At 42.9% G+C, this 124,654-nt stretch overlaps 10 protein-coding genes, 1 long non-coding RNA gene and 1 pseudogene across 15 annotated transcripts; 6 read left to right on the top strand and 6 right to left on the bottom strand.

Annotated features, from left to right (window-relative positions):
* Positions 1–6,880: 6,880 nt before the first annotated feature.
* LOC136357029 (uncharacterized) lies at positions 6,881–8,150 on the bottom strand. Its single transcript, XM_066311753.1, has 2 exons — positions 7,980–8,150; positions 6,881–7,552 (listed from the first exon to the last, which is right to left on the bottom strand). Exons 1-2 carry the CDS (start codon positions 8,148–8,150, stop codon positions 6,881–6,883), a joined length of 843 nt encoding a protein of 280 aa, XP_066167850.1.
* Positions 8,151–14,490: 6,340 nt separating this feature from the next.
* On the bottom strand, positions 14,491–18,819 carry LOC4341355 (protein CYTOKININ-RESPONSIVE GATA TRANSCRIPTION FACTOR 1-like). The gene is made up of 3 exons (XM_015785842.3): positions 16,047–18,819; positions 15,525–15,923; positions 14,491–15,420 (listed from the first exon to the last, which is right to left on the bottom strand). The coding sequence occupies exons 1-3, from the start codon at positions 16,311–16,313 to the stop codon at positions 14,914–14,916; spliced, it is 1,173 nt and encodes a 390-aa protein (XP_015641328.1). The 5' UTR covers positions 16,314–18,819; the 3' UTR covers positions 14,491–14,913.
* A 13,290-nt stretch (positions 18,820–32,109) lies between these two features.
* LOC4341354 (elongation factor 1-gamma 3-like) lies at positions 32,110–36,006 on the top strand. Its single transcript, NM_001402865.1, has 8 exons — positions 32,110–32,239; positions 32,382–32,434; positions 33,092–33,241; positions 33,318–33,378; positions 33,462–33,514; positions 33,598–33,699; positions 33,779–34,274; positions 35,221–36,006. Exons 2-8 carry the CDS (start codon positions 32,426–32,428, stop codon positions 35,598–35,600), a joined length of 1,251 nt encoding a protein of 416 aa, NP_001389794.1. The 5' UTR covers positions 32,110–32,239; positions 32,382–32,425; the 3' UTR covers positions 35,601–36,006.
* A 1,405-nt stretch (positions 36,007–37,411) lies between these two features.
* LOC4341353 (uncharacterized) lies at positions 37,412–41,558 on the bottom strand. The gene is made up of 8 exons (XM_015785761.3): positions 41,081–41,558; positions 40,788–40,967; positions 40,169–40,377; positions 39,500–39,637; positions 38,998–39,212; positions 38,661–38,919; positions 38,175–38,331; positions 37,412–37,900 (listed from the first exon to the last, which is right to left on the bottom strand). Exons 1-7 carry the CDS (start codon positions 41,163–41,165, stop codon positions 38,203–38,205), a joined length of 1,215 nt encoding a protein of 404 aa, XP_015641247.1. The 5' UTR covers positions 41,166–41,558; the 3' UTR covers positions 37,412–37,900; positions 38,175–38,202.
* A 2,647-nt stretch (positions 41,559–44,205) lies between these two features.
* Positions 44,206–48,285, top strand: LOC4341352 (histone deacetylase 2). The gene is made up of 13 exons (XM_015785449.3): positions 44,206–44,490; positions 44,578–44,633; positions 44,733–44,850; positions 44,975–45,037; positions 45,125–45,193; positions 45,265–45,431; positions 46,288–46,352; positions 46,426–46,472; positions 46,825–46,869; positions 46,968–47,018; positions 47,496–47,582; positions 47,805–47,892; positions 47,989–48,285. Exons 1-13 carry the CDS (start codon positions 44,383–44,385, stop codon positions 48,081–48,083), a joined length of 1,059 nt encoding a protein of 352 aa, XP_015640935.1. The 5' UTR covers positions 44,206–44,382; the 3' UTR covers positions 48,084–48,285.
* A 281-nt stretch (positions 48,286–48,566) lies between these two features.
* Positions 48,567–52,460, bottom strand: LOC9271074 (putative transcription factor bHLH041). The gene is made up of 6 exons (XM_066311933.1): positions 52,125–52,460; positions 51,922–52,047; positions 51,722–51,842; positions 50,881–51,609; positions 50,383–50,778; positions 48,567–48,991 (listed from the first exon to the last, which is right to left on the bottom strand). Exons 1-6 carry the CDS (start codon positions 52,256–52,258, stop codon positions 48,878–48,880), a joined length of 1,620 nt encoding a protein of 539 aa, XP_066168030.1. The 5' UTR covers positions 52,259–52,460; the 3' UTR covers positions 48,567–48,877.
* A 6,583-nt stretch (positions 52,461–59,043) lies between these two features.
* On the top strand, positions 59,044–60,465 carry LOC136356901 (uncharacterized; annotated as a pseudogene).
* A 12,464-nt stretch (positions 60,466–72,929) lies between these two features.
* Positions 72,930–74,778, bottom strand: LOC136357028 (putative CBL-interacting protein kinase 27). The gene is made up of 3 exons (XM_066311752.1): positions 74,729–74,778; positions 73,203–73,305; positions 72,930–73,082 (listed from the first exon to the last, which is right to left on the bottom strand). The coding sequence occupies exons 1-3, from the start codon at positions 74,776–74,778 to the stop codon at positions 72,930–72,932; spliced, it is 306 nt and encodes a 101-aa protein (XP_066167849.1).
* A 754-nt stretch (positions 74,779–75,532) lies between these two features.
* On the top strand, positions 75,533–81,530 carry LOC9269379 (ent-kaurene oxidase-like protein 1). Of its 2 annotated transcripts, XM_015787767.3 has the most exons (8): positions 75,533–75,813; positions 77,490–77,650; positions 77,762–77,923; positions 78,078–78,218; positions 78,302–78,556; positions 79,945–80,103; positions 80,192–80,386; positions 81,129–81,530. In XM_015787767.3, exons 1-8 carry the CDS (start codon positions 75,654–75,656, stop codon positions 81,444–81,446), a joined length of 1,551 nt encoding a protein of 516 aa, XP_015643253.1. In that variant the 5' UTR covers positions 75,533–75,653; the 3' UTR covers positions 81,447–81,530. The 2 variants fall into 2 exon arrangements, with proteins under 2 accessions (XP_015643253.1, XP_015643252.1); XM_015787766.3 differs by having other exon boundaries at positions 79,945–80,386.
* Positions 81,531–86,765: 5,235 nt separating this feature from the next.
* LOC107278738 (uncharacterized) lies at positions 86,766–89,687 on the bottom strand. Its single transcript, XR_001546809.3, has 2 exons — positions 89,387–89,687; positions 86,766–87,141 (listed from the first exon to the last, which is right to left on the bottom strand). It is a non-coding gene; the product is annotated as an uncharacterized lncRNA (long non-coding RNA).
* On the top strand, positions 89,064–97,667 carry LOC4341347 (ent-kaurene oxidase 2-like). 4 transcript variants are annotated; one of them, XM_015787764.3, is made up of 9 exons: positions 89,064–89,245; positions 92,091–92,136; positions 94,914–95,074; positions 95,169–95,330; positions 95,485–95,625; positions 95,709–95,963; positions 96,080–96,238; positions 96,338–96,532; positions 97,100–97,567. In XM_015787764.3, exons 1-9 carry the CDS (start codon positions 89,156–89,158, stop codon positions 97,415–97,417), a joined length of 1,527 nt encoding a protein of 508 aa, XP_015643250.1. In that variant the 5' UTR covers positions 89,064–89,155; the 3' UTR covers positions 97,418–97,567. The 4 variants fall into 4 exon arrangements, with proteins under 4 accessions (XP_015643250.1, NP_001408561.1, XP_015643246.1 ...); XM_015787760.3 differs by lacking the exons at positions 89,064–89,245; positions 92,091–92,136 and adding exons at positions 89,794–90,124; positions 90,186–90,308; NM_001421632.1 differs by lacking the exon at positions 92,091–92,136 and having other exon boundaries at positions 89,066–89,282; positions 97,100–97,667.
* Positions 97,668–113,796: 16,129 nt separating this feature from the next.
* LOC112936021 (ent-kaurene oxidase-like 3) lies at positions 113,797–122,906 on the top strand. Its single transcript, NM_001426612.1, has 8 exons — positions 113,797–113,995; positions 118,182–118,342; positions 118,455–118,616; positions 118,773–118,913; positions 118,997–119,251; positions 120,196–120,354; positions 120,463–120,657; positions 122,446–122,906. Exons 1-8 carry the CDS (start codon positions 113,872–113,874, stop codon positions 122,761–122,763), a joined length of 1,515 nt encoding a protein of 504 aa, NP_001413541.1. The 5' UTR covers positions 113,797–113,871; the 3' UTR covers positions 122,764–122,906.
* Positions 122,907–124,654: the final 1,748 nt, after the last annotated feature.

The following is a 124,654-nucleotide window of genomic DNA, read 5'->3' as shown; positions in this document are numbered from 1 at the left end:
GCATGCGGCGGTACTGATGGCAGCCCGCCTAGTCTGCGCCCGTGAACGTCGCACACCCTATGCCGAGTGTGCCGCTGACAGGCGCACTAAACGCGGGACGCGGATTTAGTGAGCGACGTGACGAGTGGTCGCGGGAAACGATGAGGCAACTGCAGGCGCAAGAATCATGGAGGCAACCGTGAGGGCGCGAAACGAGGAGGCGAACGCGGGCGAGGCAGGGATAAAAGGATACAGAGGCGGGGACTTCGCCTCCTTCCTTTCGCCGAATGCTCACCCGCACACTTGCTCCCTAAGCCCTTACACTCTCGCCACTCCACGCTAATCCGCACACCAAGCCCCTCGTCGTTTCACCGCCGGTCATCATGGCCCAAGATGCTGGCGACGCTGTGCTTCCGGCATCGTGCATCACGGCGGATCGGCACCTTAGTCTCCCCCGCAAGATCATGCCAGAGGGCGCCGCCGTGAGGGCGGGGGAGTCGCGGCCGTGACCGCAGTACCCGGAGCGATCCGTGCACCTCCTGTCCTTCGCCATGGCGGGGTTGGTCCCGCCATTCTCCAGGTTCTTCCACGAGGTTTTGGATTTCTACGAGATCCATGCTTTGCATCTCGCACCCAACGCCGTGATGACGCTGGCCATCTTCGCGCATCTGTGCGAGATGTTCGTCGGGGTGCGGCCGACGATGCGGTTGTTCCAGTTCTTCTTCGTCCCGCAGCTGCTGCAAGGCGCGGTGGTGGGGGGATGCTACTTCCAGTCCCGGCCTGGCACGGCGGGGCAATACATCGAGAGTCATCTCCGCAATAAGTGGGAGGATTGGTTCTACACCGCGCTGCCGGACCACCCGCGACTTCGACTCCCCGCCGGCCCTCCCGAACGATCCGCCGCATGGTTGGCGGTTTCGGAACTGGGCGAGGAGTACGACGTAGCGCGGGACCGCCTTAGGGGCCTGCGAAACCAGGGCCTCACGGGGGCGATGGTCTTTGGTGATTACTTCCGCCGCCGCATCGCACCTCTCCAAGAGCGGTCCCGCGAGGCGTGGGAGTACACTGGACCCAATGATCCCATGCGCACCCATGTGGGCGAGCGCTGGGACTAGGGCGAGGAGGACGCGAAGACGGTGATTCGACGGATGCTGGGTCTGGACACCACCGAGCAAACACTAATTCCAGACGGGATCCTTTCCCTCTGCAGCGACCGCCGCTAGATCCTTCTCCCGTGCCTCCAGCTCAGAAGCCCTTGCCGCCATCACTGCGCGCTCGGCACAAGCGCTCTCCAGATGGCGAGCCAGCTTACCGCGGCTCAGAGCGCTCTTGCCGACCTAGGGCGCCTGGTGCAAGATCAAGCTGGGGAGATTGCGGCCCTCCGCCTTACCAACGAGATCGGGCCCGGGCAACTCTCCGATGCCGTCGATCGGCTGGAACGCGCGGGACGCCGAGTGGGCATCTCCGTACGCCAGGACAGGAAGCTCCTGCCCACACAGCCGGCACTCGTGTTCCGGCTGGATGGGCTGGCGGCTGACCTGGAGAGGCTGGAGGAGGAGGTCGGCGAGACCGTCAAATCGTCGTCGGCTTCCTTGGCGCGGGCTGCGGTGGAATTGGTCCTCGCAAGCTACCAAGCTCGCGACCCCGACTTCGTCCCATGGCGCGCACTCGAGGAATTCCCCTCGGGAACCGAGGCAAGGGCTCGGGAGCAAGTCCGGGAGGCGGCCGACGTGATCGTCTCTAATTTCAAGGGGTCGGCCCCTCGGTTCACCTCCGGGCTTGCCTCGGACGAGGAGAGCGGGAGCGAAGATGAGGAGAGCGGGAGCGGAGACGGTGGTGACGACGTCGGCGGCGAGGATTGGGACGACGTGGTCAACGACACCGGCCTCGGGGGCTCGGGCACTCCGTGATTATCCCCGCTTTTAATTTCCTTTTGTTATGTGCCTGCATCGGACACCTCTTATCTTTAGGCCATCGTGCCATCTTGTCTGTAAATAAAGCTTCCCCTTCGAACTTTCTACCCTTTTGCTTTCTCCATTAAATGCCTGCGGCAAGGAAAGAAGAAAAACAAGAGCAAAAAATATTCAATTAACTTCCCTATGACCAAATTGTCGTTTTTACCCCACCCCCCCTCGGGCTCGTTCTTGTGAAAAGGTAAATCCGCGCTCGGCCTGTGGGACCTAAATGGTGAGGGGCAAGACCACCGCCCCGAGGGAGCCGCCTAGCGGGTCTGGCCAGACCGAGGCTACGACGACCGGGGGTTGGGGACGGCCGTGTGTAGGCCCTTCCGAGCCCCCGGGGTTTGCCGCAGCCCAGGGCGCTGCCCGCGTTCAGGCTCCCTTTCAGTAGTTTTTAGGTCGCCCAACGCCACTTAGGGTTCGGAGTAAGCGCGAATCATCCTTTGAACCAGGACGAGCCAGAGGAAAGAGCAGAAAAAGGTGCGTAACGGCGTCCACCAAATTTATTGCTTGGAAAGGGAAAAAGATACAAAGTAATGCACAGTGGTAGCCCCCGGCCAAGCCGGCACAAGCCGAAGGGCTGTGCGGGGGTTGGCCCGAGTTCCTGGAAAGTAAGAAAGAATTGCAACACTATGGATAGAAGCGGCGGAGGTGTTCGATATTCCAGAGATTAGGCAACTCCCTGCCGTCCTCCGAGGTTAACCGAACAGAGCTTGGCCGGGGAACCCCGATCACTTTGTATGGCCCTTCCCACATTGGTGAGAGCTTGCTCAGCCCCAAGCGCGACTGCACGCGGCGTAGGACGAGGTCGCCAACTTGTAGTGAACGGGCCCGGATGTGGCGCTGATGATAGCGCCGCAGGCTTTGTTGATAACACGCCGCCCGCAGGGCCGCGCGCCTCCTCCGCTCTTCCAAGTAGTCAAGATCGTCGCGGCGGAGAACATCCTGAGTGACCTCATTGTACAGCGTGACACGAGGGGAACCCAGGGAAAGCTCCGATTGTTGGACCGCCTCAGCGCCATACACCAGGAAAAAGGGGGTTTCTCCTGTGGCGCGACTTGGAGTGGTCCAGTTTGCCCAGAGCACGGCGGGCAACTCTTCAAGCCACGAATCCCCGTGGTTCTTCAGGACTTTGTACGTCTTAGTCTTCAGGCACTTGAGGATTTCTACGTTGGCTCGCTCGACTTGGCCGTTACTCTTGGGGTGGGCAGGCGAGGCGAAGCATAGCTTGATACCCATGTCGTCGCAATAGTCGCCGAACAGCTCACTGGTGAACTGGGTGCCATTATCCGTAATGATACGGTTGGGCACTCCGAACCGGGACATGATGCCCCTGATGAACTTGAGGGCGGAATGCATGTCGATTTTGACGACCGGGTAAGCCTCGGGCCACTTGGTGAACTTGTCGATGGCGATATACAGGTGCTGATACCCGCCTCGAGCCGCTTTGAACGGCCCAAGGATGTCTAGCCCCCAGACTGCGAAAGGCCAAAAGAGCGGGATGACGTGTAAGGCTTGGGCCGGCTGGTGGATTTGCTTGGCGTAGAACTGGCTCGCCTTGCATCGCCGGACCCATTCCTGTGCGTCTTGCAACGCGGTCGGCCAGTAAAAACCTTGTCGGAAGGTTTTACCGACCAAGGTGCGTGAGGCTGGATGTGCCCCACACTCACCCTCATGAGTGTCGGCAATGAGCTCGACGCCCTGTTCCCGAGAGATACACTTCAAGAGCATCCCGTTGGCGGCCCGTCGGTAGAGGGTCCCTTCTACGAGCACGTACCGCTTAGAGATACGCGCAAGCTTCTCAGCTTCTGCGCGATCCTTAGGAAGAGTATTATTATCGAGATACGCCCGGATGTCAGTCATCCAGGCGACGTGACGAGGGGGGTCGGGGTCAACCCCCTCGGGCCCCAAGGCCCGAGGGTTATCGGGGCTCGGGGCGGAGGTCGTGGCGCCGGGGTCCTTCAGGGGGCCCAATTGTGCCGACGGCTGCACGAGCCTTTCCTCGATGGTCCCCGGAGGGAGTGGGGCTTGCGCCGACGCGATACACGACAACTCATCAGCGATTGCGTTGTCGCGTCGGGGCACGTGCCGGAGCTCGAGTCCGTCGAAGTGGCGCTCCATACGCCGCACTTCACGTACGTATGCCTCCATTTGCGGGTCGGTGCACTGGTACTCCTTGGATACCTGATTCACGACCAACTGGGAATCGCCTAAGGCTAGGAGGCGGCAGATGCCCATTCCGGCCGCTGCCCTCAACCCTGCGAGGAGTCCTTCATATTCCGCCATATTGTTCGTGGCTCGGAAATCAAGCTGAACGACGTACTTGAGGGAATCCCCGGTTGGTGAAGTTAGCATGACTCCGGCCCCCGCACCATGAAGGTTGAGGGAGCCGTCGAAGTGCATAACCCAGTGCCCGGCGCGAATGTCGGCGCTCAGGTCTCCACCGTCTCCGGGGAGGGAGGGGAGATCGGATGGAAGAGGGTCATCCACCGGCATCCATTCTGCGATGAAGTCAGCCAGAACCTGGCTTTTGATCGCGTGCCGTGGTTCGAAGTGCAGGTCGAATTCAGCAAGCTCCATGGCCCACTTCACTAACCGACCGGTGCCTTCTCGGTTGTGCAAGATTTGGCCAAGAGGGTAAGACGTTACGACGGAAACCCGATGCGCTTGGAAGTAATGGCGCAATTTCCTTGAGGCCATTAAGACCGCGTAAAGCATCTTCTGTGCCTGTGGGTATCGGGTTTTCGCGTCTCGGAGTGCCTCACTGACAAAGTAGACGGGCCGCTACACCTTTCGGTGGGGCCGATCCTTGATGTCAGGGGCAACTGGCCCGGGGCACTCGAGCTCAGGGGCCCCAGGGGAATCCAGGACCATGTCGTGATTATAGGCCTCGGGGGCGCCTGCCAGAGCCTCTCCTATTTCCAAGGGGGCCTCGGGGCCCTCCGAGGGGTTGGGGGCTTTAGGCATCGGGCTTCGGGGGGACGAGGGGCCATCACCAGTTGAGGGGGCCCTTGGTTTACTCTCGTCGTGTTCGACTACTAGGGCGGCACTCACCGCGTGGGGGGTCGCAGCCAAGTAGAGCAGCAACGGCTCCTCTGGTCCTGGGGCCACTAGGATGGGGGGAGGTGAGGTAAGCTTTCAGCTGATTGAGAGCTTGCTCTGCTTCCTCCGTCCATACAAACGGCCCGGGGCGCTTGAGGAGTTTGAATAGGGGCAGCGCCCTCTCTCCCAGCCTCGATATGAATCGACTTAGGGCGGCCATGCATCCAGTGACGCACTGCACATCCCTGAGTTTGCTGGGAGGCGCATCCTCTCTATCGCGCGTATTTTCTCGAGATTAGCTTCTATGCCTCGGGAGGAGACTAGAAAACCAAGGAGTTTGCCCGCCAGCACACCGAACACACACTTGTCAGGGTTCAGTTTCATGCGCGTGGACCTAAGGCTATCAAAAGTCTCGGCCAAATCTTGCAACAACGTATCCTGGTGGCGCGTCTTTACCACCAGGTCATCAACATATGCCTCTATATTGCGCCCTATCTGATTACTCAAAGTAATACGAGTCATACGCTGAAAAGTAGGGCATGTATTCTTTAAACCAGAAGGCATAGTTGTATAACAAAAGGTGCCCACAAGAGTGATGAAAGCAGTTTTTTCCTCATCTTCCCTAGCCATGCGGATCTGGTGATACCAGAGTAGGCATGTAGAAAACACAAAAGGTCGCACCCCGCAGTGGAGTCGACTATCTGATCTATGCGTGGTAAAGGGAAAGGATCTTTAGGGCATGCCTTATTGAGGTCCGTGTAGTCGATGCACATCCGGAGTTTGCCGTTGGCCTTCGGGACGACCACCGGGTTTGCCAACCACTCCGGATGGATCACCTCGCGGATGAAGCCAGCCTCCAGGAGCCGCGTCACCTCCTCTCGAATGAAGGCTTGCCGCTCTGGGGCTTGACGCCGCACTTTCTGCCGAACGGGCCGCGCGTCCGGCCGCACGGCAAGGCGGTGCTCGATCACCTCCCTGGGGACCCCGGGCATGTCCGACGGCTTCCATGCGAAGACGTCGGAGTTTGCCCGCAGGAAGGAGACGAGCATGCTTTCCTATGCGGCGTCCAAGGTCCCGCCAATTTTGGCGGTCTTGGACAGATCACCGCCAAGGGGGATTTCCTTGACGGGCACCTCGTCAACCGAGGTGAGGCGCTTCTTGGAGGCACGGGACGCGGAGGCCTCCGGGGCCTGCGGCTCCGTGGCCACTGCCAGGTTGTTGGCGCGCTGCTCTGCGCAGGCGAGGGCGACCTTGACATCGCCAAAGACTGTGATGAGACCACTAGGGCCCGGCATCTTCATCTGGAGGTAGGCGTAGTGGATGGCGGCCATGAACTTCACCAACGCAGGCCTGCCCAGGACCACGTTGTAGGGCAGATTGAGGTCTGCCATGTCGAAGTCGATCCGCTCGGTGCGGAAGTTGGTGGAGTCGCCGAAGGTTACCGGGAGCTCAACGTGGCCGAGAAGCCACGTGTGTCCCGGGGTCACGCCGATGATTGGCAGAGACGGCTGGAGCTTCATCCCCGGGGCCTTGAGCGCGTCGAAGGCAGCCGGGGAGATGATGCTCAGGCTGCCCCCACCCCGGTCAACCAGGACTCGCTTTATCTTGACGTTGTGGATGGTCGAGGAGACCACAAGAGCCAACTTCCCACCCCGAGCGAGCACTGTCGGATGGTCGCTCTGATCAAAGGTGAGCTTCACCTCCGACCAACGCGCCTTCCGTGCCACCTCATGAGTCGGGACGGCGGCCAGAAGCTCACGCCTCATGGCCTTGAATCCACGACGGGATGTGTGAGCGCAAGCCCCCCCATCGAGAGTGGCGACAGTTCCCTGAGGTATCTGGAACTCCAGACCCTCGCTGTCATCGCCATCGTCGGCGGGGGCCTTCTTCTTAGACTCCTCTCACCGATCATTGGCGGGGGTCGCAGGGGCTTTGCCCTCTCGTCGACTCTGCCACTTCTCCTCATCGGCTTTCCGAAACCGCTCGGCCAAGTTCTTGACCGAGCGGCAGTCGGCAAGACTGTGCCGATAAGTATTGTGCACTGAGCACCACTTGTCCGCCGACCGACCCTCACCGGAAGGGGCGGTAGAGCTCGGCTTGCCGTCGGTGGCCCTTTCCTTGCGCGGGGCCCGCGAGAGCCCATCAGCCTCAAGGATGTGGCTCTCGTCATCAGAGCGGGCTGGCTTCCGTTTGCCCCTTCTGTCCCGCCGCTTGGAGCGGGGGGCAGTCTCGGGGGCGGCCGCTGCCACCGCACCGGTGCTGGGGGAGTTCCAAGCCCACGCCTCCTCCTTCCGAGCCACCTTGTCCGCTAGCTCGAAGAGCTCGGTGGTGGTCTTAGGCTCCTTGGAGGCGATCTTCTCCAGCATGCGGTTGTGCCGCACGCCGTTCAGAAATGCATAAACGACCGCGTGGGCCGGGATGCATGGAATAGTGTTGCGAACCTGGTAGAAGCGTTGTATGTATGAGCGGAGGGACTCGTCGTCCTTCCGCTGCACAGCATGTAGGTCCGCCTCCTCCCCCGGACGGGGGTATGCGCCCTGGAAGTTTGTGATAAACTGTTGGCACAGGTCCTCCTAGGAGTGGATGGAGTCGGGGGGCTGGGTCATAAGCCATCCGCGTGCTTGACCCTTAAGAGCCATGGGGAAATAATTCGCCATGACCCGGTCATCCCCTCCCGCCGCAACGATGATCGTGGTATAGATCTGGAGGAACTCGGAGGGATTGATGCTGCCATCATATTTCTCCGTGAGGTTGGGGCGAAATTTCGGGGGCCACCGGACGTTCCGGAGACTCGCCATGAAGGCCCTCCAACCAGTTCCCCCTGGGGTGGACGTGAAAGGCGGGCCGCCGCTCGAGGAGGAACGTGGCACTCCAGACGAGGAGGCGCCTTCTCCCATGCGGGCAGCACGGCGCTCGTCTTGGCGACGCTCAATGTTGACTCGAGCGTCCTGCTCCCCGTATAGGCCATCGTGACGCCTCCGACTTTCCGAGACCCCTGACGACGTTGGGGCCGTAGATCGCCTTGAGGCTATGGCTGTCCGACGGGCCCTCCTCCTTGCTGACGAGGAGAGGGCGGTGGAGGTACGTGACGTACTTGAGGCAGTGGAACAGCCACTCGCGGCCAACTGCCGCTGGGCAGTGGTGACCAAGTTGGCGACGTCGTCCAACCATCGTTGGACGGGGGCCTCCGGCTCCGTGTACACCGGAGGGTGCCGCGGGAGGGCTCCCACCGCCTGAAGCGCGCCCGGGGGCGAGCTGCCGTCGCGATAGGTCAGGCGGCGGCGCGCTCTGATGTGCCGTGGCCTCCTCCCGTCCAGAGGCGGGGAGAGGGCCGAGCCACCCGATCGGGCGGGATCCTCCCTCCGCGGGGGTTCGCGGAGGGGCGGAGTCCAAGAGTCCCGTCGGCGGTGACGCGGGTCGCGACTCCCGCTAGCACCCTCACTCCCGGAAGGAGTGGGGGTGTGCACCTCCACCTATTCCTCTAAAACCTCGACCATGATCGTCGGGGCTTAAGGAAGGCTTGGGGCGGAAGGAAACGACTTCCCTTCGAAGCGCGCGAAATCCCCCTACCTGGCGCGCCAGCTGTCGAGGAGTGATCCTCTCTAGCGGGAGATCATGGGATCCCCATTTCGTGAGTTCGGCCGGGGGAAAAGGCCCGCCTCTGGAAATCACGTATCCGCCTCCTAGGCTACCAGCTAGTGTGCACACAACAAGATTATACAGGTTCAGGCCGCTATGAAGCATAATACACTACTCCTGTGTATGGGATTTAGACTAAAGTTACAAAGGTCCTTAAGCCCCGGAGAATGCTCTTGCTTCCTTTCTCCTTGAGCTCAGGTTTTCCCAGAGTCGTCCCTTTTCTCAGTGGGCAAGGTCCTCCTTTTATACCTCAAGGGGATACCACATGCACCAACTCTATCTACTCTTCTCTCGGGTGGGGGCCCACCCTACCTTGACCGGATCTCGACCCGTGCCTTCGCCTGGAAACTAAGCCACGGTTTGTCCTTGAGTGGGGCCCAACGCTGTCCCTTGCCTGACACGGGGGACAACCCTGTCAATCCCCCATTACTGGATGAAGAATTGTGGTGGCCGCCCTCTCGTGGGGAGGACTTCGAATGACCCTTTCGATGGGACGGGTCATACCTACCTCCACTCCGCCGGAGGCAGATGCGACGTGGGGGCACATCTGTCTGTCCAATCGGATATGACCGGTGACAGGCCGGTCACAGACCGGTCATTCCTGACTGTCGCGCGCCAGTTGGGCATGCCGCACGTCTGCCCCTACTGCATTGAATACGGCAGGGGCAGTTGGGGCGCTGCGTGCATGTCACGTCCCAAAACGACCCTAAAATACATCCTCTAAATTATGCCTAAAATAATTAAAATCCGTGTGAAAGCCTCCAACAATTAAAATGTGCAAAGTTAAAAGTCAAATAAGGCTTGGAGGATTTTTGTATATTTCCTAAAAGTCTAAAATGCGTAAATAAATTTTAGTGGAATTTTCAGAGCACAAATAATAATTATTAAGAAATAAACAAAGTTAAAATGATTTTATAAAAAGAAAAACTCTAAAAAGTCCCCTTTCCCTCCCTCTCCCTCTTGGGCCGGCTCGGCCCATCTCCCTCCCCCTCTCTCCTCTCCCCCGCGGCCCATCCGGCCTCTCCCCGCGCGCGCGCCGCTGACGGGCGGGCCCGCCCGCCACCCTCGCTGACGGGTGGGGCCCACCCGTCATCCCCTTCCTCCCGCCGCTCCCGCCGCCTCGCCCGCGCCCTAGCGCCGCCGCCGCCGCGAATCCCGCTGCCTCCCGCCGTCCCCGCATGCAATCAATAGGGGGGAATTATTCCCCGGGATCCCCTCCCCTTTCCCCCCTTTTTTCCCTCCCTCTCTCCCTCGGATTCGTTTGGAAACCTCTCCCCTAACCTCGCCGACGCCATTAATGGCGGCCGGGTCTCCCGCGCCCATTTCCCCCTCCTCCGGCCGCCCTCTCTCACTCCCAACCCTATATAAACCCTCCCCGAGCTCCCCACCACCGTTTCCGCCACTCACCGCCCTCTCTCCCCGCCGGAATCGAGCTCGCGCCGTCGCTCTCTCTCTCCGCCGTCGCCGCCGAGCTCCGGTCCGCCGGCGTCGTCACCCCGGACCACCTCCCACCTCGGCGCCGCCTCCTTCGGCTTCGCCGCATCCTCGCCGACCTCGTCCACCTCTCCGTTTCGGTCGCCGACCGCCGGAGCACCGTCGACCCCGTCCACCCGAGCCACGCCGCCGCCCTCCTCCGCCCCGGTCGCCGTTTCCGTCGTCGCCGTCGACCCGGGGTGAGCCGTGGACCGCCGCTTCGTTTCCCCCTTTCCCTCCCCTCTCTCGGCCGCCGCTCCGCTGTGCCTATGGCCGCCGCCGGCGACCATAGGGGCGCGGGCGCGCCGCCTCCCGCCGGCCGCACCGACGTGGCCGCCTCCGGGCGCGCCTAGCGGCTGCCGCGTGGGGCCCGGCCGTCAGCCGCCCGCGCCCTCGGGTGCGGCTGACGCGTGGGGCCCACGGCGCCGGCCGGTGTGAGCCAGGTGCACCCGGTCCACCGTGGACCGTGGGGCTGCCGCGTGGGCCCCACTCCCGTGGACCCGGTCCGCATGCCCCTCCCCTCGGCTGACGCAATAAACCCTTTTTAAAATTAAAAATTTAAATGAAGAAATTCGCAAATATTCATTTAAAGAGCATATAAACTTCAAATGGCCATAACTTGGCCATTTGAACTCAGAATTGGACCGTTCAAGTCTCTAATTTTTCCTTAAGAAGTCAAGAACCTATTTTTGTGCTTTGTTTCAGCTTGTTATATGGAGTTTATTAGAGTAAAAGCCTTTTCTTTTCCATTGGTCGTGTAGACGCTGCAGCTTCGGACGATCCGCTCTTCGTGGAAGTTGAAGCCGACGTTTGGGAAAGCGAGCAAGGCAAGTCACATCATCCTTGAACATATTGAATCCCAGTTTATAAAATTATTTTGATTTAAATTATTGCATTATCGCTTTATTTAAATTCCCGCGTTATCACTGTTTTATCTAGCCATGCCTATTTACCTTTGTTATGACCTTATTATTGTTATTGTTATTATTTCCTTGTTCACCCTAGAATAAACAAAACCCCAACTAGTGGACACTCTACTCATGATACCACTAGTATGATTTTAGGTAGATGCTTCGCTGGTTAATTAGGCAACATTAGGTGGTTTTACAACTCTAGACTGTGGGATTTTCTCATCACCTGGACACTATGGAATGGTTGGATTATTGTGGAATTGGATTCACACCGCCCCCTCTATTCGAAATCCCCAAAATGGTTTTAGGCTGGACTCGGGGTGCATGGTTTTGATAGTAGCACCTCGGCCATATAAGGACCGGTCTTCGGGCCTCTGTTGCAAAGCACTACCGTACTTCCACATGTCTAGTGGGTAACGCTTAGTTTGTGGCTCAGTCTGGTTATAAACAAAAGTACACGGATGGAGATGGACGAAGTCGGGGGTCGATGGACATCTCTAGGACAAATGAAGGCTACACGAGCTGCGTCCCGGTAGTCGAGATGTCATGGCACAGGGCCGGTGTCCTGCAGCTAGGGGCTCAGTCCTGCCTACCTGTCCCGGGGGTTCCAGCCGTAGGTGGGGTTGGGTCGGTACTCTTGTCTATGGCTAGGATGGGTTGGAAACTATGTCACGTCTTCCGTCCGTATAACGTGGTGGTATGTGGCACGTGGTTACACGTGAGGAAGATGTGTCTTGTGGGTAAAGATGTACACCTCTGATCAGAGTATAATCTATTCGAATAGCCGCGCCCTTGGTTATGGGCAAGCCGAGCAATGTACCCAAGTTAGTGTTTTAATTCTTAAAACCTGCTTAACAACTAAAATGTGGAATGGTTGGCCTGGGTTGGCTTGGGACGAGCTGGGACCCAGGGTCGGGTTGCCAGTTCGGTCTGAATCATCAGAGGCCTTGGGTTAAGGCAAGCTCGTGTGGGTTCACGGCCTTGATTAATAATATTGTATAGCTCTGGAAACGTGTTTACAAAATAGCTTTGAGCAACTAAGTGTCTTTTAATGCTGTTTACTGCAAACCCTAACCCTTTATATCATAACCCCCTTCTACTCCTTTACATTTATCCTGCACTTGTGGGTATGTCTTGTTGAGTACGGTGGTTGTACTCAGTCTTGCTCAATTTTTCCAAACCCAGAAGAGGAGTCCCTGGAAGATGAAGGCTTTGGTGTCTAGCTCGTGCCTGCCGTCAAGCGCCTGTGGTCGTCGCCCTAGTCTTCCGCTGTTTCTCGTTTGTCTTTGTGTGTGCTGGGCCTTCGCTGCCCATGTAATAAATTAACTATTTACGCTTCCGCTTGATAAACTCTGAAATGTATCAACTTTTGGTGTACCTTGTCTCCTGGGACAAGGAATAATACACGCACGTAAGGAACGCCCGTTGGGTCAATCCCGGTCGTGACAGTGCATTAAAGGAGGTTCGGCTTGGGCCCCCTCCCCGCTTGCTCCCCCCGCCACCCGCTTGCTCCCCCCGCCAGATGGCGGATGGGTGAGGCCCTCGGGGCAAAACGGTGTGAGGGCCCGAGGGGCATGACGTGGCACCCCGAGGCCCCCTGGCCGCTCCTGCGATCCGCGGGGTACGGGGGTAGGGCCAAGCTGTAGGGTCACGCGGCAAGATGGGAAGGTAAATTCCCCTCATTCCGCATACCCCCGGGCCCACTTCACCGACAGTGGCTATATAGCTTGGATTTCCTATATATATATGTATATATAAATATATTTTGGATAATGATTTCCTATAATATATAATCCTCCCTCCGTCCCATAATATAAGGGATTTTAAGTTTTTGTTTGTACTGTTTGACTAATCGTCTTATTCAAAAAATTTTAGAATTATTATTTATTTTTCTTATGACTTAGTTTATTATCCAATGTGCTTTAAGCACAGCTTTTCGTTTTTTATATTTGTAAAAAAAAAAATTGAATAAGACGAGTAGTCAAACAGTGCAAGCAAAAACTCAAAATCCCTTATATTATGGGACGGAGGGAGTAGTAACTTTGTTACCTAATTCCTACTATATTCCTTTCTGAACTCGTGTGTTTCCGATAGGACCTGAAAACATATGCACCACAGAGAATTAAGTTTGCTCAGAACTCTTTTAAACTTGTACTACAAACTAAAAGAAATTCAAGTATTTCTGTATTTGTAGGCTTTCAAATCAGACCAATGAATGAACTATGTCGAACCATGCAAAAGGAAACAAACTAGTACTCCCTCCATCCCATTTTAAGTGTAGCCATGATTTTTGTGTCTAACTTTGACCATCCATCTTATTTAAAATTTTTTTGAAAACATTTAAAAACACAAGTAACGAGTAAAGTACTATTCGTATTTTATTTTTTCATAATAATAAAAATATTAATTATAAAAAAAAATTTAAATAAGACAGACGATCAAAGTTGGACGTGAAAACTTATGCTTGCACTTAAAATGGGACGGAGAGAGTAGTTTATATTTGTGTTGAGAACACATTTCTCTCCATATATTTTATATATGTGTTGAAGTTCTAAACCAGAAGGAATCGTTTTCCTGCCTCGGCCATGAGATGATGAAAAAGTTGCCTAATGGTTAACTGTTAGGAGTACTATTACCGATGGCATTTCTTGGTGGCCGTAAGCTAGTCATAGGGAATTCTAGCAAGCATATGTTAAATTGGTGGATATACAGATCTAAGCATATGTTAAGCATATGTTAAATTGTGAAATTCACAATCTCGGCCAAAAACTTATTAAAAGATTCAAGTTTGTATCGTACATGTTTTTAATGAATAATGACATGAACCTCGCAAAAAAAATGAATAATGACACGAAATTCCTCAAGTTTTTTATTCCCTATAAATGACTATTCCATGGTGCATCTACGAAGATAATAGAAACAATATATAGGATATGATATTTTTAGCACGAATAGGAAAAGCGAAAAAGAAAATCCTTGTAATTCGAATTTCTTGTTTAAATTTAAAATTTTGCTTGACAGTTCATTCAAAATTTCTTCTCTTCCGAGATTTCTTCAAAAGGAAATCCTATGTAATTCATCATGTCTACCTTTGGTGTGCCATTCAAATTATTTATTGCATTTTCGATATTTCCGTTATCGTGTTCTCTACTACATTTCCTTTGTTCCAACAAGTACAGGCGCCCCAACAGAAAAAAAATGTTTACAAACAAGATTATCCTGTGATTGACACTCGAGATCAAAGATGGCCCCTCCTCAGATGCCATCTGTTTAAGACAATGTTGGCCTCAAAATTAATCAGTGAAAACGACACACCCTTGAGACACAAATTAAAGCGCCCGCATCGTAACTGACATAATCATCAAAAGGCCGGAAAATTAATCGACAAGTACGTACCTGTGAACAGTAAAAAAATCATGTCTCGATCGATCGATCGACATGATCGAGCTCGACCTTCAAGTTTACAATAATAAAAAAATTAAGGCAAATTAAACGAAGAACAAACATACATATATAGCAGCCAGTGGCATAATTAGCCGTGAAGCAGCCCAAAAAAGCTTACTCCAAATTGAACTCACAGTACAGTAAATCTTACCTAGCTAGCTCACACTTTTCTCTTAATTATTCTTTCTCCTCTAATCTCCTCTTGATGTTTCTACCTCACTCTCTCTCTCACTCTCTAGTACAGTGCACAAAGTAACAGAGATCACAAGACTCGAACAGGAAACAAGACGCCAAGAGACATTCCAACTGGGGGGCAGTGTACGATCGATCGAGCGAGCAAGAACAGGCTAACGCACTAGCTGCAAAAAGCCTGCACCTCTCTCCATCTCCATCGATTGGTCTCTCTAGCTTGGTGCCAATCGATCGATCGATGGATGCATGCAGAGATGAAGTATAGCTTTTCTTTCTCAGCTCCGGACAAGCCCGCAGGACAGCGTCATGAGCAGCATGGCGGCGTCAGTGATCTCGTCCTGCACCGCCGCCGCGAAGCCGGGAGCCACCGGTGACGGCCGGAAGCTGCAGGAGGCGGTGGCGGCGGCATGGGTCTTGCTCCAGCTGAGCCCGATGCTGTCGACGAGAGTACCACCCCTCGTCGTCGGCGCCGGGGGCGGGGCGACGGTGGCGGACTCGGCCGTCTCCTCCATGGCAGCTGCGGCGGCTGCGTTTGTGGCGGCGGGCAGCGTTTGATGATCCTCGACCTGGACGACCTTGCACCGTTTCTTGAACGGCAGCGACGACCGGTCGACGTCGGCTCTCTTCTCCTTCTTCACCTTCGGCTGCGCAGCCGCCACCGCAGCGGCGCCGCTATGTGCGGCCGCCTTGGGGCCGGCGGCGTTGGGGGACGCTGGTAGTCCGGAGGCCATCATCGCCCGCCGCGCCTTCCTCTGCCTGATGCCGCACGCGTTGCAAAGCGACTGCACCATGGAACAGCCATGAAATGAGACACAGCTGCAGTATACGCAAGCAAAAGCATCCATGGCGCCATGGCCATGAGTGAGACGAAGAGGTATATAAGTACCTTGGGGCCGCACGGGCCACTCCTCCACAAGGGAGTCTTGGTGGTGTTGCAGTCGGAGCACACCCTAATCACGCCAAAAGCTTGGCCCATGGCGCCGCCATGGCCGTGATCCTCGTACGCCTGCGCCGGCCTCCTCCTCGGCTTCTTCGGCGCCACCGTCGTCGCAGCCCCGCCAGTGACACCGGACGACGGCTCACCCATCTTCCTCGTGATCTTCATCTTGGCCGCTGGCACCGCGCTCCACTTGCCGCCGGCGACGACCTTGGCTAACCCGCAGCTCGCCTGCAGCTTCTCGGTATCGTATGGATCGAACTGCGACCGCTCGATCATGTCGTCGCGGATGCTCTTGACGGTCGGGAACGGCGTCGCAAAGATGCCAGCGGATGATCCTCCAATCATCTGATGATTTAACAGCAGAAGAATTAACATGTCAAACAAACAATTTGACAAATCAACACATGATTAAGACTTGAACCCCTAGCTATAGCTACATATAGGTACAGATTAGACGGTAGAGCTTACATTTTGGGGCTCAAGCATGGCTTGATGCTGATGCTGCTGCTGCTGTGTCAAGTGATGGTCTGAACCATAGCTTAGAGTGGTGCTGTCGCTAGGGCTGCTGCTGCTGCTTCTTCTACTGATCACAAAGGGGAATAAGACTGGGGGATCCTTAGGCTGCAGGGAGAAGGCTTGGAAGTGGCCTTGGTGATGATCCTGGTGGTGATGGTGGTGCTCCCCCTCCATGAGAGGGAGAGCAGCTGAGAGCTGACTCATGTAGATGGTAGACATGAGAGGCAGCAACTGCCTAGCTACTAACTAGATCTCTCTAGCTAGTTTGCGAGTACAGATATTGGATAAACTCGCAGAGATCGATCAGGATGAGACCGCGAGGAAGATGAGAGAGACGATGGTACGCTTCGCGCGACGAGTGTTGATGCGGTTGGAGGGGCAATTTTGCGAGGTCCAGCACGATTAAGGATGCTAGAAGGAGGTATGTCCCTTTTATAAAGGAGCCAAGAGAGAGGACTCTAGGCCGCGTATAGATCATTCGTGTGTGATCCCTTTCAGAGATAGAGGGAAGGAGACTGCATTGTTGTTTCTTTAGAGAGAGAGAGGGGAGCACAGGAAAGGGATGAACTGTAGATCATATCCGAGGGGAACAGTAAAACACGTCGGCTGCTGTGCAAGCACACACGTTAATTAATTCAGGCAAGAGCAACAAGAAAAAAAATTAAAGGATATATGCGTGTGATGGTTACGTGCTGTATCCTACGTGGCAGACATGCTCGAGAGCACTGTGCCCTCAGATTAGGGGAAAGCTAATACTGTGGTTTTTCTCCCTTGGCACTGGCAGAGGCCTGATTGACCGATATTCATTGTGGTCGAGTTTTAGCTTAAAATTGGGAGTACTAATGACTAATTGGTCCATTTCTACATAAATGGAAGAACAAAGGTAAGAGCTTCAAACCAAAAATGTATTCTTTACATTATAAATATACAAGCTTATACATCCCTACCAATATGCACTTCTTATTAGAGCATCACCAACAACATCCTAAAATTTTATTCCTAATTTTTTTATTATGGGAATCCTAAACAGATGATAAAATTTTCCTCTCCAAGAGATTGGGTAAAATTGGTTTCCTAAAAACTAAAAAGGTGGGCCACAATAAAATTTCCACCAGAAAAATTTGTTTTGCAGCAGCTCCTCCAGCGAGATCGCGTGTGCCGCGAAAAAGAAAACGCCAATCCCGGAGTATAGAATAGAGAATTTTGAGTATGAGATTAGGGAATTGGAACAAAATCTTAACAAAAAACCTCATATTACTTGACAGGGAATTATATAAAGATTATGTTGGTGATGATCTTTAGATCATCATCAGTAGGATCTATAAATCGTTCCTAATCCTGGATTTTAGGGATTTTTTTTGGTCAAAAATCACAACAACAGGATCTGTAAATCGTTCCCAATCCTAGATGTTAGGATTTTTGTAAAAAAATCGGTTCCAACAGTTTCCCTGTCGGCTTTCCCGGTAAACGTTCCCAATCCTAGATTTTAGTGATTTTTGTCAAAAAAAAAAATTGGTTCCAACAGTTTCCCTATCGGTTCTCCTAGTAAATCGAGTTCCCAAATCTTGATTTTTTTTTCTGTTCTTCACTGCGGATAATGCCAGGGCTCGGGCGACCAGCGCGGGGGAGCGAAATTGGGCGCACAACCCCCCCCCCCCCCTCCCCCGGCGACGCGCGTTCCCCCTTGGGCCCCACCATTTGTCATGCCTCCATCTGCCACGTGTCCCTACCAAACACGCTTCACATATTGTACTCACAATGTTTCACTATGTATAGATTTAACGTTGCAGTGAATTAAAACATTTTTTTCAACGAATCACCCATATATTTTGGAAACCCTCTATTAAGGGGATTCGTTTCATTTTTTGTTCCACCAAAAATATTTCACATAGTGTACTCACAATGTTTCACTATGTATAGATAAAATATTGCAGTGAACGAGACATTCTTTTGCAATAAATTACCCACATATTTTGGAAACCCTCTATTAAGGGAATTCGTTTCATTTTTTGTTCCACAAAAAATGTTTCACCTAGTGTACTCACAATGTTTCACTATGTATAGATCTAATGTTGCAGTGAACTGAAATTTTCACTATTTGCTGAAACATTGCTTTTATATAAGGTGAAACAACACCCGATTTAAATGATTGAAACATTTTTTATATACTTAGTGAAACAATTCTGATATACTTTGTGGAACATCGTGCAACATTTAAAAATAATTCAATAATAAGCTAAAAAAATTTCGTCGGAATATATCCATGTGTGGTCTTGTTTTGAAGATTTAATTGCAACGAATTTAATGGTGCAATCGGATCATGATTTGGATAAGTAATTTAAAAGAAAAAATAGTTTAAAGTGGTTTGCACATATGCGTGACGCCCGACCGGGAGTCGCGTCCCACTTGTAGGGAATCGGTTTCCTTCCCAATCCACCGCGAGTCGCGCGACGAGTGTAATCACTAGCAGTGGGCGATCGTGATGTTGCGGGAGGACAAGATTTTCATGGGTAGTTTCTAATGGGACCTACTTTTTTCTTTTAGGAAATCAATTTTAACCAATTTCTTGGAAGAACTATTTTGACACATCAAATTCTCTTTAGGATTTTTCAAAACAAAATTTTGGGATGAAATTTAGTGGACCTCTTGGTGGTGCTCTTACAGAGTTACCTTCAAAAAGCAAAATTTGCTAAAGGATATTCAAAGGTTGTGGTCTTTGCTCCTAGATTGGATTCATGGCATCATAAAATGCCATAACTATTCATATATTTAGAATCATGTCATTGCAATTCTACATGAATTCGAGATATGCTACTACATACCCCTTTATCGTATTTTCTAATATTTTAGGACCAAATTACCCCTATCCTTCATCCTCTTCTTCGTTGTTCTTTCCTACTCTCTCCGGCTAAGCTTGGCATTCATCTCGCTGGCGGCGGAGCTCGGCGTCCCTCTCTTCAGTCTACTCGTCGCTCCACCCACGTTCGCCTCCCTCTCTCAGGCGTGAAGAGGGCGACGGAACCGACAGTAACGAGGAGGCATAGGGGCAGTGGGCTCAGTGGTGGGGAGACATAGGGGAGGCGGGCTCTGTGAAGGGGAGATGCAAGGCAGCGTGCGTCCCTCTCGCCGACAGAGGAGCTTGGCGTCTCTCTCCAGTGCTGCTCGTCGCTCCGTCCACGTCCACCTCCTTTCTGACGTGAAGAGGACGTCAAGGCACATGGGCGACGAGCTCAACAGTGGGGAGGCAGGGCTGCGGGCTCGAACCTCAAAGATGGGGAGATACGGGGGCGGCGAGCGTCCCTCCCTCCGACACTGCTCATCGCTCTGCCCACATCTGCCTCCCTTTCTCCGGCGCGAAGAGGACAACGAGGCCTATGGCGGTGTGGAGGCACAAGGGTGGCGGGGAGACGGTGAGAGGGGTGGGCGACGGGGACATGCTGGGGCCGTGTGCTCGGCGACAGGGAGATGCTGGGGTGGCATGCTCCTCCTCCTCCACTTGTCTATAGTGGCCACAATGATGAGGACTGATGTTCTCCTTGAACCAAATCTAGCAAGTTGGGAACGACAGTTGTGCGCTCAAGTTACTGCGCCGCTGATGTGATGGCTGGCAAGGGGAGGAAGAGACCGGCTTAGGACAGAGGTGGCTATGGTGGCTGGAGTTCACTGGAAATAGGAGGAGAGGAGGAAGAAGGGGAAGAAGGAAGAAAGGGTAATTCAGTCCAAAAAAATATGACAAATGCATCAAAAGGTAAGTAGTGGCATATCTAGAACATCAGTCAAATTGTAATGTTTTGTTTACAAATAACTAAATTGTAATGGTATTTTTCAAAACATATAAATTTATAATGGCATGAATCTAATTAACCCAAAAAAGATACCATGGCTCTAAGACACTTTGAAAAATGATAATTTAGTCGAGAACACTATAACTATTATTTTATCAGTTCAGAACCAAATGACAAGAGAAACAATTAGAACAAACTCCCGCATGCATTAATACGTAACTGCCACCGTGGACGCCATCACCTATTTCTAGGGTTTTGAGTAGGGGATAGGGAAAGAGAAGTGCTCAGGACTGGTTTGAACCAAATTCAACTGGATTACATGTTGCTTCGGTTTCTTGGGGCGAAAAAAATATACACCCTCTAAATTGGAACTTAGGGTGTAGTTCATTTCTCCAGAGAATCAAGAAAAATTCATGGACTTAAAAGGGAGACTTAAAATTCAGGAACAAGCAAATTAATAACGTCCCCACGTCCAACGTAATCACAAACTACACGGAAGGCTCGATCAATATAGTAACACACATGCAGTGCTAAATTAAGCTTCAAAAGAAAATTGATAGAGAAAAGCTTAATTTAGGGCATTGAATCGCGAGTACCTGGCTAGATGCATGTGGTAGTATATGTATTCTGCTGCACTTGGTACGTTGAGATCTGCCGAACTTGGCGGATAGTGGCCGGTATGCAGCAAAATGCCTCCTCATGCAAAGATTTAGACACGATGCACATCAATTGCAAAGATTTAGAAAAACCAAGATTCAACTAATCACTCTTAAGCAGTATTTTTAAAACATGAAAAGGACTTCAAAAAAATATAGTAGTACTTTTTTAAAAGAAGAAACTAAAATGACTTCAGAAAAGTATAGTAGTTATGCTAGTAATAAGCGCAATATCAATATTGCATACACTCTCACAGGATAAATATATATTGCTGTAATGTCAAGAAATGCAAATTGCAAAACCCCTCCATGTAGTACATGCATGTCGGCAAGCAAAGTGTAGGGGTCCGGCCAGCTAGTTGCCGATCTCTCTTGCCCATCAACAGTAACACGCTACGTTTGGATTTATCCGGGACAATTATATATGTGATACATTTTCCCTGGAAACAAATACCTAGTACTTCAACTAACTATTTTTCAACAGTACTATATATATATGCTAGCCCTCTAAATACCAATAAATTAAAGGTTTCGATACCACTAATAATACGTGCAATAATTAAAATCCTGACAACTACGTACGTACAATTACGGAACTGTTGGGAATTAATAACCACATGTGAATGATCCCTTCTCCTTGAACTAATAATGCGTGCATAAGACATATATATACATGTTCGGTACTATTGTAGCGCGTCTAGGTGATCCACTGGATATATGTAGATGCCCCAGTTCAAAGGTAGAGCGCGCGGCTGTGTGCATTTCATATAGATAGGTTGAAAGATGTACTAGATTCATTTGATTTTGCATGGATGCGGCGGATCTCTGCTGCCTGCCTCTATCTTCGCTCTCCTCCTTTTGGTGTAGACAAAAGAACATTATGGCTTGGGCAGGCAAAGAGACGCTTCCTGCCCCCCCCCCCCCTCCCCTTGGCCTACTATACTGTACATGTGAGCATGCATGCATGCATTGTTCATAGCTCATCATGTTTAACTAATTTCTCAGTGCCAGATCTATGTCCCTATAGGAACATTTCTTTTTCCATTTTGCACTGTTATAGATAAATCCAAGAATCATTGCCATGTCAACAAAATCGAAAGTAGATCATCAAGATCCCCGGTAAATCAGTTTAATTTTATATGTGTTGACCAGCAGTTATGTTTACAATTAAAAACAAATGCTTATATGTGTATGGGTCAAATTCATTCATGGTGCACTCTAGGATTTCCCACTTCCTTGTGATATTGACTTGTCAGGTAAATATCGAGTTCTTGACAGATAGGCGCCATTATTATTTGGGCAAATCCTATAGGCCTTACATGATTGTGCTATACTCAGACGCATTTGTTTATCTTATCTGTATATATGGACGCAATATATCTGTAACAAACGGATAAATTCTAGGCTCTATTTTTTTGCAGATTAGGAAGTTAATTTTTAGCACTTGAACTTTGCTCCCAGTGCATTTTTCACCCTAAACTATAAAACCGGTCATTTTTCACGTTCAACTTTTAAAACAGGATGCATCACTGGTGGAGAAACCATCTTTGGTCGGTCGACCCAATTACACAATAGTCCCGGTTGCGATAAAAATCGGGACTAAAGATCTATTTTTAGTCCCGGTTGTTTATACCAACCGGGACAAAAATGAGCTGCCGAGCGTCTGCCGCTACCCTCTCCTCGGTACCCCTCCCCTTTTTTCTCTCATTCATTAAGACTCCCTCTCCTCTTCCATTTTTTCCTCGGTATCCCAGCCTCCCTTCATCTCCCCTTCCTCCCCCTTCCCCTCTCCTCCGATTCCCCTCCCCACCTCCTCCGATTCTTCCCCTCTCTGCTGCGGGCCGAGCGGCGGCGACGGAGGTAGCCGGCCGCACAGCAGGCGGCCGTGCGGCGGACGGGTGGCAGCGGCCGTGTGGGAGCCGGTCCGGCGGCGGCGGCCATGCGGTGGTGGCGGAGTGAGGCGGCCATGCGGCGGTGGCGGAGCGAGGCGGCCGGTGGGGCCGCGCCAGTCGGCGGCGAGCAGGCGGCCGGTGGCGGCGGCGGACGGGTAGCGGCGGCCGTCCGGGAGCCGGTCGGGCGGCGGAGGCCGTGCGGTGGTGGCGGAGCGAGGCGGCCGTGCGGCGGTGGCGGAGCGAGGCGGCCGCACGGCAGGCGGCCATGCGGCGGCCGGTGGGGCCGCGCCCGTCGGCGGCGGGCAGGCGGCCGGCGGGGCCGCAGGTGGCGGCCGGTGGCGGCGGCGGCCGGTGGGGCCGCGCCCGGCGGCAGCGGCAGCCCGCATTGTTTTTTTTTTAATTATTTGTGATTTCACTGAGATGTACTTTTGGATGGATAATTTTGTGATTCATTGCACATTTGTGTGGATCTGTGATGTATTTGATTTGTTTGTAATTTTTATAGGATTTGTGATGTATTTGATTTGTGTGTATAAGTAACTTTGATTTGTGATGTAGATTTGGGATGTTACTTTGATTTGTGGATTGGGGGTTTGATTTGGGATATGTATCCCACTTGATTTAGGAGAAAATAAAAAAGAAAAAGGGGACCATCTCACTGCCGCAACCCTCTCTTTAGTCCCGGTTGGTACTAAAGATCCCCTTTCTTTAGTCCCGGTTGTTGTTATTAACCGGGACTAAAGATCGATTTTTAGTCCCGGGTATTTGAACCGGAACTAAAGATAGCGATCTTTAGTCCCGGATTGGTAGTCCCGGTTTGAAAACCGGGACTATAGAGGGTTGCGAACCGGGACTAAAAGGCACTTCTCCACCAGTGCATAACGCCCTCAAACCATATTTCATGGTGGTTTTGATTGATATGGCAATGGTTTTTCACTAATATAAACTTCAATCAGCCAAGTTGTTATGGTTGTGGACCTAACTAAGTGATGTTTGCATAAAAAAAATATAATAACAGTATAAAATATGAAAAACACATTCATTTCAAACATAACCACTAAGCATACCCATAAGATGTTTTTTTCTGGTTTAAAAAGTTGAAAGTGAAAAATAACCGGTTTTATAATATTGGGTGAAAAATAGACTTGAAGCTAAGTTGAAAGGCTAAAATTAAGCTTTAAGCTTTACCCTACAGATCATTGTAGAAATTTCTAGGTTATGGAGCTTAGGGTGCCTTGAATATCACCAGTTATTTTGTGTAAAAAAATACAGATAGAAAGATGACATGCAGACACATTTTTAGACTAAAAAAATATATAACAACTTTCACATGGGGGAGGTGAAAAAGGATGAAACAGTCGCCTGTCAATCACATATAAGACAAAGTTTCCACAGTACCCGTGACAAAAAGCCTTTTATGTGTAAACCCTTTGCACCTCGAATATAAAATTACGGTTTACTAAATTATTATCTTTCAGCAGTAAGTATGCTGCATAATTTTACTCCACAGTCACCTCTTCTATCCTGTCTGACATTACAACGTTAATAATATATAAAGTAATACCGCATCGCCCAATCAAGTGTACTCCCAAATGTTCATCATGGCTGTGCATGATCGCGTGTCCCCCACTTCACCATACGAGCAAGTTGATCAGGAAATAGTATTCTCCTCCATCCATGCCGGTTACCAAAAGAGGCAAGGTAGGGTATAGTAGGAACTAGGAAGGCAAGCAGCCCTGCTCACACTACCCTTATCTCTCAGCTCAGCTCGAGCTGAGCCTGATCGATCTATCCTCGGTTACGCACGAGCGAGCGAGAGAGAGGCAGACACGGTCGAAAACCGCGACAGCGACGGCGTATTCCCACATGAGCGAGCCCATACGCCCCCAGCTACGTGCGGCCAAAATCTGGGCAACTTGTTGCTAAACCCAACCTCCCTTCCCTCGTGATCTGGCCATCAATGGGCGACAGATGCAGTGAGGCCGCACGCACGCCCAAACAAGCAACCCATTGGCCCCAAATCCATGAAATGCAACAGGGGCGGCAGCGGCCACCATGGCCGTGCCCACTGCACAGCTCTGCAGCTAGCTCCCTTTTGTTTTTACAGCAGGATTCATGGCGATGTTTGCATGGTAAAAAAGGGAGATGGAAATTGACAAAGAAATGTGGATATCGAGATCATGGGTTGACCCACTTACTTGGACAGAGATCTTCAAGGATGGATGTTTCCTCGGCGCATCGAGATCGGAGCTGCATCTCTGAACCCCTTGCTGGCAAGTAGAAAGCAAGTACTGCCAGACCACGGACCTGGAAAAACTTCAGGTTATCAACAAACAGGGTAAGAATTTTTGGAATTGGTGCTTGGTGGTTTGGCAGTCAGCACCAATTGCAGATCAGTCTAATTGTTTATATACGAGTTGATAATGAAAGCATAATATGAAGAACAGCTACAGTTTACTAAGAAACAGATCCGGAAGAAAAAAAACACTATTCAAGGTTTTAGGTTAGCAAGAGAGGCCCTAAACCTTAATTCCTGAGAAACAATAATTAACTTACTGTGAAAGTACTGCAACAGTGAAACAACAGAGAATCCGAAGAAACCGTTTCAGATCAAAATATAACAAATCAGTCATACTTTTCAGCGCAGCATTCGAAGACAATGATTCCAGGGTATGCACAACTGTTGGAGAGAAAAACACTGCCTTCTGTATAGATCATCTTTAAGTTGTTCCATGGACAGGGGCCTGAGAACGGAAACAATGTAGCAAAACAGTGTTACTCAAAACCAGTTGAGGATCTATTAGCACAGCTGGACCACATATTTGTTCATGAATGAACTGCTACAAGAACATGACCCAACCACACAGTCAATTATGGATGCAAAATATCCATCACTTAACTAAACTAGCACTAGTGTAAATGCTCTAGCAGCTTTTGCTATACTACAGTTCAGACTTAAGTCCACAAAAGATTCAAACAGCACTGTCAAACTTCTTATCAATTATCATACAATTCCTACAGCTGGATAATGTTCTTAACAGAGAGGCAGCTACTGGATTGTATGATGGTTAGGACGCATACGTATACGGTCTTTGAATCACTCCTGGAGACCGGAGAGATAGTAATTCACTCGCTGTCACGACTTGTAAGGTGGTAAGGCCAGGCTCAATCATAGACTTACGCCCAACAAATATGTAGCTTTCAGAAGGCTCTGCAAATCCAAACGGGACGTGGCTTTGTGCAAAAGGACACTGTGCACCATGTCTACAGGGACCCCTCTGTGGGGGTAACAGCAAATGGATGGTTGGTGATTGAAAAAGAAAACAATTACAGTACATATACAGGTAGGTCAGTTAAGGATGACGGCTATATCTTGAAGCATAGGATTATGCATTTACGCTAAATGATTTACACAGAACATACAGAATTCTTAAATTGTTTAAGAGGTGGTGCACAATGAGTTGAGTCGGCTGTTAGTATTAAAGTGAGGTAAGTCAAATATTTGACACCTAGTGACCTATATCTGTATTTATACTACTAGTACATAACTGTCGTGTACATGCATGAAGCTTCGAAAAAAGGTTTTGTCCACATGTATTAACACTAGATTTGGCACATTTGATCTCAGTTGTCCATTGCTTCCGTGTTACAGATCTCCTTGATCTTCGTATGCCTTGATTTTATTTAATTAATGTTCTGTTTTGTTATCTACCCGTATGCACTATTTCTGTTGTACTATATGATTGTAGTGAACCAAAATTAGTTATGCAAATACAATGGATGAATGGTCGAATTTCATAGTGTGTATGGATCAGCAAAATAACAACCATCATATGTTTAATATATTGGTGGGTTCCAACATAAAAATCTATTTTCCCACATTCTAGCACCCTTTCACTTAACTAAGAAAAAGATGGGACAAGATATTTGAAAAGGAAGTACTGAACCCTTTTGACCAAGAGAATCTAACAGCAGTGACAGATTAGATCATACATCTGGTTTTATCATCAAGGTAGATTAACTGTACCCAAATTCTGGACAGGAACAATTTCATGCAATATTAGGCTAGTCAAAGAACTGCAAGTAGTGTTAGAAGTAAAAGGGCTGAAATACAAATTGCAAAATTCATCCAATAAGTATTGCAATGAAATTTTAAAAATATCCATTAGACTAGTATGATGATGGGGATGCATTCAGACTGCAAGCAAGTGGTTGTGGGAGGCACACGCCCGCAACAACCAGTTGTTATCAGATCAGAGAAACAACAAAAATGGAAGAAGCAAGAGAGCAATTAAGGATAAGGTAAACCTAGGGGTGGGATGAAGGGATGAACCACGGCCACATATTTTGGGACTAAACACTTCACTATTCTGGGATTATGTTTAGTGACAAAAATGGATCATGATATTTATGGTGCTAAATGCTACTAGTGGTAAAAGTTTCTTTTGCACCCCTATTTCAACTCAAGTATGAAGGCCAGTTAATTTTCTTACCAGCTATAGACACAAGGTAAATACTAAATAGTCAGTCCCTCTTTTTAGTTCTGTTTTGTAAGTGAAACCCCTCTATTATATAGGAGAGATCTCCACACCTTTTTTGTTTGCATCAGCAAGAAATTTTGTAGACCAAGAATGCACGTTCAGTTCAACATTTATAGTGCGAAAAAGTTAATTATGTAAGACAAACTTCTATAAGTTTTGTCGATCTAGATTTCTGATGCAGCAGCCTAGTTAATTGGTAAGTTCAATATTTCTATTTGAGAAAAGAACAACTTTCTCCAATTCAACGGTATCAAATTTGGTTTACATTAATATAATAAGAAGTATAACAACAAAAAGTAATGGCACAGTATAAAATAATTACAGACTTCTACTTCTGCTGCATCACCATTAATTTACTGAAAATAAATTAGCCGTTTTCAAACAAAGATAAAGAATAAAGAACCAAACTAACAGATTGGATAGCAAAATATCATTTTGAGATATGATTTCTAATCTAACGATTGGCTATGAGTAACTTTTTTTTTTTGGAGAAAGACCTATCATGCAATCTTCCGTCACCAAAAGAAGAAAAATATGTTTATCATTGCCTTTTGTTTTGTTGCTGACTTGCTTCCTTGTCTTTCTTATCGTCTTGCATATATTGTTGAAAGTAGAGGTGGGTTCTACACTGTATAAATAACAGGTCCTAAAGCGTGTACCTTTTCTACTGTATCATCTATGTCTCATGTCCCTTTGTTTCAACCAAGATGTGCAAGCATACACAAGATACTGCCATTCAAGTCAGAAAAAGTTCAACATTAGGTTTATTGATACTTGTTAGGTCACAAGGTGCTGACAATTAATCTACAAAGATGGCTAACAATGAAAAACCCTATCGAAAATAAATTTTACGGCGACTAAAAAGCTACACTCATCTTGATATTTGTTCTATGTTACTAAAAGAAATAAAGGTGATTTTTTTTTTTGCATTATCAAACTGAGAAGACAAGTACACTACAACTTATAAAGGTGCAATGAGAAGAATGCCAGAAGATTTATCATTAATGATCATACAATCTATGAATATTTCATACAAGTTATTAAAGGTGTACGACAATATAATACAAGGTTAACCATATTTGGTATCACTCAAACCAAAGCGGCAGATGTTCTTATAATTTGTGAAGCAGGCAAGCAGCACACCAGTTCTGATTCAAATAGCACAAAAACTCACTGCCAATTTGCGAACGTAACAGGGACTATCAATTGAGGTGATTTAAGGTGAGACATACCGTTCATCCAGGAACTCCTTTTTTTTTTTTTTGTCACATGACCTCGAATTGATGAATCTGGTAAAATGTTGCCAATTTTGGTAAAATCTCCTTTGTACTTCCAACCTCCAACTAGCATAGTAGAATGCCATCACTTTTCTCTTCATGTTTTTTAGAGTAATTAAAATATGAGCAGCAAGAAACTGAAGTTAATTGATCTTTGTCCCAGCAAGATTGATTCTGTTGGAAAACTACATAAGCAGACAACTATAATTCTGATATAGTCAGATAAGGCCCAATCGTAGTTCATCCAACACAATTATATAGAACAAATGATATAAAGGTTACTCAGGCAGGGATGGACCCACCATCAAGCCATGGCCAGCCCACACTCCATTGGTCCATACATAAAAATACTATGGTAAAATTAAGTAAAGCAATTTGGGCTTTAATATCCAGTTCCTGGGCCACGGCCCATTTGGCCTGAGGACCAAATCAGGTGGTTTGAAAAATATTAAACAGCTATCCTCTTGCTAATCACTGGATAGAAACTCCCCTTAAAATAAGGGTACACTCTACAAAAATTCCTCCAACAGATTGGCTGATATGAACAGTATATTGAGTTTAGTCAAAACCTTCGACTATTTGTTCTAGAGTAGTTTTCTGATTTAACAGAAGTACAGAACAAGTTTGACACCTCACAGATGGCCCCAACATAAAAGGGAAAAAACTGACATACTATATGGTCCATTTAATTAACTTTAACTCATTTTACTATGAAGAAAAATAAGTTGTTTTTCTTTTCCTGATGCATGTTGAAAGTTACGTTTGATTTCACCATCACAGCTCTGTGAATGAACAAAGAGTGAAACATTTTGTTTGCATCTTATACATGTAAGCACAGCACCTGCAGATATTTCTAAGAACTGATTCATTAGATCACAAAAGTGTCCACGGTATATTTTACTGAAGCCCCTAAACTACCAATTCCCCATCACAGATCTCAAGGCCGCACTAAGCGCAAGTGCGATCCTATAAGGTTCTTCATACCGCTACAGCATCTATAATACTATCCCTTGCAGCAGCGTCGCCGACATGCTCGCACCGGGACCGAAAACATGAGTCAGCCCCCTAACACACCCCGAGACCGAGATCCCCCTAAAGGAGGCGCGACGAGGACGCGAAGTTCCTACGGCGCATTTCGACGAACACCCCACGGACATCACAGACCCCCATACCGCAGCTGCTAGGCGTCACCCCCACGCGCTCGCCCGAGGCTAAGACATACAAGGGAGAGGATCGAGGCGGTGGCGAGTCACCTCCGGCTGCCGCGGGCGCTTGGCGAGGCCGCCCGCGATCGCCTCCAATCGTGCGCCTCCTCCTCCTCCTCGCCGTCCGCCATGGCTGCGGCGCCGGGGCTTGTGGGGGGTGAGCGCGAACGGCGTGGGCGCCGCGCCGCAATTAGCCGATTCGGCCCGCGAGAAATAGAGAGATTTGGACTGGGCCCGAACAGCAAATGAGCAAGAGGCCCATCAAGCCTTTTGTGTGGGGGCCCACACGGTCAGAGACAGCCGGCCTATGAGGCCCAAAAGGTTCTTTGCGACAAGAGGAATACGAAGCAGATTGCTACCAAACGAGATATACGGAAAGAATATTCGAATCACTGCGAAACAAGGAATATGATGTGTGCCATTTATGCATGTAACTCCCCTTTCTTTTAGCTAATCTTTCACCACATTTATCATGTAACTGGAATGGTGGCTTGTATATTTGATTTCGTGGAGGTACTGTTTTTGCATTTCATTTCCAATATGGAGGTTAATGTGATAGCAACAAGTGAACAATGTTAATCTCTCCATTCACAAATAAATGTTTGATTTTGACTTTGAGTTGTTCTACTTTGATTGACAATATTTTTTGAATAATTTAACTATTTACTATTAGCATTGAATATGTATCGTTAGATTTATAATAGAAAGTATTTTACAAATATCTTACATTAACATATATTTGCTTTGGCATTGCTATCGCTTGAAAAATTAATACAGATAAGAGTTTATCAACCAACGATAAATGTTCTAAAAACCGGCGCTGCCGTCTCAAAGGATGTTAGACGCTTACATGGGCCTTCACGTATAGGCTTCCAGGCCACGGTCTCGAGTGGTTCAAGGCCTAGGAAATCCGCCCTTGTCTGCATTTAACTCTAAGTTAGCACTGTTATATACTCTCTCCGTTTCGAAATGTTTGACGCCGTTGACTTTTTAGCACATGTTTGACCGTTCGTCTTATTCAAAAAATTTAAGTAATTATTAATTCTTTCCTATTATTTAATTCATTGTTAAATATATTTTTATGTAGGCATATAATTTTACATATTTCACAAAAGTTTTTGAATAAGACGAACGGTCAAACATATGCTAAAAAGTCAACGGTGTCAAACATTTCGAAACGGATGGAGTATCTTTCTACTGCCAAGTATATATGGTTTTTCTCCTAATGCCAAGAGTTACCTAGGCACCATCTCGATGAGTCTAGGGGCTTATTCACTTTGTAACCACTTTCAATCCTACCGAAATTTGCTAATGCCAAAATTTGGTATGTTTTGGCATTTTCGGAATCTAATAGTGTTGGATGTGTTTAGTTTAAAACCTTACTAAAATTTAGTGGAACTTTTGAGAGTAAAAACTTCTAGAATTGCTGAAATATGTAAGGTTTGAAAATGATAACAAAGTGAACAAAGCCCTTGGTGCTTGGTGTTAGGCAAGACATAGGCGGGCCTAGGGTAGCTAGAGCTTGAACCCTTGGCTTGCCTACAAAATCATGTTAAAATTCTTCAGAATCACCATGTAATTTTTATTGAAAATGAACAGCTTATTAGTTACAGTCTTTGATAATTTCTGACTCCGCCAATGGTGTTAGGTAGTTGGTGAATTTGCTTTTAGCGTCTTCTATAACCATACCTCGGATGAAAACTAACAAGAATTAGAGAATGAAGAGGGGTGAGAAGATATGCAGCTTTTTTTAATCTCATTTTTCAGTCCTGAATTATCTTTAAAATATTTGAACTTTGCTAAAGTTATGACATGAGGTATGTGATCTCCTATGAAAAATCACATAGAGTGTTGTTGATGAGGTGCAATAAATGAGGAGGAAAAAAACCATATCCTATAGATAGATTGAAATTGTAGGGAAAATTGTGATAATGTTGGATAATATGTTTGCAAAATTTATGCCATTACTAGATGATGCCCCGCGCTTTGCTGCGGGATATATATTAGATATTGGAGAAATAATGAAATAATTTGGATTGAAATATCATGGAAATGATTTAAGAATGATGATTTAGCATGTGTATGTTTAGTTTAAAATGAAATAAATTGTAGGCTTAATTACTATATACTTGCATGTTGAGTTTTGTGTGTTTAATGGGTTGATGTGGCATGCTTACATATAGGTTTTAGGAGTGCTAATAAATACTATACTTGCATGTTAAGCTTTAGGTATTTAGTGAATATATTAGATTTATAGAAAGAAGACAATTAGCTTCCACTCGTAGAACAATATGGTCAAGTTTAGTTCCGAACTAACACACAAACTTCCAACTTTTCCATCACATCAAAACTTTATTACACACATAAACTTTCAACTTTACCGTCACATTATTCCAATTTCAACTAAACTTCCAATTTTGGTGTGAACTAAACACACCCTATATACCAGAGACTGCAAAATTTAATTCTGAATTTACACATAGAGGCTGCAAAGGACTCATTCTGAATTCCGGGACAACCGCAGGATCCCAACGCCAAGAAAACCACCACCCCATCATCCGAGCAATCTCGGCCGTCCAATCTCCCCACCCCCACCATCCGGACGGCCGCCGCCACACCCGCAACCCTAGATAGCAGCGTGCGCCCTTCCTTCTCCTTCATCCTCCTCCTCCTCGCGCCGCCATAAATCCTCGTCTCCCGTACCAACTAAACCCCCTTCTCTCTCCGCTGGGGTTCTCGCCGCCGCCGCCGCCGCCGACGATCTCGTCTCGCACCGCCTCTCTCTCGGTGTAAGAGCTCGCCCCGACTCATCTCGTCGTGGGAAGTTCGCGTGGTTGCGGCTTCTCCGCCCGCGCTTGGTCTCGCTGTGTTTTTTTTTTTGTTCGGTGGATTTAATTTTGTTTTGCTTTTTTTTTTTCTCTGGTGTTGCAGATCTGAGATTTGGATCGGGCGCGAGGCCGGCGGCTCCAGTCGGCATGGCGCTTGTGAGTGTCCTCTATCCAATTTCGTTGTTTCCTTGTAGTTTCTGTATGTGCAGTGCGCGTGGCTCAGATTGCCTTTTAAGTAGATGATGTTTGATGCGATTGGGTGTTCATCTGCCTGGATTAGAGGGGATGAGTGCTGCGTTGGTAGATTGATATGATGCGCAATGCGGGTTGTAGGTTCGTGCCTGTGTAGCGTTCCTAGCGTGGATGCAGTTTGCAAGCCACGGGTGTATAGGATTTTCTTTTCGTGTGTGTGTGTGTGGAGGGTTTGGTTAAATGTTGATGTTGAAGTGATAGGGATCCGCTTAGGTTGGTTTGTTTCTTTGGATGATTAGGTCATGTCATTTTAGATTACCTTCTGGTATACTCGATAGGATTTGTTGACTTGTTCTGAGCTCGTTCGAACTCCATGGTATATTAGTTAGTATCTAGAAATAATATGCTTTTGCATTTCAAATGCTTGATTACGTCAGTATCTATCGACAAATAGTAGTTTTTTTTGCGCTTCAAATGCTTGGTCTTGAGAAATGCTGAATCTGGTTTGGTCATTTAGGTTGGTGGAGCTCTGTTTGTTGCATGTATACTAGTTACTCTACAGGTGGAAATAGATAAATTGCCATTTTCATCACTATATTTCCAATGTTTTTCTTTCTATAGGTGTTGCATTGCGGAAGTGGCAACAAAAATGCCTTTAAGGCACTTATTGCTGCAGAGTACACTGGAGTCAAGGTCGAGCTGACCAAGAATTTTGAGATGGGTGTCTCAAACAAGACCCCTGAGTTTCTCAAGATGAACCCCCTTGGGAAGGTATGCGAATGTAATTTATAATTAGATTTGTCCAATAAAGTGAATCAGGGAGACAGGGACTAATCATTCTTTGCAGATTCCTGTTCTGGAGACTCCTGAAGGTGCTGTTTTTGAGAGCAATGCTATCGCGCGCTATGGTATGCATGTAGACTTGTATTTTCTTATTCAAATCTACCTTTTCCAGTTCCATACTAACCAGGTTAATCATGTCCTACTTAAGTTGCTCGCTTGAAGGACAACAGCTCTCTTTGTGGTTCTTCTCTTATCGACTATGTGAGTGATGCATCAAGTATTTGTATTATCATGGCAGAGTGAATTGTAGCCTTGTAGGGCTGATCCGTTGATGATTCTTGCAGTCTCACATTGAACAATGGATGGACTTCTCAGCAACAGAGGTTGATGCCAATATTGGAAGGTGGTTGTACCCAAGGCTTGGTTTTGGCCCTTATGTTCCTGTGGTAAGTTGAATAATTGGTGTATTTCCTTCTCTCTATTGAGCGTTGGCAATCTACGATAATCTAAATATTACATATGCAGCTTGAGGAATTTGCTATTACTTCATTGAAGAGGTCATTGGGTGCTCTGAACACACACCTTGCTTCAAACACATACCTTGTTGGGCATTCAGTTACTCTAGCTGATATTGTGATGACATGCAACCTATATTATGGGTTTGTTCGGATCTTGATCAAGAGTTTCACCTCCGAGTTCCCTCATGTTGAGCGGTACTTCTGGACAATGGTTAACCAGCCCAACTTCAAGAAGGTCATTGGTGATTTCAAGCAAGCAGAGTCTGTGCCTCCCGTTCAGAAAAAGGCTGCTCCCCCTAAGGAATCAAAAGCAAAGGAGGCCAAGAAGGAGGCTCCGAAGGAGGCCCCTAAACCAAAGGTTGAGGCTTCAGAGGAAGAGGAGGCACCAAAGCCAAAGCCAAAGAATCCTCTTGATCTACTGCCACCAAGCAAGATGATTCTTGATGAGTGGAAGAGGCTATACTCAAACACAAAAACCAACTTCCGTGAAATTGCCATTAAAGGTATTATTTCTATTTTGTTTCAGAATTGCTCTATTTGATATATTAAGTATCTCCTAGCAAGTTGTGTGGGGGGCTTGTTATCATTGGCTGATTTTGTCTAGAAGTGTGAATATATTTTTCTGATCTGTCATTATCCATGGGCATATCAGACTATCAGAGGCTATTCAGTCCTGACTGATTGCTCTCCTTGGTAAATTAGACTTTGACCTAGACCATTCACGTTTAAAATTTAATGGTCTTCAATTACTTTTTTTTTTATATCAACCTCATTAAGTTTTGCCATTCTAGATTTGCCTAAGTCAAACATTTGTATCAAACTTTCATAATATATATATATATTCAAATGTTAAACTATGCGAGTTTCTAGAATTTGATGGTTAAAGATAAAAATGTTTGACTTAGGACAAAGCTAGATTGAGATATAATTTGAAATGGATGAAAGTGCAACTATTACTCAAATAGAAAAGAATAATACTGAGTCAACTACTGGTAGCTGCAAAATATTTTGCCCAACTCAGCTGATTTGCAAACATAGACAGAGATCTGCCACCTCTTGCACTAGCTGTTGTGCTTTTTGATGTACTTTCCAGACTCTAGCTCACTCGTGACAGCTTCTCATTGGCATGCAGTCATAGCCTTACTTTCCTGCGGGGCAAGCCACCTCCTATGTAATGACTTGCTTTTCTCGGGAAAATCCAAAATTGTTCTTTACCTTTTTTGAGGCATTTATTTAACCAATGTATAGTAAAAATGGCTTTGGATCTTAAACGTGGGTCGGACAATTATTTCTTATTGTGAAGCCAGCTTATATTAGTATACATGTGTATTACTATTTCATTACAGCAGCTTCTTGTTACAATTTTAGCAATATATTTAGGCATGAACTTAATTTATTCCATTTTCTTGTTTTTGAATTAACAGAGACATTATCACGTCTATTTTTCAGGTTTCTGGGACATGTATGACCCAGAGGGTTACTCTCTGTGGTTCTGTGACTACAAGTACAACGATGAGAACACCGTATCGTTTGTGACGATGAACAAGGTCGGTGGGTTCCTGCAGCGGATGGATCTGTGCCGCAAGTATGCTTTTGGCAAGATGCTGGTCATTGGCTCCACACCGCCCTTCAAGGTCAAGGGACTCTGGCTCTTCCGTGGTCAGGACATCCCCAAGTTCGTCATGGATGAGGTCTACGACATGGAGCTCTATGAGTGGACCAAGGTTGACCTCTCTGATGAGGCCCAGAAAGAGCGTGTCAATGCCATGATTGAGGACCAGGAGCCGTTCGAGGGCGAGGACTTGCTGGATGCAAAATGCTTCAAGTGAGCAGCACAATGTTTAGAAGCAAAATCATCAGTTGCAAAAGTACTATTTAGGACTTGAATTCGGAGTTAAAACAGTTGCCTTTTTGGTGGAGTTTTGTTACTTGCTGTTTATTTGACCTGGTATACCTTTTGAACTGGTTGATTTTTGTGCAATGTCTCAGATTTTGGATAGCTGCTCTTGTTTTGTTGTTTTGGCCCCTCTGGGCCCCGGTGCGTTACGGGCGATGGATGGTGCTATTATTGCACAGTTTAGAATTTTAGATAAGTCTTACCAGCCCTAAGTGTCATAAGTTTTGCCTGCAAGCATCGTTCTGTTGATTTGGTGTAGGATCCACAATCATTACTCCTAGTTTAGTGGATTGTGTAATGGTCATCGATGGGAATGAAAATGGTAAAAAAAATGAAAATGGAATTGAAATGATTTTACCGTATTCCTACGGTAACTACCTTCGATCAAATGCCCTTAACCAAATCCCTAAATTACTTAGGCCTTCAACAAAATCCATAACTTGAGTACAAGGTAATTTGAAGTTTACATAGTGAGTATAAAGTTAAAATCGAGATAATAATTTGTAGTTAACGAGTGTAATCTTATTTTTTTTCGTTATGCAAAGTTAAATGGGAGAATTTACATATCAACTTCTCGGTCAAATCCCTCAACCAAATTCAAATTACTAAAAAATGGTCAAATCTCTCAACCAAATTCAAATTACTAAAAAAAATCTCGGTCAAATCCCTCAACCAAATTCAAATTACTAAAAAATGGTCAAATCTCTCAACCAAATTTAAATTACTAAAAAAAATTGCCCATGCGTTGTGATGGGTGAGGCTATTTTAATTGTATCATTATCCTTTTTTTTTTGTCTAAAAAGTATGTGGGATTTTTTATTTTGATAGTATTGATATCTAATTCTATTTTAATCGTATCATTACCCCTTTTTTTTTTGTCTAAAAAGTATGTGGGATTTTTTTTATTTTGATAGTATTGATATCTAATTCGGAACTTTTATTGGGATGATGGCCATCTCTTTGTACGTTGCTTTCTAATGGCATGGCAAGAATTATGAAGCAATTAGGAGTCCGACTCTCGTCCAAGATAACATGCGAGTTTTTTTTTAAAAAAGAATTTCTTATAAGACTCGCTATGTATTTTTCAAAAATGAACGAATTTAAAAACCGACTCAAATACGAACAACGTACTAAAGTATCAGTGGGAACATTTTTAATTTTTACAATAGTAGAGATATAGTGTAACCTTGAATTTATTTCATCATTTTGTGAAGTTAAATGTGAGAATTTAAAGTCCAATGTTTCTGACATATTATCAGAAACAATTTATATAATGTACTACCTTCGATTCAGGTTATAAGACTTTCTAGCATTGCCCACATTCATATATGTTTAGATTCATTAACATATATATGAATATGGGCAATGCTAAAAAATCTTATAACAAGTAACCTTTAATTTATTTTGTCGTTATACAAAGTTAAGTGTGAGAATTTACAGTTCAATGTTTTAACATGTTATCAGTTTTCGATCGGTATTGTTTCCGTTAGTATAGTTCAATTTCTAGTTTTCCGATATTTTCACTACCGTTTTTATTTCCAGCTTTACTTGATTATTTTTCCGACAAAAATATAATTATTAAAATGATTGAGACGTTTTCCGACTATTTTGATCCCTATCCACACATGACAAACGAATCGATGGTTAAAATGCTGTTGCGTCAAAAATACCAGGGAAAATGCTAGCAAGTAAACGTATCACAAAAAGAAAAAGGTTTGAGTTAACAAATTCACTCGTATGATCTACGCATGGCAAAAGTCTCCAATTTTGTGTGTATTTTCTGAATATACGTCAGCACCGCCACGTACGGTCTACACAAGTACACATCAGCGCGCGCGAAGGTAAAATTTCTAGCCCCCCTCTCAATCATTTTAATCCTTTACCAAGACATTGGCACAAGGGGGTGACCAAACTAATCCTCTCAAAAGAAACACCAAAGCAATTGTTGGTGGATTTCCAACACAACCATGAATGCACAGTGTATGATGTTGTTGCTTGTAAGGGAGCTATCCAGACCAATTTCGATCACATCTACTGCTTTTTTGTTTTGCATCATACTCTATTTTGTACACCGCCTGAATTCTTGTACCGACTCAGAAATGCAGAGTTGAAGCCTCACATCAAATTGATTTGGCGTCATGCTCAGCACTAGAACCCCCTAGAGTTCTTGAAAAGAGTCCCCAGTCCTTTTGGCCAAACTCAACTGTTGCAATAACACAAACGTAAAATTCACTGCAAAAAAAAAAAAAAGCACAAGTTAAAGCAGTTGAGCAAAATGAACTTAGATACGTAAAACATTGCAAAGAAGTCAACCAAGTGTAACAGAACTTCAAAAGGGGCAGAAAAGAAAACCAAAATGCTGTGTCAATAGAAACAAAATAATTAATACCCATATGTCAGATCCTATATTATGCCACAAAATATCTGGGCATTATTCAGATGTGCGCATCTAGATGAGTAAAATCAATGAAGGTATCCACGTATGGGAACAAGAGTGAGGGAGTACCTAGTGTAGCTTCACTTGAACTCTAGGTTCAGAAGTCGTATTTTGTTCTACCACTTCTTAAAATTAGGCACAACATATCAGATAATTCAGAGGTTGAGTTGTAGAAATTCCATGCTTCAAGCATCAAACGCTTCCTTGAACCCTTGAAATGGACAACCTAACAACATATATCAGGATTATCCTGTGCATCAGTTGATGGGAAATAAATACAAGGAAGCTATACAATGAGCACATTTCTAATTAGATCAACATGCCCCTGGCAGTCTGGGAGCCAGAACAGCAAAAATCAGCACGTGCAACAACATCGAACAAGATATCAGAACCTCAAGCACATCGTGGCATCATCAGAATAAGATAAAATTGAAAATAATGTTCATTTCATTATATATTTTAATAGCTGTACAAAAGAATTTGCTAAGAAAACCATTTTCTTTTAGTGTTAATACATAAAAAAAATCTCCCTCATCTGTAGGAAAAATGGTGTACCTTTACATCCAATGGCATACCATGGAACTGTCCAGCACCTTCAGGTGGTGTCCAATTATAAACTGCACAAGGCAAAAAGAGAATAGATGTTCCATTCACTTCACCTGTAAATGCCTCATGCTTAGAAAATTTTGAAAAAGCAGATGGTAGATAGGACTTCACAACCCATGCCAGTGCTAATTGATCACCAAGCATGCGGGAAGCCTCCATATACTTCAAGTAGTATGCCTCAAGGACTTCTTTGAAGAATTCAATAGCCCTAAAAGCCAAAAAATAAATTTAGTTATATAAGCATTGTCATCTTTCTATATTAAGATGCTTCATAGACATAACTTACTTAAAAATGCCATCCCTGGTTCCTCTTACTGCTACAAATCCAGAATTCAAAGGCTGGCCTTTGTTATTTCGAAAAGTAAGAGCAAGGTGACAATGAGGATACATCTCGAATATATGTCCAAGATCAGTAACCACTGCTATATCAGAATCAGTGAAAATTAGATGATTTATATCTTCCACTGTCTCAAGCTCCTCAAGTCTTTGCTCCAGAAAGGCCTGAACATGGACAATACACAAAACTTAGAGCTCCAGAAAAAAGAAACTTAGAGCTCAAGAAAAAATAAATGCATAAAGATGGCCTGATAGAAGTAGAATGTAGACTGCATAAGCAGTAGTATGTAGGATAAAGATGGCCTAGAATGTAGACTGCATAAGCAGTAGTATGTAGGATAAAGATGGCCTGATAGGATTGTTTGATGTTGGTGTGTGCAAATTTGCACTAACCAACATCAAACATTGAGGGATGTAGGTAGTATGAAGAGAACGTTGAGACACAGACTTACTATGTAGGACCTGATCCTCTGAAACATCAAGTTTCCTCGAGAATAATTTCCTTCAATAGGCAATATCACAGCACTCCCATGAGTTAACTTTGAATTAGGATCGGTCAATATGATCACGTTGCTTCTTGGCATTGACACCTGCAAAGGTTCTATAAATAAGAACACATATTAAACAACCAGCATCATTATCGCTAGTGAAAGACATAGTGCATAGGTACAAACTGTAATCAAACTCATACTTAATTTCAACAAAAGTATATGATAATGATGTCAGCACTTACTTTCATATTGTGTAAAACAGATTCAATTGTTCTCTCTTCTCTAACACAAAAAAAAAGCACTTACCAAGAGAGAGGACATAGCTTAGCATTTGAACCAGATTATGAATTAAATATTTTGAGAAATAAACTTGACAAATAGTTTAGAACAAATGGTATAAGTAATGCAGTAGAAGAGATTTTTTTTTTTGGTTGAGAAATCATATTTTAAAATTGTGAAGCAGATAATCGGCAGTAATAATCTGGTGAATAAGCTGAAAAAAATTGTCTAAGCTGGGAGGGCTTGTCTATCAATCATTCATAACATATAAAGAGTATAACTAGTTGTAATTAAGCATATTAGCAGTCAACTACCAGCTGTCACACAAACAAGAGAAGGAAGGAGACATACCTGTATGAAACCAATGAAAGTGTTGAGGATAGCCATGGACCTTCCCACCTTGCTATAAGAATGCTTTCCAACTGTGACAACATTAGATGGGAGTTTGCTTGCTTCAGCTGGATCAGAGTTGTATGTCGTGAATACTGTAACAAAAGTAACATGCCCCCTGGAATAATTTCTTTCACTTGATAATCCAATCTTATTAACAGCTTTTAGTCCTGAGAAAAATAGATAATGCAGTCAGCCATAAGAAACTTGAAAGATGGTGTTAACATTAGCTTACTCACTTAACAGAAATAGATGCTTCAGTTTAACTAAATACTCCACCAGACAGTGTTCACAGAGTTAGAACAATAAGATGTGATACATTCCTATGCAATTTCCCTCAAACAAAATCGACAACAAACAATTGTAGATAGAAACGATACATCCAGCCAACAATGATCCCAGTGCTCATTCAATCATTCCTGATTCTTTGAACAAGAAACATCACTAGACTTGAAGCTACCATATGTTATTTCCCCAATTGCAAGCATGGTTCTGCCAAAAGCCACATCCAAACCGAGCAGCATTTGGGCCACAGAACAGCAAACGGATGGGGAGTACGGACGAGGAAGGAGAAGAAAACCTTGGCACTGGAGGCGGTCGGGGCGTCCCTGGCCGGCGGCGGGGCCAAGCACGAGGCGATCCGGCCGCGGCAGCCTCGGCGCGGTGGGCGGAGGCAGGCATTGGCGCCGCCCCTCCGGCGCGGCGGGCGGCGGAAGGCACAGGCCCTTCTCCGGCGACCAGCTCAGCTGCAGCCTGGAGACTGGCAAGAACCGGCCACGGATCGGATCCGGTGAGGCGTCAGCCGCTGCTAGCCGTGCTCGCAAGAATCGAGAGAGGACGAGAGGAGGATGCTTTTGGTTGGCGGGAGCGCACCTGTGAAGACGAGCGGCGCGAGGAGGAGCAGCGAGAGGAAGGGGACGGCTCGGCTTCGTGGTCGCCATATCCGCCACCTCGCCATGGAAGCGGGGGAGGAGAGAGAGAGAGAGAGAGGAGGAGAAGGAACAGGAGGTGCAGCTACAAGTGGAGCTCCGGGAGCCCGATCGTCCACACCCTCCACTCCAGGCGCTCGTCGCCGCCGCGGCCGCCCCGGAAGCGGCGGACTCAAGCAGCCGCTCACCGCGGCGGAGCTCTCCGAGAACCGCCCCCCGACCACGCCCGAATCCCTCACTTCCCCTGGCTGGACAGGGCGGCGGTTATGGCCGGGGACGATGAAAACGAGGTGGCCGGAACCGACGGGGCGGGCGGCGCTGGGGAACGCCGGCGAGGCGGCGGGGGAGGTGGCGGCGGCGGCGATGTTCGTCGGGGAGGCGGCGGCGTGATTTGTTCTGAAGGAGGCCTCTCGATCTGACGTGTGGGGCCAGGGGCAAAACCGTCCTAAGAGAAAAGAAAATGCGAAAGAAATTCAGAAAAAAATGAAAAAGTATGGTGAGAGGGGCTTGGACAGCAGGAATTGGTAGTTAACAAAATCTGAAAGCATTTGTGAAAGGAATGATAAATTTTGAAACTGTTGTGAAATGGATGACAGATAGTGAAATTTCTTGGTTGGTAGGGTACCTAGCAGCTAAACGCTTACTTGATCTGTATTTGTGCTTTTTTTTTCATTTCTATGTAAGTATTGACTCTGTAACGGGTTTGTATCCAACTATTCAAGCACAACAAATATAAGTTGGAAGACAAAGTTAGGTGGTACTCCCTCCGTAAAAAAAGAAACCTAGTTGGTAGCCAACAATAGAGTAAATTGCATCCTCAGTACACGAACTTATCAAGTGGGTGTAATTTAGTACACGAATTTGTAAAATGCTCATTTTGGCACATGAACTTGTCTGGTGCATGCGGAGGAAGGAGAAAAGGACGCTACATGGCTAATTTTATTGATTTAGAAGCTGATTAGGATACTGTGTAAACATATATCTGAGAAGGTTGCTATTAGATATACACATCTTCAATAAAAAATAGAATATGATATAGTGATAGTAGAAAAAGATTAAAAAAATGAGCAATGATATAAATGTTAGAAATATATGAAATTCATCATTTCTATAATGAAGGATAAAGTAGAGATCAAATTTATAAATATGGCATGTCTTATGCATGCTTACTACACATATACACGTCATATCTTAATCAACATCAACTTCGTAAAATTAACATTGACAAGTTCTTTTGGTCCTTGTTCGCACGAACTAGACAAGTTGACGTACTGAAACGAGTATTTCACAAGTTTATGTACTAAATTGCACATAGCTAACAAATTTGTATACCACCAATACAATTTACTCCCAATAATATGCTCCTAATTACATCCTCATCAACATTACCCACATAACTATGTTAGTTCAACAATGCGCACACACTCAAAATAAGTTACATGAGAACATCATCAAGCTTACAAGCCCGATGGTGGATTGGGATTTAGTGCAATTGCTAGTGTAACTACAACTTAAGCGGTTGTGCTATCACCACATGATAACAAATCAATGTTTCAGATCAATGCATCATTGTAGCGTCTATACACTTTAGCAAAAATTATTGTTTTACGTGTTTTGTAGCAACGAATCTGGACCGTTGGATAAAAATACAAATGGTCTAGATTACTTGCAATCATTATTGTGCAGTCGTAGTACCAACTGCACTTGATCTCAATTCGCCAATGAAACATTAACTCTGCACTGTTTGACCCTTTAAGTCTACGTATTACTCTGTACTGCTTGATCCTTTTAAGTCCGTGGCACATTGCACTCATATATGTACATGACCTTATAATAAACACTTAAATAATGGGGAATAAAACACACGAGGTTAAACTTACTATTGATAATGTAGCTACTGTTGAACAAGTAAAATATAAAAAAAATATTTCAATTGAGTACAAATGAGTATACGAAGAATTAGGACATACGTGTGCACTGCAACAAAACGAGACATTTTATATACCAACAATTATACCTTTAAAACAAGGATTGAATTATACCTTTAAAACAAGGGATTTTCAATGGACGGACTTATACAGATTCAAATCCTTTAGAATTATTTCCTAGGTAGACAGTTGGTTTGTAGAATTTGGTTAGAGAAATTCACATAGATCCTTCCTTCCTTTCACTATTTTGAGGATTTTAAGCATCAGCTCAAACTTCATGGTTTAAAATCATTTGAGAAACGCAAAGACACCATCTCTCTCCTCTTAACCCTATTTTGATGATATTTTTCTCTAAAATTCCTGTGAGTTCACTCTAGGATATCCAAAACGATCAATTCAACAAATTTCCATGTTTTTAATTCCTATAGGATTACAAGTAGCATGACATTTAATTTATGTGTCTATTCATGTCGAGAAGGCTAGTTGGCGATCAGTCGCGCGCGCCTCTCCCCACGCGACTGGACACGTGTCGTGCGCGGAGAGGGGGCGGCGGACGTGCCGCGCGAGTGAGGAGGGAGAGCGGTTTTCCCTTTTTTTTTTCCATTTTTGTTCGGTTGTGTTTTCCTTTTTTTTCCGGGTTTCTCTTCTATTTTCCCCCCTTTTTTTAAGGCTTACGAATTGTATTCGTATGCATACCAAGTTGTATTCATACGTATACAAAGTTTGTATACACATATGTAAAGTTTGTATACACATATGTAAAGTTTGTATATGCGTATGCAAATTTTTATATGCTGTGTATTTTCTATTTTTTTTATTTTTTAATACGTATGTATATAAAGTTTGTATTTATCGTATATAAAGTTTATATATATCCTATATAAACTTTGTATACATTATATATAAACTTTATATACGTCATATATAAACTTTATATATATGTATATATTTTTTATACATTAAAATATATTTATATGTATATATACAAGTAGCATGACATTCGATTTATGTGTCTATTCATGTAGTATTTTGTTTATTCTTGTATCTAAAGAAGCCCTAAATAGATTAGCTTATCAATGATTTGTTGCAAAATATCACACGTACTACAGGATGAAAAATGCAATTCTGCAAATTAGCAAGTAGTGCATCGCAAATATCACATCACCGAATTCTCCCGAGCTCCGGCGACGTGGTCGCGCATTCCTCTTCTCGCCGGCAGACTCGCCGCCGTCCTCCGCCGCCCCTCTCGCGGCGCAGCGATTCGTCTCCCTCCTCCGCAACCGCGCCCGAGCTCCCCCCTCCTCCCCGCATCCGGTGGATGGCCTCTTCCGCGCCGTCCGCGGCGGCGGGGGCGACCCCGCCGGACCCCCTCCGCCGCGACCGCATCCTCTCCAGCAAGCTCTACCTCGACGTCCCGGGCTCCAAGGTCGGTCGCCACCGCCGCCAAGGCTAGCAGTTGATTCCTACCGGTCGAGTCGTCACCGCGGTTGCGTCTGTTCTCTTTCCCCTGCAGGCTCCGGTGGTGTACTCGCCGGCGTACGACATCGCCTTCCTCGGGATCGAGAAGCTGTGAGCTGCCTTCCCATGTATCCCCCTCACCATGTACTACTCCTTGCACACGAAGTCTCTCACTGCGCGCTCGCGGTGGACATGGCTGTGGCTGTGCAGGCACCCGTTCGATTCCTCCAAATGGGGCCGCATATGCAAGTTCCTCACCAAGGAAGGGCACCTGGAGAAGAACCGAGTGGTGGAGCCATTGGAAGCGACCAAGGACGATTTGCTGGTGGTAAGAACGGGAGCGATTAGGAGAAGCAAAGGGATATCTGTGTTCTGTTTGGTTCGGAGTGCAGACACCAGTGTTTCTTGGCCTGATATGTTCTGAATTAGTTGTTTGTTTTTGCTTGGACCAGGTGCACTCGGAGTCGTACTTGAACAGCCTCAAGAGCAGCCTGAAGGTTGCGTCCATTGTAGAGGTACTGGTTGTTTAGTAGAAGTCAGACTGGCTTGATTGTCTAGAATTATGTGATGTGCGGGTAGCTAATGAGATTGTTGCATCATAGCTTCCTCCTGTGGCATTCATTCCTAATTGGCTTGTGCAGCAAAAGCTACTGTACCCTTTCAGGAAACAGGTGATGCCTTGTGGTTTGGTGCTAGAAGTTGTATAGTTTGAGTATATTGAAGGCTAATTATATTTTCTTAGGTGGGTGGGTCGATTCTATCGGCCAAGCTTGCACTTGAGAGAGGATGGGCCATTAATGTTGGCGGAGGGTTTCACCATTGTTCGGCAGAGCAAGGGGGCGGGTTTTGTGCATATGCTGATATTTCTCTCTGCATTCAGTTTGCTTTTGTCCGTCTAAATATTTCAAGGTGAGAAAACCTTTATTGACAGGACCACAACAACTGCATATATGTTTGTTTAGTTTTTGGAACTGTTCGTATCTGACACAGAACTCGCTCAAACATGTCAGTAATCTGAGAAGTGTGTAGTGCTAGTGCAGTGATGCACTTGTCCAGACCATTGTCATTCTGCAAGTGCACATGTCCGAGCCCAGCTCGGCACAGATGCACTCATCTTCCTGCCAGATTAAATGCTAAGCAGAAATAACACTTGCTTCTTCTTATTATACCATGATTCTAATGCCCTTGGTATCCCGCATTTTAGAAATACCCATAGCACATTGTGATAAAAGCGTCGCTGTGCATGCTTGCCCACCAGTGCTCAAGCTCTGGTGCAGGTGTGCTCACATTTGTACTATCATCATCAATACCAAGTCCCACCTTTGTCTCACATTTTTTTCTTCAACTGTCAGTATATTGTGCAAGTCTACAAGCTCTCTGTTTTGCCGCTAAAAATGTAGGGAAAATTTTAGCCATCATACTGCTTATATTCTCCATAAGTCATGGGTTCGTATCCTGGAAATTTACACAAACTATCCCCCAACCCATTGCATAGATTGCTGGGAATTAATTTCCAGTTACATCCAGAGAGATAAGGTGCCACACCAGGCTATGCTATCTAGCTTCTATAAACTATCTGTATTATTCCTCTGTCATGTCAATCCTTTTTCTTACTAGGAAGGTTTGGGATACTTGTTGGAATTTAATATTCGATGTGCTTTTCTTACTACTTATTGCATTAGTTGGCAGTGTTGCAAGCTTTTATATTCATTCTATACTGTTAAATTTATCTTTATATGTGCCTAAATTGTTCGAATCATTTTAGAGTGATGATCATAGATCTGGATGCCCACCAAGGAAATGGCCATGAAAAGGATTTCGCTAATGATGGTATGACCTTTACTTTTTCTGCACATTATCTTTTCAATATATAGGTTATTATGATGCCAATTTTCTCTTGCAGGAAGAGTTTACACTTTGGATATGTACAATGCTGGAATATATCCCTATGTAAGAATAACATCTGGAGTATATGGGTTTGTGGTTATACAAGTTCTGGGTTTATTGTGTAGGCTGTAGGGGACACACTTTTGCATTTTATCAGGTTTAGACAACCAGTGTTGAACATATATCAAAACTGAAACTCAAACTGTCTATTTCTGCAATTTATACAAAACTCTCTATTCAAATGTTGTGGTGTTGTTTTTTTGAGACGAAAATGTTGTGGTGTTCAATCTAAAAATGCTATGATTTTCATGTAAATTTTGACCAACTTAAAGTCCAGTCCTTGTCATTATCATTCCCTTTTATCTAATACCAGCTATTTTCTGACTTCCTATGTAAATTGACAACTCCATTTTAGGATCATGTTGCTAAGCGGTATATTGATCAAAAAGTCGAGCTAGTTGTAAGTTGCCTCATGGACCCTGCTTATTACTTAAACTTTTCATTTAATTCAAATTTGAGTTAGATTTCTCATTACGTAATTGTGATTGTGCATTCTAGAGTGGGACAAAGACAGAAGACTACTTGGATCAACTTGACAAGGCTCTTAAGGTATCTTACACTTTTAATGGCGTGATGTTGAAAACTGGCAGTTACATGATGTTTTCCCTGTACCAAGTGCAGTTTTAAGGAGATTTATTAGGTCAAGTATAACATTTTGAGGTGACAATTTTTGATTGATATATGTCCAGAATTTTAAGTAAAGTGAACAAAAAAGTGTTTTTTTACTAGTTAAGCTTCTGATGTTGAGTTAAATTGCATCCATGGCGCTGAGTAAGTTTAGCCTCTGTGCTCAAGGAAGATTGAAATGTGAAAATAAAATAGTACTTCATGGCCAATGCTTTATTGCCAGTACTGTTTCTTTATGTATTGGCAGCTTAATGCACTTGGAAGTTAGAAGCATACTTTCTGTTCTTCCATATCTTTGCAGAATGGCTGCGCTTTGAATCATCATTCTTTGTGTATTTATTTTTCAGTTTTTACCTAACTTGTTACTTACCGGTTCCTCTTGGAGCATGTTATTTGCAGGTTGCAGAAAGTAGATTTCAGCCTCAGTTGATTGTTTACAATGCTGGGACAGATATCCTGGATGGCGATCCATTGGGAAGATTGAAGGTAACTTTTGGAACAATACATATTTCACAAAAAAAATGTTTGTTAAAGCAATCTAATATGTTCCCTACCAAATCTGGATTCTGTTCCAGTAATTCCTGGGTTTCATATCTATCTTGTGAACAAGATAAATAAGGAAAATGATCTGATGCAGAAGTATTACCTACCATGTACCAGATCGTTGTCTAATCCACTGAACTTAACATGATTTCTTTCACCTTCCAGATAAGCCCTCAGGGCGTGGTGATCAGAGATGAGAAGGTGTTCAGGTTTGCAAAGGATCAAAGCATCCCACTACTCATGTTAACATCAGGTAAGTACCAACACATTTATGGATTCTTAAGCCAATCACAGGCAACCTCTATTGCCATGGTATTCATGTGCACACTTTCCATCTGCCCGTTCTCAGGAGGATACATGAAGTCGAGCGCCCGAGTGATCGCCGACTCGATAATCAATCTCTCGAATAAAAACTTGATAGAGCTTGGTAGCCAGCTTGGCTGAACGAGTGCTTAGCCTGAATCGACAGATCGCAGATCTACTGGATGTATATATCCTGTCTATAAGAGGCTTACACTAATGTGATAATGGTATTAATATAAGCCACAAAAATCGTTATCAACTCACAGAGTCGCAGTTCACCTTGTACATAACCCCTGACTTGATGTCCCATTCTCAGCTATACAGCCTATACTGTTGGCTTAAATGGTTTTCCAGCTGGATGCTGGCTGAAATTCCAACTTGACTGGACATTGCTTGGGATGCCTGGTTTATTTCAGAATTTGACAAACCTAGCTACATGTCAGCATGTCCATTCAAGAATCAAGCGGTAGCAACTTAGCTTCCCCCTCAAGATCATCAGACTGGTCATAGTTTTTTGAATGCATAAAAGGAGTTCTCTGAAACTTGAAGAAAGCCTAGTTTGATGCAGTTGATAATTCAAATATTCAATTAACTAACCTGGTATGACGAAAAAAAGACAAAACAAAGGGGAAAAAAAACATCTGTAACCAACAGTTAATGAATAAGCTAGCTGAGTTACACTATTTCACATACTGAATATAACTATAGGTAAATTCCTAACAAATCCCCTGAATTCTGAACTCACACTACGAAAGCAAGGTCCTAAGAAATAAATTAATCACCTAAAAGAAGCAACAAGAGTTACAAGACAGTGAAATGACTGAAGTGAAAACCGAAACCACCATTGCCACCAAACATAGCCATATCCTCCTGCCTTCTTCAGTTAGCCTCACCTCCTCCCTGATCCGGTCAAAACTGGTGTGCTCTGCCTCTGCCTACGGCGATGTCGGTGGCGGTGGCGCCACCGGCGGCGGCGGCGCTGTCACCGCGCCGTCCACGGCCTTCGCCACGGCTTCCTTCAGCGATGTCTCGTCGCAGACGTCGCCGGCCTACAGCAATGTTTTGACAAGTACACTCTTGTTAAGCTTCATTAGCAAGTATTTCTGACCATGTGATGCATCTACCTTGTACTTTTCAGTATGGACAATTAGCTGAGATTTCCCCACGGTGACTGAATTTGTTTTGTATTTGTAATTCTACATGTCATTTTGTCAATGCCAAACAACAGACAAGTGATACAGATGTTAACTTGAATTGATCACATCAATCATGTTTGACAAGTATTTTACTTGAGGCGACCGTGATTCATAGCTTTTGAATGGTGGATAAAGATTTCCATGGTGGTGAAGAACATACATGGAAAAAGCTACCTTAATTACTTCTAATTTAACTTTCAACTCATAAACGTCATAAACTATTTGCCATGGAGCTGGAGTTGGAATGAGGGTAATTCAAGTATATTATATACAACTATATATATATGAGAGAGTTTAATTGGTCAGGTGAATCGTGTCTTCAAGGGCTAATTCAAATAGCTGGGTTAACTAAATACTATTTTGACCTATGTGGTCAACAGTTTTGGTTGATGTAAAAATAGTCCAGATTCTTTATAGATATCCTTTTTCTTTCTCTGACATTTCAAAGATTTTGTCTGATTTTGTCAAGTTATGATAAAAAAAAAATTATTCTCCCCCTTCCTATTGAGAGCGATATAAACCGCAGGCCTCACGCAAGTGAAGCATCAATGCAAGTACACAGGAAGTTGACCGTACCATTCAACAACATTTGAATCCATGCATAGCTGTCACCACCAGAAAACCCTAATAGATAAAATCATATAACCACAACTCCACGTTATTATTTTTCCTAAAGTATATACTCAATCTATTCCAAAATATCTACATTTTTAGCCTATACCATTTGTTCCGAATAAGTTTACATTCCTGTTTTTCTCGTTATCTACCAAAGACTGATGAGTTTTATTCTTTCAATATATCTTACCTACCTTTACTTATCCACTCATCAATACTACTTTTCCATTGATAATGGATACTTTGTTTTTTTCCTTCATATCAATTTGCTTTTCTACAAGTAAAGATAAAGCTATTTTTGGGATGACAATAGTACTCTAAGTTTGAAGTACAGTACTCCCTCCATTTCATATTACAACTTCTTTGACTTTTTTTTTACATCTTTAGGTTTAACTAAATTTATAGAAAAAATAGCAACATTTACAACACTAAATTAGTTTCATTTAATTTAATATTAAATATATTTTGATAATATGTTTGCTTTGTATTGAAAATATTAATATATTTGTTTTAGAAACTTGGTCAAATTTAAAGAAGATTGATTAAGAAAAAAGACAAATAATTTATAGTATGAAACGGAAGGAGTATATCGTAGAAAAGTCAAGAAATGTAAATAGTAAGGATCATACCATGACACGGAACGTAAGGCTGGCTTGTGCAAACGAGCTGCTCCTTCGCCCCGCGTCGACGGACACCACGGCGAAGCGACCCATCTCTCTCAGCCGCGCGAGCACGGCGACGACGAGCTCCGACACGTCGCACTCAGCGCGCACCGTCACCCTGATGCTCACCTCCCGAGGCTGATCGGTCGACGCCGACGAGCCGGCGATGACAACGTCGACCTGCACTCTCTCCGACGACGACTCACCGCCACCGCCGCCGCTTGCAGCCGGCCACTGGGCCTCGCCGGAACGCGCGGCGAGCTGCGCCTCCAGCTGCCGGTTCTTCTCCCCCAGCTCGGACACCTGCGATATCAGCTTGTCCATGTACTCCGTCGTGCTGGCGAGAATAGCCGCCTTGTCTTTCTACGATGATGATGATGAATGAATGAATTTGATGATCACAATGTGATGCAACGATGTTTGGATCGAGAGATGAGTTCTTGATTGGTTTTTGTTTTCTTGTACCTTTGAATCGGGAGGGAGAGGGAGCAATGCCCTGAGCGTCTGGAAGCTGTCGTTGATCCGTTCTCGCCGGCGGCGCTCCGAGATCATGTGGTGAAGCTGGCTGCTGCTGGGCGGTGGCGGCGGTGGCGGCGGCGGCGGCGCGGCGTGAGTGTCTCTTTGGCGCGCCGCGGCGAGCTCTCGGCTGCGCGTTTGCATGTGCACGCTGGCGAGGAGCGAGATGCCCGTCTTGATCATCCTCTGCCCCGGCGCGCCCGGCCGCGGCCGCGCCCTCGGCGAGAGCGCGGCGTTGTACGCCTTGAACGCCGTCGCCCTGCGCGGCGACGAGCTGGAGCGCGCGCGGCGCCGGGGCGGACGCCACAGCGGAGGCGGAGGCGCGGGGGTGGAGATGACCGCGAGCATCGCCTGCGCCATCGCGGCGTCGTCGTCGGAGCCCGGGAACTCGCCGTAGACAGGCGCGAGCAGGCCGCCGTGCACCGGGGACGGATCCGCGGCGGCGGACGCACCGACCGACGTCGCCATCGAGCGAACGAGCGAGGAGTATTCCGGGCTCCCGACGGACAGCGACAGCAGCGAGGACGACGAGGGCGACGGCGGCGGCGGCGGCATCTGGAGGAGCTCCTCCAGTATCGACTGCTGCATCTCACCCACCACCGCCGCCGTCGCCGTCGCCGAGGCGGCCGACAGCCCGACCTCGATCTCCCCGCTGTCGCATCCCATGAACACCGCCATCTGCCATGGCGTACGACACGATCAGTCGATCATATTCATCTATCGCCATTGATGATGCAATGCAAACGCATCACGAGACATTAATCGAACAGCTTGTCCGCGCTCCCTTTACCTTGGTGCCGGTTTCGTGGTAGAACTGCTGCTGCACCTGCAGCGACGCCGACGCCGCCAGGTCGTGCTCCGTCAGCTCCATGCACGCGGCGCCCTCCTTGTACGCCCAACCCGGCACGCACCTGCACGCCCGCCGCCATGTCCTCTCAAAATCTAGCTGCAACGCATGGAAGACGAACTCTCCTAGCCTAGCTAGCTTACCCGCTCACGGCGGCGCAGAGCGCCCCCCTGTACGCCTCGAACAGCTCCAGCGCGCGGTCACCACCGCCTCCGCCGGCGCCGACGCCGCCACCGCCGCCGATCCACGCGTCCAAGCAGAACAGATGGCTGCGCACGAACGGGCACATTGGGGAACAGATGAAGAAACCGAGACGGGAGAGAAAGGTGAGGATATATATACGCACTTGGGCTGGACGCCGCCGGCGATGGCCGCCGCCGGCGCCCAGAGGCAGAGGTAGAGGCACCCGGGAAGGCGCGCCGCGGCGCGGCCCATGGCGCGCGCCCGGGCGTCCGGCGGGAGCGCGAAGATGGCGTCCATGACGCCGAGGACGACGACGACGACGACGATGAGCCGGACCACGCACCACTCATGTCACGACACGCCACGGCGCGCCGCGCCGCCATGGGGGGTGCCTATGTATGGCCACCGTGGGAGGAGGCGGGAGCTGACGGTGGCGGGAGAGAGGAGGAATGGAGGGAAATGGAAATGGTTGGTGGGAAGGTGGGAAGGTTTGAAAAGTTGGAAACGAAACGAAACTGCACAGAAAAAAGGGGGTCGTATGTCCGGATCAATTCAAAGGCTGGGCTCCGAGTCTTTCAGTTTTCAATTGGACGGATCATCGATGCACAGCACGGAGAACATGGGTGCATGTCAAAATTATAGGTTCTCACTAGCAACAAATTACCTTGCAATACCTTATGAAAAGTTTTGTAGGTGCCAAGTCCCAGTTCAAATCTTCATAAGAACAAATTTCACTCTTAATTGTTAGAGGGACTAAGCTCCCAATTTAAAAAGGCAGTTTACAACGCCTCAAACAACCGGGTATATAAAACGTCTTAAATTTTTCATCCAACCACATATATGCAACATTTTTAAATACCCTCCTTAAAAAAAATGAAAAGTTTTGTAACATAAGTGCTATTGTTTAGAGCGAGTACAAGCTTACTTATTCCCTCCGTTCTAGAATAAGTTGCACAGATAATTCCTTTATTTCTGCGGATTAGCTTAATTTTCCTACTAATATTAATATATCCCATGTGGGTCCATCGTGCTTACAGAAAAAGCACATGCCGATTTGCCTATGTACTTCCTCCGTTTCACAATGTAAGTTATTCTAGCATTTCTCACATTCATATATGTCTAGATTCATTAGTACTAATATGAATGTGGGAAATGCTAGAATGACTTACATTGTGAAACGGAGGAAGTATAAGGTTATTAACCACATTCTATGAAATGGTTGACCTTGGGAAGACAAAAACAAGGGGCACTTCCTCATCATTCCATAACAAGAAATTTCATCAAGAATAATTTCCATTTGAACTTCTTCTGGCTTTCTTCAGAGATTTCCTCGGACCGTTTGTATTCTTCTAGAACAATTTAATTGTCCAAACTTTTTTTTTCTCTTCTCCGTTGATTCTCTTCTTTGTTTTTTTCCTTTTCCATTCAACTCTGAAGCTCGTTGGAAGCAGAGATACGATAGATCTTCCGCGTACTTCCTCCATTTCATATTATAAGTCGTTTGATTTTTTTCTTATGCAAACATTTTAAGTTTAATTAAGTTTAAAGAAAAATATCATAATATTTTTAATATAAAATAAACATATTATTAAAATATATTTAATGTTAAATTTAATGAAATTAATTTAGTATTGTAGATGGTGCTAATTTTTTCTATAAATTTGATCAAACATAAAAGACTTTGACTAAGAAAAAAAGTCAAACAAATTATAATATCAAACGGAGAGAGTACAAATCTAAGCCCCTCAGCATGTCCCTTGCATCTGAACCAGGGAGGAATACTGCATGGCTGCATTGTGAATTAATCCTTTATTTTTTATACTATATAATACCATTATTGATTTTTAACATAAGTTTGACTATTTATCTTATTAAAAAGATTAGTAAATATATAAGAATTTAAGTTGTATGTAAAGCATTTTTAATGTAACAATAAGACCAATCACAATAAAATAAATGATAATTATGTATATTCTAAATAAGATAAATGATCAAACAAAGTAACAACACTATATATTAAAAAATATCGAGGGAGTCTCCCCTTGCGCAATTAATTAGCAAGCTAATATCCACTATTCCCCTAACTAATACACATAGTTTTGACAGTAAATTAAAGTGTGAATATATAGTACAAATGATGCGACAGTTTGCCGACTGGATACTAGGATAATTTGTTTAGATTTATAGTCTCTTTCCTGAAATAATTTTTCGTAAGATTTTTTTAAGAAAGGAAGTATACTTTTGACCTAAGTACCTACTAAGAATGCACGTCAATCATATTTCTTCGTGAGAGAATAGGTTAGACAATTTAATGAGATATTTTTAATTAGCTTACTAATCGCTAGTGATAGAGATCAAGCAAGCAGCATCATCAATTCATCATCGGTGAGGAATTTCACTGTTATGGGGACAAAATAACTTCTTGGGACTTTTTTTTTAAACAGAATAAGGGATTTACTAGGTGTGCATTCATACTGATTTTTTTTCCTTCTATGCTTCACCAGATGCATTTATACTTGTTCTTATTGGGTCGATTGTTATAAGAGATAATCCAAGAAATGCCATTGACAAACGTATAAATCCCAGAAATGCCATCGACAAGTGTGAGTTTCAAAAAATACCACCGTACAAACGACTTTATACTAAAAATGCCATTGCTGTTAGGGTTCCATCCATTCCACGCCATTAAGTTCTATAGGATGGACAGTGTATTTAACGGCGCAAAATGGATGGAACCCTAACGGCGATGGCATTTTTGGGACAAAATCGTTTCTACGATGGCATTTCTTAGAACTCACACTTGTCGATGGCATTTCTGGGATTTGAACGCTTGTCAATGGCATTTCTTAGATTATCTCTTGTTATAATGGGATGCTAGGCCTTCCAGAAGATGGGATTGTATACCATATGTTTCTTAGTCACAAGTACCCCTCCATTTTATATTATAAGTAGTTTTAGATTTGTCCTAAATTAAACTTCTTAAAATTTGACCAAGTTTATAGAAAAAAAATCATTCTCAACACAAAACAAATTTATGATAAAAATATATTTAATGGTTCAACGAAACTAATTTGGTGCTGTAGATATTGCTACGCTTTTCTATAAATTTAATCAAATATAAAGAAGTTTAACTTAGTACAAACCTAAATAATCTTATAATAGAATGGAGAAAATAATAGGTTCCAGCTAGTGTACTAAAGATAAAATGTAACCTGCACTATGAAATGAAATGACCGTAGCTCGTCTTGTTAGGTCTCTTGTAGTAGAACCCGCCTATTGTTCTAGACTCGGTGGCAGATCTAGAAATTTTATGATATGTATTCGAGGTTTACAAAATCTCATTCAAGTAAAATGCCACTATAGATGAGATTTTTTTCTAATAAATCAATAGAAAAACAAAATTGAATAATTTTTAGGAAAGAAACGACATATGGAAGTTTCGAGACATATTTGTTTAAAAAATCTGCATAAATAATAAAAATTGTACAAGAGTAGAAGAATTAATAAAAGGAGACATATTGAATTTGAAGAATTACATATTTGTTTTGTTGGAACTTGTTGATGAAGAATCCGCGCTCGGTCGATGGTGTCAGATCTGTGTTGGCGCGAACTAAGTCAACGAACACAACGGCCTAGGAGATCTGCTTAGCTTCAGTGCAGGTCTAAAATATCAATAAGAGGCGTGCGTGCCAGTCAGTTTGATCCTGCAACTGACAGGATATACAATTGAAGATCAAAGAGTCGATCAGCTGACAAACCGATAGAGTAATTCCAGCCGATGCTGATACTAGCCGATGTTAATAGGGTTTCGAGTAATCGGCTATATGTCCAATGTAGATAATGATATAAAGGCAATCGACTAACGATAATCAAAACAATAATGTAATTTAGTAAAAACCAATCGGCTAATAATGATATGATATAATGAACGCTGAACCGATGGTATAGCATACGTTGGCTAGAGGTCCGATGTCGTTAAATTCAAACAATTAGATAAACAGTGAAACCTATAAATATAACAATGTATAATTGTACAATTGTACAATTGTACAATTTAGAAAGGGACTGCCTATAAATATGATGCCATATTTTTCATGAAAAAATAGTCAGCATGTATTTACATTGTAAGTGCCTATATTACATATGTAATTTTAGTGTATTTACAATGTAAGTTCTAAAATAACACATGTAATAACTCCCTAAATTACATATGTATGTCGGCTGTCGGCTAGATTAAAGTTTTTTTTCCCTTTTGGGAGGGCTAGATTAAAGTTGGGAGTACTGGATGATCAATATATATAAGTGGCAAAGCTAGCGATCCACCGAGTCCGAACTGTAAAATCAAAGGTGTTTTTGATTATTATTCTGTGATGAACAATTGGCATTGGAGATTATTGGTTTTGATATTTGGAATTTATTTACGAAGTGGTTTTGGAGATGATTGGAATTTGTAGGTGAATAGGAACTGCTGCTGTGATTTGGGTTCGGTCAAACCGGGCATGTGCTGCCAGTCCGACCGGCGTGTTTTGTGCGGTCAGACCGGCCAGCCCGCGGTCTGACCGGCCGACACTGTGTCGGTTTCGGTTTTATGTTGTTTATTTCGATATCCATGATTGTTTCATATTTATGGCTTTTAGATGGATACTATGCGTATGTAATACTGTGTTTGCTACTAATGAGTCGAGTTGGAGATAGCTTGGTCTCCGAATATGGTTTCTTTGTTTGATTCATGTGTAGGTGACTTGATGCCTCGGGAGAGTATTGCCGGTGATGGATCGGGAGTCGGCTTGGAGATAAGACGATGTCCGTGACGGTCAGATATCATGCGGGATACTTAGGCTAGAGTTCAATACACGTGGTTAGTGAAGATTCCATATGGCATACGATAGAGGTATTGTGTGCGTATGGGATTCGGAGTCGAATTTGGAAGGAGTCCAAATTTGGTATGATTGGAGTTTGTACAGTTTGTTTCTTGTACAAGAAGGTTTCCTAGGTGGATTAGGACTTCTAGTATGAGTTTGATTCGTGGCTTTAGGCTGCCTACCTTATGTATAAATAGAGAGGGAGCGTGAGGCTTCCCGGTATCGCTTTTGAGAGCAATTGAGTTGATAGTTTGGTTAGGGTTTCGAGTTTAGTCGAGATTTTTGTAAGGAGTGTTGTTATTGCACTTTGTAAACACAGAGAGAAGCAATAAAGTTGTCATCTACTTTGAAGGTTCTTTGATTTGTGTTGCCTTGGGTTCGGCGGTCTAACCGGCGAGACACCGGTGGTCAAACCGGTGGCATCGCGGCGGTCAGACTGGCGGCGACTTCAGGCGCGGCAGGTGATCTTGGTGGTCCGACCGGAGTTCCAATCTCGGTCAGACCGATGGCTTGTAGGCGGTCAGACCGGCGCAACACCTTCGGTTAGACCGCAATCCATCGAATTTGAGAGTAACTTTTAATTCCGCAAAAAGTTTGGGTTTTTAGGCATACCAACCATTCGCCCCCCTCTGGTTGGCTTAGTTCTTGTGTTTCGATCCTACACGGACAACTAAGTAATAGTGTTTGTCAGGCATTGACACTCGCCAATTAACATATATAGCAATTGACACTTCGTTAATGGTGGAGGTAGGGCCGTCGCAGTACCTTCTTGGGAGGTGCTGTTGATCATCTTCGTTCACATTGTCCAAAGCTTGGAAGAGGCCAAAAGGAAGATAATGGTGCAGAGAAGACCAAGGAGAACAAGCCGAAGAGCACATTCAAAGGGAAGAAGACTAAGGAGAATCTCAAGTAGATGTTTGATCAAGTCTATGCGGGTTTTGAGCCACTAAGCAATGTAGATGGTGAGAGTAAAGATGAAGATAAGGGAAAGAACATCTCCGGTGTTTGCTTCATGACACGTGGTGAATCGAATTCAAAGTGTGAAGACAATGAGGTGAGTTCTTTTGAGGAAGCTATTCTTATTTTAAGTGCAAAAAATAAGAAGTGTGAGAAGATGTATAAAAAACAGGAGTTTATTATTGAATCTCTTAATTATGAAATTGCTAGATTAAAATATCTTATTCCCAATGATGATGATTGCAAAAATTATGAGGTTTTAATGAATGCGATTTCGAAAATTAGAGAGGTCAATGCTGTACATGATTTGAAAAATAGATCTTCTCTAGCTCTTAGTTTTGTCTTACACACACGCACTTTGGATGAGTTGTTTTTGACTAAAAATTTGTTGAAAAAAATATCAATTTGCTTTTCATGCTAGTTTGATGTTTAACATGAATTGTGCCAAAAAGTTAAAATAACCACATGATGTTTTGGATTGCTCAACATGCTCACTAAATAAGTTGAAACTAAAGATGCCTTAAGTCGTGTTGAGTACATGGAAGATATTGTGAAAACCAATGAAGTGCTTTCTTGCCCCAAATGTCGTAAAAGCGAAGGTGTCATGGTAGATTGTGAAAATTGTGCTAATTTGGGAAAATATGTTTCTTGTTTGAAAAGTTCTTTGCAAAGATTATCTGATGGTAAGAAACAACTTAACATGATTTTGGATCAATCTAAAGTGACTAGCTACAATAGAGGTGTTGGTTTTGATGTTCATGACTATTTCACCAAAAATTAACCAAATGTTTTGAGTGTGACTGAACATGGTGAGATTTTGACAAAACCTAGTGCTAAGAAAACCGTTTTTAAATCTGCTGGAATTTTGCCTTCTCTTTCTGCTACACTAAAAGAAACAAAAACAAATCTTTCAAAACCATCTTCTTCTAAAGAAAAGTATATTTGTTCTTTTTGTGGTAAAGATGGACATCTTGTTGGTTTTTGTTTTAGATTAGCTCGTAAACAGAAAAAGGAGAGAGAAATTGCTTTTGCAAAATCAAAGTGGCAAACATCAGGAGAGCTGACATTCAGTTCACCAAATTCCATGCCGAAGACTTCTTCATCACCTGCTCAAATCAAAGTGATCGTGATGCCATCCTTCGCCAGCCAAGGCTCTCCACTTCTTCTGGCAGAGTATACCTTTTCCGCCCTTGGGATGAAAGTCTGCATGGCATCCAGTCTCGCTACCGCTACCGTGCCCGGCTCTGCATTGAGGGCATTCCCATGCACGGGCGAACTGATGAAGCGGCGGCAAAGGTGATTGGTCGCAAATGTGCTATTTACTATGTGGAGGAGTACTCTAGGCGCGGCAACTACAACCGCACCTATGACATGTGGGTGTGGACGGACGAGCCAAGGGCCATTCCTCGTGGTGGCTCCTTCGCCAGCACTGACGCCGATGAGGAAGGACTGCCCACGGACATCCCTTTGCCGGAGATGGATCCCCTCCGCAATCCCCCGCCTTCCGAGCCAAAGAATGGCTGGACCTACAATGTCCTGGTCCACGTTGATACCTTAGAAGACCTCCACACCCGCAAGGCTCGTGCTTACAAATGGGACTATGAAGTTTAGGACGATGGTATCCGCTTCAAGGAGTACCCTCTCCCCTGCAGAGCTGAGCCAGACCCTGCCCGGGGCCCGGACGATGAAGATGATGATAAAGAGGACTACTCCAGAAGCCGACACAGAAGCCGTTCACTCTGGGACAGGATCAGCGGCCGCTCTTCCAGTCGGAGTCGTGAGCTAGACCGGCGTGATGGTCAGCGCCGCGACCAGGAAAGAAGGGGAAGATCGCGAGGCAAGGAGCGGTATGACCACAGAAGCCGCTCCCACCGTTCTCGTGAACCAAGCGAGGTTAGGCCTCCTTTTCCCTCCCAGTCTGGTTCTCGTGTAGATCACGTGCCTGTTTCTCCCCTCTCCTCCTCTACCCCTGCTACGGCCTCTCCATGCAAACTTCCAGCCACCCTCCACAACCCGAGTCCAGATGGAGACGCTGCTGCTGTCCTGATTGTCACCTCTGCGTCGGCCCAGACTACTCACCAAGCTGATTCTCTCCTGTCTTCGCAGGGTCGAGAGGATGTGCTCGAAATCCTGGAGAGCCATCTCGATCCCATGCTTCACGAGGCGGCGGTGAATCACTTTATATACTCTCCGGATACAAACTCTCCTCGTGTTTCCGCCCCTGTTTTTGTGACCTCCTTTGCAGGACCGACAGCGGCTCCAACTCTGTCATCTCCGGCTGCAGCAAAGGACTCACAGATCGACGAGTTCATCAATGACATCGCAACGCCGATCCAGCCACCACTTCTCCCAACTCCGGATGTGAACGTGAGGAAGCCTTCCCGCGTTAAGGTGAAAATCCCTGCCATTGCCTCTGCTCAGCGTCACAGTGAACGACTGCTCCGCAAACGACGTGCAAATGCGAAATTTGAAAGTTTCGCCCAAGAAATACTTTCAAAAAAGTTCGGTATCATGAACGATTCTGCTTCTTTTGATGATAACGTCAAAAAGTTGTATTTGCAGCGATACAAGAAGCCACTCTCCCCAGCTTCACTGAAGACAATCGCTGATCTAGTGGAAAAGGGAGGATGCAAGGCCATCCGGCTGAAGGTACCCAAGAAGAAGGCGTCTGTGGCGCCGCTGTGACCGACTCTTGCCGACCGGAAGCAGAAGCTTTTGCTGACCGATGATAAGACACCTTCTATTGTTGAAGACTCAGCTCTTCAGATGTATCTGTCTTTTAGATTGCTGCTACCTGTGCACTATGTTGCTTGCTGCTTCTCCTCTCAACTATGAATCAGAGTCACCGATGAGGTCTACCCCCTACCCCCTTTCTGGCTGTGTTTCTCCCAGCTGCACTGGCTGTGTTTCTGCCATTTGGGCTGTGATAGTAGACCATTTACACTATGTCGCAGGATAATGTGTATCTGTTCAATTGGAATGTAAGAGGCTTGTACGCCAAGGCCAAGCAAGATTCTGTGAAAGTCTGTATTCAACAACATAGCGCTACTATTGTTTGCTTACAAGAGACCAAGCTTGCTGTTGTGTCTGACCAAATAATTTTAAACACACTCGGCCAACGTTTTGCGCGTCAAGTTGCTGTTCTACCAGCTGAAGGCACAAGAGGTGGAGTGATTCTTGCCTGTGATGACAACTTTTTTTCAATCTGTGATGTTCATCTGGGACGTTTCTCTGTCTCTGCAACCATAACTATGCGAGAAGAAGCTCAACAATGGTCAATTACAGTGGTTTACGGACCGCAATTAGAAGCTGAAAAAATTGCTTTTCTTGCTGAATTAGAAGGCCTTCAATCCTCAATGAAACCGGCCTGGCTCATCATTGGAGATTTTAATCTCATTTATAAAGCTTCGGACAAAAACAACGATCGCTTGAACAGAAGAATGATGCAACGTTTTAGGGGACTCATTGATAAAATCCAAATTAAAGAGCTAAATCTCCCAGGTCGGCGCTTTACTTGGGTAGGCGACGGCTCAAACCCCACTCAAACCAAAATTGACCGTGCTTTTGCGACCACGGATTGGGATTCCTTGTTTGCAAATTTGTGTCTTTATCCTCTATCCTCAGCGTGTTCTGATCATGCCCCCATTTTCCTGGATGGAAATGAACAAAGGAATAAATTTCCAAATTTCAGATTTGAATCTTTTTGGCTCCGTATCCCTGGTTTCTTGGAGGAAGTCCAAATTTCGTGGCAAAAACCAATTCTCGCCACGAATAATCTCGCGATTTTGCGTCTGAAACTTCATCGTCTAGCCCGCGACCTCAGAAGATGGAGCCGCTCTCAGGTAGGGGACATTAAACTACAGCTAGCAGTGGCATCGGAAGTCATCCTTCATCTGGAGATAGCTCAAGAAACAAGACTGCTGAGCGATGGTGAGCGTCACCTTCTGTCAAATCTTAAATCAAGATTTCTGGGCCTTTCAGTCCTCAATAAAATACAAATCAGGCAAAGATCGAGATTAACGTGGCTAAAAGAAGGAGATGTAAACTCAAAATTCTTCCATATTAAAGCGAATTCAAGACGAAGAAAAAACTATATTCATTCGCTCCAAACCCCTTCCGGAATAGCCATCTCCTCAAAAGACAAAGAGGAAGAACTTTTCAGGTTCTTTAAAGACAGGCTGGGGACGATCTCTCAAAGGACAGTAAGCCTAAACTGGCTCCGTCTGAATTTACCCGACTTGGATCTTACCAAATTAGAGGAGGATGTCACAGAAGAGGAATTAAAATTAACTGTCTTTGACTTAGAGGAGGATGTCACAGAAGAGGAATTAAAATTAACTGTCTTTGACTTACCTCCTGAAAAGGCCCCTGGACCAGATGGGTTCATTGGAACCTTTTTCAAAGCTTCCTGGGATATAATAAAAGATGACCTTCTAGCAGCAATTATATCCTTCATGCACCTCAACACCTCGCAGCTAGCTGACTTGAATTCAGCCTATATATGTCTTATCCCAAAGAAAGATGATGCTTCCGGTGCTGAACACTTCCGTCCCATTAGCCTCATCCACAGCTTTGCCAAAATTATCGCCAAGATCATGGCAAACAGACTAGCCCCTTGGCTCAACGAAATGATTTCCCAAAATCAAAGCGCTTTTGTTCGCAAAAGGGCAATTCATGACAACTTCCTTTATGTGCAAAACATGGTAAAGCTGCTTCACAGGACAAAAAAACAAAGCCTGTTCATCAAGATAGACATAGCGAAGGCTTTTGACACTGTGAATTGGTCCTACCTCCTAGAGATTCTTCAACAATTTGGTTTTGGAAACCGATGGTTAAATTGGATCACTAATCTTTTCTCCACCTCCTCATCCCAGGTGCTCTTAAATGGGTCCCCAGGGCAAAAAATCAACCACGCCAGGGGCCTACGACAGGGTGATCCGCTATCCCCAATGCTCTTCATCCTGGCTATGGAGCCTTTTCATCGAATCCTAAAAGAAGCAGAAAATGTCAATGTCCTTGCTCTCCTTGGGGTAAGAAATGGGAGATTCAGGTGCTCGCTATATGCTGACGATGTTGCGGTTTTTGCAAGCCCGAATCAAGAAGATTTGACAACCCTTTCTCATATACTGGCATGCTTTGCGCAACTATCTGGGTTACACACAAATATCAACAAAACTAAAATCTACCCCATCAGATGCGAAGGCATCGATCTGCAAAATCTTCTTGCTGGATGGCCGGGCCAAACAAAACAATTCCCCTGCAAATACCTTGGCCTACCTCTTCATTTCAGAAAAATTGATTTCCTTCCTTTAATAGACAAGATTGGGTCTAGGCTACCAGGTTGGAAAGGGCGTTTTTTCACTTCTGCGGGACGTCAAGCCCTAGTATCATCTGTTCTAAGTGCTATGCCAACTCATCATCTTACTGTCCTACAAGCTCCAAAGTGGGTTTTCAAAAGAATCGATCATTTCAGAAGATCTTTTCTATGGAAGGGTGAAGATCCGGACCATTCAAACCCAGGAGATAGTCTGATCAACTGGCAAACTGTCTGTAAACCAAAGGCCTTGGGAGGTGCTAGTCTCCTAGAACTAGAGCGTTTTTCCAGAGCATTGCGCCTTCGTTGGTTATGGTTTAATTGGAAGGAGGAAGAAATGCCTTGGGTGGGCATGAGCCTGCCCTGTGATGAATCTGACCATAGACTCTTTCAAGCTGCAATGACTATTTCGGTTGGAAATGGCGCCAAAACAAGATTTTGGCATGACAATTGGCTTCAAAATCGATGTCCAAAAGACATTGCACCAAGATGCTTTAGTCTGGCAAAGAGAAAACAAAGATCTGTGCAAGTTGAACTCACAAACAGTAAATGGCTAACCTCTTTCAGACAATTTACTTCAGTGGAGGAAATTCACGAGCTAGTGCAGCTAGGAGGCTTAATTCATCTGGTTACGCTTTCCCAAGAACCGGATAACATTACCTGGAATTGGACTGATTCCGGTACCTACACAGCCAAAAGTGCGTATCTTTACCAGTTTGAAGGGTCCTTTGCTAAGTTAGACTACCTTTCACTCTGGAAGGCCCCGGCGGAGCCCAAAATGAGATTCTTCGGATGGCTAGTCCTTCATCATAAAACTCTCACTGCACAAAATTTACTTCGAAGACATTGGCCATGTAATTGGATTTGCTGCCTTTGCACTTGCGCCTTTGAAGACACAAACCATCTGTTCAGTGAATGCATTTTTACCAGACAAACTTGGAGTCTAATCTGCCAGTTCCAAAACCTGACCCCTTTAACCTCGTCCCATTCACCTGACGTTGAAACTTGGTGGAATGGAACCAACCATGTGGGAAGCAAAGTTCAAATGCAGGTTATTAGAGGCTCGTTACTAACTACTTGGTGGAACATCTGGCTAGAAAGAAACAGAAGAATTTTTCAAAATTCTTGCCTCTCAGTAAATGAAGTAGCACACCTTATCAAGCAAGATTTAGATTTGCGCAAACTAGCTTTTAAGCCCCCCTGATTCATTTTACTTCCTAAGTTGTATTTCACCTCTGTTATAGTCCCTGTGAACTCTTTGCTGGGCTTCGGCCTTTTCCCTAATTTAAATTCCGGCAGAACTCCTGCCGTCGTTCTTCTAAAAAAAAAATCCGGTTTTCCCTCGAGGAAACCAATCAGACCGCAGTGGGTCCCGCGGTCAGATAGGCAGCTGTCTCTCGGTCAGACCGGGCACAGGTTAGACCGACGGTACAGTGGCGGTCAGATCGGCCCCCGGTGAGACCGGCAGTACCTCGGCGGTCAGACTGGCCTCAGAGAGATTTTTCTAAAAATTCTCAAATTGTTTTTGCACGTGGATATATGCCTATTGGATCTACTGGTCCTGTCTCAGTACTGAATTCCTAAATTTTTATTATCTAACCCCAGTACTGAGGCTTCGACGCCTGCTTGTGTGTAGGCTTTGGTGGCGAGGAAGGAGAACGTGTGGATCGTAGATTCTGGTTGTTCACGGCACATGACCGGTGATAAAAAATGGTTCTCCTCCCTCAAACAGGCATCCAAGACTGAATCGATTATCTTTGGTGATGATTCTACTAGTGCTATTCTCGCTACAGGTTTGGTAAAGGTAAATGATAAGTTTGAATTGAAAAATGTAGCTTTGGTTGAGGACTTAAAGTATAATTTGCTTTCAGTTTCACAAATTGTTGATGAAAATTTTGAGGTTCACTTTAAGAAAACTGGAAGTAAAGTTTTTGATTCTTGTGGTGATTCTATGTTGAATATTTCTCGATATGGAAGAGTGTTTAAAGCTGATTTTGAAAATCCCGTTTCACCTGTGATAACATGTTTGGTTGCTAAGTTTGATAGGGATGTGATGTTTTGGCATCGTAGACTTGGACATGTTGGTTTTGATCATCTCACGAGGTTAAGTAGTTTGGATTTTGTTCATGGTTTGCTTAAACTTAAGAAAGATCTTGATTTGGTTTGTACATTGTGTCGTCATGCTAAGATGGTTGCTTCTTCACATACTCCTATTGTTTCTGTGATGACAGATGCACCGGGACAGCTATTACACATGGACACTGTTGGTCCAGCTAGAGTGCAATCTGTTGGAGGAAAGTGGTATGTGTTGGCTATTGTTGACAATTTTTCTCAATATTCTTGGGTTTTCTTCATGGCAACTAAGGATGAGGCTTTTCAACACTTTCGTGGTTTGTTTCTTCGATTGGATCTTGAATTTCTTGGTTCTTTGAAAAGAATTCGAAGTGATAATGGTGGTGAATTTAAAAATGCTTCATTTGAACAATTTTGCAACGAAAGAGGTCTTGAACATGAATTTTCTTCTCCTCGTGTTCCGCAACAAAACGGTGTTGTTGAAATAAAGAATTGTGTTTTGGTTGAGATGGCTAGAACGATGTTGGATGAGTATCACACTCCTAGAAAATTTTGGGCTGAGGCGGTTAACACCGCATGCTATATTTCAAATCGGGTTTTCTTGAGGTCAAAACTTGGAAAAACTTCTTATGAGCTTCGGTTTGGACGTCAACCCAAAGTTTCACATTTGCATGTTTTTGGTTGCAAATGCTTTGTCTTGAAATCTGGAAATTTGGATAAGTTTGAGGCATGCTCTACCGATGGAATGTTTCTTGGTTACCCCGCACACTCTCATGGCTATCGTGTACTTATTTTGGAAACTAACAAAATTGTTGAGACTTGCGAAATTTCTTTTGACGAGGCTAGTTCAGGTACAAGACCCGAGACCCGATATTGCAGGTACATTGTCACAGGTTCAGGGGGAGGATGGTCATATTTTTGAAGACGAGAGCGACGACGATGACGACGAGGTCGGCTCGGCCGGTCAGACCGGGCGTCAGGCCGATCAGATCGCCGGCACACCTCCGGTCAGATCGGCATAGGAGGTGCGGTCAGACCGGCCAGGGTCGTCGGGATCTAGTTGTGTTGACGCTGATCGAGATGGTCCTCCAGAGGCTACAACTTCGACCAGTACTGGTACAGAACGTGAAACAACTTCAGAAGTCACTGCTCGTTTGCATATTCAACAACGACATCTGCCGTAACAAATTATTGGTAATATAGGTGAGTGGACTACAAGTTCTAAGGTAACGACTCATGATGTTTGTGCAAATTCTGCATTTGTTGCTTCTTTTGAACCCAAACATGTTACTCATGCATTAACTGATGAATCGTTGATTAACGCCGTGCATGAAGAACTTGAAAATTTTGAGAGAAACAAGTTTGGACTTTAGTTGAGCCACCTTATGGACAAAATATTATTAGAACCAAGTGGGTTTTCAAAAATAAACAAAATGAGGATGGTTTGATTGTAAGAAATAAAGCTAGACTTGTTGCTCAAGGTTTTACTCAGGTGGAGGGTTTGGATTTTGATGAAACTTTTGCTCCTGTTGCTAGAATTGAGGCAATTAGACTTTTGTTGGCTTTTGCTACTTCAAAAGGTTTTAAATTGTATCAGATGGATGTGAAAAGTGCTTTTCTAAATGGTTTTATATAGGAGGAAGTTTATGTCAAACAACCATCAGGTTTTGAAAATCCTGATTTTCCCAGCCATGTTTTTAAATTGTCTAAATTGTTGTATGGCTTGAAACAAGTACCTAGAGCATGGTATGATAGGGTTAAGAACTTTTTACTTGCGAAAGGTTTTCGAATGGGAAAAGTTGACAAAACGCTTTTTGTTCTTAAGCATGGTGATAATCAACTATTCATTCAGATTTATGTGGATGATATCATCTTTGGTTGTTCAACTCACACTTTGGTTGTAGAGTTTGCTGAGACTATGCGCAGGAAATTTGAGATGAGCATGATGGGTGAGTTATCGTACTTTTTGGGATTGCAAATTAAGCCAACACCTCAAGGTATATTTGTGCATCAAACGAAGTACACGAAGGATCTTTTGAGACGGTTCAAAATGGAGAATTACAAGCCAATATCAACACCAATTGGTTCTACAGCTGTGTTGGATCCTGATGAAGATGGTGAAGCTGTTGATCAAAAGGAGTATAGAAGTATGATTGGATCTTTGTTGTATCTAACTGCTTCTAGGCCAGACACATAATTTGCTGTGTGTTTGTGTGCACGCTTTCAAGCTTCTCCTTATGCTTCACATCGTCAAGCGGTCAAGCGAATAATGAGGTATTTGAATCATACACTTGAGTTTGAAATTTGGTATTCTACTTCATTTTCTATATGCTTGAGTGGATATTCTGATGCTGATTTTGCTGGTTGTAGAATTGATAGAAAAAGTACTAGTGGAACATGTCATTTTCTTGGTACATCATTAATTGCATGGTCTTCTAGGAAACAATCTAGTGTTGCTCAATCAACTGCTGAATCTGAATATGTTGCTGCTGCTAGTTGTTGTTCACAGATTCTTTGGCTTATTTCTACTTTGAAAGATTATGGTCTTACTTTTGATAAAGCACATCTCTTTTGTGATAATACTAGTGCTATTAATATTGCTAAGAATCCTGTTCAACATTCACGCACAAAGCACATTGATATTCGCTTTCACTTTTTGAGGGATCATGTTGAGAAGGGAGATATTGAATTGACATTTTTGGATACAAAGTTGCAACTTGCTGATATTTTCACTAAACTATTAAATTCTAATCGCTTTGCTTTTCTTCATGGTGAATTGGGAATTATTCATCCTTTTGGCATGGTGTGAGGAGGAGTTTTGTACCTCATGGTTTTATCAAGCAAAATTTGACAATAAGAAAAATTGAGAAAAGTGAGCTTTGTTCTATACATATGGTATTTTCTTGTACATGCTAGCAATACTATGAAGGTTTATTTGTCTCTAGCATAGCTTGTATGTATTCTAGTATTTTTATGAGGCTTAGATATTGCTTTTAAGGGAGATGATGCATGACACTTAAATTCTGTACTTGAATTAAGAAAATATGCAATATTGATGCTAGCATATGGTTTGATTTATAAATGCTTTATATATATATGTGTATATATATATATATGTATATATATATATATATATATATATATATATATATATATATATATATATATATATATATATATATATATATATATATATATATATATATATATATGTATATGTTTGTGTATATATATATATATATGTATATATATGTATATATATATATGTATATATATATATGTATATATATATATGTATATATATGTATATATATGTATATATATATATATATGCTTTATTGAATTGTTGTTCCTCAAATAGTTTTGTAATTGCTAATTGTGCTAGAGAATAAAAATATCTTTGAGAGAAATAATGAATACCGAATACTTGGAAATAGTCTTGACGACAAGGAAGTATTCGATGTGAGCAAAAATAATGGGTGCCGAATCATTGGAAATAGTCTTAACGACAAGGACGTGCCCTGAATGATCGAGGGAAAAAAATATGAGCAAAAAGGCTTAAGAAAAGAAAAGGTTACACAAATTCTCTTGGTTGTTTTGTGCTAAAGTTAATTTGAGAAAGAGTGATAAATGCAATAGGCATATATGTATAGTGTTTATTTTTAACTTACGTGCTTGTTAAGATGTTGCATTATAAATCGTATGAAATCATAAATTTTGATTGTTAATTCAAACTTAATTGTAAAATCTTTGGTTCATGATTATACTTTAATGCATGCTTGCTATATTATAGATGAGTTCATCTTTTTTTTATTTCAACACATGACTTAATATGATATATGTATGCTAAGCTCTTGAACATTAATGAACATAATTCCTATGCTTGATGAAATCATTGTCAAAAGGGGGAGAAGCAATGAGTTTTTGAAAGAAGAGGAATTTTTTTTGGAGAGTTTTTGAGAAGAGCATGTTTTTTTATTCAATTGGGAATTTCTTTATTTACAAAAGTGAGAGAAGTTTTCTTTTGGATTTCAAGCACGATGTGTACGTTTGTACGAAGTGTGCTTTTTACCACTTTTGTTTTTATTTTTCCAAACACCAAAACATTTTTGATGGGTTTGCCAATTTGTTCATCAAGGAGGAGATTGTAAAATCAAAGGTGTTTTTGATTATTATTCTGTGATGAACAATTGGCATTGGAGATTATTGGTTTTGATATTTGGAATTTATTTACGAAATGGTTTTAGAGATGATTGGAATTTGCAGGTGAATAAGAACTGTTGATGTGATTTGGGTACGATCAGACCGGGCATGTGCTGTCGGTTCGACCGGCGTGTATTGCGCGGTCAGACCGGCCAGCCCGCGGTTTGACCGGCTAGCCCGCGGTCTGACCGGCTGACACTGTGTCGGTTTCGGTTTCTGGTTGTTTATTTGGATATCCGTGATTGTTTCGTATTTATGGCTTCTAGATGGATACAATGCTTATGTAATACCGTTGTTTGCTACTAATGAGGTAAGTTGGAGATAGCTTGGTCTCGGAATATGGTTTCTTTGTTTGATTTATATGTAGGTGACTTGATGCCTCGGGAGAGTATTGCCAGTGATGGATCGGGAGTCGGCTTGGAGATAAGACGATGTCCGTGACGGTCAGGTATCATGCGGGATACTTAGGCTAGAGTTCAATGCACGTAGTTGGTGAAGATTCCATATGGCATACGATGGATGTATTGTTTGTGTATGGGATGCGGAGTTGAATTTGGAAGTAGTTCAAATTTGGTATGATTGGAGTTTGTAAAGTTTGTTTCTTGTAAGAGAAGGTTTCCTAGGTGGATTAGGACTTCTAGTATGAGTTTGGTTTGTGGCTTTAGGCTGCGTACCTTATGTATAAATAGAGAGAGAGCGTGAGGCTTCCCGGTATCGCTTTTGAGAGCAATTGAGTTGATAGTTTAGTTAGAGTTTCGAGTTTAGTCGATATTTTTGTAAGGAGTGTTATTATTGCACTTTTAAACATAGAGAGAAGCAATAAAGTTGTTATATACTTTGAGGGTTCTTCGATTTGTGTTGTCTCGGGTTCGGCGGTCTAACCGGCGAGACACCGGCGGTCAGACCGGCGGCATCGCGGCGGTCAGACCGACGGAGCAATGGCAGTCAGACCGACGGTGACTTCAGGCACGGCAGGTGATCTCGGCGATCCAACCGGAGTTCCAATCTTGGTCAGACCAACGGCTTCCAGGCGATCAGATCGGCGCAACACCTTCGGTCAGACCGCGATCCGTCGAATTCGAGGGTAACTTTTAATTCCGCAAAAGTTTGGGTTTTTGGCATACCAACCATTTACCTCCTCTGGTTGGCTTAGTTCCTGTGTTTCGATCCTACACGAACATCTAATTAATAGTGTTTGTCTGGCATTGACACGCGCCAATTAACATATATAGCAATTGACACCTCGTTAATGGTGGAGGTAGGACCGCCGCAGTACCTGCTTGGGAGGTGGCTCCGCTGTTGGATCAATTAGATTTTGCAGGTTAATCAAATTGAGTTTAAATTTGCTTTCACTTTAATTTTAAGGGGCTGTACGTACGTGCGGTATATTTTGAAGGAGCTCGTGAGCTTTCCTACTCCATTTAAAAAATATGACGTGTATTATCTTGAACTGACAGTCCAACATAAACGATTCTTCTATCCCAAATAATCTACTCTTGGTTAAGGTGAACATCAAACAAATGTCAACACCAGTATTGCGAAAGTTATAATATCATCGTCAAACAATAAGGTACCGTTGAGAGAATATATCGATATATTTTGGGGGTGAAATGAGTAAGTATATATACCGGTATTTGATTACAGTCTTTTTATTTTCTTTTGCGACGATGATTGTGAAATTGTAATATGTTTTTAGAGATATTTAAACACATTTCGACTTTTTGTGAGGACGCAGACAACTTTATCAGTTCACTGTTCCAGACAATCAAAAGATCTTCTTGTGTAACAGTACTCCTACACAATCTAATGATCATCTTTTTTAACAGTAACAACAAGAATTAAGGGCTTAACATTGCAACGTGAAATTAAAGAGTAATTCTATTTGAAGTATATTCTACTAGTATATTTGATCTAACGGTGTAGACGCTGGGGCACGGGAGACGGCGGACACATAGAGGTTTGGCTTCTCCCGGCGCCGGAGGAATCGGGATGAAGGAGCCACGGCGGGAGTGAAGTGTGTCGGGAGCTAAGGATGCCGGGGACGCAAATGTATCGAGAAGAAGTGCTATCATGCGGATGACGAGATATTAAAAAACAACCGACGGAAAATTAATCCCGATGGAAATAAATCTCTATTTTAAATAACTAAACAACCATTTTTAGATTTTTAATAAATACCAAATCTACCTTGTTATATACTCAGTACAACGTGTCGCTTCCATACAAGACAAGAGGAATCTCTCAAAACAAACCCGGATGGGATCAATGCTCCTGGTTCTTTTGTCATAGAGCGAGCCAAAAACTGACAAAAGCGGATCAGACGAATCGAAGATTATCCTGAAATGCAGATTATCCGTATGTTTGCAAGCGCTACACGTTAGGTCCAGTAATCTCTCTATGTGGTGTTCTTTTCTAACGAATATAAAAATTAAAGATCAAGTTAGGACACATAAAAAGAAAGCAATTAGCGCACATTTAATTGAGTTTTAATTATTATATAAACTTAAAAAAATGGATTGATTTGATATTTTTAAGCAACTTTTGTATATAAGTTAAGCTTTCACACGAAACACACTATTTAGTAGTTTAAAAAATGTGCTAACAGGAATATCTATATCTTATTCTGAAAAAAACACCACAATAGGTTTTCAAAAGAAAGCAATAGTATATGCCACCACATTAATTTTGTTGTATATATTTTTTAATTAACTACTTCGTTGTTTTAATATTCCGAAATAGTTCTAGTATGATTCTATGTTATTTTATATCATGCAAAGACATATAAATGAACGAAATTATTCCTAGAACCTAGTAACAGTTAATATGCTTTAAGCAATATTAGCACATGCATAATTTACTTTAATCTGTAATAAAGTGGCTAGTAAATATAAATATAAACATGCCATGAAACTTAATACTCTTCCTATGGATGTGTATCACTAGCTGGTTTTCCAGTATTATAATACAATGGCAAAATTTGCTACAGGACACCTAAAATATATGTAATTAGCTATTAGACATCGCAAAAACGTGAATTTGCCCAAGGACACTTCAAAAGTGTGGTAATTTGCTGCAGGACACTAGACGCATTAAAATATAATATCCACCTAATTGATGAGAGAGAAACCACATCAAATGACCGTTTTGCCCTTATTTTCTTCCCCTTTTCCTGCTGTTCTTCCGATGCTTCCGAAAAGAATAAACACCAAACCAAATAAAATGCACTGGCGAGCCGCCCCATGGCTCCTCACACTCGAGGCACACCCTGAACACGCTGCTCGTCGTCACGTGCATAGGCATGGTGTTGCCCATCGCGAGCGCCTCCAATCGCGTGACCACGCCGCTCGCCGGCTCGCGCGTCGTGAATCACATGCCACCCACGCGCGCCGTGGCTCGCCCTTGCGACACGGCAGGGTCGTACACACGAGCAACGGCGACAAGTCAAAGCCCTTGGAAGGGACATCAGGTGGAAGGCGTTCAGCACCTTGCGCAATTCATCCTTGTCGTTGTCGACATTGCCAAGCATGTCCACTGGCTCCTGCGCGAGCTTGGTGATGGGTCACTGAACATATGCCATCTTCCGGAACCACTGCATCTTGTGGAGGCCGGCGAAGGTGATGCAGGTGTCTGGGTTGAGGTCGAACAACATCTTGATGAGCTTCCGTGCGTCCGTTGTCAACCACGTCGGGCAGCTGAAGTCACCCTGCCGCATCTTGTGATAGATGCACACCAGGTTCTCGTCTTGGAACAGTAGCGCGCCGGCGAGCAATAGAGGATGATGCTACAGGACTAGAGGTCGGCCTTGGTGCTATCGTAGCCACCCGGCGAGTACCTTGGGGACAACGTACGTCGGCGTGCCATAAGCGGTGTGGAGGAGCCCGTCGGGGCGCGCATGGTAGTTGACTGTGCTGAGCCCGAAGTCGGAGGTTCTCAGCCTAGTTAAGCAGCAGGTTCTCAAGCTCAAGGTCACAGTGATACACCACGCTGATGTGATTTGGTGTTTGTTCTTTTTAGAAATGTCGGAAGAAGCAAGATAAAGATAAGGGCAAAATGGTCATTTGATGTGGTTTCTCTCTCATCAATTAGGTGGATATTATATTTTAATGCGTCCAGGGTCCTGCAGCAAATTACTACACTTTTAGAGTGTCCTTAGGCAAATTCACGTTTTTGCGATGTCCCACAGCTAATTACACATTTTTTAGATGTCCTACAGCAAATTTTGCCTAATACAATATACATCCGTGGTTTTATATGTCTATTATATAGTTCTATGTAAACAATATATATTTCGCTATATTGGTATCACAAGCTTTTATGTGGTATATAATAACAATTATGCCTTACTAGCAGCACAAGTTTAATAATAAAGATAATGGTCACTTCTAATTTTATCTATATTATCTACTCCTTCCGTCCCAAAATAAGCGCAGCCATGAGTTTTCGTGTCCAACTTTGACCGTCCGTCTTATTTTAAATTTTTTTAAAAAAACTAAAAAACATAAGTTACGCATAAAGTACTACTAATGTTTTATAATCTGATAACAATAAGAATACTAATTATAAAAGGAATTCAAATAAGACAGACGATTAAAATTGAACATGGAAACTTATGTCTGCACTTATTTTGGGACGGAGGGAGTAGTCGTAGTGTAGTGCTCACAAAATAGGACACACACACAACACATTTCATGTAGTACATCTGCCCAAATACCTCATTTATTTACTCCTAGTTTGTTGGTCCTTTTCTTTCATCTCTCTTGTATCTTGTAGAGTGTTCTTATACGAGGGCAACTCGGCTCCTCCATATCATTATGAGAATCAACGTAACACTCTTTAAAAATAACTTTAAGGCCTTATTACAGTTGCTCTCAGCAATAAGACGGAGAGACGATAGAATTCATCGTCTTCCCATATCTACCAATCTCTTTCTAGTAACCTTTCTTTTAAAAGAAAATTGTGAAGATCATTGACCATATAAGAAGTAATTATACAATAAAAACCTAACACTCGCGTGCGGGCCTCTAGCCTGTCTGCCCAAAAGTGTTTGCGATAATGACAATTTTTCTATGCGGGTGGCGCACCCGCACGCGTGCGGGTGCATTTATGTCGTCCACGTGCAAAAACCAAAATCCGAACAAAAAAATCGCAAAATATCAAATTCCTCGAATCCACCGACCACTTGCTGTGCGCCCGCCGCCCGCCTGCCTCCTCCTGCCGCTGTCGCGCGCCTGCCGCCACCGCAGTGCTCCTCTTGCCACAGCCGCTGTATCCACACGGGGGATGGCTGTCGCCCCTTACCTGCGACCACGCGGTCGCTAGCCGAATGTCGCCTGCTGCTGTGCGCCCATCGCCTCCTACCGCGCGTCCACCGGCCGACTGCCACTCGCCACCACACGACCACCAGCCATTGCTGCCCAGGAGTGGAATCGAGTGAGCGAGTGGAGAGAAAGTTCTCTCCTGGGAGAGAGAGGTGAGGAGATAAGGATGATTTAAAAAATTTGAAATGCTAAAAGGGAAAGATGAGGTAGGTCAGGTATTTAAGAGGCACGTCTAAAAAAAATACATTTTTCCGTGTGTCCGCTTAAGATATCCATTTGAAAAAATAGCCCTATTTTCGCATACGGCTACTTAAGATGTCTGTCTGAAAAATAGCCCTATTTTCACATACGGCTCTTAAAGAGGACCATCTGCGAAAATTTATTTTTACATACGGACCTCTTAAGAAGCCATATGTAAAAATATGGTCGATTTCTACGTACGCGGATACTCATGGTCCGCTTATAATCTATTAAGGTGCTTGTCCAGAAAAATCATTTGCATAAACTTTTATCTAGCACGAATGGTTAAACGCCACCATTCAAAAGACAACGACGTCCTATATTTAACAGAGCAAGCATTTATGTATATCATTCAGAAGAAACAAAACAAAATAGTACTGATCGATAATATTCCCTAAACTCTTTGAAGTAGATGCCATCTCAGAACGTGTCAAATTTGTTCTCAAAAGGAAAGAAAAAAGGACGTGTCAAACAGCTCCTTTTTGTGGGGATAACAAAAAAAAAAGAAGATTAATGCCAGTTATTATTTTAAACGAATCTCGTTGATCATAGCAGCATGTCAGCATCTATATATGGCCTAGTCTCGCATCGATGAATTAAGTTGTAGTAGTAGATGCCATCGTTGATCATAGCAGCATTGATTAAGTTGTCGCTTTTCCTCCCCCAACTCCACGATCAACTGAAGCGGGCGACGGCGACGAGCCGCGCGTGCGTGTGGGTGATCCATGGAGGCGTTCGTGTCGGGCGGCGCGGGCGGGGTCGGGGCGGCGGCGGTGGTCGGAGTGTTCGTCGCCGCGGCGGTGGTCGGAGGGTTCGTTGCCGCGGTCGCGCTCGCCGAGAGGGCCGGCGTGATCGCGCCAAGGAAACGCCCCAACGCGCCCCCAGGTCAGCCGGGGCTTAATATCTCTCTCTCAAGCCTTAAGCTTAAGGTACTAAACTTTAGGGACATTTAATTTTTTCGCCACTTTTAAGATGTGTTAATTAATTATTTGTCACTCGCTGTCTAATGACATATGGGCCCTCATGTGTCCTCATGTGTCTATGACATGTGGATTTAGTGACAAATCATTTATCACCCTCCGTGAGAGTGGTAAATAATTAATTATTCCTATACTTTATTCCTTAATGTTAGTTTTCATGCACACGGTGGTTGCTCATCTCCCAGTGACTTACTGTAGACTTCCGTTTACTTCTGGCTGGGAGCGTGATTTTTCAGTTGCAACAGTAGAAAGTGATTCATCAATTGCAGTAGCTTTTTCCAAAGCTATCCTCATCGGACCACTTGGATATAACAGTTAGTTGGTAATTATTGTTCTCTTGATTTTTTTTTCTAGCACATTAGTTCTTCTGACTAACGTAGTGTGGATTTGAAAATTAGGAAACTATCCTACAGTGAAACATTCTGAGTAAGTACATAATTAAATGATATCACATACTCCCTCCATTTCTAAATATTTGACACCGTTGATTTTTTAGCAAATGTTTGACCGTTCGTCTTATTTAAAAACTTTTGTGAAATATGTAAAACTATATGTATATATAAGTATATTTAACAAGGAATCTAATGATAGGAAAATAATTAATAATTACTTAAATTTTATAAATAAAACGAAGGGTTAAACATATTTAAAAAAGTCAACGGCGTCAAATATTTAGAAATGGATGGAGTTACTACTCTATAAAAAAACAACCCTAACTATGAATTTGTACACATATATTATATTGTTATATGTGTCCAGGTTAGTTCGTAGGATTAGGTTTTTTAATGTGACGGAGGGGTAGAGACTAGCCTTTTGTAGTATGGAATAATTTTAACAAACTTTAGAAAACCTTCATCAATCCATAAAAAGTGTCCAAATTTATTCTTTCGTTTTATAAAGATATCATGCTAGGTTAGCATGCAATTATTGCCCCATGATGATGGAATAACATACATCTGTTTTCCGTTAACAGCCAATAAATTCACATAACTAGCTTTATTACTTTGCAAATAAAACTGAAATGAGAATCCCTAAATTTGTCGATTGTTACCTTCTTTTAGTATAAGTAGACAAAAGACTCCCGGTTCACTGGAGACATATGGTACATCATTTGTTCGTGGAACATGGACAATATGGAATTAACCGAGCCGAATCGGCCTGTCTAAGAATACGTCTATAAAAATTTTATTAATAAATTATTTTCTATTTACAAATATACTGTTTCGCTTATTCCATCACTAAGCGAAACGATGTAGTCCTGAGTCGGCAGTTTTTTGTTTTGAAAAGTCTCGCAGATATGTGTGTGTGTTATATTTATATGCAATGTATTAATTATTCTGGTCTATAATCACCTAATTCTATTTGATATTCTGAGCTTATCGACCATCATCTTGTCAATATCTTACAACATCACCAAAGAAAGGGACAACACTAATTCATCACTAGGCTAGTAATTACTTGCATGAATATATGGTGTTATCATCTATGCAAACAAATTATCAAATAACCCATTTCAAGTTTTCAGTCTAGTGTACAAGTTAGTCTCCCATGATTCTATGATTTTATTTTATTGTCATGCAGCTGTTCCTGGTTTACCCATAATCGGAAATCTGCATCAATTGAAAGAAAAGAAGCCTCATCAGACCTTCACAAAATGGGCTGAAATTTATGGCCCAATCTACACCATAAGGATTGGGGCTTCTTCCGTAGTTGTGCTCAATTCAACTGAAGTAGCCAAGGAGGTGACTTAGAAGTTGTCTATCATTTCAATTGACTTGCTAACTCTAGAATGATAGTCTCACATTTGATTTGATCATAAATAACACAAACCAATACTGTACTATCTTTTGCAGGCGATGGTTGCAAAATTCTCATCAATATCTACCCGAAAGCTATCCAAAGCACTGACAGTGCTTACTCGTGATAAATCCATGGTTGCTACCAGCGACTATGGTGATTTCCACAAAATGGTGAAGCGTTATGTCATGTCAAGCACGCTGGGTACTTCTGCACAGGTATACTTCTCAACAATTTCATTTTTGATTTTTACTACTGATTATTCTCAATAACTCCAGTGTGCATTTTCAGTACTTATCATCTGCTACCAATTATACTTACAGAGTTTCAGTTATCTGTGGTCTGACAATGCAATGCTTCCATAAATTTCAGAAAAAATTTCGTGACACAAGAGATATGATGATCAATAACATGTTAAGCACTTTCCATAAACTGGTGAAAGATGACCCACATGTTCCTCTGATATTTAGAGATGTTTTCAAGGATGAGCTATTCCGGTTGTCCATGATCCAGGTTTGGATTGTCTCTCTGAACTTGAACTGTCAGATGGTCGATTTGTTATTTCCGGCACTGACAATGAATGTCGCAAACTTCAGAGCTTAGGAGAGGATGTGAGTTCAGTCTACGTGGATGAATTTGGGAGGGACATTTCGAAGGAAGAAATCTACAACGCCACTGTGACCGACATGATGATGTGCGCAATTGAGGTTGATTGGAGAGACTTCTTCTCCTACCTCAGCTGGGTTCCAAACAAGAGCTTCGAAACAAGAGTGTTTACCGCAGAAGCTAGACGAACCGCGGTGATGCGCGCCTTGATCAAGCAACAGAAGGAAAGGATTGTGCGTGGAGAGGTGACGAAATGCATACTTTGACAAATGACAACTTCTGTTTCTATGCCAAAAAAAAAAGTTACCCCCTCTATTTCTAAATATTTGACACCGTTGACTTTTTAATATATGTTTGACCGTTCATCTTATTCAAAAACTTTAGTCAAATTTGTAAAACTATATATCTACATAAAAAGAGTAAATTGTACTAGCAGTCCTTAAAACTTGTAACTAGGTTTCACTTAGATCCACGAACTTGTAAAACACGCATCGAGATCTTTAAACTTGATTTAATGTATCATCCTGGTCCAAAGTCTCGTTTGACCGTGGTCTTACCTTACGTGGCATGCCACATGGACGATGACATGGCACAAATTTCTTTTTCCTTTTTTTCTCTCTTTCCTCCACCTCTATATGTATCGGTGGCATGCAAAGGGAGAGAGGGAGGCAACGAGAGAGATGATGTTGACCATCGGAGGCAAAGCGCGTGGTCGATGGCGGAGCGGAGGCTGGGGGGACGATGACAACTCCGGGCGGCGATAGTGATAACTAGTGGCGTGGTTGCTCCCCAACGAGATCGTGCATTCTCCCGTGCAGAGCTCGTCGCTGCCAATCTCGTCATCCTCTGTCATACAGAGCTTGCCGCTGCCCATCACGTCGACCTACGCTGTGCGGAGCTCATCGCCTTCCACCGCACAGAGCTCTTTGCCCAACACTGATCGACTTGCCTGCCGAGGTCACGACCGGATCCAACAAGATTGTGGCTAGATCTGGCGACCTCGCTGTCATCGTCGCCGCCGCGGTTCCCCGACCGTCGTGAGGAGAGGGGAGAGGCGGTCCGATCCGCGCGCGCGCGCCCACACACACACACACATAGAGAGAGGAGAAGCGAGGCCGCCGGGGATGGGAGAGGTGACGCTGCCGCCGGCGGTGGGCGGAGTGGGAGGGGAGGCATCGGCGCCTCGGTGGCGTCTGGCCATTTGTTGGCGTCAGTGGGGAAAAGAAGGTGGGGGAAGGGATGAGAGTGGAAGAAGAAGGGAGGAAAAAATAAAAAATTCCATGTCATCGTCCACGTGCTACGCCACGTAGACAAGACCACTGTTAAACAAGACTTTGGATCGGGATGATACATTAAATCAAGTTTAGGGATCTCGATGCGCGTTTTATAAGTTTGTGGATCTAAGTGAAATCTCGTTACAAGTTTAAGGACCGCTAGTGCAATTTACTCACATAAAAATGTATTTAACAATGAATCAAATGATAGGAAAATAATTAATAATTCCTTAAATTTTTTGAATAAGACGGACAATTAATCAAACATATTTAAAAAAGTCAACGACGTTATTTAGAAACAAGTATTATGTCCACATATCATCTCTTTTTGGCTCCATGAAACTGAGATAAATATGCAGGCAAAGATATGCTATCTGGACTTCTTGCTGGCAGAGAACACACTGACAGATGAGCAACTGACGATGCTGGTGTGGGAGGAACTCATAGAGGCTGCAGATACTACCTTGGTCGCCACAGAATGGGCCATGTACGAGCTTGCCAAGAACCCTGACAAACAGGCAAGAAATATTTGTTACTCTGTTCCAGCTCATTCTTGGCATTATCAACCCAAACGTTTTCTTTTGGGCGTTTTTCTGGTCATGCCAGGAACGGCTTTACCAAGAAATCCGGGAGGTGTGCGGCGACGAGACGGTCACCGAGGAGCACCTGCCGCGGCTGCCGTACCTCAACGCCGTCTTCCACGAGACGCTGCGCCGCCACTCCCCTGTCCCGCTCATACCCCCGAGGTTCGTCCACGAGGACACCAAGCTTGCAGGCTACGACGTCCCCGCCGGCACCGAGGTAAGCACAACCATACGACAATGGCAGGGTTTACACTTTCAGTTTGGGCCGAAGTTTCAGTTATTTCGGTGTCGCCAAAATTTCAGTGATTTCGGTGTCACCGAAATTTCACGAACTTCGGTGTTTTTGGAACTTATTTTTGCACGAAATTATTTGAAATTTTAACTGAATTTGAATAAAATTTTAACCAAATTCACAAAACTTTGGAAAATTCTGAAAATGTTGGTTTTTTTTTCAAGAGAATGGATTAAAATCCGACCTTTATATTCACACTAGACCGTAAGAAAACAAGAAAGCTAAGAAAAAAAATAGAAGACTAAGCTCTACTTATCTTGTATCCTTTGTTTCAAACCTGCCTGTTGAAATCCAATAACTTTTATCATATTGGGCAAACTCGTCGTCCTTGACTTCTCGTAGAGTTTTCAGGTGGGCCTCATCTTTTTCGCTTATGCTTATACTTATCAACCAAAATTTAAATTTTTAACTTTAAATTTAAAGCTGATTTTGAGAGTTCTTTTTTTACAGAAGTTTATTTTTCAGCCTTTGCTTTTAGATCGCTAAGAACACGTATATAAAAGTTTTATTTATAAATTACTTTTCGTTTGTAAATATGCTGTTTGGATTATTTCACGTATTATTATTCCACGAATACGTGAAACAATGCGGCCATAATTGCTTTCTGGGGGAGTCCAAAATTTCAATCACCCTGACAATCTAACAAGTGATGGTCATTTGCTAGCAGATGGTGATCAACCTGTACGGGTGCAACATGAACAAGAAGGAGTGGGAGTCGCCGGAGGAGTGGGTGCCAGAGAGGTTCACCGGCGGGAGGTTGGAGGTGGCAGACATGTACAAGACGATGGCGTTCGGCGCCGGGAGGAGGGCCTGCGCAGGGAGCCTACAGGTGATGCACATCGCGTGCACCGCCATCGCGCGCTTCGTGCAGGAGTTCGGGTGGAGGCTGACGGAGGGCGACGAGGAGAAGGTGGACACCGTGCAGTTCACCGCCTACAAGCTCCACCCGCTTCATGTCCACCTCACGCCCAGAGGAAGGATGTGAACCATTATATTCATTGGAAGCTGTTTTTCGATCGTTGAATAATGATATATACTTGTCTTTGAGATGTATTTACTATTAGCAAAATCTCCATGCTTTGTTATGGATAGGAGAAAACATATATTATAATATATCTGTCGGAGGATGAACTCCTCTAGCAGGGAACCGTGAGGCCCCCCTTTGTGAGTTCGGCCAAGGGTAGCGGGTTAGATTCGAGGATTCCTGTGATGGGGGAGAGAAAGTGAGGGGGTCAGGCCCCTCAGAGAAGATGAGACAAAAGGGGATTATACAGGTTCGGGCCGCTGAGAAGCGTAACACCTTGCTCCTGTGCTTGGTTGAAGCTGAGGGGATTACAAGCGCTTGAGACGAAGGATCTCAAGTGTGTGTTTGAAAAAGGGCTCATCCCCTCCCTTAGATGGCATGAACCTCCTTTTAAACCTCAAGGGGTTACCATATGGGCCCAGAGAACCTATCTAGGGGAGAAGGAGTACAATCTTTTTATTAAACGCATGTCTTGTTTCTTAACTTGGAAGCCACATGCACGCCACCTCGGTTGTGGGGCCCATCAAATTATGTCGCCTGACACGGGGGACGCCCATGTCATTCGCTATTTAATGAGTGAAGACTTTTGGGTCCTTACTTGCGCGGGGATATGGAAACTCTGCTTTGACCGGGTCAGACGAATCGACTCCGGCTGGGATGAGAGGCTAAAAAAGCCTCCCATCATCACGATGTGACAGGGGATGCACCGACTGACACATGGGCAGCGTGCAGGCGCACTACCCTAGTCCCATCGGTCATTCGACCAGTCACAGACCGGTCAAGCGCGCTGCACGCCGCATTAAATACGGCGTGATGCGCTCGTTCAGTCCGCTTTCAATGCGGTTAGCTGGGCGCTGGGTGCGCCCACCCAACTCGCACGCGTAGGCTGATGCGTCGAGGGGGTCGGGACGGCCCAACCCCCAAGTGAGGAGGGGGTAGCAGCCACTCCACCCCAGGCCCGACCCTCCTCGGGGGAGTGCCACATGGGTTTGGGGGCGGCCTACTCCCTCCAAACTCGGTACCCTAAGCTGGGAGGGGGCAACCGCCCGTCCAACTCGGGCCCGACCCCCCTCGAGGGGCGCCACGTGGGTTCGGGGGCGACCTCCTCCCTCTAAACATGATACCCCCAGGCCCATATCATGGACAGTAGCCCCCGGTGTTAGCCCTGACCAAAACCTTTCCCAGGTGGCCAGGGTTGACACCACTCTCCTAGTCTAATGACATTTGGGCCCGGTTTCTGTTCTGTCGTTCTAGGAGTTAGGCGGTGGGAGTTTAGCCACGTTCATACGTCACCTTAACTCCCCACTTCCTTCCCAGTTTCCGAGACGCTGTGGGCATGGGAGCGGAACCGATACGTGGGGTTTTTTTATGGCTCAAAACCCCCCTCCTCGCCATAATTCGCTCCTACTGTGACCTAGCTCCTCTACTTTCTTTTTTCGCCGCCACCAATCTTCTCCTTTCTTTACTGGCACTAGAGCTCATGCGCCTTTTTTGCCCCAGCCTGAGGGTGACTCGCCAGCCCGTACCTTAGGCTGTGAACTTATTTCCTGTATCTATTCAGCAAACGTTGTTTGATTCTCTTGGGTCCGCGACCTCACGCTGCGTACCTCAACAAAGCAAAAAGGGGTCTTATCAAACCAACCCACCCCATAAAATTGGAAAGAAAGATAAAGTAAGTGGACCTGACTCCTTGAATGAGGCCTCTATCCGCTATTCTGATATATAAATTCAATGTAGATGAAATTGTATAAGTGGATTTTTTTTGTATTTCTTTAGACTTAGACTACGCAAGGCAAGAATTTCTCCCTCGCTTGCCCCTGCCTTTTCTTAACCTCTGTTCGCGTTCTATTTCATATATCCAAACGATTATTTTCGCGTGAGTGTGAGGACCGAACTTTCCATACCCAGCAATCTTCACCCGCGATCAAGCCAAGGTGGGCGCCACAGCCAGCCGGCGGGGCCAAAGCCAGCTGCTACAAAAGAGCCAGTACAGGGGGCCCCGGGCATCGACGGCGCCCAGAGCTCGACGAATTAATAGGATAGAGCTAGAAACCGTAGCCCCCACACTTTTAGCGAAGAACCGTTTGAATGGATGAAGCGGATACAAATTTCATGTTACCAAGGGGGCTAGCGAGCGCGACACGTGGGTACCACGAGACCGCGAGGAAGAGATGGGTGAGAGATATTTATAAGCCATAATTTTAATCATGCTGGACAAATGGTTTCATGGATTTGTAAATTTTGCTGATAAGCATGAACAAGGAAGATATAAACTTAAAGGAAGTATTAAAAATGCTATGCTTAGAAAAAACCCCTAGCCAACGCGGAGCTTTCCTAGAGGTGTCTGCTTTGGCCCGGGTACTGTAATACTTCCTTTGTTACCTTTGTTCATCCTTGTTTGAGAGTGTCACTTGGTTCATCTTGCTTGCACGTCGCAACCTTTCAAACCTTTGGCTCGAAGAGGGCTTCCCACCATGGGCTCCGAACCATTTAGGGAAGCCTGCGACCACTTAGGAAACGAGGTCAGGTTCCCACGAGCCTACTCCCCCATGCTACACATTTTGTTCACTCTTTCCTTTCGGTGGCCTCCTTCAATCTTTCTTCCTTCTACACATATGACTACTTTCGCACGAGTGTGAGAGCCGAAAAACTCTAGAGCCAGCAATCCCCGTCCACAGCAGAGCCGGGCCAGGCACCATAGCCAGTCGACGGGACCCAATCAGCCGCTACAGAAGAGCCAACATGGCGGTCCGGGCTTTGATGGCGCCTAGGGCTCAACTTAATGCTAGGATAGGGCTAGAAAACTTAGCCCCCACACTTAGCGAAGAATCATCCATGTAGATGGGAGAGAGGTTAGGCTTTTCCCACCGAGGGAGCAAACAAATGCGCAACACACGAGCGTTGCAGGGCCATGAGAATAGAATGGGGGGAAATTTAATATAACATTTCATGCTGTGTTATGCTGATGAATTGAAAATTTGAAAAATACTTGAAACTTGAATGGATGATTAATTCTTGAAAGATGGATGCTTTTGTGCACGGATTATGGGGGCGACAAGGCTTCCTCTTCGGCAACCAGCCTACAAAATCTGAGCACAGAACACTAGCAACTAAGAAAGGACCTTTCCGCTGGAGGAGGGGACTTGTCAATTACACAGTCATGCTAGGGCATGGTGTAAACCTGACTTCCCATCTTAACATTCTAATTCCCATCAACCCTAATCCCTTTTCTTCCTACAACCAACCCCATCGCCGGGGGCTAATGAAATTTTATCATACTTATTCAGTGTATTGCAATATTTTTATGGAGTATTAACTCCATCCGGGTGATGCGGGCCCCGGTCACCCACCAGGTATCCTATGGGGGTGGGGACGGGTGATGTTTTTCGCCCGCCAATATAAATAGGCCCATTAGGAATGGAATTTAGAGAGGTGTCCTCGTATGATTGTCACACGATCGACCATGGGCCTGTTAGGTACGTATTTGTGTCCCTCTATTTGTCGACTTTGGGTCCCTCTATTTGTCGCCCAGTCCGATTTATGTCCCTCAACCGTAAAACCGGGTACAACCCATCCCCCAACTTATAAAAACCGGGCAAACGAGGTCCCTCGGCGATTTTGAAGAAGGTTTGGCTGACGTGGCGCCTACGTGGCTTGTTTAACTAGGTCTCCATCCCACGTGGCATTGACGTGGCGCTTACGTGGCAATTATATCCTGGAAAAATAATAAAAAGCATGACCCCACATGTCAGCTGCACACAAAAATATTTTTAAAATTGTGAGGCCCACGTGGGCCCCACATGTTAGCCTCACTCCTCACTCCTTTCCCCTCTCTCTCTCCTTCCTGGGCAGCGGATGGCGCCGCCGAGGACGTCCGCGTTCAAGGTGTTCGAGATGGTGGAGCCGCTGTCGGGCACGCGCATCGAGGCCCTGTACGCATGGAAGGAGCTGGAATCGCTGGGTGGGCGGATGCTGTTCGTCGCGCGAGGCTGCTCCAGATCGTATGACGCGGGCGACTATCCGGGCGATGAGTTCGGCGAGGGCGTCTACTTCCTGGATGACGGGAGGCTCTACCGCGAGTCGGCAGTGTTCACGGCTCGGCGACGGCGATATCCCTGCAGAGACACCGGCAAGTGGCTACCGGCGGCGGCGGCGGCGGTTCCGCGTGTGGACAGCTTCTTGCCGGAGCAAAGCCCGTCGGACTACTCGCCACCGGGGTGGCTTCTCCCCTGAGATTGCTCGTGTTAGTTTTGATCGTCCTGGTACAGGTATGATTCGCTGTCGATTTGATCCCTCGAGATGTGGTACAGGTATGATTCATGACGCTTTTTATTATTTTTCCGAGATATAATTAATTGTCACATAAGTGCCACGTGGGATGGAGACCTAGTCAAACAAGCCACATAGGCGCCACGTCAATCAAAACCGCCTTCAAAACCGCCGAGGGACGTCGTTTGCCCCGTTTTCGTAAGTTAGGGGACGGGTCGTACCTGGTTTTATGGTCAAAGGACGAAAATCGGTCTGGCGACAAATAGAGAGACTAAAAGTGAACTTATTCCATCTATTTCTTGGGCTTTGGCTTACACAAGTCTAAGAAATGTGACCAATACAATGTAATAAATCATTTTAGGCTAAAGGTTTTAACATCTACTCTTGGCAGTTTAAAAGCCAAGGATAAAAACAAAACGATAAAAAAGCAGTAAATTAATTTTACAGTTAAGTTAAAAAAAATTGGCTGCCACTGATAATAATATGCTGAAACAAGCATGCATGTCAATTTCTTAGACTTTTCGATCAGCATGGCCCTAGACATGAAGATAAGGCTTTGCTTTCACCTTTCTCTAAAGGTGGATGATGCTTGAGATGAGGACACCCCATATGTATCTCGGCTGTCGGCTAGATTTAAGTGTTCTTTTTTTTTTTTTGGTAGGCTGGATTAAAGTTGGGAGTACTGGATGATCAAATAGCGTTTGTCAGGCATCGTCGCCAAAACGCCAATCAACATAGCAGTCGGCACTTCGGTAATGGTGGAGGTAGGGCGCCTGCTGTACCTGCTTGGGAGGTGGCTCCCGTTGGATCAATTCGACTTTGCAGGTTAATCAAATTGTGTTTAAATTTGCAGGTTAATCAAATTGTGTTTAAATTTGCTTTCACTTTAATTTTAAGGGGCCATGTGGCATCTTAAATTTTAAGGAGCCCGTTAGCTTTCCTACTCCATTACAAAAGTATGACATATATTATGTTGAACTAATTAAACAGTCCAACATCAACAGTCCAATATAGACAAAATAAACGATTCTTCTATATATGTACCCCAAAAAATCTACTCTTGGTTAAGGTGAACATCAAACAGATGTCAACACCAGTGTATAATATCATCATCAAACGATAAGGTACCGTTAAGAGAATAATGATAGATATACAAATGGGTAATTGGGATTGTAAGTACTCCTACTCAATGATCATCTTTTTTTGTAACAGCAACAACAAGAATTAAGGGCCTAACATTGCAATGTGAAAGTACAACGGTCGCTTCCATGCAAGACAAGAGGAATCTCTCAAAACAAACCCGGATGGGATCAATGCTCCTGGTTCTTTTGTCATAGAGCGAGTCAAAAACTCGAGACAGTAGTGGCATGTCGCATGCAGCAAATACCTGACAAAGCAGATCAGACGAAATGAAGATTATCCTGAAATGCAGATTATCCGTATGTTTGCAACCGCTACACGTTAGGTCCAGCAATCTCTAGGTGGTGTTCTTTTGTAAAAAAGATAAAAATTAAAGATAAAGTTAGCACACGGAAAAAGAAAGCCATTAATAGATTAATTAAGTTTTAATTATTATATAAACATGAAAAAATAGATTGATTTAATATTTAAGGCAATTTTTTATAGAAAGGTTTTATACGAAACACACTATTTAGCAGTTTGAAAAACGTGCTAATAGAAATATCTCTATCTTATTCAGAAAAAAACACCACCTTAGGTTTTCTAAAAGAAAGCAATAGTATCTGCCACCACATTAATTTTGTTGTATAGATACTTTTTTATTAACTACTTCATTTGTTTTAATATTACAAAAATAGTCCTAGTATGATTCTATCTTATTTGATATTATGCAAAGACATCTAAAGGAATGAAATTATTCCTAAAAAGTAACAATTAATTTTCTTTTAAGCAATATTAGCACATGTATAATTTATTTTAATCTGTAACAAAGTAGCTAGTAAATATAAATATAAACATGCCGTGCATGGACCTAATACTCTTCCTATGGATGTGTATCTGCACTATCACCAGCTGGTTTTTCAGTATTATAATACATACATCCATGGTTTTATATGTCTATTATATAGTTCTATGTGAACAATATATTTTGCTATATCGGAATCACAAGCTTTTACGTGGTATACAATAACAATTATGCCTAACTAGCAGCACAAGTTTAATAATTAAGATAATGGTCACTTCTAATTTTATCTATATTATTTTCTAAGATTTACGGAGAAGTACAATATTTTCCGTGCAACATCACAAGCTTCTAATTTTGATAAGTTACGAAGCTAGTGAAAATATCATTTGCACTAATCTATATTAGCGCACGGAGAAGTACGTTCAAAGCTTGTGAAAATATCATTTTGTGCACTAGGATTTTCCAGCGGCATCATCTAGTAGTAGTGTAGTGCTCATTAATCAGGACACACACAACATATTTCATGTAGTATATCTGCCCAAATACCTAACTTATTTACTCTTAATTTATTGGTCCTTTTCTTTCATCTCTTGTATCTTGTAGAGTGTGCGTCTTATATGAGGGTAGCTCATCTCTTCCATATTATTATGAAAATTTTCTTTCGTCTCTTGTATCTTGTAGAGTGTGCGTCTTATACAAGGGTAGCTCATCTCCTCCATATTATTATGAAAATCTACATGACACTCTTTAAAAATAACTTCAAGGCGACAAGGCCTTATTAGAATTGAGACAAAGACGATAGAATTCATTGCTCTCGAAGCAAGTTTTTTTTTTTTAACTTCCCATATGTACCAATCTCCTTCTAGTAACCTTTTTTGTTTTTAAAAAGAAAATTGTGAAGAGCATTGACCATATAAGAAGTAATTATACAATAAAAACTTAATATATACACCAATCTCCTTTATAGTAACTACTAGTAACCTTGTTTTTATTGTGATTTGTTTCATGGAACCGCATGAGTACTTTAATTATGACTTACATATTTTTATATGCACATTAAACTTTATTCTAGCACGAATGGTTAAACGTCACCATCCAAAACGAAACAACGTCCTATATTAATAAAAACAGAGCAATCATTTATGTATATTCTTCTATTAGCATAAAGAAAGAAAACAAAATAGTACTAACAATATTCCCTAAGCTCTTGTAGTAGATGCCATTTCGGGACGTGTCAAATTGTTCTAAAAAAGAAAGAAAAAAGAACGTGTCAAAACACCTCCTTTTTGTCGGGATAACGAAAAAAAAAGATTAATGGCAGTTTTTTTTTTTTAAAAAAAAACGAATCTCGTTCTATATATGGCTTAGTCTCGCATCGCAACCGCGCGACGCGAGTTGTCGCTTTTCCTCCCCAACTCCACGATCGAGTGAAGCGGACGAGGGCGACGGCGGCGAGCGCGCGCACAGCGTGTGATCCATGGAGGCGTTCGTGCCGGGCGGCGCGGGGGCGGCGGCGGCGGCGGTCGGAGGGTTCGTCGCCGCGGCCGCGCTAGCCGAGAGGGCCGGCGTGATCGCGCCAAGGAAACGCCCCAACGCGCCCCCAGGTCAGCCGCCCCCCCCCCCCCCATCTCTCAATCTCTCTCTCACTCACTCACTGTCACTGTTTGATGGAATGCCGCCTTGGTGAGTGGTGGGGATTGGCACTTACCATCGGTGGAGAGGGGTGAGATTCGCATCGCACCGGGAATCAACAGGAAGTGGCCTCGCCGCCATCTCATCCATCGCGGTCGCGCCAGGCCCCGCCGACGAGGTCCGGGCCGCACGGCGCTCGCCGGACCACGGCTTGGTGCTGCCCACGGGCGCACCCCCCCAGCCGGCGCAGATGGAGCCGCTCGGCGCTCGTCGTCGCACGCGTGCTCCACCTCGCCGTCTCCGCCATCGCCGGCACCCACTCACACGCTCCCTCGCCGGGAGAGATCGGGGAGAAGAGAAGAATAGAAAGGGGGATTAGGGTTTACCTCAGCCGCCGGCGATTTCTCCGGCACGGGGGAGATCCTGGCCGTCCAACAGATCGGACGGTCGACCTCGCTCCCGCGTTGGCCCGCTGTGCTAATGGGCCCACCCGATTTCATGGGCCTTCCGCTTCCGCACCACCTGGGCCGCGCCGCCGCAGCTCTTAGCCCGCGCGCACATGCGGCACGAACGCCTCTTGCCCCATTTCCACCGCCCTCTCCCGCTTCCGGCGATGTCCACGCCGAACAGCCTCACGACACGTGCTGCTTCGCTGCTTGTAATTGGCTTCTCGTCGCCGGTGGCCGCCGCCGTGTTGTTCTTCTAGCAGTCGATGAAGAGCAGCTCGTCGGCGCAGAGGCCCTTCTCCCTCACGAATCGGCTCCATCCCTTGGTCAGCACGTAGCTCTGGCTGCTGTTCCTGGACGAGTCACAGGTGGAGAAACCTTTGTATTCCGGTTCGTAACACCAATCGGGACTAAAGTTAGGATCTTTAGTTTGTACTCCCGGCGGGGTCGGGGCAGCAGCGGTGGCGGCAGTTGGAGGGTTTGTCGCTGCGGCCGCGCTCGCCGAGAGGGCCGGCGTGATCGCGCCAAGGAAACGCTCCAACGCGCCCCCAGGTCAGCCGCCCCCCCACCAATCTCTGCATCTCTCTCACTCACCCGCTGTCACTGTTTGATGGAATGCCGCCTCGGTGAGTGGCGCGCGATCGGCGAATTGGTGGAGAGAGGTGAGATTCGCATCGCACCGGTGAGTTTCTGAGGAATTGGAGATGTGTGTTGCTGCTTGAAATCAAAAACTCTGATCTCTTGATTCCCTTTGAAGATTTGAGAGCCAATCAAGTTTGCATTCGCCACAATTTTCGCACCGTTCTCCGTCACTGTCTCTTCTCACTCTCTGTCTCTTGATCTCTCCATTGATATCACTCGGAGACGGAGGCGGAGACGGAGACAGCGGTTGATGCCACTGCTCGCGTAGGAACATCTTGAATTTTCTCCCCTCCTTTTTGATCTCCCTTTGATGGAAACAGAAGCTTTTGTCCTGCCTTTAGGCAGAGACGATCAGAAGAATCTATCCTCTCCTTTGCTTTACATTGCCTTTTTTTCCTTTTCTTCATGTTATTCTTTTTTTCTATTCAAGTAGAACGATATACCTCGTGGTGATCATGGTAGAGACCGAAAATGTAAAGCATTTCCATTATCTGCGAACAGAATGATGGGATGTTTAGTATTTTCTCAAACAAACATAGGCATTGCACTGACAGGATTGAATTCTAAATAAAGGAATAAATAAAAGATGGGCCAAATTGTTTCGAGAATCACTGGACCACACTTTGAATTGTTTGGATGAAATTTACCCGTATGTTTGCAACCGCTACATGTTAGGCCCAGTAACCTCTATTAAGGGAATTCGTTTCATTTTTTTCCACAAAAAATGTTTCACCTAGTATATTCACAATGTTTCACTATGTATAAATCTAATGTTTTAATAAATTGAAACATTTTTTTGCAACAAATCACCCACATATTTAGAAACCCTCTATTAAGGGAATTCGTTTCTTTTTTTGTTCCACCAAAAATATTTCAACTAGTGTATTTATAATGTTTCACTATGTATAGATCAAATGTTACAGTGAACTGAAACATTCTTTCGTTGTTGAAACATTGTTTTTATATAAAGTGAAACAACGTCTAGTTTAAACGATTGAAACATTTTCGATCTACTTATTGAAACAATTCTGATATACTTGGTGGAACATCGTGCAACATTTAAAAATAATTCAATAATAAGCTAAATTTTTTTTTGTCAGAATATATCCATATATGGTCTTGTTTTAAAGATTTAATTGCAACGAATTTAATGGTGCAATCGAATCATGATTTAATTTGGATAAATAATTTAAGAGAAAAAATAGTTTAAAGTGGTTTTGCACGCATGCGTCATGCTGATGTCAGCGCCCGATTTTTCCCCTCCCTAATCGGACGCCCGATGCGTAGGCTCCTCCATTCTTTTCTTAGATTAAAGAAAGAAAACAAAATAGTACTATAACAATATTCCCTAAGCTCTTGTAGTTAGATGCTATTTTAGAACATGTTAAAACACGTCGTTTTCATCATCGGGATAACAAAAAAATAAATAAATTAATTAATGGCCGTATTTTTTTTTAAAAAAAACGAATCTCGTTCTTTATATGGCCTAGTCTCGTATGGATGGACGTGCAACCGCGCGACGCGAGTTGTCGCTTCTCCTCCCCAACTCCACGATCGAGTGAAGTGGGCGACGGCGGCGAGCGCGCACGCAGCGTGTGATCCATGGAGGCGTTCGTGCCGGGTGGCGCGGGGGCGGCGGCGCCGGCGGTGGCGGCGGTCGGAGGGTTCGTTGCCGCGGCCGCGCTCGCCGAGAGGGCCGGCGTGATCGCGCCACGGAAACGCACCAACGCGCCCCCAGGTCAGCCGCCCCCCATCTCTCTCACTAACTCGCTGTAATTGTTTGATGGAATGCCGCCTCGGTGAGTGGCGCGCGATTGGCGAATGACTCACTCACGATTGGTGGAGACAGGTGAGATTCGCATCGCACCGGTGAATTTTCCGACGAATTGGAGAGTTGTGTTTCTACTACTTGAAATCAAAACCTCTGATCTCTTGATTCCCTTGAAGATTTGAGAGCCAATCAAGTTTGCATTCGCCACAATTTTCGCACCATTCTCCGCCGCTGTCTCTTCTCACTCTCTCTCTCTCTTGATCTCTCCATTGATATCACTCGGAGACGAAGACGGAGACAGCGGTTGATGCCGCTGCTCGCGTCGGAACATCTTGAATTTTCTCCCCTCCTTTTGATCTCCCTTTGTTGGAAACGGAAGCTTTTGTCCTGCCTTTAGGCAGAGACGATCAGAAGAATCTATCCTCTCCTTTGCTTTACATTGCCTTTTTTTTTCCTTTTCTTCAAGTTATTCTTTTTTTTTCTTCTATTCAAGTAGAACGATATACCTCGTGGTGATCATGTCAGAGACCGAAAATGTAAAGCATTTCCGTTATCTGCGAAGAGAATGAATGAATTTTCTGCACTAACAGGATTGAATTCTAAATAAAGGAATAAATAAAAGATAGGTCAAATTGTTTCAAGAATCGCTGGATCACACTTTGAATTGTTTGGATGAAATTTACCAAAAAGCAAGTTGCTCTTCAGAGGGCATGCATTCATGCCCTTCAATAGGGCGTAGCAAGGAATTAGAGGTCCTGGTGCGAAAGGTATAATGGGACCTCAACATATGATTACATCTAGTTCTAATCGATTTAGCTTTAGATATTAAGCCCTGTTGTGCCTTCTACTTTTAGTTTTGGGTCTTAGGTTCTCTGACCGTCTGGGCTTTAGCATTTTAGTTATGCTGCTAATTAAGTACTCCCTCTGTCCCTAAAAAATCAACATAGTACCAGATGTGTCACATCGTATTACTATAAATCTGGACATAGATCTATCATATTCGTAGTACTATGATGTATCATACCGGTACTATGTTGATTTTTTATGTGACGGAAGAAGTATATACTTAGCACTTCATGTAATTAAGATTTGGGGCTGAACAATCGCACACCTCACTATGTTACTGTACGGCCTGTTCTCCAAACAGACAGCCCTTTCTCTCTCGCTATTACCAAAATTTCAGACGATTTTTTTATATTTGGAATTTCGAATATTTTTTCATGAATTTGATCCCCCCTCCTCCCGTAAATTCAAACAAATTTAAAATTTTTATGCCAGAGGCATTTCCTGCTTACTGGTACCTTCAAATTAACCGGTGCTGGATTACAGATAGAGGATGAGCCGAGGGGTTTGGCGGTAGCTTGCTTGTTTGCAGATAATAATTTTATTTAAACATATAAATTTGTATGAAGCATAAAGCGGAACGCCTTTCTTACCAGTGACTTACTGTAGCCTTCCGTTTATTTTTGGCTGGGAGCGTGATTTTTCAGTTGCAACTGTAGAAATTGATTTTTCAATTGCAGTAGCTTTTCCCAAAGCTATCCTCATCGGACCACTTGGATAGCAGTTTTTTTGGTAATTATTGTTCTCTTGATTTTTTTCTCTAGCACATTAGTTCTTCTGATTAACGTAGTGTGGATTTGAAAATTAGGAAACTATCATAGAGTGAAACATTCTAAGTAAAGAATTTAATGATATCACATAGAGACTAGCTTTTTGTATAGTATGTCATAACCTTAACAAACTTTAGAAAACTTTCATTAATCCATAAAAAGCTTCCAAATTTGTTCCTCTGTTTTATAAAGATTTCGTGCTGTGTTAGCTTGCGCTTATTGCCCCATGATGATGGAAGGACATACATCTGTTTTCCATTAACAGCCAATAAATTCACATAACTCGCGTTATTACTTTGCAAACATAACTGAAATGACATTCCCTAAATTTGTCGATTGTTTTTCAATCTTCCTTTTGATATATCAAAATTTTAAAAAAGTAAATATAGTATAAGTAGACAAAAGACTCCCACTTTCACTGGAGACACATGGTACATCATGTGTTCGTGGAACAACATCGACAATATGTACTTAACCAAACCCAATCGGCATGTCTATGCGAATGGCAGAATGTGTATGGACAGCACCAAGAGTCCAAGGCAGAAAAAAAAGGAGAGTAAATGGCATAATAAATAAAGAAAAACCTGATGACCCATAGAAACGAACAGGAGAATTTTGAAAATATTCAGATCAGCGCTATTCATTTTGATTTTTTATAAGTCAAACTTCTTTAGGTTCAATCAAATTGAAATAAAGAAACTATGAAAATATGTTCAATGTAGATAAACTAATTTAGTTCTATAAGTATTGCTATATTTTTTTTATAAACTTGATCAAACTTTCAAGAAGTTTGATTTAAAGAAAAAGTCAAAACAATTTATAATATGAAACAGATGGAGTGTATATATTTTGTTGACCCACTTGTGAGTTGAGAGTGCAAAGTATTAATTATTGTGGTCTATAGTCACCTAATTCTATTCGACCATCATCATGTCAATATCTGACAAAATCTGACAACATCACCGAAGAAAGGGACAACACTAATTCATCACTAGGCTAGTTACTTGCATGAATATATGGTGTTATCATCTATGCAAACAAATTATCAGAATAACTCATTTCAAGTTTTTAGTCTAGTGTGCAAGTTCTAAGTCTCCTATGATTCTATGATTCTATTTCATTGTCATGCAGCTGTTCCTGGTTTACCCATTATCGGAAATCTGCATCAACTGAAAGAAAAGAAGCCTCATCAGACCTTTGCAAAATGGGCTGAAATTTACGGGCCAATCTACACTATAAGAACCGGGGCTTCTTCTGTAGTTGTGCTCAATTCAACTGAAGTAGCCAAGGAGGTAACTTGGAAGTTGTCTATCATTTTTATTGACTTGCATAGCTCAAGAATGATAGTCTCAAGAAACCATGGATTTACTGTACTCTCTTTTGCAGGCGATGGTTGCAAAATTCTCATCCATATCTACCCGAAAGCTATCCAAAGCACTGACAGTGCTTACTCGTGATAAATCCATGGTTGCTACCAGCGACTATTGTGATTTCCACAAAATGGTGAAGCGTTATGTCATGTCAAGCATGTTGGGTACTTCTGCACAGGTATACTTCTCAACAATTTCATTTTTCATTTTTAGTACTGATTATTCTCAATAACTCCAGTGTGCATTTTCAGATTTTATTATCTGCTACCAGTTACACTTTCAGAGTTTCAGTATCTGTGGTCTGACAACGCAAATGCTTCCATAAATTTCAGAAACAATTTCGTGACATAAGAGATATGATGATCCATAACATGTTAAGCACTTTTCATAAACTGGTGAAAGATGACCCACATGCTCCTCTGATATTCAGAGATGTTTTCAAGGATGAGCTATTCCGGTTGTCCATGATCCAGGTTTGGATTGTCTCTCTGAACTTGAACTGTCAGATGGTCGATTTGTTATTTCTGGCACTAACAATTAATGTCGCAAACTTCAGAGCTTAGGAGAGGATGTGAGTTCAGTCTATGTGGATGAATTTGGGAGGGACATTTCGAAGGAAGAAATCTACAATGCTACTGTGACCGACATGATGATGTGCGCAATTGAGGTCGACTGGAGAGATTTCTTCCCCTACCTCAGCTGGGTTCCAAACAAGAGCTTCGAAACAAGAGTGTTTACTACAGAAACTAGACGAACTGCGGTGATGCGCGCCTTGATCAAGCAGCAGAAGGAAAGGATTGTGCGTGGAGAGGTGAGGAAAGGCATACTTTGACAAATGACATCTTTCATATTTGCTTCTATGCCAAAAAAAAAAAAAAACTTGCAGAGATCATCTTTTAACTCCATGAAACTGAGATATATGTGCAGGCAAAGACATGCTATCTGGACTTCTTGCTGGCAGAGAACACACTGACAGATGAGCAACTGATGATGCTAGTGTGGGAGGCACTCATAGAGGCTGCAGATACTACCTTGGTCACCACAGAATGGGCCATGTATGAGCTTGCCAAGAACCCTGACAAACAGGCAAGAAATATTGTTACTCTGTTCCAGCTCATTGTTGGCATTCTTGGCATTATCAACCAAAGCTTTTTATTTTTGGCCTTCTTCTTGTTGTCATGCCAGGAACGGCTTTACCAAGAGATCCGGGAGGTGTGCGGCGACGAGACGGTCACCGAGGAGCACCTCCCACGGCTGCCGTACCTCAACGCCGTCTTCCACGAGACGCTGCGCCGCCACTCCCCTGTCCCGCTCATACCTCCGAGGTTCGTCCACGAGGACACCAAGCTCGCTGGCTACGACGTCCCCGCCGGCACCGAGGTAAGCACAACCACTCGGGCCGAAACTTTCGTGTTTTCGGTACTTGTTTTGCACGAAATTATTTGAGTTTTTAACCGAATTTGTATAAAATTTTGACCAAATTCACAAAACTTTGGAAAATTCTGAAAATTTTGGGCGTTATTTTTAAGATAATTGATAGAAATCTGACCTCTATATCCACAGTGGACCATAAGAAAACAAGCTTTGAATAAAAATAACACAAGATTAAGCTACACTTTTCTTCTATATCCTTGTTTCAAACCTGCCTTGGCACATCCCGTTGAAATCCAATACTCCCTCTGTCCTAAAATATAGAAGCCTAGAATCGGATATGACATTTCCTCTATCCTAATACTAGGAAATTTTCTATCATGTGCTAGGTTCTTATATTTTTGGACGGAGTATTTTTTATCATATCAGGCAAACTTGTCGTTCTTGACTTCTCGTAGAGTTTTCGGGTGGGATATAATTGCTTGCCTGGGGAGTCCAAAATTTTAATCACTGGTCAACTCGCCGATCAGTGATCAAAATCCCCTAACAATCTAACAAGTGATGGTCATGTGGCAGATGGTGATCAACCTGTACGGGTGCAACATGAACAGGAAGGAGTGGGAGTCGCCGGAGGAGTGGGTGCCGGAGAGGTTCGCCGGCGGGAGGCTCGAGGTGGCGGACATGTACAAGACGATGGCGTTCGGCGCCGGGAGGAGGGCCTGCGCGGGGAGCCTGCAGGCGACTCACATCGCGTGCGCCGCCGTCGCGCGCTTCGTGCAGGAGTTCGGGTGGAGGCTGAGGGAGGGTGACGAGGAGAAGGTGGACACCGTGCAGCTCACCGCCTACAAGCTCCACCCGCTTCATGTCCACCTCACGCGCAGAGGAAGGATGTGAACCATTATATTCATTGGAAGCTGTTGCTCGTTGAATAATGATATATAGTTATCTTTGAGATGTATTTACTATTAGCAAAATCTCCATGCTTTGTTATGGATAGGAGAAAACATATTATAATATATCATGGACTATATTTCTTTTATCAAATATGGTTGTATATAACTTGTTACTTGTTTACTTATTCTTTGTTATGGATAGGAGAAAACATATATTATAATATATCGTAGACTATTAATTTTTTATCAAATATGGTAGTATAACTTGTTACTTGTTTACTTATTCAAATATATGGTATTTATTTATGTGAACTATTCAATAGTAGCAGAAAATATCAGGGTGCCACTGTAGCCTTTTAAAAGAGTGCAGGCAAAGAACCTTACAATGTTAGCAGTGAATCTTTCTTGAGGTAAACCTCAAAAGAGCACCCAATACGACAAATCAACCGTTTCAAGGCTGAGATATTATAATTTGACCGACATCCACATATATTTCAAACCAATTTCACTAAAACAATCATTTATAAAGCCAATTGTTCATTACAAAATATTAATCATGACAATGATTTCACAGTTACTTATATTTTTCTATATATATACTTACTTTCTCTAATCGTACGGTTAAGAGTTACTTCGATTTCTTTACGGTGTTATCTAATCCTATGAAAAATTACTTCTATTTTTTAGTTCCTCTAGCAGTGTACTTGCTTCTAATGCCATAAAGAATTACTTCTATCTTTTAAAAAGTTACTTTCCCCTAACTATGTAATTACTTTTAATACCATGAAGAGATATTAACCACTCTAAATGCCGTGGGAGCGCTGAGATTTTAGAGCGCCATGTCAGCGATTTTTTTTCATAGAAGTCCCCGTACTTCTGGTTAATTATACATTGATCCCAGTTGCTATCCACCGTGAACCGTTTGATCTCTCTCTAGGGTTGATCCCTTGTGGTGGCTCTTCCGCATGCGTGAAATTAATCGTTGGATGCGGAATGGATGGTGCCGATTTCGCCGACTGCATCAAACCCTAGCCCCGTCGCCCCCACCCTTGCATGAGCCCTCGCCCTCGCCCTCACCCTCCACCCTCGGTGCATCACCACGCTCTCCTCCCCTCGCATGTGCCATAGTTGTCGCTGCCGCCGCAGTTTCGCACTCCTCCAACCATCGTTGCGGCGCCAGGCGCCGTCCTCCTCGCCGGCGTATCCGGCCACCCAGATGAGATGGATGCGAGTCGCTGCCCTCTTCTTCCCTTTCATCTCTACGCCGCCACAGGCCATCGCTTCCCTATCCCTCGCCCTCTCCACTCTGCTCGGCGAGGTGTTCATCAGAGTGTCACGGTTGTGCCATTGCCGGACATCACAGTGGCGACAAAGGAAGGAGAACAGGGGAAAGCGTAAAGTGAGAAGACGTGTCTTCGCCAAGAAAGCGTATTGTGTAAAGAGAGTGGTAGGTGTGTGTGAATGCCAAGTAGGGCACAGGAGACAGCTGTGTGAGTGGAGGATAAAATCCCCTCGTTGTTGTACTGATACGATTACGAAATGAGAAATGAAAAAGAATCTCACCTCCCCCAAGTTCTGTCTCTTCTTCTCGCCTAAGTCTTCTTCTTCTTCTTCCCCATGCTAGTTCGCCGTGTCCCTCAACTCCGGTGAGCTTTGCCGCCGCGGATTGGGTTGTGACAAGTTGGTATCAGTCGCTTTGTTCGGTCTCGGGGCTGTCTCTCACATTCTCTCGGCTCGATCAGTAAATCCTGTGGCTCCGTTCGTGGTCTTCCTTCGGGTTGTCGCCGCGGTAAATCATAGTTTGGTTTGATTGGGTTTGGAGGAGACGACGCCACGGCACCAGCAAAACCTAGTGCGCAGGTTCGGCACATGGTGGCGGCGATGGAATCTATGGAGGAGCGTTTGATGGATACTCTCAAGGCACTAGCACTCAAGGTGGATGGTGTGGAGGACATCGCCAAGCGTTTGACGCAGATCGACCTCAAGCTGGCGCAGCAAGGCGAGTGGCTAGATCGGGTGCAGACGAAAGTGGATCTCTCCATGACGTCCCTCGGCCAGGTTCAGCAAGAACAGAGTCAGGTGGCGCGTGCACTGAAGGCGGCCGCGGCACCACCAACACCACCACTGCCGCCCCCTCCGCCGCCTCCGCGTCCTCCACCACTGCTTCCATCTCCGGAGTAGCCGTTGGGAGCATCTTCATCTTCATCAACACCACCACCAACACCACCGCCTCCACCACCTGTTCATCGGTCTCGTCAGGTACCAGGTCATCAAACTGCTCCTGATGTTTCTGATTTTGGGGATTTGGGGCGACGCCAGTGGACTCCGAAGATGGATTTTCCTAAATTTGATGGTACTGGTGTCCGCGTGTGGATTGATAATTGTGAAACGTATTTTGCCTTTTATCAAATTGCGGAGGGGTTTATGGTGTCAGCTGCTGCTCTGCATCTAGTGGGGGATGCTGCTAATTGGTACCAGGTGTGGAAGTTAGAAGTGGGTTGGCATGATTGGACCATGTTAAAAATGGCTATCGCTGGAGAATTTGAGGTTAATCTCAGGAGTCTTAAGATGGATGAACTGATTTTGTTGACACAGACGGCACAGTAACTGAATATCGTTCCAAGTTCAATCAGTTGGTGTATCAGATTAGGCTCTATGATCCTTCTCTGTCTGGTTCGGGGCTAATTAATCATTTTGTGTTGGGATTGAAAGATGAGTTGCGTTCTTTTGTCTAAGCGGTGCATCCAACTTCTATTACTCAAGCATATTTGGTGGCTTTGGCTCATGAGGGGGCACAGCTTGGTAATGTGGGCAAGAGACATTTTCAGAAGAGAGATCCTGTTGTTTGGAAACAACCTGAAAAGCCTAAGTTAGCCACTGGGGAGTTATGGAAAGCACAGCAACTCAAGGAATATCGTCGAGCTCACGACCTTTGTTTCAAGTGTGGGGATAAGTATGTGCCTGGACATGTGTGTGTGAAACCAGATAATGCTCAGCTAAAGGCCATGGAAGTTCAGGAGGATCAGGTGATTTTGTCTGATGATAATTTGGATGCTGTGGTGGCATCTGACATGGTGGAAGATGATTGCAATTTATCTTTGCATGCCATGGCTGGTACATGTTCTGCTTCTACTTTACAGTTGCGAGCAATGGTGGGCAATCAAGTTATTCTGATTTTGGTGGATTCAGGTAGTTCACACAACTTTGTGACCGCTGATTTGTGTACTAGGTTACAGCTGCATCCTGTGTCAACTGTGCCAATTTCTGTTAAAGTGGCTAATGGGGAGTTGTTGTCTTGTGAGGCCACAGTGCCTTAGTTTACTTGGTGGATTCAGGGATTTCATTTTTCTTTTCCTATGAGAGTTATTGCTATGGGGGGGTTATGATGTGGTGTTAGGCATGGACTGGTTGACCAAACATAGCCCTATGCAGTGTGATTGGGTTGCTAGAAGCATTCAATTTCCCTATCAAGGTGATTTGATAACCTTGCAAGGCATTCAGTCTACTCCTTTTTCTGCAGTTACTGAGGCATCTGTTCATCAGGTGGTTAAGTGGACTCAAGGCAATTATATTTGGGCTATGGCAGTACTTGAACCAGATTTCTCTAAGGGCTCCCCACCTGTTGAACTAGCTGTTCAGTCAGTATTGGATAAGTTTTCTTCCGTCTTTACTGCTACCAATTCTTTGCCTCCTCATCGTGTGTTGGACCACTCTATTGCTTTGATTCCAAATTCGGTCCCTGTTAATTCCAGACCTTATAGGTATTCTCCAACACAAAAAGATGAGATTGAAAAGCAAGTTTTGGAGATGTTGAATGCTGGTTTGATTACTCCTAGTTGCAGTCCATTTGCTTCACCTGTTTTGTTAGTTAAGAAGCAGGATAATTCTTGGAGGTTTTGTGTTGATTATCGGCGGCTGAATTCTTTAACTATTAAAAATAAGTTTCCTCTGCCAATAGTTGATGAGCTATTGAATGAATTGGCTGGCACCAAGTTTTTCTCTAAACTGGACCTTCGCAGTGGATATCATCAAATAAGGATGTTAGAAACTGATGAATTTAAGACTGCATTCAAAACTCATCATGCCCATTTTCAGTTTCGGGTGATGCCATTTGGGCTCACTAATGCTCCAGCTACTTTTCAGTGTTTAATGAATTCTATTTTCGCTCCATTCCTTCGTAAATTTGTATTGGTATTCATGGATGACATCTTGATCTATAGTAGGAGTTTGGAGGATAACATTCACCATATAGAGTTAGTGTTACAATTGCTGCAGCAACATCAATTGTGTGCTAAGCTTTCTAAATGTTCTTTTCCTCAAAATAAGTTGGAATACTTGGGGCATATCATTTCTGCTGAGGGTGTGGCTACTGATCCAGAAAAAACTAGGGTTATGCAGGATTGGCCACTTCCTAGCAATGTCACTGAATTAAGGGGCTTTTTGGGGTTAACTGGTTATTATAGGAAGTTTGTCAAACATTATGGCATCCTGGCAAAACCTTTAACCATGTTACTCCAAAAGAATGCTAAGTTTGTATGGACACCTCAAGCTCAGTCAGCATTTGTTGCTCTTAAAGAAGCTATGTGTTCTACACCTGTTTTAGCCCTTCCTGACTTTGCTAAGCCTTTTGTGATTGAGACTGATGCTTGTGCCACAGGAATTGGTGTTGTGTTGTCTCAAGAAGGACATCCTGTGGCATTTTATAGCAAGGCATTGGGAATTGTGAATCAGCGGCTGTCTATATATGAAAAAGAATTTTTGGCTATAATGATGGCAGTTGATCGTTGGAGATCTTATTTACTTCGGGGTCCTTTTGTTATCAAGACTGATCACAAGGCTCTTTGTCATTTAGATGATCAGACTTTGGACACTGAGTTACAGAAAAAGGCGATGACTAAGCTTATTGGATTACAGTACAAGTTCCAGTATAAAAAAGGAGTTGAGAACAAATCTGCTGATGCACTATCCAAAGTAGGGCATTTTTTTGGGATTTCTGTGGTTCAATCTGTTTGGGTTTAGGAGATTCTCAACTCCTATGCTGTAGATTCATCTGCTCAGCAGTTACTTTGTGAGCTAGCTGTCTCTTCTCCAAATGCTAAGGGTTTTTCTTTGTCTAATGGTTTAATCAGGAAGGCTGGTAAAATCTAGGTGGGTGCAAATTCTGCTTTATAGACTAAGTTGATTGCTGCCTTCCATGCATCTGCTATTGGGGGTCACACTGGTGTGCTAGTCAGTTATCAGAGAGTAAAGAAGCTGTTTGCTTGGGTTGGTTTGAAAAAGGCTGTGGAAGAATTTGTCCAACAATGTTTGATCTGTCAACAAGCAAAGCATGAGCATTGCTCTTATCCTGGTCTCTTATAACCCTTGGTGATTCCCTCTGCAGCTTGGCAAGATGTTTCTATGGACTTTATAGAAGGATTACCTCTGTCAAAAGGTGCTAATGTAATCTTTGTGGTGGTGGATAGATATACAAAGTTTGCACACTTTTTGCCTCTCAGGCATCCCTTTTCAGCCTTGCAAGTGGCTAAGGTCTATCTGAACAATGTGGCATCATTATATGGGTTGCCTAAATCTATTGTCTCAGATCGTGATAAAGTCTTTACTAGCAACTTTTGGCAGACTTTGTTCAAGCGCTTTGAGATTCCTTTACATCTGTCCACAACCTATCACCCACAATCCGATGGACAAACTGAGCGAGTGAATCAATGCCTTGAAATGTATCTCAGGTGTGCAGTTTCTTCTACTCCACAACGTTGGTGTGCGTGGCTCCCTTTGGCTCAATATTGGTACAATACATGTTACCATTCCTCTCTGCAATGTTCCCCTTATAAAGCCCTATTTGGTCAAGAGCCATCTTGCAGTATGGTGCCTGAGCTTACTCTGTCCACTTTTGACAGTCCTTCTAATTCTCCTAATGCTGATCAGTTATTCCAGGAACGTGCTATGTTCTCTTCTTTACTGAAACATCATTTGTCTCGTGCTCAAAATCGTATGAAACAGACAGCTGATGCTAAGCGCACACTGCGCTCATTTCAGCCTGGTGATTTGGTCTTACTGAAGTTGCAACCTTATGCTCAAAAGTCTGTTGTGGCTCGTCCTTTTCCCAAACTGGCGTTCAAGTATTTTGGTCCATTTCCAGTTGTGGCTAAAGTGGGTTCAGTCGCATATAAACTGCAGCTCCCTGATCATAGTGAGATTCATCCCGTTTTCCATGTGTCTCAATTGAAGCAGTACATTCCAGATGCTTCACCGGTGTTTTCCACTCTTCCTTCTACTCTGCAGTTGGATGCCACTGAGTTGATTCCATCTGAGATTTTGGATCGCCGAATGGTTAAGAAAGACAATGCTGCAGTGGTTCAAGTCCTGGTGCGCTGGGGTACTTTGTCGCCGGAATTGGCCACTTGGGAGGATTATGACGTGCTGCGTGCTCGGTTTCCTTTGGCACTTGTCTGGGGCCAAGCTGGTGCTCGTGGGGGGGGGGGCAAATGTCACGTGTGCCATTACCGGACATCACAGTGGCGACAAAGGAAGGAGAACAGGGGAAAGCGTAAAGTGAGAAGACGTGTCTTCGCCAAGAAAGCGTATTGTGTAAAGAGAGTGGTAGGTGTGTGTGAATGCCAAGTGGGGCACAGGAGACAGCTGTGTGAGTGGAGGATAAAATCTCCTTGTCGTTGTACTGATACGATTACGAAATGAGAAATGAAAAAGAATCTCTCCTCCCCCAAGTTATGTCTCTTCTTCTCGCCTAAGTCTTCTTCTTCTTCTTCTTCCCCATGCCAGTTCATCGTGTCCCTCAACTCCGGTGAGCTTTGCCGCCACGGATTGGTGACACAGAGCCATCCCAGTAGATGCTCTCGGCCTCCCCACTAGTGGATCCGGTTGCCACCACTCCGACCGGCCATCGGCGCTGGCAACGCGACCGCGTCCTCTACGGCATGCTCTTGCCCCATCATCCACATCGATTTGGGTCTTTGGGCCACTCCAAGGTCTAGCCTTCAAGGGCATGTCCGCCTCCACCATGTCATCGTAGGGCACCGGTCCGCTGCCTTGGTCAGGTATGCAACCCCGTTGCTTTTTTTTTTCTCCTTTAACCCTCCTAATTCTTAGCTTTATCTGTTCATCCTAAAACTCATAGATACGATCGATCCAATCCGCACTGGTGCTCACTCTGCAGCGTGATCTTGAACCTGTGGTGAATCCATGGAATGATCCCCTAATTCGGTATATACTGCCTTCTCATGCTTAAACCACTAAATTATCTAATAAATTTTGTACTGTTATATGCATATAAATCTGATCTGGATCCTTCCCTATCCTTATCCCTATTTACTGATCTCCTGCTCATTCGGTTGCAGAATCACACACAGAAAAGCAATGGCATCAGCTCATGTGCCAACTACTGTGGCTTCTATTTGGAGGTACTAACTCTGTTTTTTGTCTTCTCCCAGTGATATATGTGCCATTGGATTGCTCATTCTGTTATTTAGGTGTAGTTACATGGTAGCTATGGTGGTTACACTATGAGCAAGTACTCTTCTAGTCTCTTGAATCTCCCTTGCTTCTTTTCCCTTTCGAACAAGTCATTTTTCTGTGTTAATCCATTTACCCACTTTATTTGTTGATAGAATGACTGATGTATGCATTTACCATGTTCTTTATGGACAATCTTAGATCTGCAATGTTGATGCTTTCACAATAATCTTGGGTTATTACTATGTCAAATCTTTGAATTTGACTTCTTAAAGTTTCTATCATATCTCCTTTTTTTGACTTATGCTTAATCTCTATGTGCAAACTTATTCCAGGTCTATAGACTACCGATTCCCCCTAACCTCGCTTTATTAATTGATGCCTAATTATCTAACCTAGCATGAGTGGCTATTTCTTTCAGACAAACACTACAATATTTATACACTTTTACCCACATAATGTTAAGTGATTCAAGCATTTTGGAAATTACAGGTGGTGATATTAGTCATCTGATATTGAAATATTGCCCCAATGTTTCTTACTTCTAAACTTTATTTGAATGAACCATTCGTAATAGCTCATATGTATTGCTAAATGCAACAACGGAGACAAAAATAACTGTTACATTTCCAATGCAAATGTGTTTAATAAGCTCCTGGTTGTTTGTCTGGATCCCAATGTGAAATAATACTTATACTTCAGTTTTTCTTGCAGGTCCAACAGATGGATATAAACTTGAGACTGTTTCTCTGAATGATGCGAGTGCTTATCTTCTGCCCAAGTCAGCTGATCTACAGTTGGGGAGGTTTCTTCTTTGAGCAACAAGGTGGGATCATTACCTTCTTTTCCATCCTTAAAAATCATTAGTGCTATTGCATATACAATAGAAAGATTCACATGAAAACATTGGTTCAAAAGTGTTCGGGTGGTCTATATTTTCGTGGATCCTGGTATTGATTCTGCCACTTTGTAGTTTGTTGATCGCCGCTGTTTCAAACCAATAGAACTAAAAACAGAGCAACAAAGTGTCTACTGCATCAGAAATTTTATGCATGGTATAAACTGTTATGTGTTGTTTCTGAATGCATTCTACATATATATTTATTGTGACGCTGACAAGTTTGTTTACACAAAATTTTTAGTAGCTTCTTTCTTGGCTATTTACGCACGTTGCTGCTGTGTATATGGTTTCTGTCCAGTCTTTTCAAAAGAAGCATAGTAAAAGTTGTTGGATTCTTACAAGGGAAAAGCATTTTTCTTCTATAAGATATGTCAAGATTTCAAACAACGGTTTTCCACTGTAGCGTTCCTTTACTCAAATACAAATTGCCATTTATGTCCACCTATTTGTATAATTATATTTTGTGCTTGGTCTACCTCGGTATCTTTTGGCATGTGAGATGCTGTTCTTTCAAATCTCTGCCTCAAATTTAATCAATTTTACACAATATGTGCCATGTGTGGGACTGCTATTATCTTTTTCAGGCAAGCATCTTGCACATGATTGTTTTGGAATTTGTTACTGGTCCATCCTTTCATACTGAATTTTTCCCTTGGTAAACATGCTTATGAACTTTTCGTTACAAGTTGGATTTCACGGTATGACTTTGTTAAGCCATTTTTTTGCTAGGAATTTTCATTAGATTATTTGGGATTTATCGGTGCCATGTTTATTGCCCCTCTTGGGAAGATGAGATCGAATATACTGATAAATGAGTGGCCATGCAAAATTTAGCTTTAGACATGATGTAGAACATATCTCATTATTCAATGCCACTTTGCAAAGGAAGTATCTGTCATCTACTATATAGATTGTTGCGAATACATGTAATGATGTGTTGTTTATTATCAATCTTAAAAAGACAATCATCTTTGCATCGGCAGGTGTCATGAAGAGCATAGCTATGCGGAAATGTTGAATGTTTCTCTGAAAGTCCATGTTTTTGTGGACTTCTCTAAAAATGAGGAAGAGCGCTCCTTGACTCCCCGAAAGAGATGGATCCTAGCATCCTCGATGTAAATTATTTCCCCACGTAGTGTTAGATTACCATATCGATGTTTACATACCGGACATTTGTATTTATTATGTGCCATTAACTATATATTCCGCGCACGCAGCGGAGTGGCTGTTTCTTTCTAGTACTTATTATATGACACCATATTGCTCTTTCCAAAAAAATATAGCGATTACTTCCAAATAAAAAAAATAATTGTATTTAGTCATGTAATCTTCTCCACATTTTACTTCGTATAGTTTCTTATTTCAATATAGTGCGATATGTTTTCTTTCAATGCTAGAGAAAAGTTTCTTCTATTGTAAAACTGAAAACTATGTTACTTCTACAATGTGAGTAAATTACTATTAAATATAAGAATATACTCTTGGACTCAATTTATGATATATTTTGAGTGTAGTACAATGGTTAAATTGGATCTTAAAAATAATGCACGGTTTAAAAATATAAATCATCGAAGGTTCCATAGAAAAATATCAGTGTAAAGAGATTATCAGTGTAATGATGGTTGATTGGTTGATGTTGTCATGCGCACGTGGATAGACATCTCTTTTCACGTACAATTTTAGCTAATTCCTTCTATGCCCCTGAATTTTTCTTACTTGTATGCCCCTAAAATTTAATTTGGATCCCTTCCATACCCCTCTTTCTAGTTGACCGTCTAATTTCTATAAAAATGACCATTTTACCCTTTGGATAAACATAGAAATTTATGAATTATATTATTGAAAATGTAAAAGTTTATCGCATGAGACTATTATAGTTATGAGTTTGTTGTGCGATACATTATTTATGAAAAAATAATTTTAGATAATGAAATAGAAAATGTATTTATTTTATTTTTTAAAAAGCTATAAAAAATGAGGAGCATTCATACAAAGATAGACTACTAATGCTCATGATATTTTTTTATGAATGCTTCCATTCTATTATCCTATTAAAATTTCAAATAAGAATTTAAATTATTACATCTGTTTTATTTTCAAAATTTATGTCAAAATTTTCTACACTAATTATTTAATCTCATTAATTTCATAAAATGCACATATTTTGCACTCAAACAAAATTTTCAATCGTTTTCAAGCGTATATTCAAACCTAAATTATCAAGTATATAAAAGACATTTGCAACCAAACTTAGCAGCAAAATGAAGGAAAATGTAACAGCAGGGGTATGGAAGGGATCAAGTTGAAATTTCAGGGATATAGAAAGAATCGAGTAAATTTCAGGGGCATGAAGAGAATTGGGTGAGTTTTCAAAGGTCTAGAAGAAATTTACTCTAGATTTGATACTTTATAAGTATCGTTCGATACCTGAAGGTACCAACTGATACCTCTTCGGTACCAGTTGTACATATTGATACCCGATACATATCTAAGCTGAGAGGGCGGAGATAAGAAATGATGAAGATGGTTTATTGATAAGTCTAGACGAGAGGAGGAGGAGGACCAGGTAACTTTATGTATACTTTCTATATAGTTGGTACCCACTAACAATTATTAGAAGCTAAAGCTCAATATGCAAGCATGCCATATCATCACCCACTAGCAATTACTATTCTAGCCTATTTAAATCTCATGCAAGTATGACACATCATCTACAATATTATATTATAGATATCAAGAGTAAATTGCATTGGCGGTATATAAACTTGTTGGGTGAGTGCAATTTAGTACATAAACTTGTAAAATGTTCGTTTCAGTACACAAACTTGTCTAGTTCGTGCGAACGAGGACCAAAATAACTTGGCAATGTTAATTTTACGAAGCTGATGTTGATTAGGATCTAACGTGCGTACGTCTAGTGAGTATGCATAAGAAATGCAATATTTATAAATTTGGTCTCTACTTTATCCTTCATCATGGAAATAATGAATTTTATATATTTCTAACCCTTATATCATTGCTCGAATTTTTTAATCCTTTTCTCCAATCACTATATCCTATTCTATTTTTTATTGAAAAGGTGTATGTCTAATAGCAACCTTCTCAGATATATGTTTACACAATATCCTAATCTGCTTCTAAATCAATAGGATTAGACATGTAGTGTCCTTTTCACCTTCCTCCACATGCACCAGATAAGTTCATGCACCAAAACGAGCATTTTGCAAGTTCGTGCACTAAATTTTGCACCCACCTGAACAAGTTCGTGTACCGGCAATATAATTTACTCATATATCAATAAGTATGTGTCAAATCATCTTCCTCAAATTATTTTCTCAACATTTCAACTTTTATCATTTCAAAAATATTTAACATATATTCATTCATGAATCCCGCGGCAATGCGCGGGGTATCACCTAGTTGATACTATAAATGACATACCAAAATCCCAATAAAAACATCTTTAATTTTAATAATAGTAGAGATAGAGATTATGTTGTATCGCAACAATTGTGGGATGTGGTATACATACTATACGAAAATGGACAATAAAAAATAGTTCCTGTTAGAGGCTAGATTTAATTCCTTTAATAAATATTTCCAACAATGATTTATTAAAGAAAATTTTATTTCCAACAATAACTTCACTTTGTAAATGGTTTAAGTTTTAGTATAAATTATCGAATAATTTTAATCCTTGGGAGAAAATCAGAGCATGACAGCTATGAGTCATAATCACAAGCGTAATCTCGCAGGATAGCTAGGCCGAGGATGACTGGCTCAGGAGAAGGCTCCTAATAGGGGCCACCTTGGTTATGTCCGATGGGCCCATGATAGGCTATGAAAGGGTAAGAATGCCCCTGTAAATAGCCAAATCAAGGGGATAATCATATAAAACCCTTATAAGTAAACTCTAAGGTTTGTTTATCATGCCTGTAAGTTATAAGGACATATTTGATAGGGCTGCAACTCTTAATTTTTTGGGGCAATTTCGTTCTTGCCCCTACTCCGATGTCCAATATTGATTTTGCCCCTGGTTTTCAAGATTTTCGTTTTTGCCCCTACTTTTTTGAAATGAAACAACCATTTGCCCCTATTCTGTTAATTCTTACTAAGGTGTTAAATGTGGGGTAAAAATGATAAGTATACCCTTAGATATTTTCCCGTATTTTTGTACACCACTTTTCAAATTTGACCTAAATTTTGGCAACTTTCACAAAATTTTGACAAATTAAATTACTGCTATAATGACAGCAATCAATTTTTATTTTGATTATGTCAAAAGTACGGGAAAATATCTAAGGGTATACTTGTCTTTTTACCCCCCATATTTAACACCGTTAGCAAAACTTAATGAAACAGGGGCAAACGGTTGATTCATTTAAAAAAAAGTAGGGGTAAAAACGAAAACCCTAAAAATAGGGGCAAAATCAATATTGACAATCAAAGCAGGGGATACATGGTCCTAGAATGTATTACATCCCTCCAAAATCCATTATATTATAGGACGGAGGGAGTAATTACTTTATTATTTTTGTCCAAGTTTAAGAGAACTGTTTGTCTTTCGATGATAAATTGGCCATTATAGCAATATTAATTGTACACAAGTAATTTCAACGATTACTTCCAACTGATTCAAGCTTTAGTACGTACATGCTTCTGAAGTAGTTGTCCTGAGCAGTAACACATTGTTTGAACTTTGAATAATAACACACCAGCAGGACCGGTGGCTATGACCAATTAATGAACTAATCTGTGGTGCGGGTCATTTGGACTCCAAACCGTGCTGCAGTTATCGCCATTGACTATCAGAGTGCAGTGTTGGTTTTTACTATTTTTGTTCGTGTATGGATAGTACCGAAATTTCAGAAATTACGGTAGTTTTGTTCTTAAATATTTTTTTTAAAAAAAAATAGTTTAAAATTGAATATTTTTTACCAAATAAATCCAAAATTTTGGGTAAAATAATTTCTTATCAGGGATCTGATAGACCCAAAATTCCCAAATTTTCGCTCTGTAGTTTCAAACCATGCTCATGATATTGGTAAAAAAACGTTTGTTTGACTAGCTTTGGTGAGCCAACCAGCTGCTGGTATTTTCGGAAACCATGCTCAATTACATCTTCTAACATGAAAACGGAGGGAGTATATCGATTTATATAATTTTCGGAATCCCTGAGATCCGAAAATTATGTTACCTTCTTTAAAAAAATAGATATAATTTTCGGTGGCGCTAATACACGCTGCGCGCGGAATATTAGTTCGAGCGCCGCACAATGCTCCCTCCTTTCGGTTTTACCCTTTTTTGGCACCCACCTTTCCTCTGCATCCCACCTTTTCTCTGTCCGTTTTTTTACCACCCCACCTTTCGTGTTTTTTTTCTCTTTTCCATCTCATATGCGCTCCATGAAAGGGCCTGATAAAATATTAACCATCCAGATTTCGTGTTACATTCATTCTCTCCAGTTTTTCTGTTTTTGTGTTTAGTAAAATATTTGCTGTTAGTTTTTCTTTCCGAGTTTTCTGTTTTTACAGTCTCCCCACATTTCAAAACTAACGAATTTACTCTGGCCCAGAGTTTTCCATCTACTCCCAGACTCCCACATCTGCTCATTTAAAAGTGACAAATTTACTCACATAAATACCCCCTTCAAAAGTAATAAATTTACTCACATCATACGGCACCATTCCTAGATGGCTGTAAAAGAATTACTACCAGCTTACAAGGACGCGACTCCGGCTCAGGCGCCCGATGGGAAGAGGTTAAAATCGGGCGCTGATGTCAGCATGACGTCAGCAGCCGATTTACGTGCAAAACTACTTTAAACTGATTTTTCTCTTAAATTACTTATCCAAATCATGATCTGATTGCACCATTAAATTCATTACAATTAAATCTTCAAAACAAGACCACACATGGATATATTCTGACGAAAAAAATTTAGCTTATTATTGAATTATTTTTAAATATTGCACGATGTTCCACTAGGTATATCGGAATGGTTTCATCGAAAATGTTTCACTCATTTAAATCAGGTGTTGTTTCACCTTATATAAAAATAATGTTTCAGCAAATAACGAAAAAATGTTTCAGTTCACTGCAACATTTGATCCATATATAGTGAAACATTATAAGTATACTAGGTGAAACATTTTTCGGCGGAACGAAAAATGAAACGAATTCCCTTAATAGGGGGTTTCCAAAATATGTGGGTTTTTTGTTGCAATGGAATATTTCAGTTCACTGCAATATTAGACCTATACATAGTGAAACATTGTGAGTACACTAGGTGAAACATTTTTTCTGGAACAAAAAATAAACCAAATTCCCTTAATAGAGGGTTTCCAAAATATGTGGGTGATTTGTTATAAATATTGTTTAGACTTCATGGTCTGCGAGTAAGATAACTAGCACCTTCCTCTCGATATAACCTATGATCTTATAGCCACCGTATAATAATATGTTTACTGATGTGTTCAATACACAGTATAAGAGTAAAAACTGATACTAAAAACTGATACTAAGAGTATTATTAATCTGTATCACAAAATGGCCATACGAGTAAAAAAATTATAGGCTCAATCATACGCAAGTGATAAATTACTCACAAGTGAATCAAACTAGAAAAGAAAAAAAATGATTCAGTCAAAAATCCATCTTGAAGCTAGGATCCTGGTGGCTTTGCTAGATCTTTTTATATATAAGGATGGAGAGGTTAGTCTATGTCTTGTGACTGGTAGTGGATAGGGCAACTGGGTGGTGAGCGGTAGTCGATGATGGAATCATAGAAGGATGTAGCGGCGTGGTATAGAGATGAGCTTGATGATGCGAAGTAGCAGCCATCCATCATCTAGCAAGCATAAAAAAAAATGCAAAAACACTCTCGTTCCTGTCATAGACACGACGAGCCAAAGAAAAATAACAAACGATCACCATCACCAGTGGACTTCATAATATCCTCTACCTCTACGGCCATCCACATGTAGCACGGTGTGTAAATGTAGAACCTGTGTAGCCCATCAATTCACATTAGGTAATATTGGAGATTGTACGTTAATTTGATTTGCAAAAGGAAATTGGGCTTCATGCATGAAGGTGAAGGAGGGTATACAGATGCAAATTGGAGTGCCATTTCCTTACTTGCTTGTCCTATCAATCAACGTCGTCGACGTGGAGCAGCCGCCGGTTGTTGCTCTTGGCCCAAGTGAACACATCCTTGTTGGTTACGGTGCTACCCAGCGTCTGGCAATGAGGCCCCATGCAACACCTTCGCCTCAACTGCCACGGTGCCGTCGTCCTCCTCCATGGTGCGTCACAGATCTATGGGCTAGGATGGTGAATCGATTTAGATCCAAAAAAAAAGAGGAAAAAATGAAGTGGGGGTGAGAGTGGTTAGTTGGGTACATGGAAAAATATAATATATACCAGAAGTAGGGAAGTTGATTTTATCGAAATAAATCATTTGCTCCAATAACGATGGGAGCGGGATGATGGGATGTGGAAACTGGAAAGTTGTTTTTATCGAAATAAATCGTTTACTTCGATAACGGTGGGAGTGGGATAAAGGGACGTGGGGCGAGGTAGACCTGGGCTGATACATGTTTGGTGCTCAGAATACTAGGAGCGCAGCATAATTTTATCGACCTAAGTTCCCAAGTCAATCAAATTGAGGGTAAAAGAAATTAAGCGCCATGCATGAACATATATGCGGGTTCGGACAGCGAAGGCGCCTCTGTTCGGCTGCCCCTTTTCCCAGCCCCCTCTCCCTCGTTTTTCGCGTATACGTTTTTTAAACTGCTAAACGGTGTGTTTTTTAAAAAAAGTTTCTATAAGAAAGTTGCTTAACAAATCAAATTAATTTATTTTTAAAAAATATTAGCTAATACTTAATTAATCACACACTAATGGATTGCTATGTTTTCCGTGCGTACTGTTCCCATTGGGGACCAGCAATGGCGAACACAGCCGCAGCCCTATATATAATACTAGTACTAAACCGGGGATTGATCATCAAGAGAATGCAGTGCAAGTGCAAACTCTCGCAGTGAGCCTGTGTGATCGATCGATCTGAGTAGGGGTCGGCCATGGAGTCGCTGCTCGCAGCCGGTGCGGGAGGGATCGGTGTGGCGGCGGCGGCCGTCGGGGGGTTTATCGCGGCGGCGACACTCGCCGTGGCACCGCCCAAGAACCGCCGCAACCCGCCTCCAGGTAACCGGCCGGCCGGGCCCGTTCGTCGATCGTTCGATCGATCCATTGCCGTGTTTTGCCGTCCGCTTCCTGGCCTGTGGATATATATCTACCTATCTAGCTTCATTGAAATGTTGGAGATGGCATGCAGCTGATGACCCTAATTAGCGATGAAAATGGAGTGGATAGTTTCTGCTACAGAAGAAAAATGAATACGGATATCGTGCGGAGCAGATAATTATTGGATAGTTTTTACATATATTTGTTTTCCCGGATGCGAACAAGAATATGGTATCAGAATTTTTGTCGGATACATATATCGCATATCTGCTGAAGACATAAAACATATACCATTTCTCTCTAACTCATCTTTAACATACCTCTTTAGATTTTATTATTAATATTATTTAAATTTTTAAATATTTTTATAAAATATACTATATTTATATATTATAATATCAGTTATATATGTATTTTTACCAACTCTGTTATACATGCATGTAGAACTTAATTAGCACTGTTTAGTCTATGATCAACCTTATTATATAAAAAGAGCTAATTATGTGTGTTGGTGTTTGTTTCTATTAAATGTTTAGGTGGTTTTTGTGTTCCGAGAAATAAATTCTTGGTATTCGTGTCGGATATATTTGATGATTATTTGCATTAGAGATAATTCTTATTTGTTTTCATATCCGACCTATTCGGTTTTGTATCTGGAAAAAAAAATACAAAGATGAATACGGTATGACCCTTATCTGCATAAATTATAAAAATACAAAATCAAAATTATCTTCATAAATTATACAAAAAAATAGAAAAATGTTTGTAGCAACAAAATCACAATTATATGCATGTAAATTCAAATATAAATTCAATGATATTATTTTTGTCAAATAAGACATAATTTATAATAAAGTATTATTGGTCAAAATTTAAAGAACTGAATCTTAAATTGAGTGCACAACTTACTAAGTGGGACAGAGGGAGTACTACACTAGCTTACCCCCACGGTGTAAATATTTTTTCATCTTCGTTTTTATTAAACTGACAACTTAAAATAATGCACCACTTTTGTTATAGAGGCTATAAACTTCTATATTAATTGAAGAAAAAGAAAAATAAGTTCAAATACAGAAATAACATAAATTTGAAATTAAAACAAGAAATTTTCAAAGAAAAGTCTATCTAAACATAACATGAGATTAATTAAAATTGAGAATAAACAAATAAAAGAGTTCAAATAAAAATATAATTTGGGAATAACTAAAACTCGTAAAAAAGAAGTACTAAAAAGAGGAGTCAACCTGTAACACAACACGAGATTAGTTATATTCAAAATAAAAAAAATATAATAAACTATATTACAATACTAATTCCAAATAAAATTTAAAAGAATCATGAAAATTTGGGAAAAAAATAAAAATAAGTAAGACAACATACCAAGAGGAGTCCATAGAATATATAATAATTAAATATTCAAAGTATGATTTAAAAATATAGAAATAACACGTATAAAATAACATTTGTGGGGAAAAAGAAAAAAGAGAGTCCATTCGGAAATACATTTTATATATAACTAAAATTGGATGTAAAAGTTATGGAATATTGAGAGAAGTGTTGGTCTAAAACATAACACGAGATTAATTATGGTTCGAGATGAAACTATATTTATCTATAATATTATTAAGATATTCTTGGAAGGAGATATCATGTTTGCAATGGAGACTAGAATTTACAACATTAATTGTAGAAAAAAAACAAAATCTACACTGTTAGATCATGGTGGAACCATATTATGTTGAATCCATGAACAAATTTGACTAGCTGTCTGCTTTCCAGTTTGAATACAAGGGTTTTTTTTTTTAATTGGACGTAGATGTGCGAGGGTAGCATGGTCCTAAAATATCAGGATGTTTAGATCCCACCTAAAATTTTACATCCTGTCACATCGAACGTTTGAACACCTGCACGAAGTATATATTAAATATAGGCTTAAAAATAACTAATTACACAGATTGCGACTACTTTACGATACGAATCTTTTAAGCCTAATTGCTCCATGATTTGACAATGTGGTGCTATAATAAACATGTTCTAATAACGAATTAATTAGGCTTAATAAATTCGTCTCACGGTTTACTGACGAATACTGTAATTAGTATTTTTATTAGTGCCCGAACACCCCATGCAACACCCTATATAATAACTTTACACCGATGGATCTAAACACCCCTAGAATAGAAAATTCCATTTCTATCCACGTAAGACAAAGACAAAAGTATGTCTGTGTTGGTAAAATTAGAGTAGAAAGAAATTTTGAATAGAAACAACACTTGTCGCACAGGAAAGTGACCAGGTCTGCATCCTGCTCAATCTGGTACTATCAAATAATTAAGTATGAATAAGTGAGAAGCAGACCTAGTCTGCATCTTGCTCAATCATCCTAGAATAGAGACTAGATTGTAGGGAGTATCAAATAGTAACTGTGATTGAGCATGATGCAGACTGGTATTGATGGTTGAATATAAGAGAAACTTTGGTAGTGTGTGATTGTGTAAATAGATAAAAATGCACATTATCAACATGCAAATATGTGAATATTTGTTTTTGAGTAATATTGTTAGATATTAAAACTTTAAAAAAAATCAAGTTGCAAATGTGCGGACCACCCTACTATTTTATTTAAACGAACTATAAATGGAGGTGTGGTTGGTGGAATTAGAGGGCCGTAGAAGGAATTAGAGGTTATGGTGCGTAAGGTGTAATGGGGCCTTAAAACTTAACATGTTATCACGATCAACGTGATATGACTCGTAGAACTGTAGAAGATGGATAGCAGAATACGAACAAACGGCCAATCACGACGACTCGTAGAATATGATTACACCTAGTTCTAATCGATTTAGCTTTAGATATTAAGCCTATTGTGCCTTCCGTTTTTAGTTTTGGGTCTTAGTTCTCGAATTAAATTTAAAAATATACTATTAATTTGGTTTTTCGTAGAAATATTCGTGATATATACTTTTTAGCGAAAATATACCAGTGTCGCGTGGTAGGAGCGCAAGACCGCACGGTATCGTGTGATGAAGCATCGAGACCGAACAGTCTCGTATAAAGAATCAGCGAGACCAAATGTCATGTCCAACGGAGCTACTTAATTAGTCATTAATTACCCTAATTAATGATTCATTAACAATAATTAGTGATTAATTATTCTAATTAGCGATTAATTAATCACTAATTAACCTTATTCAATCGGCAGAGGCAGTCGCTATCGCTCACTGACTGAGCGAGACTGCTCGGTCTCGCGGTTTGGCCGCGCGAGACCACGTGGTCTGACGTCGCCACCGCGTACATCCTCGATTCCGTCGTTCAGTGCTATTTCGTCGTGCGAGACCGGTCTCGCGCTATGATCACGCGATACCGTGCAGTCTCGCGTTCTCCTCGCGCGAGACCGTTCACGACGTCACTCCCACGTCACTTTCGCGGAATGGTTATACGAGATCGACGGTATATTTCTTCTAATAAATTTACATTCTGAATATTTTTGAGAAACCAACGAATGAACAGTGTATTTTTAAATTTAATTCTTCTCTCTGACCATCTGGTCTTCATTTTAGTAATGCCGCTAATTAAGCATATACTTAGCACTCCATGTAGAGCTTGTTTAGATCCCTGGCAAATTTTTTCATCCTGTTACATCGAATGTTGGAAACATACATGGAGTATTAAATATAAACGGAAAAAACTAATTACACAGATTGCATCTAAATTGCGAGACGAATCTTTTAGGCCTAATTGCTCCATGATTTGATAGTGTGTTGCTACAGTAAATATTTGCTAATAATAGATTAATTAGGCTTAATAAATTTGTCTAGTAGGTTACGGATTAATTAGGCTTAATTCGTCTCGCAATTTAACCATTTTTAAATTATTTGAGCCCACGGTTTTTATTATTTTTCCGAGATATAATTGCTACGTAAGCGCCACGTCAATACCACGTGGGACGAAGACCTAGTCAAACCAGCCATGTAGTTGGCACGTCAGTTAAAACCGCCTTCTAAATCGTCAAGGGATCTTGTTTGTGCCGGTTTTGACAGTTCAGGGACCTGTTATATCTAGTTTTGGGGTTTAAGGACGAAAATCGGATTCGGTGTAAAGCTAAGGGACCTCAAATGAACTTATTCCTTATTTCATTGTCATGCAGCTGTTCCTGGTTTACCCATAATCGGAAATCTGCATCAATTGAAAGAAAAGAAGCCTCATCAGACCTTCACAAAATGGGCTGAAATTTATGGCCCAATCTACACTATAAGGACCGGGGCTTCTTCCGTAGTTGTGCTCAATTCAACTGAAGTAGCCAAGGAGGTAACTTAGAAGTTGTCTATCATTTCTATCGACTTGCATAACTCTAAAATGATGGTCTCACATTTGATTTGATCATAAATAACACAAACCAATACTGTACTCTCTTTTGCAGGCGATGGTTGCAAAATTCTCATCCATATCTACCCGAAAGCTATCCAAAGCACTAACAGTGCTTAGTCATGATAAATCCATGGTTGCTACCAGCGACAGTGGTGATTTCCACAAAATGGGGAAGCGTTATATCATGTTAAGCATGCTGGGTACTTCTGCACAGGTATACATCTCAACAATTTCATTTTTCATTTTTAGTACTGATTGTTCTCAATAACTCCAGTCTGCATTTCCAATATTGATTATCTGCTACCAGTTACACTTTCAGAGTTTCACTTATCTGTGGTCTAACAACGCAACGCGTTTTCATAAATTTCAGAAACAATTTCGTGACACAAGAGATATGATCATCAATAACATGTTAAGCACTTTCCATCAACTGGTGAAAGATGACCCACATGCTCCTCTGATATTCAGAGATGTTTTCAAGGATGAGCTATTCCGGTTGTCCATGATCCAGGTTTGGATTGTCTCTCTGAACTTGAACTGTCAGATGGTCGATTTGTTATTTTCGGTACTAATAATTAATGTCGCAAACTTCAGAGCTTAGGAGAGGATGTGAGTTCAGTCTATGTGGATGAATTTGGGAGGGACATTTCGAAGGAAGAAATCTACAATGCTACTGTGACTGACATGATGATGTGCGCAATTGAGGTCGACTGGAGAGATTTCTTCCCCTACCTCAGCTGGGTTCCAAACAAGAGCTTCGAAACAAGAGTGTTTACTACAGAATCTAGACGAACTGCGGTGATGCGCGCCTTGATCAAGCAGCAGAAGGAAAGGATTGTGCGTGGAGAGGTGAGCAAAGGCATACTTTGTCAAATGACATTTTTCATCTTTGCTTCTATGCCAAAATAATGTTATTACTTCCAGAGATCATCTTTTTTTTTTTATAATGGAATAGATAACATCCCGACTTTTTGCTCAATAAACAGCCCATTATTACAAAGAATCACTCAAACAAAAGAGTGTAGATCAAACCAAATTAAACACACTCAAGAAAAAAAATAAAGCGACCAAACCAAAGATAAAGAGCACACAATTATTCAAGTCTATTTGTGAATCTTTATCCATAATTGACAAAAAGTTGCATGATCGTCGTCTCAAGCTTACGACATGCAACCTTTAGAAGCTCTCCATCTTCATCACACTTTTGTAGTTGTGCCCAAGACCGGAGCCAATATGTTGCCCTGAAAATTGCCTGCATATATGAGAAAGATGGTAATTTGTCAATAATCAAATCATTACTACTCAACCACTGAGCCCAACATATAGTAGATGCTCCTACAAGTATTAGTTTGCTCTTCTTCTTGTCAACCCCAAAAGCCAACCATCAAACATATGGGATATGGTATTAGGGAGGTATAAACCAAAAGCAAACTGTACCGCCCTCCAAACAAATTTCGCAAAATGACAATCCATAAACAGATGTTGGATAGTCTCATTTTTCATGCAGAAGTAACATCTTAAGCTTCCATTCCAATTTCGTCTTGCTAAATTATCTTTGGTTAAAACAACCCCTTCGAGCAAGTACCACATGAAGATTTTAATCTTGAGCGGCATCTTAAGTTTTCAAATGATCTTATTTCTCTCAATATAACTATTATTGATTAAGGCTAAATACATTGGCCTTACTGAAAACACACCATTTTGATGGTAATTCAATCTAAAGCCATCAGGAAAATGATTCAATTGAAGAGATCATCTTCTTTTGACTCCATGAAACTGAGATATATGTGCAGGCAAGGACATGCTATCTGGACTTCTTGCTGGCAGAGAACACACTGACAGATGAGCAACTAATGATGCTAGTGTGGGAGGCACTCATAGAGGCTGCAGATACTACCTTGGTCACCACAGAATGGGCCATGTATGAGCTTGCCAAGAACCCTGACAAACAGGCAAGAAATATTGTTACTCTGTTCCAGCTCATTTTTGGCATTCTTGGCTTTATCAACCAATACTTTTTTTTTTGGTCTTTTTCTTGGCATTCTTGGCATTTATGACAGGAACGGCTTTACCAAGAGATCCGGGAGGTGTGCGGCGACGAGGCGGTCACCGAGGAGCACCTGCCGTGGCTGCCGTACCTCAATGCCGTCTTCCAGGAGACGCTGCGCCGCCACTCCCCTGTCCCGCTCATACCTCCGAGGTTCGTCAACGAGGACACCATGCTCGCCGGCTACGATGTCCCCGCCGGCACCGAGGTAAGCACAACCATGTGACAATGGCGGGCCGGCAGGGTTTGCACTTTCGGTTTCGGCCAAAAATTTCACAAACTTTGGTGTTTTTGGTACTTCTTTTTGCACGAAATTATTTGAAATTTTAATTGAATTTGAATAAAATTTTGACTAAATTCATAAAAACTTTGCAAGATAATGAAAGGCTTTTTTAAAGATAATGGTTAAAAATACAACCTCTATATCTACACTGGACCATAAGAAAACAAGAAATCTCAACTATTATAAAAATTGAAGATGTTTCTGCGATCCGTCATCCGTGTTTGAGTCGGTTTTAATTTTATGTTCTGATTTTAATCTATATATCTTCTCTATCTCTATCTCTACTATTATAAAAATTGAAGATGTTTTTGCTGGTATTTTGGTACGTCATGCGTGTATGAGTCGGTTTTTAAATTCGTTTGCTTTTAAAAATATATATCCGTATTTGAGTCGGTTTTCAAGATTGTTTACTTTTGGTAATACAGAAGGAATTATATAAGAAATATGTTTAAAAAAACTCGCATGTTAACTTGAGACGATCGAACTCCTAACTGTAGCTCATGATTATATATATATATATATATATACATATATATATATACAAGTGATCTCCCACAGTGAATTTTATCTTAACTAAACCATATAACAATAATAAGATTAAAATAGACTTCACACGTTGCAACGCATGGGTATTTTTTCTAGTTATTATAAAAATTGAAGATGTTTTTGCCGGTATTTTGGTGCGTCATCGTGTATGAGTCGGTTTTTAAGTTCGTTTGCTTTTGGAAATACATATCCATGTTTGAGTCGGTTTTTAAGATCGTTCACTTTTCGTAATACGGAAGGAATCATATAAGAAATCTATTTAAAAAAACTCGCATGCTAACTTGGGATGATCGGATTCCTAACTACAGCTCATGATTTTCTAAAAATATATTTATCCAAGCGAACTCTCACAGTGAATTTCATCTTAACTAAACCATATAACAATAAGAAGATTAAAATAGACTTCACCCGGGTATTTTTTCTAGTCTAAGAAAAAAAAAGAAGACTAAGCTCCACTTTTCTTCTATATCCTTTTTTCAAACCTGCCTTGGCACATCCCGTTAAATTCAATACTCCCTCCGTTCCAAGGCAACATATCCTATTCACACAGGCCCTCAAGTGTATACACATGCACACCAACTAAAAAATGTCACCAAAAAATCTAGAAAAAATCATACACATACTTTCAATTGTATTACACCTAGGGTTAAAATCTTAACGTCAAATTCATTATATTTTAGCCGTAACAAAGAAAAAATCTGACAGTTTTAAGGTTGCTATTTTGTCAGAATTTTATCTTTTTTGTTATTCTCTATGTAGAATGAATTTGAAGATGCGACTTTGCACGTAGATGTAATACTATTGAAAGTACATGTATAAATTTTCCTAGAATTTTTTGTGATAATTTTTAGTTGGTGTACACGGTGTGTACACGCGAAGGCCTGTGTGCATAGGATACGCTCCCCCGTTCCAAAATATAAGAGCCTATAACTGGATGGGATATTTCCTCTGTTCTGATTCGTAGTATTAAGAAATATCCTATCTGGTCCTAGATTCTTATATTTTAATCGTACCGGACAAACTTGTTGTTATTGACTTCTCCTAAAGTTTTCTCGGGCGGGATATAATTGCTTGCTGGGGGAGTCCGAAATTTCAATCACTGGTCGGCCCGCCGAGCAGTGATCAAAATCCCCTGAAAATCTAACAAGTGATGGTCATCTGTTTCAGATGGTGATCAACCTGTATGGGTGCAACATGAACAAGAAGGAGTGGGAGTCGCCGGAGGAGTGGGCGCCGGAGAGGTTCGCCGGTGGGAGGTTCAAGGTGGCGGACATGTACAAGACGATGGCGTTCGGCGCCGGGAGGAGGGTCTGCGCAGGGAGCCTGCAGGCGACTCACATCGCGTGCGCCGCCATCGCGCGCTTCGTGCAGGAGTTTGGGTGGAGGCTGAGGGAGGGTGACGAGGAGAAGGTGGACACCGTGCAGCTCACCGCCTACAAGCTCCACCCGCTTCATGTCCACCTCACGCCCAGAGGAAGGATGTGAACCATTATATTCATTGGAAGCTGTTGCTCGTTGAATAATGATATATAGTTATCTTTGAGATGTATTTACTATTAGCAAAATCTCCATGCTTTGTTCTGGATAGGAGAAAACATATTATAATATATCGTGGAATATTTTTTTTATCAAATATGGTAGTATAACTTGTTACTCCTTCCGTTCCTTCCGTTTCAGATTATAACACATTCTGATTTTGGCTAAAGTTAAACTTAATTTGAAGAAATTTGTAGACAAATATAGTAATATTTACAACCAAAATTAGTTTCATTAAATCTATGCTTAAATATATTTTCATAATATATTTGTCTTGGGTTAAAAATGTAACTACATTTTTCTATAAACTTGGTCAAACCTAAAACATTTTGATTTTGACTAATGTCAAAACGACTTCCTTCTTACTTATTCAAATATATGGTATTTATTTATGTCAACTATTCAATAGTAGCAGAAAATATCAGTGTACCACTGTAGCCTTCTAAAAGATTGTAGACAAAGAAACTTACAATGTTAATGGTGAATCTTTCTTGAAGTAAACCTCAAAAGAGCGTCACAATTAGACAAAACAACTATTTCAAGATATCACAACTGACCGACGTTAGTAAGTCACATTCACTCCAACATCCAAGTATATTTCAACCCAATTTCACTGAAACAATCATTTGTAAAGCCAATTGTTCGTTACAAAATATTAGCACAGTTACTTCTATTTCTCTATATGTACTTACTTTCTCTAAAGTACGGTTAATTGTTACTTCGAACAGATAAATTAAACACATGTAAGCTTGTACTCTAGCAGCATACTTGCTTCTACATAAAGAATTTTTTTTTAAACGAACCGCACAAGACAGCGCGAGTTTCATGTATTGATAAAGGAGGAGAAAAATACAAGTCTATAGTCCTGTAAGACTATAGTCAGAAAAGAAAAAACAGCCACACCGCACGTCTACCACAACACCTGCTATGAGAGCGAAAACAAGAACTAGCAATCTTCAAAACGACGCCGAGAAGAAAGTAACTAGGAGAGACGAGATTATGCAGCAATGCCCCAAGAGGAAGACGGCACCCACAGGCGTCGTCGTTGCCGGCCCGAAGGCATAGCTTTCGCCCATAATTATTTCGCCCCTCCCACGAAAGGTTCCCGTCACACTCTGCTGCCACCACCGTTCGAAAACCTTCAATGCGCAGCCACCACTTTGGCGCCTCTGTAACACCTTGAAAATTTCGAATTTGAAATACAAAAACAAAATTCGGAATAATCAAAAATCTTTTTCCAAATTCCTTCGTGCTGGAGTTTATTGGATCTTATTTTACCTTTTCTGTTGTGCTTGGACCACAAGGATGGGAATCTGGAATAAAATCTATTTTGGATTCAAATATTATTAAAAGAACTATGATTATGAAATAAGAAAGTATTTGTAAAGATAAATCATTTTCCTCCCCTTGTTTTTATAATTTAGAACCCCCTTTGGGTGTTTGATTTACGAATGTCTATAATCATTAAATCTTTAAAGAAAACCGCTTTAGGGACAATTCCCGGAGGAAGTTATTTTATCAATATTGATTAATTAATATTTGAAAATCCTTTTTAAGAAATAATCTTTTATATTTGTTCTATAAATAAAGGCTAGTGAGAATTTGCCATCAAAACTCTATTTACAAACCTAAATATAAAAAGATCTTATTTCAACATAATTCATGAAAACGTCTAGTTTTCCTCCCTGAAGGGCCTAGCCCAGCTCGCACAATAGAACATGTGTTTTCTTTGAGTGCATTTAGGATTTTGTGCCAAAGATCTTGATTAAATCAATCCTTGTAAATCCCAACTCTCGCCATACATTAAATCCCTTGGGATTCAAATTCCGTAGTTCCATCC

The sequence above is a fragment of the Oryza sativa genome, chromosome 6 (genome assembly GCF_034140825.1).
Source record: "Oryza sativa Japonica Group chromosome 6, ASM3414082v1".
Taxonomy (NCBI): Eukaryota; Viridiplantae; Streptophyta; class Magnoliopsida; order Poales; family Poaceae; genus Oryza; species Oryza sativa.
This window is presented reverse-complemented; position numbering and strand designations above follow the sequence as displayed.

Coding starts and splice junctions, on each gene's coding strand:
- LOC136357029 (XM_066311753.1), bottom strand. CDS start 8,150: ATGGTTGGACGACGTCGCCAACTTGGTCACCACTGCCCAGCGGCAGTT. Junction 7,553..7,979: donor CGATCTACGGCCCCAACGTC/GTCAGGGGTCTC, acceptor ATCCACTCCTAG/GAGGACCTGTGCCAACAGTT.
- LOC4341355 (XM_015785842.3), bottom strand. CDS start 16,313: ATGTCTACCATCTACATGAGTCAGCTCTCAGCTGCTCTCCCTCTCATG. Junction 15,924..16,046: donor CCATGCTTGAGCCCCAAAAT/GTAAGCTCTACC, acceptor TTAAATCATCAG/ATGATTGGAGGATCATCCGC. Junction 15,421..15,524: donor GTGGCCCGTGCGGCCCCAAG/GTACTTATATAC, acceptor TCCATGGTGCAG/TCGCTTTGCAACGCGTGCGG.
- LOC4341354 (NM_001402865.1), top strand. Junction 33,700..33,778: donor TTGGCCCTTATGTTCCTGTG/GTAAGTTGAATA, acceptor TTACATATGCAG/CTTGAGGAATTTGCTATTAC. Junction 34,275..35,220: donor CCGTGAAATTGCCATTAAAG/GTATTATTTCTA, acceptor TCTATTTTTCAG/GTTTCTGGGACATGTATGAC.
- LOC4341353 (XM_015785761.3), bottom strand. CDS start 41,165: ATGGCGAGGTGGCGGATATGGCGACCACGAAGCCGAGCCGTCCCCTTC. Junction 39,213..39,499: donor AGAGGATCAGGTCCTACATA/GTAAGTCTGTGT, acceptor GTCCATGTTCAG/GCCTTTCTGGAGCAAAGACT. Junction 38,332..38,660: donor GTATGCCATTGGATGTAAAG/GTACACCATTTT, acceptor ATATGTTGTTAG/GTTGTCCATTTCAAGGGTTC.
- LOC4341352 (XM_015785449.3), top strand. CDS start 44,383: ATGGCCTCTTCCGCGCCGTCCGCGGCGGCGGGGGCGACCCCGCCGGAC. Junction 45,038..45,124: donor AGGTTGCGTCCATTGTAGAG/GTACTGGTTGTT, acceptor GTTGCATCATAG/CTTCCTCCTGTGGCATTCAT. Junction 45,432..46,287: donor GTCCGTCTAAATATTTCAAG/GTGAGAAAACCT, acceptor GAATCATTTTAG/AGTGATGATCATAGATCTGG.
- LOC9271074 (XM_066311933.1), bottom strand. CDS start 52,258: ATGGACGCCATCTTCGCGCTCCCGCCGGACGCCCGGGCGCGCGCCATG. Junction 50,779..50,880: donor CTCTCCCTCCCGATTCAAAG/GTACAAGAAAAC, acceptor TCATCATCGTAG/AAAGACAAGGCGGCTATTCT. Junction 48,992..50,382: donor GCCTTACGTTCCGTGTCATG/GTATGATCCTTA, acceptor ACATTGCTGTAG/GCCGGCGACGTCTGCGACGA.
- LOC136357028 (XM_066311752.1), bottom strand. CDS start 74,778: ATGGCTGGTGGTCGTGTGGTGGCGAGTGGCAGTCGGCCGGTGGACGCG. Junction 73,306..74,728: donor AGTCGGCCGGTGGACGCGCG/GTAGGAGGCGAT, acceptor CTGCTTAACTAG/GCTGAGAACCTCCGACTTCG. Junction 73,083..73,202: donor CGACGTACGTTGTCCCCAAG/GTACTCGCCGGG, acceptor ATCTATCACAAG/ATGCGGCAGGGTGACTTCAG.
- LOC9269379 (XM_015787766.3), top strand. CDS start 75,654: ATGGAGGCGTTCGTGTCGGGCGGCGCGGGCGGGGTCGGGGCGGCGGCG. Junction 77,924..78,077: donor CGCTGGGTACTTCTGCACAG/GTATACTTCTCA, acceptor CATAAATTTCAG/AAAAAATTTCGTGACACAAG. Junction 78,557..79,944: donor AAAGGATTGTGCGTGGAGAG/GTGACGAAATGC, acceptor ATAAATATGCAG/GCAAAGATATGCTATCTGGA.
- LOC4341347 (XM_015787760.3), top strand. CDS start 89,809: ATGGGCCTTCCGCTTCCGCACCACCTGGGCCGCGCCGCCGCAGCTCTT. Junction 95,964..96,079: donor AAAGGATTGTGCGTGGAGAG/GTGAGGAAAGGC, acceptor ATATATGTGCAG/GCAAAGACATGCTATCTGGA. Junction 96,533..97,099: donor ACGTCCCCGCCGGCACCGAG/GTAAGCACAACC, acceptor GTCATGTGGCAG/ATGGTGATCAACCTGTACGG.
- LOC112936021 (NM_001426612.1), top strand. CDS start 113,872: ATGGAGTCGCTGCTCGCAGCCGGTGCGGGAGGGATCGGTGTGGCGGCG. Junction 113,996..118,181: donor CCGCCGCAACCCGCCTCCAG/GTAACCGGCCGG, acceptor ATTGTCATGCAG/CTGTTCCTGGTTTACCCATA. Junction 118,617..118,772: donor TGCTGGGTACTTCTGCACAG/GTATACATCTCA, acceptor CATAAATTTCAG/AAACAATTTCGTGACACAAG.